The 134,403-nt window shown below is 48.0% G+C and overlaps 3 protein-coding genes and 1 pseudogene across 4 annotated transcripts; 3 read left to right on the top strand and 1 right to left on the bottom strand.

Moving 5' to 3' along the window:
• Nucleotides 1-33,734: 33,734 nt before the first annotated feature.
• BMP8B (bone morphogenetic protein 8b) lies at nucleotides 33,735-63,334 on the top strand. Its single transcript, XM_057744717.1, has 7 exons — nucleotides 33,735-34,071; nucleotides 50,188-50,377; nucleotides 50,800-50,948; nucleotides 57,468-57,662; nucleotides 58,417-58,496; nucleotides 59,059-59,169; nucleotides 63,048-63,334. The coding sequence occupies exons 1-7, from the start codon at nucleotides 33,735-33,737 to the stop codon at nucleotides 63,195-63,197; spliced, it is 1,212 nt and encodes a 403-aa protein (XP_057600700.1). The 3' UTR covers nucleotides 63,198-63,334.
• Nucleotides 53,403-54,948, top strand: LOC130858368 (succinyl-CoA:3-ketoacid coenzyme A transferase 2, mitochondrial-like; annotated as a pseudogene).
• Nucleotides 63,335-66,590: 3,256 nt separating the features above from the next.
• On the bottom strand, nucleotides 66,591-84,464 carry PPIE (peptidylprolyl isomerase E). 2 transcript variants are annotated; one of them, XM_057706324.1, is made up of 10 exons: nucleotides 84,399-84,464; nucleotides 82,853-82,951; nucleotides 81,099-81,142; nucleotides 80,605-80,631; nucleotides 79,121-79,202; nucleotides 78,496-78,596; nucleotides 76,090-76,213; nucleotides 71,046-71,231; nucleotides 69,861-70,003; nucleotides 66,591-69,675 (listed from the first exon to the last, which is right to left on the bottom strand). In XM_057706324.1, exons 1-10 carry the CDS (start codon nucleotides 84,427-84,429, stop codon nucleotides 69,607-69,609), a joined length of 906 nt encoding a protein of 301 aa, XP_057562307.1. In that variant the 5' UTR covers nucleotides 84,430-84,464; the 3' UTR covers nucleotides 66,591-69,606. The 2 variants fall into 2 exon arrangements, with proteins under 2 accessions (XP_057562307.1, XP_057562297.1); XM_057706314.1 differs by lacking the exon at nucleotides 84,399-84,464 and adding an exon at nucleotides 83,955-84,305.
• A 7,947-nt stretch (nucleotides 84,465-92,411) lies between these two features.
• On the top strand, nucleotides 92,412-93,941 carry LOC130860022 (G2/mitotic-specific cyclin-B1-like). The gene is given in 3 exon segments (XM_057747734.1): nucleotides 92,412-92,894; nucleotides 92,896-93,494; nucleotides 93,606-93,941. Coding segments are annotated over 3 exon segments (1,191 nt in total). The 3' UTR covers nucleotides 93,715-93,941.
• The last annotated feature ends 40,462 nt before the right edge of the window (nucleotides 93,942-134,403 follow it).

Below are 134,403 nucleotides of genomic sequence, written 5' to 3'. Positions count from 1 at the left end.
CCTGAACTGCAATATATTATGTAGATAGGAGCAGAGTGGCTTGGGGTCTGGGTGGCTCACAGGGGCCTCTGGACCCTCTGACTCGGTCTCCTCCCCTGTGGAAAACACTTTGAAAATCACTGATCTAGAGTAGCCATTTTATTTCGCAGAGGGAGAAATTGAGGCTCAGAGAGGCTAAGGGGGGTCACCCACACCAGCACAAAGAGCAGCAGAGCTGTGACGGGAACCCTGGTCTCCTGGCTTAGGAGCTGTGTTCTTTCTGCTGTATGATGCTGCTTCTAGCTATTTTGAATGAGCACTCCAACAAAGTAGTTGGGTTTTTCTTCAGGTGCACAATAACTCGAACTGAACTAACACGAAGGCGAGTGGAGAAATTTGGGAGCCTAATCCAATAAACAGATAAGAGCTTTATGATTAGGAATGTCTGTTTAAATTGTTCAACAGACTTAATGAGTGCTTACGAGTCATCATTTTAGGTGCTAGAGATATATTAGTGAACAAGACAATTCCTGTCTTCAAAGAAGTTCAAGTCTCCCAGGCTCTTTCAATGGATGTGATAAATGCTATAACAGAGATGTCCAGGGAATACACATGATTGTACCTGACCCAGTTCAGAGGAGTCTGGGAAGACTTTCTAAGGGAATGACATCTGAGAAAACACCAGGTAGGGAAGTGTCAGAAGAAAGGCTGGAGAGGTCTGTAGGAACTAGGTCATGGAGGGTCCTGTAAACCATTGACCCCAACATAACAACCCCAGATGTGTTTACTGGAGACATCACTCTAATTGGCTGAGGACAGCCTGGAGACAGTAGAGGCAGGGGGATGGTTCTAGTATTTACCAGCTAGAATTGATAGGACTTGATGATTGGTGAGAAAGTAGAAGGGATCAAGAACTGAGCAGCTGATTGATGGTGGGTCCTTTGGTCAAGATGCAGAGCACTGGAGGAAGAGAATGCCTGAGGATTGGCCTGAGGCATCGGATGAGTTCAGTTTGGGACTTGTTGAGATTGAAGGGTCTGCGGAGACGCTTTCTAATGGGAGGTACAGTAAGGAACTGGATATTCAGGTTGAGCCCAGAGAGAATGCTGGGCCGGAGATAGGCCTCTCTAAGTCATCGGCACTGATGGTATTTGAAGCTGTGGGAGATGAGGTGACTGGAGCAGGGGGTGTAGTGAGAAGAGAAAAGGTCCAGAACAGAACTTGAGGAACATCGACAATTGCGTAAGAGGAGTTTGCAACAGAAACTGAGTAGTGAGAGGGGAGAAACCAGGAGCCTGGGGTCACGGAAGGAGTTTGAGAAGGGAGTGGGCAGCAGGGAAGGATGTGTAGCGAGGTCACGTGTGGTGAGGAATGAGAAGCATTCAGTGGATTTAGTGACAACGTCAGTGATAACCTTGGCAAGAGAAGTTTCAGTTGATGGAAAGTGGAAGCCACATCTCAGAAGTGTGAGGAGTGCACAGGAGGAGAGAGAGTGGTCACAGTGAGTGTGGTCTGATCTTTAAGTTACCAAAGGACAGAGAAAGCCCATGGGAGGCTTGGGGTTGATGGAAGTTGTTTTCCTTTATTTCCAAGACACTGTCACATGCTCCTTGGAAGGGCTAGTCGTTCTAAGTACTAGAAAATGGTTTTCTCCTTTTGTGAAAGATTTGGAGAAACGTTGGTACCAATGTGACAGAGCACCTCCTTGACGCTGTCTACAGCTGGAGGTAGAGTGACCAACGCGTCCTGTTTAGTCTGGGACTTCCTGGTGTTAGCGTGAAAAAGTGTCATGTCCTGGGAAACCCCTCAGTCCAGGCACAGCAGGGTAACTGGATGGTTGGTTACCCTGGATACACACTTCCCTCCATAAAGCTAAGTTAGAAATATTCTACAGTTGCAAAGAGAGTGGTTTATCATTTCTCTGAAGATTCAGAGGAGCTGCCTACCTCAGAAAAAGACCTGTTGGCAAGGAACAGAAGAAAATGTAGGCAATAAATACCTGATGGATATTTCAGTAGGCTTCAAAAAGATGTACCTAAGGAATATAGAACCAGCAGTCTGACAAACGGAATCATCTGAGATGAGGAAGGGTTGGGGGAGATTAAAAACGTGGCTGTTGAATTTAAAACTGCATAGAAGCAGTGAATGCCAGTTTGAACACCATGGGTCAATTTAGTAAAGGAAACCAACTTCAGGTGGTCTCCCAGAACCCAGAGAACACTGATAAAGCTATGAAGAGAAGATAAAATTGGAGATATGGAGGGCAGAACAATGAAAGGTAAATTTTAAGAATTCAAAAATGAATGGACTAGTGATTCATAATGAATAATAAGTGCTTGCTCTACGGCAAGCACTTTGTAAACCCTTTACATGTGTGAACTCATTCAATCCTCAAACAATACCATGGGAGAGGTACTATTATCCTCCCCATTTTGCATATGGTAAGTCCAGGAACTTGTGCAAGTTTACACAGGAATTGGGGCGGGGGCTGTGGCTGGTGAAGCAGGTGGCCGGCTCCAAAGCCTTGGCTGTGAAGTGCGTGCCTGGTGGTCTAACACTGAAACCAAATTACTCAGGACTTCATTCCGCGTTATTTGGTGTCTCCTATCTACCAGACTCAGTTCTGCCGCTGGGAAAGTATCTAAGTGTTAGAGATTAGGTCCCTGCTCAAACAGAGCTTACATTCTAATATGGAGAGAAAGAAAATATACTAGTAAGCAAACAAGGGAAGTTCAACAGGTATTAAGTCCTATGAAGAAAAAACTAAAAACAGGTGAGAGGATAACTGGAGTTATGCGTGTTGAGGTAGGTGTTACTAGTTTAGATGGGACTGTCGGGGAAGACCCTCTGAGGTGATGATGTCACCTGAGTCCGGAATGATGTGGAGTCAGCTGTGTAAAAATGAGGGGCAGAGGGAACAGCAAATGCAAATGTCCTAAGATGGGAATGAATTTGGCTTATTTGAGGACAGGCAAGGTCAAGTGGCTACAGCAGAGTGAAGAAGGGGGAGATTTATAAAAGATAAAGTCAGGGGGACTTTCCTAGTTGGCACAGTGGTTAAAAATCCACCTGCCAATGTAGGAGACTCAGGTTTGACCCCTGGGCCAGGAAGATACCACATTCTGAGGAGCAGCTAAGCCCATGTGCCACAACTACTGAGCCTGCGCGCCTAGAGCCCGTGCTCTACAACAAGAGAAGCCACCGCAATAAGGAGCCCGTGCACCACAGCGGAGAGTAGCCCCTGCTCACCGCAACTAGAGAAAGCCTGTGTGCAGCAACGAAGACCTAATGCAGCCAATAAGTAAATAAATTAATTAATTTTAAAAAAGATAAAGTCAGGGAAGTAACGGGAGCTAAATTAAAATTAGGGCCATGGTAAGTAAGTATATTACTCTAATTGCCACTGGAAGGAGCTGAAGAGGGTTTTTTTGGTTTGTTTTTTGTTGTTTTGTCTGTTTGATTTTAGCAGTGGAAGAATGTAATCCAATATGCATGTTAAAAGATAAATCTGGCTGCTATGTGGAGAATGGACTGTAAGGATTTGGAATGTGGAAGCAGGGAAAAGATGTTCTGGCTGGAAGCAGGGCCTGGAGTTCAGAAGTTCTGGGCAGGTTAATGGTTAATGTTAGCTGTCTCTCAGCCCTGGGGCATCCCCTCCCCAGTTTATCTAACCACATCCACTAATTTACATAGAGATCTTCCTGTGGAAAAAGGAATCGGAGATTTCCAACCCACTTTGAGTTAAGAAATACCCCACCCTGCTAGGTTCTAGCTGATTAGACCCAAGGCTGAGCCAATCAGACTCCTCCTCCCTAGAATTTCAAATTGCAACTCAGTCTTTGCTGGGTACACTTGAACACGGAAATGTAATGTTTGGGCACGTACACAAAATTAATATTTGTTGTATGAATGGGTGCATGGCAAAAAGATCTGCAGAGAAGGAGAAAAGAAGCAGATTTGCAAGGGAGGTCCAGACACGGAGGAGGAGAGAGAGGATCCTTCTGGCTTCCCAGTTTCTGGTTTCTGACCCTCTCCAGGCCTCAGGTGCTTCCTTGGGTTCCTGGACACCACCATTTCCTTATTAAAACCCCCAGTTTTGCTTAAATGGATTTCTTTTGTGTGCAACGTAAGGACCCATGTGCCAGGGTGTGCACGCTATTATAGCTGCTGTCCAGATGGCCACGCTGCTCTCACCTGTGGCTGGTGGTGCCCTTGTTTCCCACAGCCTCACCAACTTAGGGCTTCATGACCTAATTTTTGTTTTTTCTAGTTTTATGGGCCTATAATGTTGTCTTAAGGTAATTGAATTTGCATTTATTTTATTCATTGGTAAGGCCATCACTTTCCTGAGATAACTTTATATTCATCTTGTTTATAGTTTAAGCCCTTTCTGCGTGGAATCCAGTTTCACACGTACATACTTAATTCAGTTATTTGGAAAATAAATGTGTATTTGGTTTTTGTGTTGTTTTTATTGGTACACATATTTCCCCTCATACTCTTTCTTTCCTTTTTATATTCCACAGAAGATAAAATGCAAATGAATCCAGTCACCAAGCATCTTTTGACTTCCCACTGGATGTCAGCCCTGGGGATGTAAGACGAGGATGTCAGGGTTCCTCCTCCCCTTCTTTTGCCCACCCTGTGGAAGACGGTTTCCCTGGCTCTCCTCTCCTCTTGGGCCACAAGCCCTCCCCACATGATCTCAGTGATCTCATCTGGTCTCAGGCCTCAGCTCACACTCGTTTTGCAGGATGAGCAGGCTTTGGTTTTTTTGTTTGTTTTGTTTTTTTTAACGATATCTGACTTTCACCCTATGCACTTTGTATTCAGAGTTTGAATGTTCAGTGTGACCTGTGGGAAACTCCACTGAGATATTTTTGTCCCTGTCAGAAACACCTTGGTGCTGTCCCCAGGTACACCTGAGGTAAACGAGCTCATGCACTACACTGCGTCTTCAGATGGACCAGTGGGATCCGATAGAGCTCACCCAGAAGCGGCTTAGTAGAGCTCACCTACTAGGACCTTTGCCCTGTGGGCTGCCCTGCAAGGCCCCGGCAGGTATGAAATGGCATGTGCCACAAAAGGTGACATCCTGGGCACCTTTTTGGAAGAGTCAAGTTTGCTTCTGCCATCTGGACTAAGTCTGCCACCCAGTCCAAAGAGGGATATGGGGAGGATGCTAGGACTGGGGCTTAAGTGCTCAACAGCTGCATTTAGGAGAGACTTTTGACCCCCACATCACAGAGTGTGAGCTAGAAAAGGAAACCCATGTCTCTGGCCACAGGGGTCTCCCAACAATTTCAGACCAGAGCCTGTGCACACAGGTGGTGTCCAAGCTGTGTCATAGGCTCCAGACCTTCCTCCTGGACACTTCACATGGGCACTTGAAGCTTAATATGTGCAAGACTGAACACCCCACCCTCCCACTGTTCCCCAAACTGCTCCTTCCTCACTATTCTCAATCCTGATTGTAATGATTCCGCTATCAGCCCCATCAGCCAAGCCCAAATCCTGGCCATCATCCTTGACCCTTTCTGGGACCCCTCCATTTCCTTCTTGCGTAACTACGTGGTCATCAGGTCTTCACCATCTGAATTTATTTCCCATTGCTTATATAATAAATAACTACAAATTTAATGGCCAGAAACAGCACAACTTTACTATCTGACAGTTGTGGGGGTCAGAAATGAGTTTTATGGGGGTAAAATCAAGGTGTGGCAGGGCTGGTTCCCCCTGAACGCTCTAGGGGAAATCTGTTCCTTGTCTCAGCTTCTAGAGGCTGCCTCCATTCCTTGGCTTAGAGCTGCATCACTTCAGTCTCTGCCTTCCCCTTCCTTTCCCATTGCCTTCCTGCTACCACTCTGATCTCCTGTCTTTCTCTTTTAAGGACCCTTGTGATTTACATAGAGCCCACTCAGACAACCCAAGATAATCTCCCCATCTGGGGTTTCTTAACTTGATCACATCTGTAAAGTCTCTTGCCACATAAGGTGACATCCACAGGTTACAGTCATTAGGATGTGGCTCTTTCACACCATTCTACCCACTTAACTTTCCTGTTCCAGCTGTTCTGTCTCTGCTCTTCAGGTCACGTCTCTCATTTAGACTTGTAAAACCACATCCTAACTGGTCTCTGCCTCTGGTCCTGCCCCCTCCAATACATCACCCTTTAAATTGCATCTTGTATGCCTCTCTCTTGGTTAAGTTTTTACAGACTCTCCTTTGCTCTCAGGATAAAGTCTGAGCTCCTGAGATGCTGTACAAGGTCTTCTGTGGTCTTTCTGCTCAGTCCTTCAGCCAAATCTCCCTCCTGCCATCACAAAACCACTTTCAATTCCTCAATATACAGAATAGTGTGTGTTACAGAGTTTCTGAGGCCAAGTGTCTCAGGCTTGAATCCCAGCTCTACCGCTTGCCATATGTGAATTTTGGGGCCAATAACTTAACCACCCTGTGCCTTAGTTTCATCTTTTAAAAAATATGGTTGTTGTGATGATTAATATTTCAAATGTACTTATTAAAACAGTGTCTGGCACACAGTTATCTTTTCTTCCATCATTCCTCATTCTTTGAGACCCATTGATGCTGTCTGGAATACTCTCCCCTCACCCCTGTATCCCTAGAAATTCTTACTTATCCTTTCAAGGCTCAGCTCAGTATCACCTCCTCTGCACAGGCCTCCCTGCTGTCTCCTCTCACCACATGTCAGAGCTCTGGAAACTCTGCAGACCGTAACGAGAGACCCCATCACATTGTTTTTACAATTATTGATGATGTGTAGGAGGAAAACATATTGAAATATGAATATTTGTGCTTTTCCACACTTCCTTGTATGTGACCTTCCCCTTAGTCCCTCAGAGTCATTCACATCGCCTTCAAGAATTAGTGTTTTTATAGCAAGAATACAGTATAAAGAGAGAGGGGGGAAAAATCTGTTTCAGTTTTCAACTTCCAAAGTAGGCTTCAATGTGGACACACACCTGAGTAATATTGAAAGCCAAGGGGTGGACTTTATGGAAACCCAAACAGATGGTCCTAAAGGAAACACAGTCTAAAATTTATACCTTTATAACCCATCTGCTCCAACTGTCTCTGCTCTTCAGTCCCCAGTGGTGGACTGGTAAGAGCGTAGAAGGATGCCTAGCCCATCCTGCTCGTGGGAAGTCTGGTTAGGGGTCACTTAGATGGAGAACGGGGACAGGAGTTGATCTTGGAGATCAGGGTGGTCTGAGATGGAAGCAAAGACGTGGAGAGGGGCAGAGTCAGTGTCAAGAGACTGCCCAGCAGCTGCGCCAGGTTGTGCTATGACAGCCACGCCAACATCAGTAACCATTCATGGTCCCCTGCGTCAGCACTGCCACCACCTGTGCTAAGGAGCCGCGATCCCTGCCCTGCTCCTCACTTGCCAGTGAAGTCCTTCTCTTGTCAGTTGCCTGCTGTTGCCCTTGAATCACCCAGCAGGAGTGATGCCCACCCATGCCATGCCCGAACCGAGCCGTTTCCTGTGGACACCCACTTTCCACAACAGCTCAGGAACCTCCTAAGCCTCATAAAACAAAGGGTGGGATCCTGACACTGAGTACCTGTGATGTAGGGAAGAAAGTCTGCAGCGCTGAACTTGGGCAGAACCAGACATGGAAGCTGACCTGTTTCACATGATGACACCCATGCCAGACGGAGCCCCCGGGAAGGAGGAAGCACTGGGTTGGAGTCATCTCTATCCCTAACACATGGGTGGTGCTTGGTAGACATTTATTATGTTAAAAGAATGAATGAAAATCACAGCCTAGTGAGGGAGACAGATACACAAACACATAATTATCATACAACCCAAGTGCTGCGATAAAGGACTATGGAAGAGGAAAAGGGCCCAGAGACGTAGAGATTTCCCAAGACAACACCAGGACTAGTGCACAAGTTTTTTGACCCCTACTCCAGAGCACCCCTGGAGCAGGTACGTACATGCTCTGGAGAACACCTGCGCAGCCCGGGCTGCTGTCTGCAGGCACGAGGACTGGGTCCCTTGCTGTGCCTTCAGCCACAGCTGCTGGGCTCTTGGTGCATAACCCAGCTTAGGGATGGGTTCTTCCTGCTCTGATTTTGCCGTTGGGGTTCAGAGATGCCAGCCCATTCCTGCTGCTCACCTGCCCTGAGAACCAAGAGCTGGTCACGTTTGGCCATGTGTTTAGGAAGTGGACAGCGCAGCCCAGAGAGGGAGAGAAGTTGCTGTCTGCTCCGTGGTTTTAATCAGGATCCTCATTCCCTTGAGGCCTGGTTGCCCCTACCCTGGGTTCCATGTGACACCTCTGAAGACTTGTACTAAATTCCTCCTTTACTCGACTGGCCTGAGCTGTTTTTGTCCGATGCAACCAAGAGTCTTGGCTAACATTAACCGCATTGATGTCTCCATCACACTCTCAGCAAACACTTCCACAGCTCCTGCCTTGCCCCAGACTTTGTTCTGAGAGCTTTACATGTAATAACTTGTCAAATCTTCAGCATTGCTCTGAGGTAGGTACAGTCTCCTCCCTCATTTTCAGATGAGGAAACCGAGGTACAGAGAGGGTAACTAACCGGCCACGGTCACACAGCTGGAAGGTGGTGGAGCTGGGATTCACGTCTAGACAGAGCCCGTGCCCAGCGCTGCAGTTTTATCATATTTTCTTGAGCTGAAGTTTGTATTTTGATACACCTTTAACCCATTCTCCTGGAAGAATGTCGTTCTAAATGCCAAACACCACGAGGAGCCCTGAGTGAGTCCTCAAATGAGGCTGGGGGGCCTGAGAGCCCGGCCCGCTCCGTCTGCCCCCCGGGGCCTGCCTCTTGCTTTGCCGGGCCTGGCAGGGCAAGCGCGGGAAGGAGCTGCTGGGCCAGGAGCAGGGCTTGGCGGCAAAGCTGCTTGTGCGCGGGAGGCCAGAGCCACGCCCTGGCACCTGGCAAGCAGCCCGGCCCCCACCGTTGAGAAAATACCTGGAACAAAGGAGTCCTCCCGCCACGACTGGCTGCCTCTCCTGTGCCTGCAGCACCTCGGCTGAGGAATCTGACCTCCGGGCCAGGCCAGGTCGGGTCCTTACACGGCCTCAGGAAGCCGCGGGGAGGCCTCGATGCCCAGCCTGAAACACCTGCCTGGCTGCCTGGGGTGGGCGTCCCAGAGGGAGGCCTTCATCTCACCCCACTTCCACCGAGGGGCGCTTCTGGGCTACCTGGACTTCCTGTTAGTGCCACGCTCCCCCAAGGGGTCTTCACAGGACAGGTGGCTTCCAGGCTCTAGGGCCTGGCATGCCCCCAGCCAGGAGGTCCGTCTCACAGCAATGGCTGCTCGGGGAGCAGACGGAACAGATGTGAGTCTGTGGTGAAAATCCAATGGTCCTGTGGAGGAATCTGGACAGAGTCACCAACAGGCAGTTGGGGGAGTAAATCAGGACTAGGGGCCCGGGAGAGTGAAAAGTGGAAAAGACTCTGGACCCCCAAGGGCAGTGGTGTGGTTCTTGTTAGACATATCTTGAGCAAAGCACTAAAAGCTCCTCACAGGGGCGGTCCAACCTCAGGAGGGGGTAGCCAGCCTATGACCCATTCCTTCTGCTTCCTTCCCTCCTTCTTGTGGGCAAGACTTCGGGGGCGTGAGTCTGGGCAGCTCCACCTCACTGCAGCTCTTTCATTCAGAGAGCACCTGGCCCGGAGCCCTGGGCCCAACTCCAAGCCATGGCCAACATCGAGCCTTACGCCGCCCTGTGCTCTAGTGACCGCTGCCATCAGGGCCAGTTCCAGCCCCTCTGGTGCTTACAGTGATTCAGAAAAGGAAGCTGTTTCCTCCAGGTGGACACAGACTTCCTCCAGGGCCCCCAGCTGTGCCAAGTGGAGCAGGGCGTGGAGCTGGACTTCACCCCCCACTTGCTTCTCGTTTTTGTGAGTGTGTGCAGACCCAAGCTGCATTGTCTTATGCAGGGGCAACAACCCCCGTGAGGATAATCCCTGAACTGTGACCCTGGGCCCCTGATTCCCAGGCCAAACCCTGTTCCCCTGACCTGGATATTCCCCGGGCTGGACAAAAGGAGACCGTTCCAGCTGTGGTCCCTCTTCACTGGCCCAAACCAACTCTAGACAACAGGGCAAGGACTCAAGAGGAGGGTCCTCTAGAAGAAGCTCCCAACATTGTCGGTAGGAGCCTTCTTCCCAGGCAGCACCCTCGGCCCCAGAGTAGCCCCTGGATGGGGAATTCCCAACTCTGTTGGCTATTCTGGGGACAGAATGCTTCCAGGAGATGCTGTGACCTGCAATGTGTCCATCTATGTGGGAGATCAGGCAGAGGTGACACGGAGCTGGCACCCTCAGGCCTGGCTTTCTGGCCCCTGGGCTCACTGCTCAGTGCCCAGACCAGGAAGCCCGAAGGCTCAGGGCCTGGCCAGCCTGTTTCTGCTCATTTCAGTCCCCATCATTCACCACAGGGCCCAGCGCACGGCATCCCGTATCCACGACAGGGCCAGCTCAGGGTGCATCCTGCACAAATGAATGACTGAAAGAATCATCCAGAGGAAGGGGCGCTCCGGGGGAAGGTGTGGCTGCCAGGGCTGCGGGGTCCCAGGACCCCCCCTCGCTGCTGCAGGACTCCCTGAGCCTCTCCTCCTCGTCTACAGCATGGGCATAAATGACACCAGCTTCCCTTGGCTGCTGGACAACTTCCTATTGATAATAAAAACAGCAACAATAATACAGCCACCACTTCTCAAGAACTTCCTGTGTCAGTGCTTTGCATGAATCCTCACAACAGTGTTATGAGGGAGGCGCTCTCCCCATTTTACAAAGAACTTGGTAATGACTTAGTGAGGATGAGCCTTGCTCAGGAAAGGCAGCTGGATCCCTTCTGTGTGCAGGGCAGTGTGGGTTGTGTGGGGCCTGGGGTGTCTGTGGAGTTCACAGCTGGGGAAGGAGCCCTGACCATGGTCCAGAGTCCATGCCCAACCCGTCTCCCCCCAGATGCGGAGGGTCACCTGAGTCTAGGGCCATGGTCAAAAGCTGCTGGGAGGCTGGAGTCCTGGGCTCTGGTCCCACTTCTGCTCCTGATTGGCTCTGCCACCTGGGTCGGTCACTGTCCCTCTCTGGCCTGGGTTTATCCTATTGTAAAGTGAGAAACAGGGGTCAGATCCCTGATACCAAGATCTCTCACCACAAAGAAAGGCTAAGAGGAAGTTCAGGAAAACATGGAGCTTGTGTCTGAATGCCTGGCTTCCCTCTGCCCCCTGGTGGACACCAGCAGCCTAGCCCCCCCGGGGAAATGAAAGCCAGAATTCTCTGGGACTTGGGGACTAGCTATGTGTCCTCTGCCAAGGATCTTATCCCTTGGAGCCCCAGTCCCCATCTGTTAAATGGAGATAATAATAGTACCAACATCATCAGGATGTTGTGAGGGTTAAGTATAATAGTGAATATAAAACACTTGCTACTGAGCCACACACAGGATGTGCCCAATACCTGTCAATCATCCTTATCATCCCTCGTCCTTCTCTTCCACCTCAACGTCCTACCAGTCACCAAGCCCTGCTGATTCTGGCTCCTCTTGTATCCCCGCCACCTCTCAGACCAGGCCTCATCATCTATATTTCTCCAAAAGCCTCAACCCTGCTCCATCTGCAAATGCCCCATCTTGGACGACCGTCCAAGCGCCTCAGGCAGGCCCTCTGGGACCCTGCCTGCCTCTGCAGCTTCAGTCACCCTGTACCTTTCTGCTCCCTGTATTCTGACCACACCCAGCTCCCAACATCCCTCCACTTAGGTGAGTTCATTGAAAGGTTACTTCAGTGGTCTTTACTTCCCCCTTCCCCACCTCTGCTGTAGCCCCAAACCCTCTCTAGGTCTCAGTTTCCTTATCTGCCAAATTAAACTGTTGTGAGGATGCAAAGAGGTGGTGTACAGAAGTATGTGGCCCACGGTAGCCACCAGACAGGAGCCAGGTGCCTACAATGGGGAAGGAAGATTCCAACATCAGTGTGGTGGAGAGTCACATTTGTGGGCAGGGTGGGGAGAGGACAGAAGCATGCAAAGTGATGAGAGCTCCAAGACCCCACCACGGCCTTCAGCCCAGCAGGGGGGCAATCTGAGCAGGTGAGCACAAACTCAGCTTCTAGGGAAAGCACAGAGCCTGGGTGGCCCCTCAGTGTGGTCCTGCTCGCCCCATCCCGCTGTAGGACCAAACGGACTGCTCCTCTGGCTCCGTGGCCCCAGGGAGCAGCACTGGGACTGAAGTGCTGACAACCCTGAGCCTGACTTAAGAGGAGGGAGGCGCCTGACATGAGGCAGACCCCTTCTAACCCTCTGTCAGGTCTGGGGCCAGAGCAGTAGACCAGAGTCCTAGAGCCCATGCACAAAGCGGGGGAGCCAGTGATGGGAAGGCCCTCTGCTGTCCTCCAGGCCACTTGGGGAAGCTGAGGTTGTGATTAGGGAAAAGAAGTTCCTTAGGGTCATACGGAGCATTCATTAATTCAACACATTTTTATTCTATTTAATATTTTGGTTAAGTAATATATTCACAACGTCCAAGAAACCTCATATAGAACGATATACTTTACAAGGCCTTCCTGCTAGTTCTATCTGCATTCCTTTATTTACCTCATCCGTGCCCTATAAGTAATGCATTTTATTAGTTCTGTATGTATCCTTTTCAGGTGAATAAATACAACCAAATAGGAATATGCATTCTTATTCATTCACACCCCTTTCTTACTCAAAGGAGGGCATACTATGCTCTACATCTTACCCTTTTCACTTAAAAAGTGTTTTGTAGTTTAATCAGTCCACAGAGAGCTTTCTTCTATGAGCTTTCTAGTACATGATGGGATGTAGCAGGGTTTATTAGCCAGTTCCTTCCTTATTACCCTTGGGTTGTTTCCAGACTTTTGCTATCACAAACGCTACTGTAAAGAACAAACTTACCTACCCAGGGCTGATGACTAGGCAAGCGTATCAAGGGCACGGCTATACCAGTTGTTAAAATGTTGAAACACTTTTTTAGTGCTTGGTAAGTAGTACAATTGCAACTGTAATGATCGATAAGCACTATAATTCTGCTATAACTCCTTCGTTCAAGCTATGGTTGTGGGATGTCAGGACTTGCCAATGGGCCTCCTGGACAATTAGAATCGTCAGGACCAGCTGGGACTACAGCTTGTGCTGCAGGGTGACTGTGTGGCTGTATTGAGCATTCTTTAGAGAACACTCTGTATTTTAGAACAGTCACTGGTTTATCACTCTTTTCTAATTATCTAGCTGCTGCTGCTTGTAAATATTTTAGTTCCCACTGAGCTTCTATTGGTTCATTTTCCTTCTTGTTCAGTAGGATGAATGGAGTGCTTTGATATTTGTAAATTTAGGATTTATAGTAAAACATTAAAAACAAACACCAAAATGAAGAGACAAGAAATGTTGGATGTTTCTGAACGTTTCTTTTGAATATTTTAAACTTGAATCTTCATTTCCGGGGAGGAAGAAAAAAAAAGAAATAATAATAATCCGTCACAGCCTGGGATATCTTTTATTACTGTGTCCAAATCTGAAGAACCTAGAATATTTATTAATATGTAAGAATCAGTACAAAATAAGACAACTAACTTGCATTTCTAGAATAAAAAACAAATTGATAGTCTTGTGCTTCAGGTCATTGTGGACTGGGTAATTCTGACCAATCCTATTCCTGAGGAATAGAAAAGTTGGACAAAATCACTTAAAAATCATTGTACTTAACAAATGGGGGGCTTTAAAATGTGTCCATTGGGAATTCCTGGTGGTCTGGTGGTTAGGGAGCTTCCACTGTAGGGGGCACAGGTTCCATCCCTGGTCGGGGAACTAAGATCCCACAAGCCATGCAGTGCAGCCAAAAAAAAAAAAAAGAGAGACAAAAAAATTAATAAAATGTGTCCATTTATTGATTGGCATGCCTCTTTTCAAGAGGTAGAGCTCAATTCCTGCTCCTTTGAGTGTGGATTGGACTTTGCAACTTGTTTCTTTTCTTTCTTTCTTTTTTTTTTACTGTTTTTTAAATAATTAATTAATTAATTAATTGGCTGTGTTGGGTCTTCATTGCTGCACGCAGGCTTTCTCTAGTTGCAGCAAGTGGGGTCTACTCTTTGTTGCAGTGCATGGACTTCTCATTGTTGTGGCTTCTCTTGTGGAGAACAGGTTCTAGATGTGTGGGCTTCAGTAGTTGTGGCACACAGGCTTAGTTGCTCCACAGCATGTGGGATCTTCCTGGACCACGGATCGAACCTGTGTCCGCTGCATTGGCAGGCGGATTCTTAACCACTGCACCACCTGGGAAGTCCCTTGTGACTTGTTTCTAATGAATAGAATAGCGTGTAAGTGACGGTGAACAGCTGGGCCATTAAAGAGACTGTGGTCTCCTGCTCTCTCTCCTGGGTTACTCATTCTGGGAGAAGCCAACTGCCATGTTATGAGGACACTCAAGCATCCCTAGGGAAAGGTCTACAAGAAGAAACTGAGGCCTCCTGTCAACGACCAGCACCATCTTACCAGGTGCGAGTGAACGATTTAGAAGTGGGTTCTCCAGCCCCAGTCAAGCTCTCAGATGACTACAGCACCTGCTACCAGCTTAACTCAACCTCATGAGAAACCCTGAACCAAAACCACCCAGCTAAGCCACTCCTGACTCTCAGAAATTGTGTAAGATAATAAATGTTCATTATTTTAAGCTGCTAAGTTTAGCAATTATTTGTTATTTGGTAATCAATAACTAACACAAAAGCAGTAGAGTGGTAGCAAATTAATGAAGATTTACCAAGACTGGGCCAAGACTCCTGGGAGTGTAGAGGCTCAGGGAGGTGAGCTTATGTTTGGGACAGCTTTTCCCCTGAGGGGGAGTCTTGGGGGCTGAGTAGAACTTCCACATGTTTTGCAGGGTAAGTGGGACAGGATTTGGAGTCAAGAATCATCAGGGAGGGCTCCTTGGTGACCGCCCTCCCTTTGAGTTAGGACCCTGAAAAGTAACCTCTGGGAACACCTATGGACAAATGGGAAGTAGATAGATCCTCGTAAAGAATGCACCTCCGCTTCCCGAAATTGTGTAATATTAAGGGGATCTTGGATTGCAAATTTCTCCAGGTGCTAGGCAAACGCAAAAAAGTAAGTCCTCTCTGGACTTAGTCTCTGGAGGAAGATAACGCCACCCTCAGCCTGAAATTGTTCCTACCAGGAATTTTCCAAATGCAGTGACTGCCCAGCACATGCATGTGTGCCCACACAAACACAAAACAAGCACATGAGGAGATAACCTGAACAAGACCAGTAGAACAATAGATAAGAAAAACAGACCCTCAGAGGCTTCAGATATTGGAACTATAGATAGACCTTTAAATAACTTCCTACATTCAAAGATATGAAAGGTGACCTTGAATTTCAGCAGAGAACCGAAAACTATACAAAGAACCATAAGGAAAGTGTTATATGTTGAATTGTGTTCCCTCAAAAAGATGTGTTGAAGTCCTAACCCCCAGTACCTCACCTGATTTGGAAATAGGGTCAGTGTAGATGTAAATAGTTAAGTTTAGATGAGTTGTGTTGTTAAGTTGTATTGGAGCAGGGAGGGTCCCTAATCCAATATGACTGATGTCCTTACAAAAAGATGATGTGAAAACACATGGGGAGAGAAGGCCATGTGATGATGGAGGCAGAGATTAGAGGGATGCATCTTCTAGTCAAGGAACAGCAAAGATTGCCAGCAACGACCAGGAGAGGTGTGCACCAGATTCTCCCTCAGAGTCTCCAGAAGGAACCAACCCTGACAACACCTTGATTTCAGACTTTAAGCGTGTGGAACTGTGAGCGAATGCATTTCTGTTGTTTCAAGCCACCTAGTTTGCAGTCCTATGTTCCTGCAGCCCTAAGAAATGAATACAGAGACTAGAGTTGAAAGATACAACAACTAAAATAAAAACTCAGTGGATGACAATTCGTGAGCTAGAAGATCGGTCAGAGAAAATATCCAGAATGAAGCACAGGGAGACAAAAGGATGAGAAATACAAAACAGAAAGTAAAAGACGGTCAGGGACTTCCCTGGTGGTCCAGTGGTTAAAATGCCAAGCTTCCACTGCAGAGGGCATGGTTCAGTCCCCGGTTGGGAAGATCCCGCATGCCATGCGGAGCAGCCAAAAAAAAAAAAGACCATCAGGGAAGAACTCTAACCTCACAGAGGACAGCAGGTAACAACCCTGCCACAACTCCACAGAGGCTGAAAGGAAACAACGAGGCTTGAGCAAGACAAGCTATTACTCACAGCACAGCAATGGCAGGACTATCAGTATAGTGGTGCCTCTCCCCTTGCCCCCAAGTCCCAAGCAGGTGACATGAAGGGCCTGGATGGAGGCTGAGTACCAAATGGGTTGTGCCAAAACTACAGCTGAGGAACCCAGAGCCAAGGACCCAAGCTTTTGTTTGTTAAATTGAAGTATGGTTGCTATACAATATTTTATGTGACAGGTGTACAATATAGTGATTCACAATTTTTAAAGGTTATGCTCCATTTATAGTTATTATAAAATACTGGCTATATTCCCTGTGTTGTACAATAAATCCTTGTAGCTTATTTTATGCATGATAGTTTATATCTCTTAATCTCCAACCCCTATCTTGCCCCAACTAGCTTCCCTCTCCCACTGGTAACCACTAGTTTGTTCTCTAGATCTGTGAGTCTGCTTCTTTTTTGTTATATTCACTAGCTTGTGGTATTTTTCAGATTCCACATATAAGTGATAACATATAGTATTTGTCTTTCTCTGTCTGACTTATTTCACTTAGCATAATGCCCTCCAAGCCCCTCCATGTTACTGCAAATGGCAAAATTATGTTCTTTTTTATGGCTGAGTAATACTCCATCGTATATATGTACCACATCTTCTTTATCCATTCATCTGTTGACAGACACTTAGGTTGCTTCCATTGCAGGCAGTGGTAAATCATGCTGCTATGAACATTGGGGTGCGTGTATCTTTTCAAATTAGTGTTTTTGTTTTTTTCAGATGTATACTCAGGATTGAATTGTTGGGTCACATGGTAGTTCCATTTTTAGTCTTTTGAGAAACCTCCATACTGTTTTCCACAGTGGCTGCAAGGGCTCAGCACTTTTTGAAGTGAGCAGCAAACCAGTCTCATCCTCTGGAGAGTGAATGGGCACATCAGTCTCCCGTGGTCTCCTTGACCTGCCCCATCACCTTTGTGATAAGCTGCAGAGACCACTCAGGGTCAGGTAGTTTGGTTTAGGCCGGCAAGGATAGACAGGGGCTCTCAGGGCCTATGGGGCCTGCCTTTCCCTACAATCCAACCCCTCAACCCTACACATTTTTAAACAAATTCACATTTTCACATAAATAGGCCATCCTATCAGAAACTCAGAATAGACACATCCTATGAGAAACTCAGCAGAATCCTAATCAGCATTGTGAGGCCAGGCTGCAGTAGTGACCTCATTCATGTATCCCAGCCAAGCGAGTAAATCCCGGAGGGATTAGTAGGGGTGGTTTCAGATAACCTTTGAGCTTCCTTTCTTGTGCTGTAGGTGGACTGTTCTGCTTAAACTATGGCATTAATTCAAATTTCACAGGAGGTGTTGACAACCATACATGCATACAACCATACATCCACGATGAGTGTAAAGCTAGGCTCGTATCCTTTGCAGCCACACAAGAGAGCTTAGACTGACCTGTTGCCCTGGAACTTGTGCCATCTCTGTGGCTTGGTGGCTAAAGTAAAAGATGTACCTCTGATTTCTTTTTTTTTTTTTTTTGGCAATTCCACGGGGCTTGTGGAATCCTAGTTCCCCGACCAGGCCCCCCGTAGTGGAAGCTCGGAGTCCTAACCACTGGACGGCCAGGGAATTCCCAGTGGGTCGCTGATTATGGTCTTTGGAGCATGGTCTCTGTTGACAAGGTGCAAAACTCATACTACTGTATGCAACCAGGAGTCAGTGTATGCTCCCGGTTCCTAGAACTACCCTTTTTAACTGGGGACCCAACAAACGGAATGTGACCCAAGGGGCAGTGCAATTGTCAATAACTACAGAGGACGACAGGTAAGCCAGAAAACAACCCCCATCTCTAATGGAAAGATATTCATGGCTCACTCTCCCCCACATACAAACATATGCCTCCAAGTCCTTTGGAGCGATATAGTGGGGCCAATTTTGAAGCTATACAGGCAGTGGGTTGCACCATAGCTGAGGAATTCAGGGTCAAGTGCCCAGCACCTTTTGTAGCAAGCCAAGTGGTTATTTGATAACAAAAAATACATATAATGAATTTTAAACTCTCCCAACTTAGTATTAAATCCTGAAACTTGGTCAAATGATGGTTGCAAAGTTCTGTGAGTTGAAGGTTAAAAAAAGGATCAATAACATTAAGCCAACTAATTAAATATGACTTTCAAATTAATGATCTTCATGACTCAGTCGATAATAGAGATATTGTATAATGTATAAAAATCTCACACATCTACTAAACTGGAGTAATAAAATTTCTGAAGGAATACTCAGTTTCATTCACTGTGTATGTATATTTTTCTGTACAATTTCAATGATTTGATATAAAAATGTAAGAAGTTTTCAAGTTACCTACTCCAATAAACAATTCTAAAATAGAGTATTTAAAAAAATCCCACACAATATTATAACGGTTAGAAATTTGAGGGGGCTTCCCTGGTGGTCCAGTGGTAAAGAATCCATCCTGCAATGCAAGGGACGCGAGTTCCATCCCTGGTCTGAGAACTAAGATCCCACATGCCGTGGGGCAACCAAGCCCACGCGCCTCAACTAGAGAAGAGGAAACCCGCATGCCACAACTAGAGAGAAGCCCACGCACCACAACAAAAGACCTCGTATGCTGCAACTAAGACCCAATGCAGCTCAAAATAAAAATAAATAAATAAAATTAAAAAAAAACAAACAAAACAGAAGACCTTTGAATGTAATTGCTATTAGTTCAGAAGAAGCTAAGAGAAATTTCGGCACCCTGAACAACATCAGTGCTTCTAAGAAAAAATTTCCTATTTATTGAGAGGACATGTCACCTGATGATCAATTGGAAAACATTGGAAGAGTTTAATGTCAAATCATGGCTCAGACAAGGGTATCATTTAGCTAGTGACAGCTGCATTATATGACAATATGTCCACAATTTCTAAAAGCCAATATATGATTTGGAAATCATTAGCATAATCTGATGAATAGATTAACACCTACAATTTCTATCACTTGTTAAACAGTCATATAAGATATAGCTTAGATAACTTAGAGAATAAAAGGGAATATTTTAAAATTATTGATATACATATAGAGTCATATACATATACATTTTAATGATCATATCCACTTGTTAAATATTTTGAATATCACCTTTTAAGTTTTTAATTTTAATTAAATTGATTTTTTTTTTAGCTTGTGGGATCTTAGTTCCCCAATCAGCGATTGAACCTGGGCCCATCACAGTGAGAGAACTGAGTCTTAACGCTGGACCCCAGGGAATTCCCAAATATCACATTTTTACATGTCATTTCTCAGTGCAGTAGTATGTTTCTACAAGAAATTCTCAAAAGAGGGATTGCTGTGTCTAAGTGTAAATGCACTTGAAATTTTGACAGATACTTTCAAATTGGAGACTTCGTAGAGACTACTATTTTTGCACTCCCATCAGGAATTTACAAGTACCTGTTGTTTCTCACAGCCTCATCATGTCTGTGTTGATAAAATTTTTGATTTTTTTTGTTATTTTGATACGTGAGAAATTTTAGCTCAATGTAATTTAAAGTTGTACTTTTCTTGTTTTGAGTGAAGTTGGCATATTTCAACATATTTAAAGGTTGCTTGCATCTCTTTTCTTGTGAACTATATATCAATGAGGGCCATGTCAAGTTTTTTGTTTTGTTTTTTTTTAAATCCTGAGAGCTGTGGGGTTACTTGCTGGGAATGAATGGATATACCCAGACTTGCATTTTAAAGCAAGCACCTCTGCAGATTTCTCCTAATTCTTCTCCCTTCACACTATTTCACTTCCCTCCAAAGAAGAGTACAAAGTTCCCAGAAGCCTGGAGGGATGGAATTCTGAGCACAGAAGTATAGGAGGGAAGGAAGGGAGGAGAAGGCAGCGGTATGATAGCTTGTATTTTCTCTGTCAAGTAGAACATTGTCATCTGCCATGTGTGAGTAGGGTTGAAGGGAAGATAGGCCTCTGCGAGCAGTGTATATAAACAATAAAACATAATAGAAGTGTTAGCAGTCTTGAGGTTGGTAACAATGAATTTATAGTGTCACTTGTATGCCCAGTAGTTTCTGTTCTCCAGCAATGCTGAGCAGCCTGGATGCAGGCACAAAGGAGATAGGTAATTGGGTTCATCTAGAGTTTGGAGTTTTGATAGGTAAGTGCTGAGCGTAAAGGAGGGCAATGGAGTTCAGGATGTTTGCAAGGAAGTTGAAACAATGGAACATGAGATTTAAGCTGGTTAATGAGCAAAATGAAGGCATGAAAGAGCTGTTGGGTAGAGAGAAATCAGAGCATTCAGTGGATTGGATAGCTTGAGGAAGTTCAAGAAGAGAAGGGGTGTGATGAGTGGAGCAAGAATTTGTCATGGACATTAGGGGTACAGTGAAGTTCAGAAGGAGGTCACTGGCAATGAGGAGATAAAGGATGAGGAGCCAGGGAGGGCAGAGTCATGGACCATGGTCCTGTGCCTTTCTTTGCAGGTGGAAGATTTTCAGAGGATCTTGGCAGTGCTTGTGTGGGGAGTATGTGGAAGCACAAGATTTTACATTGTGGTTAGGCTAGAATATTTTAGAGAAACCATTTATTTCAAGCAGTTCCCAAGGAATACAAGTGGAACATTCACAAAAATAGAGCATATATATTAAGGTTATAAAGAAAGCCTCAATAAATTCTAAAGAATTAATGTCATATAGTCTATGTTCCCCAGCCATGATTCAGTAAAATTGCATATTACGATGGGCATATATGTTTGGAAATTGTCGTACGGATAAATACATTTTGGTGGAAAAGGAAATCATAAAGAAATTTGAGAAATACTTAGTTCTGAATAATAATGACAACAGTACATGTCAAAGTTTGCGGGACACAGCTAAAGCAGCACTAAAGGCAAATTTATACCTTAAAATACATTTATTAGGAAAGAGTGCATGTATAAAAATTAATCAGCCCCCAAGAGAAATGAAAACATAGACATTTGTAAGCAAGTGTTCATAGCAACAACTGTTTAAAATAGCTCCCAGATAGAAACAATGCAAATGTCCATCAGCTGGTGAATGGATAAGCAAAATGTGGTATGTCCCTACAATGGAATATTATTCAGCAATAAAATGGAATGAAGTACTGCTACATGCTACAACAAAGATGAACCTCAAAATCAATATGTAAAGTGAAAGAAGACATATATTTTATGATTCCTTTTTTGTGAAATGTACAGAAAAGGCAACTCTTTAAAGAAAGAAAGTAGATTAGTGGTTGCCTAAGGCTGGGAGTGGGAATGGGGATAATATCATACAAGTGGGTATGATATTTCTTTCTTTGGGGGCTGGTGGGAAATAGTCTAAAATTATACTGTGGTGATGGTTGCACAACCCTGTAACTATACTAAGAATCATTCATTTGTATACTTAAAACAGGTCAATTTTATGGTGTGTAATTTATACCTCAATAAAGTGTCAAAAATAGATTAACGAGGCAAGCATTCAATTTAAGATGGTGAAAAAGGGCAATAAAACAAACCCCTAAAAACGAGAAGGAAGGAAATGATAAAGTCAGAAACCAAGGAAAGAGAACAAATGAAAGAAGGAAACATATTTTAAACTTGTTTTTTTGGAAGAAAAAAACTAATAAAATATACATGGTTGGTGAGTGTTTATGCAGAGGTGAGTTAATTATCTCAGAGACTGCGAATCCATTTACAGCTTAAGTAAACAACTCTTATTTCCAATGACAAATATGTCTTATAAGCTTGTAGTCATTACACCCTTCACTGATGCTAGGATTTGCCATCTCAACTGCAGGAGCTGACTTCTGTTAACTGGCTAGGCTGTGCTCACCTGTGTCCAAGCATTTCTCATATATTATCTCTTTGCATTCTCACAACTGCCCAAAGAGGTAGATATTATCGTTACCCGCATTTAACAGATGGAGATTGGGTCTCAGAGGAGTGGAGCCTTAGCAGAGCTCACAAAGCTAGTCCCCGAGTCCCTGGGAGTTAGTTTTCTGGTTATTTCCCCGGGGTGCTAGGCTGCTGATATCCACCAGGGGGCAGAGGGAAGCCAGGCATTCAGACACAGGCTCCAAGTTTACCTGTACTTCCTCTTAGCCTTTCTTTGTGGTGAGAGATCTTGGTATCAGGGATCTGACCCCTGTTTCTCACTTTACAATAGGGTAAACCCAGGCCAGAGAGGGACGGTGGCAGAGCCAATCAGGAGCAGAAGTGGGACCAGAGCCCAGGACTCCAGCCTCCCAGCAGCTTTTGACCATGGCCCTAGACTCAGGTGACCCTCCGCATCTGGGGGGAGACGGGTTGGGCATGGACTCTGGACCATGGTCAGGGCTCCTTCCCCAGCTGTGAACTCCACAGACACCTGTGGCCCCACACAACCCACACTGCCCTGCACACAGAAGGGATCCAGCTGCCTTTCCTGAGCAAGGCTCATCCTCACTAAGTCATTACCAAGTTCTTTGTAAAATGGAGAGAGCGCCTCCCTCATAACACTATTGTGAGGATTCATGCAAAGCACTGACACAGGAAGTTCTTGAGAAGTGGTGGCTATATTATTATTGTTCTTGCTATTTTTATTATTAATAAAATTTATTATGTTATTAATAATGACACCAACCAAAGGAGGCAAGTGTCATTTATGCCATTCTGTAGAAGAGGAGGTGAGTTCAGGGAGTCCCATGACAGCAAAGGGTGAGGCTGGGATCCTGGGACCCCAGGCCCTGGGCTGAGGTGAATGAGCGACAGCTGTCATGCTGTTACCATAGCAACCTAGGTGTGCACAATTATGATCCCATCTTACACATGAGGAGTAAGAGGCTGAGAGAGGTTATGTGTCACACGGCTGGTGTGGACCTTTGATAGGCACTCCTGTGTCTGACTCCAGAGCCCGTGATTTTAACTATTATCTTACTCTCAACTATTGCCCTCTGCTGTAGCAGTGTGTGAAGTAATCAGTGCAGACTTTCAGTCATCAAGGTATGTTTGTATGCATAGCTGTTGGGTGATAAGATGTCAGAGGTACTCTATACCTGACTCCTGCACTCTGCTTAATCCATTCTAGAGTGTGGTTTGAGTAAAAATATCTAGGCATTACTCTTTCTTCTTGTGCTGGTAAAATATACATAACATAAAAGTTACCATTTTAACCATTTTTAGGTGTACAGTTCACTGGCATGAAGTATATGCACATGGTTTTCTAACCTTCACTGCCAACCATCTCCAGAACTTTTTCAGCATCCCACACTGAAACTCCATACCCGTTAAAAAAAAATAACTCCCCTTTCCCTCACCCCCTGGAAACCACCATTTTACTTTCTGTCTCTGAGTTTGACTACTCTAGATAGCTCATTTAAGTGGAATCATAATATCTCTCCTTTTATGTCTAGCTTTAATTAAGCATAAGGTCTTCGAGGTTTGTCCATGTTGTAGCATGTGTCAGAATTTCCTTCCTTTCAAGGCTGAATAATATTCCATGGTATGTGTACTGCACAATTTGTCTATTCATCTGTTGATGGGCATTTGAAATGTTCCTACATTTTGATAATTGTGAATAATGCTGCTATGAGCATTGGTGTACTAATATTTATTCAACTCACTACTTTCAATTTTGGGGGTACGTATCTAGTAGTGGAACTGCTGGATCATATGGTAGTTCTATGTTTAATTTTTTGAGAAACTTTCTTACCATCTTCTGCATTGGCTGCACCATTTTACATCCTTGCTGGCGATACACAAGGGTCCCAATTTCTCCACATCCTCACCAACACTTGTTATTTTCTGTTTTTTGTTTGTTTGTTTGTTTCATAATAGCCATCCTAATGGATATAAGGTGGTATCTCGTAGTTGTGATTTGCATTTCCCTAATGATTAGTAATGCTGAACATCTTCTCATGTGCTTATTGGCCATCTATACATCTTCTTTGGAGAAACGTCTATTTAAGTCCCTTGCCTATTTAAATTGGTTGTTTTATTGTTGTTGAGTTTTAGAAATTCTTTACGTATTCTGGATATTAATTCCTTATCAGGTATATGATTTGCAAATATTTTCTTCATTCTGTGAGTTGCCTTTTATCCTGTTACTCTAATTGATAGGGTCCTTTGATGCACAAAAGTTTTAAATTTGATAATGTCCAAAAGTCCAATTGATCTATTTTTTCTTCTGTTGTCTGTGGTTTTGTTGTCATCTTGATTTTTTTTTTTTTTTTTTTTTGGCCTCTCAGCTTGCGGGATCTTAGTTCCCCAAGCAGGGATTGAACCTGGACCACGGCAGTGAAAGTGCTAGGTCCTAACCACTGGACAGCCAGGGAATTCCTATGATCTTGATAACTTTAAACTGTATTTCTAACCATTCCAATATGGAGGTAATTCTCTGTATACAGTTCAAGCAATAGTCCCTTTCAGTTGGGCCATTCATAAAAAAGAGATCCCCTGAAATGGTGAGGTTTGTGTGCTTTTCTCAGGTGGCACAAGTTGGAGGAGGTCCTGCTGTTTTCTTTCCAGTTTATGGACGCTTTGCTGGCCTTGATCAACTGGTTGTACAAGGTGGAGCTGAAGCTGGCTCGAGGACCAGCATGTGCAGGGGGATCTCCACCTCATCATGAACCTCATGGATGCCCATAAGGTGAGGGATGAGATCTGGGCTGTGTGGAGGGCAAAGCCTTTGGGTCCTCCACCTGCGTGTGCCTTCTGCTTGTGCTAACTTTCTAGGGGAGACAGGAAGTCTCAAAGAGTCTGTATCTCTGCTTGTCAGAGAGGCAGCTCCTTGCCTTGTGTGTTTAAACAAACTGTTGCAGGATTCTGCATCAGCCACAAAGAATTTACCAAAGTTGGTTTGATTCAGATTTGGCAATGGGTAAACTTCATTTTGAGAGGTTCCCCCCAGCTCCACTCCCATCCCCACCCCCACTCCCATCCCCAGTCCAATCATCCATTGGTATTGTTTGGATCACAAAACGGATTAAATTTCAAGTGGAAAGATACCCATTTCCACTGACTCCCAAAATAAACATGAGGACTTTTAACCACTTTGGTACCATACTTATCAATATTTAGTGTAGCCTGAGCCTGTCACATTCAGCTGCATGAGGCCCTCCTGTTTCAGTAGGATGGATTCTGATGAAGTGACACTTTTATCATTATCTCCACTATCATTCTTTATCTTGAAGTCTAGTGTCTACTTGATATTAATACAGCCCCTCCAGCCTTCTTACTCTTTTATTTGCATGATATATTTTTTTCCATCCATTTACTTCCAACCTGTGTTTTGTATTTACAGTGCATATTTCTAGACATCTTATCATTTGTTCTTGCTTTTTTTTTTCTCCCTTAACTCTTCTGACAATCTTTGACTTTTAATTGAAGCATTTAGTCCATTAACAGGAGGTGACCTGACCCGTTGGCTGGAGATTCCCCATGAAGACAGGACTGTCTCTTTACGTTTGTTTGTTTCTTCTTGCCGTGTAATCACACCTTGGGAGCATGATAAGCTGGATTTTCCCAGCATCCTGGATGCAGCCAGGAAGGTGAGTGAGGCACCTTTAAGGCCCATCAGTGGTCATGTAATGAGGCATTATAGTTCACCTACCCCAAGGCAGCCTCTGGGTCTGGACATGGTCGTGACATAGGACCTCAGGACAGGAACCTATGATAGTATTCATAACTATGATAGGTCCTCAGATCACAAAATGCAAAGATTACATGTATCAGTGATAACATTGGATAATATTCACTCCTGAAGTATCTCTTATAGGAAACTGTTCTCTCTGCTATGTATGTATGTATGTATGTATGTATGTATGTATGTATTTATGCCAAGTGGTGCGGCTTGTGGGATCTTGGTTCCCCAACCAAGGATTGAACCCAGGCCATGGCAGTGAAAGCCCAGAATCCTAATCACTAGGCCACCAGGGAACTCCCTCTGCTCTTTTCAATTGCTGTCTCTTTTTCATATTCTATATTGAGTAGGTCTTGGCAAACATGAATTCAACCAGCCAGTTTCAGTAACGAAAACTTGTGGATTTGCATTTGTGGTTGGTGTGCAAGAGAGCCAGGCACACAGCTAGAGAGGGAGCCCTGCTAGCCGCCGACCCCCACACTCCAATCCAGCTTTGTTCTTCTGTTCATTGCTCACATGCCGTAGTGAATGATTCCTAATGGAAGGATTCATGAAGGCTGGAGGCTACTCTTCTCTCAGAGACTAGTAAATTCATGGATATTTATTGCGACCCTAAACATGAGCCTGGCACTGGGATCTGAAGGTAAATTGACGTGACAGTCTCTGTCTTGAGAAGTTCACAGTGAAGGAACGGGTTGGTGGGAGCAAACATGTGTATAAGTAAATGCCCTTCAGTTTGATAAAACGAATGAGTTGGGGGTGGGGAATCTATCTACCCATGAAGGTGGAGAGGGCATCAGGCAGAGGAGGTGTTACTTCAGCTGTATCTTGAAGAGAGGTGACATGTGATCAGACAGGCAAAGGGGATCTGGACATTCTTGGTAAAGGAAACCACAAGTTCAGATGAACAGAAATATCAACGGCAGGACAGATGAGGGGACCGCAGGTAGTCCCATGTGACTGGAACAAAGTGTACACTATTAGTGGCTAGACAAGACTGTGGAGAGGGGTCCGCAGAGGGACCAGGTGATGCAGGCCAGACCACTGAGTGCTGGGCTCTTGATCACTTCGTGCCCTCCTGGTCCCTAAGATGTGGTCCTCAAAAAAACCCTGAATCATGGTGAAATGCATTTGGAAGTCACTGAGCTAAAGCTAAGCAAGTTTCTTTATTTCAGGATTTCCCAGAGCCTCACACCAATGGCATTAGGGCTCTCCCAAGGCAGGAAATATACAGTGTTTATTAAACTCCTTTCTGTAGGAAACCCCTCAAAAACCTCAGTTTGGGAAATTCTGCTGTAAGCAATGAAAGACCGTGGAAAGATTTGGAGCTGTTTAGAGAGATCAGGGTTTTATTTAGAAATTCAGTCTGGGGAATGAGGAGTGAGGGAGGAATGGGGTTAAGATGAGAAACAAGGAGACCATCGGGAAGCCTGTTAAGTGTTCCAGGATGGAGGAGATGCTCCATGAACCACATAAGTGTGAGGGTGCAGGGAGGCTCGGGGGGCGACTCATGAGGCATTAGAAGGTGGAATCAATAGTAGACTGATCTGCCATCAGGAGGGAGGGACCTACGTCAACAACCAGGTTTCTGGCTTCAGTCATGTCTAATCAGTCGTTGGATGTAAGGTTCTGGCATCCAGGTGAGGGTCTGTGCTGAGATGTATTTGACAGTCAGGCAGGACCGTATGATGGCACTGAAGTCTCAGGTGGATGAGCTCATCACCAGGTCAGAAGTCTAAGAGGGAGAACAGGAGTGTGGACAGAACCAGGGGAATATCAGCGTTTAAAAAGTGTGTGGGATGGAGTAGTTGGGAGAAGGAGGAGAGGAAGGAGAGCAGGGGTCCTGGAAGCCAAGGGAGGAGAGGGTTTCGAGAAGAAAATAGTAACCCCTCTGTGTGCAAATGACAATAGCAGCGAGGTGTTTTTACCTGTCAAACTGGCAGAGACTTATTTATTTACGTATTTAACAATAACACCTAGTGTCGGCAAGGGTGAAAGAAAATGGGCATATTATTTGGGCAACAGATAATATGCAGCGAAAGCCTTAAAAGCTGTGTATGCTCTTTGACCCAAGTATTTCATCTCTAGAAATTTATCCTAAAGAAATCACCATAATACAATGGAATATCACTCAGCTATAAAAAGGAATGAGATGGAGCTATATGTAATGAGGTGGATAGACCTAGAGTCTGTCATACAGAGTGAAGTAAGCCAGAAAGAGAAAGACAAATATTGTATGCTAACTCATATATACGGAATCTAAAAAAAAAAAAAAATGGTAGTGATGAACTCAGTGACAAGACAAGAATAAGGACGCAGATGCAGAGAATGGACTGGAGGACTTGAGGTTTGGGGGGGCGGGGGGTGAAGGGGAAGCTGAGACGAAGTGAGAGAGTGACATAGACATATATATACTATACCAACCGTAAAATAGATAGCTGGTGGGAAGTTGCTGTATGGCAAAGGGAGATCAACTCGATGATGGATGATGCCTTAGAGGACTGGGACGGGGAGGGTGGGGGGGGAATCGAGGGAGGGAGGGAATACGGGGATATGTGTGTAAATGCAGATGATTAACCTTGGTGTACCTCAAAAACTGGTACAAGCGTGTGAAGCAATTATATTCCAATAAAAAAATAATAAAAAAAAGAAAGAAATCACCATAGATGAGCACGCATTATTCGACAAGATTGTAACAGCAATGCACATGATATTAAAAAATCATATTATTCAATCATATATGCTTGGTTAAATGTTATGATAGCTATATGGTGAAAAAATACCATGAAGCCAGTAAAAAAATATGCAAAATAATCAATGGCACGGTGAAATATTGCAATATATTATGAAGTCAATATAGCAAGTGTGATCCTGGGTGTTGTTTTTTTTTTTTTTTGTATTAAAAATGTACAAATGTGTTTAAGAAAAATACACCAAATATTACCAGCGGTTATCTCTTGAACATGGGTTTGGTGATTTTTTTAATCTTTCTATATTTTCAAAAGTTTCTGCAATGAGCAAGCTATTTTTGTAATCAGAAAAAAAGTTTTTAGTGCTTTGAATAGTGTAATAATATGTTAATAACAGTAACAATAATAATAGCTAACAGGTACTGAGTGTTCCCTGTGTGCCAGTCACTGTGCTGAGTGCTCTGTGTACGTTCTCATGCAATTCCCATCACAATCCTACAATCGTGAGTCTTATTGATAGCTGAGAGGCAGCCTGAGAGAGGTTCAGTAACTTACCCAAGGTCCCAGATTTGTCAGGTGGCTGGGGAAGCCCTTGTTTGATGCAACTTTCTCCAAGAAACCTTCCCCATACTGGTTCCCCTCCAGGAGTCCCAGGATCCCACTCACAGACTGCCTGTCCCCATTTCCTCTGCAATTTGCTGGCCCCTCTGTCAGAGCATATTCTGTTTTTGGAAAAGATTGTATGTTCATTTGATGGCCAGCCCTGTTATCTTTTTTAATTAATTAATTAATTTATTTATTTATTTTTATTGGCTGTGTTGGGTCTTTGTTGCTGCATGCAGGCTTTCTTTAGTTGCAGTGAGTGGTGACTACTCTTCATTGCGGCGCGTGGGCTTCTCATTGCTGTGACTTTTCTTGTTGCAGAGCACAGGCTCTGGGCGCAGAAGCTTCAGTAGCTGTGGCATGAGGGCTCAGTAGTTGTGGTGCATGGGCTTAGTTGCTCCGCGGCATGTGGGATCTTCCTGGACCAGGGATCGAACCCTTGTTCCTTGCACTGGCAGGCAGATTCTTAACCACTGTGCAACCAGGGAAGTCCAGGCCACCCCTCTTAGAGTGGGGGCTTCTTGGGGGCAGGGAGCTGATCCACTTCATCTCTGGCTTGGGACACAGCACAGATTACCCCCTGTGGTTGCTGCTAAATTGAATTGTGGGGTGACGCCCTTTAGAAAGGCTAAAACCTGTGGTTTAGGTTTATAGGAATATGTGCCTATTGTTTAAAGAGCACAGCTATTTCTTTTTTTATTTATTTATTTATTTATTTTTTTGGGGGGTACACCAGGTTCAATCAACTGTTTTTATACACATATCCCCATATTCCCTCCCTTCCTTGACGCCCCCCCCCCCGAGTCCCCCCCACCCTCCCTGCCCCAGTCCTCTAAGGCATCTTCCATCCTTGAGTTGGACTCCCTTTGTTATACAACAACTTCCCACTGACTATTTTACAGTTGGTAGTATATATATGTCTGTGCTACTCTCTCGCTTCTTCTCAGTTTCCCCTTCACCCCCCGCCCCCTCCCATACCTCGAGTTCTCCAGTCCATTCTCTGTATCTGCTTCCTTGTTCTTGTCACTGAGTTCATCAGTACCATTTTTAGATTCCGTATATGTGAGTTAGCATACAATATTTGTCCTTCTCTTTCTGACTTACTTCACTATGTATGACAGATTGTAGTTCTATCCACCTCATTACATATGGCTCCATCTCATCCCTTTTTATAGCTGAGTAATATTCCATTGTATATATATGCCACATCTTCTGTATCCATTCATTTGTTGATGGGCATTTAGGTTGCTTCCATGTCCTGGCTATTGTAAAGAGTGCTGCAATAAACATGATGGTACAAGTTTCTTTTGGGATTATGGTTTTCTTTGGGTATATGCCCAGGAGTGGGATGACTGGATCATATGGTAGTTCTATTTGTAGTTTTTTAAGGAACCTCCAAATTGTTTTCCATAGTGGCTGTACCAACTTACAGTCCCACCAACAGTGCAGGAGAGTTCCCTTTTCTCCACACCCTCTCCAACATTTGTTGTTTCCAGACTTTGTGATGATGGCCATTCTGATTGGTGTGAGGTGATACCTCATTGTGGCTTTGACTTGCATTTCTCTGATGCTTAGTGATGTTGAGCATCTTTTCATGTGTTTGTTGGCCATCTGTATGTCTTCTTTGGAGAAATGTCTATTTAGGTCTTCTGCCCATTTGTGGATTGGGTTACTTGCTTTTTTAGTATGAAGCTGCATGAGCTGCTTGTATATTTTGGAGGTTAATCCTTTGTCCATTGTTTCATAGGCAATTATTTTTTCCCATTCTGAGGGTTGCCTTTTAGTCTTGTTTATGGTTTCTTTTGCTGTGCACAGCTATTTCTACTCATCCAAAATTAGATAAATGATTTCTGCTATTACAAGAATACTGGTACTGGGCTGCGTGCAGTCTTGCTGGGAGCTCAGCATTGTACAATACCCAACCAGAGAATTATAGGCTAGACCTGAGACCCCCCAGTGATGTGATGTGGACTCAAAGGGGAATGCAGAAGGATGCCCAGGGACATAGACAGGGACAGTGAAGGGGCCAGGTGATTCAGAGACCCTGACCAAGTCTGACAAGGGGATACCCCGTTGACTCTGCCCCTGCTTCTGCATGCAGTCACCAAGCTCTGTGGATTCACCCTCCTAACAGCCTTCTCCTCTGCCCTCCACCCCATCTCCACTGGAGGGTCATTGTCATCATCCCCTGACCCCTCCCATTACTGTACCTGCCTCCAACTGTGGGCCCTGACTCCAGTCTCCCTCCCTCCAATCCATAGTCCCCTCTGCTTCCAGGCGCTGGTCTTGTCTTGGGCACTTTCAATAGCTAATCTGTAGCTTTTTTTTTTTTTGGCTGCATTAGGTCTTAGTTGCAGAACGCGGAATATTTGTTGCAGCATTTAGGATCTTTTGTTGTGGCACAGGGGCTTCTCTCTAGTTGTGGTGCACTGGCCCTAGAGCACATGGGCTCAGTAGTCACAGCAAATGCGCTTAGTTGCCCCGCGGCATGTGGGATCTTAGTTCCCTGACCAGGGATTGAACGCACATCCCCTTGCATTGGAAGGCGGATTCTTAACCACTGGACCACCAGGCAAGTCCCTAATCTGTGGCATTCTTATCGGAGTTTAGCAGCCTGTTGGGTAAAAGGAAGACTAGGCATGGACTTAAGGCACCAGCGAATGATTGGATTTAAGATTTGGCATTTTTTAAGTTTGAAGCAATCTTGGGGAACTGTGAATTTTATTGGCCATCATACCTTTCTTCTGAAGTTTAATCTTGAACCCACATTGGGGCGCGATAACCATCTGTTGCTGTCCAGAGCCCTCACCTGGCCATTTGCCCCCCAGGCTCTGCAGCCTCCACTGAACAGCTCACCTGCATGTGTCCACCTGCTGCAGCCCAGCTCCAGTGTTGTGTGACCTGAGGGAAGTCCCTTAACCCCTGTGTGCCCCAGTCTCCTCATCTGTTAAATGAGGTGGGGGCGGGGGGGTGCCGGGTAATGTATCTACCCTGTAACAACGTGTGCGCATGAAAGAAATGATACAGACATGGCTGGCACATGGGCAGTGCTAATTGTCACCTGCCATTGTCATGCTCCTTGGAGTCTGGGCCTTCACACGAGCTATTTCCTCTGCCTGGAACCCTCCTCCCACCGACCTTTCCTTCATCCCAACCAACTCCTTCCAGCCTTCAGAGCTCAGTCTGTGTCTCTTCCCCCAGCACAGCACCTTAACCCCTTAACCGTAAGTGAATAAATGCGGCGAGATAGCGCCTAGGGAAGAGCAGGCTGTGCAGAGGGGGTTGGTCAACGAGGAGTTTCCGTGAGGGGCCTTCTCTCGCGAGGAACCGAGGGCCATGACAATTAAGATGCGCAAAGGCTCAGGAAGGGCACCAGAGCCCCTTGACCGGCGGGAGGCAGGAGGCAGGTGCGCACATCCCGCGCGCGGCTGGACCGGCATCGGGGTCCGAAGGGCGCACAGCCAGAGCTGGCGGTGACAGCGCGGCTGCTGGAGCAGCTGGGTCGGCCCGCCAGAGGCGCCGGCCGGGGGCGAGCGGAAGCCAGGTGGGTGGGCGCGCCAAGGGCAGTGACAGAGCCGGTGTCAGGTGTCCGGGAAAGAGCCCCCAAAGGCGCACGCAGGGAGACGGCGGGGAAGGCGCCGGGAGGCCAATGAGGAGCCGCGGTGGCGGGGAACCCGGGCCCGGCTGCCGGCAGAGGGATGCGCCCCACTCTCCGGGCCTGGCTGGCACCCGCGGGGCCCTCTACCTCTAGACCCGACTGAGGTGTTTCGGGTGCTGGGGCGTCACTCCGTGCAGCAGGCTGGGCTGCCGGGTCCCCCCTCGGGCCGGACGGAGGGTTGGGATCCAGCCTGGGAAGGGCGATTAAGGACACACCCCGCGGGAGCGCAGGATCTGATCTCCCCGGACCGCACCGCTACCCTGGGTCCCCAGGCCGAGTCCCCGCGCTCGCCCGACAGCGCGGCCAGCGGCGGGAGGGGAGCCCAGGGCGACCGCGAGGCCCCCGACGGCGGGGCTGCGCACTCCTCACCAGTCCCGCCCGCCACCCACGGGCGGGCCGCATCTCTGGGGAGTCCCCACCAGCCACCCGGCGCTGCTTCCCGGGGCGTCGGTTCCGCGGCCCTGGCCCCGCCCCTGTGGCCCCATTGGTCGGGTCCGGAGGGGGCGGGACCCGACGGCTGCGAGCGCGACCCGGAGAGGCCACCTCGGCCCCCAGCGCGCGGCACGGCCTGAGGGTCGGCACGGCCTGAGGGTCCGCACCGCCCGGAACCCGACGGTAGCTCGCCCTCCGCCTCGAAGCTGCGCGGCCTCGCCAGCAGCCGGACTGTCGGGCGCGGCGGGACAGACGGCTTAGCCGACGGTCCCGGTCCACGGAGGAGCCCCTGCCCGAGGCGGTGCGGCCGCACCCGACGGCCCGGAGCCGCGACCGGCGCCTCGCGTCCGGCGCTCTAGGGGCCGCGCCGCGTTCGCGGGCGACGCCCGCCCCGTCCCGCCGGCCCCGAGCTCGGCCCGCCGCTCGCCGTCGGGGCGGCCCCAGCCTCGGGCCCGGCCGGGAGCGGGGGCGCGCGCGCTGAGGCCGCCGCGTCCCGCCATGGCCGCGCGCCCCGGCTCGCTCTGGCTGCTGGGCCTGGCGCTGTGCGCGCTGAGCGGCTGCGGCCCCGGCCCGCGCCCCGCGCCCGGCTGCCCGCAGCGCCGCCTGGGCCCGCGCGAGCGCCGCGACCTGCAGCGCGAGATCCTGGCGGTGCTCGGGCTGCCCGGGCGGCCCCGGCCCCGCGCGCCGCCCGCCGCCGCCCGGCTGCCCGCGTCCGCGCCGCTCTTCATGCTGGACCTGTACCGCGCCGTGGCCGGCGGCGACGACGCCGAGGACGGCGGGACCCCCGAGCGGCGCCTGGGCCGCGCCGACCTGGTCATGAGCTTCGTCAACATGGGTGAGAGCGGGCCCGGGGCGGGCGGCGGCGGCGGCCCCGCGGGAAGGCGCGTGGGGTCGGCGGGCCGAGTGCCCCCCGGGAGCCGAACTCGCGCTGCAGGGGCGTGTGCGCCACCTCGGGCAGGGCGGGGAGTCGCCTTGTCGTGGACGAGGAGCCGCGGGAGGGAAGACGGCCCAGGTCGGGGCAGCGAAGGCTCAGGGCTGCGGGGGTCGGTGAGCTGCTGACCCGGCAGGGACGGATGAGGCGTGCGAGTCCCAGAGGCGCGGACATTCGCCCGCCTCTAGACACACCCAACGGTAAGAGTCACGTAGTGTCCGGTGGACGCGGGCAGTGCCGGCAAGACAGTCTGGTCCTGCGGAGACGGATGAGTAAACAGAGGCTGTGATGCTGTCACTGTGATAAGGGCGATACTGAAGAGAGGGACAAAGTTCAGCGTGGAAAACCCTGGTCACATCATCAAAGCACCAGAGTTGAGATGAGGACCCAGATGTTCTGAGTCCACAGCAGCCTCTTCCCTGGGCCACCTGGGGGTTCGAGTGCTGCTGGGGGGAGGGCAGAGGGGAAGGTGCAGACTCTGAGCTCAGCAGGGCAGGGACTGTGGTCTCGTCACCCTGGGCTCACACCTGGGACTTGGCTTGTTGTGGGATGAGTGTCCAGGCCCATCGAATGACCCGATGGGCAGCTTGGACCCTCTTTGTTCTCCCTAGCAAAGCCCGGCTTTTTCGCTCTGCAGAAATTATACTCCAAATCACGGAGCCATTTACCCTTAAAGTTCTCAAAGGTAACCCTTTCCATTACTAAACTCTCTTTAGTCTTCATTCATGAACGAATGTCCCCTATCCGCTTTGCCTCCTGTCTGTGGCCAGTGAGGGGCAGTGGTCTGGCTGAGTCAGACACTAGGCTGGACCTGGGGACCCAAGGACTACAGCTCAGCCCCAGGTGGGGAGAGCTGTGGACCCAGAGCAGGGAGAAGACCCTTGCCAAGGCCACCAGCCTCCCTTCACCTACAGCATCGCTCTTAACTGTCCCAACAGCCCTGTTAGCAGATGTGATACTCATCCCCATCTCCCGGATGAGGACAGTGAGGCTCAGAGAGGCAGTGTCCTGCTCAGGACAATGTGACCTCTATGTGGCCAAGCCAGGACAGGCCCAGGTTGTTTGGCCCTCCATCCAGTCCTCAAGGAGGTGACATTTCTTCATCAGGAGGGCAGGCTTTCAGGGTGGACAGAGCTTTCAGAGGGGTTTTGGCAGAGGAAGCCAGGGGCCAGAGCGACAGCAGGTTTTGTGAGTCTTTAGCCATTTGTTTCCTACGGTAGGGCAAGAAGAGGGGACAGACAAGGAGGCCTGTCCCCCCAAAGCCAGAGTTTGTGATGGGCTCAGGTGGGAGAGCGAGCAGCAGGAGGCTGCCATTAACCTCTCCTGAGAGCCCAGTGCCAGGCATAGGACTTGGGCTCTACATGCCACCTTCCTGGTTGGAGGGCAGGGGTGGGGACTTGGGACAAAGGCAACCATATGTGGACCTGAGGCTGGAGCTCTGTGCTAGGGACAAGCTGACCCTGGGCTCAGGACCAAGAAGAGCTGTGGATACAGTCACCCTGAGAATGCCCCCAGGGGAGCCATCCATCAGAGTGAGTTACTGCCTAGCCCCCAGCATCCCCTGGGGCAAAGGGTGCACAGCCCCAGTGGGAACTGCTGCTGTAAGTCAAGCAACACCCTGAGCTCAGGAGGACCTGGTTCCCCTTCTGCCTCTGCTGTGTGACCTTAGGGAACTCCCTTGCCCTCTCTGAGCTCCATATCGCTCCTTGTAAGATGGGGCTCCTAGTGATCTATCCTCAGAGTTGTTGTGTGATAGGTTAATAGAAGGGGAGGAGCAGAAAGTCAGCCTCCTTTTTAGGGTGAACCTGGCTCTGGTCAGTGCTGATCCCAGTCCCTCTATCTGCTGCCCAGCCTTGGTGTGGATGTGGTGGAAATGTCCCCACCTGCCTTATAGACATGTGAAACACACAAACAGATTTTTAAAGCCAACCAAAGGTGTTTCTACCTGTTTTATTTTATTTTATGTTTTGTTGCTGTTGTTTTAGAAAGGATTTTATGTATGTATGTATGTATGTATGTATGCATGTATGTATGTATGTATTTGGCTGTTCCGGCTCTTAGTTGTGGCATGCAGGATCTTTTTATTAGTTGGGGCACACGAGATCTTTAGTTGCAGCATGCAGGATCTAGTTCCCTGACCAGAGATTGAAACTGGGCCCCCTTCATTGGGAGGGTGGAGTCTTAACCACTGGACCACCGGGGAAGTCTCTCTACCTGTTTCTGAATAAAAACTAGCATTTGAAGTTCCACAGCCTTATAAGTCCTTGTTTCATACTTGCAGCAACTTGTGAGACTGTTTTACCAGTGTCATTTGATGGACTCAGAGAGGTTAAATAACCAACCCAGGTCCACACAGCATGTCCATGGCATCATCCAGGCTGTGGATTCCAAATCCCAGTTTCTTCCCACGCCACCTCTGTGTGTTTCATGAAGATCTAAGGCCTCTGACGCTGTGGATTAACAAGTAGATCTTTGTTCAGTGGAAGCCTGGCCTGTGGGTGGGTCGAGCCAGCTGTCAGAGGACCTTCTTTATACCGATGTACTAATTGCACTAGTAAAACTCCTTCAGTTAGAGTAGTTTTAACTGGTAATTATCCAGGCTGATGTGGGGGATTAGACACCTACCAAGATTCTTTCCCTTCTTTGGAGGCCCCAGCTTTAGGCCCCTGAAGGTCGGTGGCCCCTGAACCGCTGTGGAGTCTAATAGCAGAGTCGTTGTGATATCAGCGCCCACGCTGAGGTTCCCACACCTGTTGCCTCCAGCTCCACCTCTGCTATCGGCCTTATTGGCTCCTAAGAAGCCAGGCCTGGTGCTTGCCGGGCCCCTGACTGTCAGTGGCACCTGTAGGATCCAGAGGCCTGGGCCTCTCGCAGGCCTCCCGTCCAGGAGTCAGGCCTCTGCATCCAAGCAGATGCTTTAGGAGCTGTGTTGTGACTGACAGGGCCTGTGTTGGGGGCCAGGGCTGCGGTCAGAGCCGGGCCCTGCTGGCTTGCCTGTCAGTCTCAGCTTGTGGACTCTTGGCTCCCCTTGGCCAGGACACAGTGATGGGGCCGGTGCCCTCGAGAAGCAGACAGAACCTGTCCCTGGTGTCACCTGAGCTCAGGGGAGGAGACCCTGAGCTGGGAGGCAGCACCCAGGTTCTTGTCTCTCCAGGGCCCGCCATGGATTCCTGTACATCCTGGGCCATATCACTTCCCTTCTCTGGGCCTCAGCTTTCCCATCCAGTCCACGGTGATGGTGTCAGAAACGCGAGGTGCCTTCCAGCCCTGGTCCTGTGGCTCATGTCCGAGGCAGCTACTCACAACACCACCCATCCCTCCACCCAGCTCGGGTGTGACTGGCTGGACCCCGCGTGCCTCGGCCGGCCCAGCCCCTCCTGAGGGAGGAATGAGGCAGGAGAGACCAACTCCGCATGTTCCTCCTGAACCCTTCTCCGCCTCGTGTCTGTGGGCGGCAGGTGCCCATGCTCCAGACTGGGAAACCGAGGCACAAATAGCACTGCAGGCAGAAGTGTAGTCAGAACTGAGTGAAGCCATCTTCCCTTTTGTCCTGACCCTTCCCTGAACTGGACTGATTCCTTCCCGTGGTCCCGGGTGGCTGAGGACAGGGTTGTGGATGTGCTGAGGCTCTTGGCTTTGGGAGAGGCGGGGCTCAGTGGGAGTGAGGGACCTGGCCCAGGTCCTGCTCAGCCTCCTGACCTTGAAGGGGTGACCTTTCACCTCCGTGAGCCCCGGGGCCACTTTCTTTGGTTCTTTCCTAGGGAATTCTTTCATTCTTTCCTGAATTCACTCAACAAGTAGTTGTATGGTACCTGCTCTGGGCCAGGCTCCGTTCCAGTTCCTGGAATGTAACAGCAAATGAAACAAAGTGCCCCCTTCGTGAAGCTGACCTTCTAATGGGAAAGACAGATAACAGTACATCAGCCACAAGGGGGTTGTCACCTGGTCTAGACAGTGACACCTCTATCTGGAAACCAGGAGGGGATGGACGGGGAGGGTAGGCAGGACTGGGCTGGGGGTTCTGACCTGGGACACAGACAGAATTTGCATCTTGACTCCACCACCTACTCTTAGTATGATCTGGACTTTCCAGTCTGCCTCTTGGAACCTCAATCTCTTCTGTAAAATGGAGATACTCACGGTACCCTCCCTAGGGGCTGTTCAGGATGGTGAGTGAGATGACACCCAGGGATAACCACATGCCCAGAACCTCCATGTCCGTCCTTTCATCTCACATTTACTGTCACATCTTTGTTTAAAAAGAGGACAGTGAGGCTTAGGGAAGTTAGGTGATTTTCCAAGGCCACACAGCTGGTCATCTCCCTGCCTGCACATCTTCTGCTCTTGTCCTACACAGAAGTGGCCTCTCCCACCAGTCCACAGTCCATGGTTAGGTGCAGTACAGCCTGCTGGAATCGACTGTATTAATGTGAGCATGTGTTGTAAACTAGGAATGTGATTTTTAAAATATCTTTGTTTTGGAATTTATAGAATTGATGCATGTTCATTGTAGAAAAGTCATACCATATAGATTCATTATAGAAAATTCAGACCATGTGTTTCTCCCTTAGTAATCCTCTGTCTACCTCAGAGAAAACCAGTGTTTTAATCCTTTAGTGTAGCCGGCCCCCTGCCACCGGCCCGATATTTTATCAATTTGTGTTGTTCTTTTTTACAAAGTGGGATCTAAATGCCCACTGTTTTGCCATTTTGCCTTTCACTTTTTTTTGGCTGCACATGCGGCATGTGAGATCTTAGTTTCCCAGCCAGGGTTCGAACCTGTGCCCGCTGCATTGGGAACACTGACCAGTGGACCACCAGGGAAGTCCCTTGTCTTTCACTTAACAATAAATCCTTTATCCATCTTGAAAGTCGACTATTAGAGTGACCGCATTGTTTTTCTTTTTATCTATCTACCTTGTATTTATTTTTATTTCAACTTTATTGACGTATAATTGACATATAAAATTGTAAGTTATTGAAAGTGTAGAGCAGGATGATCTGCTATGCATATACATATAACATTCCCCCATCTAGTTAATTAACACATGCATCACTTCACATATGTGTCCTTTTTTGTGTGCAAGAACATTTAAATTCTACTCTTTTAGCAAATTTCAATTATATAACACAGTGTTATCAACTGTAGTCACCATGTTTTACATTATTTCCCTAGACCTTATTCAACTTATGGCTGAAAGTTTGTACCCTGTTACCAACCTCTCCTTATTCCCCCACCCCCAGCTCCTGGCGACCACTGTTCTACTCTTTTGACTTTTTGACTTTTTAAAATCCACATATAAGTGATATCATGCAGTATTTGTCTTTCTCTGGCTTATTTCACTTAACATAACACCCTCAAGTTTCATCCATGTTGTAAATGGCAGGGTTTCCTTCTTTCTCATAGTTGAATAGCATTCCCTTGTATGTATATATGTGTGTATATGTGTGTGTGTGTGTGTGTGTGTGTGTATATATGCCGTATCTTATCTATTCATCTGTAGATGGACACTGAGGTTATTTCCACATCTTGGCTATTGTGAATAATGCTGCAACGAACTGGGGAGTGGAAATCTCTCTCTTTTTTAAAAAATTGAGATATAATTGACATATAATATCAGTTGCAGGTGTACAACATAATGATTCAATACTTGTAAATATTGCAAAATGACCACTACCGTAAATCTAGTTAACATCTATCACCACACACAGTTACACTTTTTTTCTCTTTGATATCCTGTTTTTATTTGCTTTGGATGTATGTCCAGAAGCGGGATTGCTGGATCAAATGGTGGTTCTATTTTTAATTTTTTTTTAACTTTATCATTCTTTTTATTTTGCTTCCTCTGGTTTTGGGCTACTTTTTCTAAAGACAGTAAATATCTTCACATTAGAATTGAAGCAACTTTTTAATTAATTAATTTATTTATTTATTGGCTGTGTTGGGTCTTCTTTGCTGCATGCGGGCTTTCTCTAATTGTGGAGAGCGGGGGCTACTCTTCCTTGTGGTGCACCAGCTTCTCAGTGAGGTAGCTTCTCTTGTTGTGAAGCACAGGCTCTGGGCTTGCAGACTTCGGTAGTTGTGGCACATGGGCTCAGTAATTGTGGCGCAAGGGCTCAGTTACTCTGAGGCATGTGGGATCTTCCTAGACCAGGGATCGAACCTGTGTGCCCTGCATTGGCAGGCAGATTCTTAACCACTGTGCCACCAGGGAAGTCCCTATTTTTAACTCTTCGAGGAACCTCCACACTGTTTTCCATAGTGGCTGCACCAATTTACATTCCCACAAACAGTGCACAAGAGTTCCCTTTTTCCCAAATTCTCACAAACACTTGTTATCTCTTGTTTTTTTGATAATAGCCATTCTAAGGGGTGTGAGGTGATACCTCATTGTGGTTTTGGTTTGCATTTCCCTGCTGATTAGTGATGTTGAGCACATTTTCGTGTACCTGTTTGCCATTTGTATGTCTTCTTTGGAAAAATGTCTATTCAGTTCCTCTGCTCATTTTAGATACTGGATTGTTTGGTTTTTTGCTGTTATGTTGTGTGTGTTCTTTATATATTTTGGATATTAACCACTTATTAGATATGTGGTTTGCAAATATTTTTTTCCCATTTAGTAGGTTGCCTTTTCATTTTGTTGATGGTTTCCAAAGGTATTTCTCTTTCCAAGAGTTGAAGGTGGGTCTCTTTTCTCCAAAACCCTGTCTGGCCGTCCAGAGTGGTGTGCCCTGTGAATTCCTGATGACTGACTACTCCTCCCCAGGCCCCATCTTCTCAGTCTTTTCTCACTCTTCTGGGGTAAGTGACTTCTATTGCTCCTAGGTGACAGAGGTGAAATTGAGTCTCAGAGAGTATGTGATTGGCCCAAGGTCGTGGGTACCCAGATCCAAAGGAGCAGATATGAAAACTGGGTCATAGCAGTGAGGAGGGTTGGCCCTGGAGGTAGGAGAGCAGAGTGGGGAAGACCGGGTTTTAATTCAGGGTCTGCTACTCGAGATCTGTGAGATTTTGAACAGATCACTTAAAGTCTTTGCATCTGAGTTTCCTCATCTATAAAATTGGGATAATAATATCTGTATCATAGTGCAATGGTTAAACAGGTTAAGGCATTGGGAAACTTAGCAAGTGCCCAACACTGCTCAAGAAACAACAGCCAAATTATGAGGAAGAACCTGCTGTGTTTATCTACCCTCTCGCCCCCATCATTTACCTGGGGACCTGGAATCGAATGGTCAGAGCACAGTTCTAGGATCAGATCCCCATTCCACCACTTACTGTTTTTAGTGGATGCTGTGGTGCTGCCCAAGTCTTCTCTTCGGGATTGAGTCACTCATTGCCCCAGCTGCCTGGAGGGTAGGCTGCTCACAGCTGGGTCCTTCTTTAGGTATCAATCCACTAGCTTCTTGCTTAAGGTTGGGTACCCTCCATGGAGGCACCCCACATCCAGTGACTGGCTTATTGGGGTATTAATGCCCAGGCCCCTTGTTTCAAGGAGGGACAGCTCTGAAGGGCCATCAGCCCCAGAGCTCCCTGTTCAGACGGGATGGGGTGGGCCCTTTTATGATTGCATTTCTGTTCAACTGTGCCCACTCGTGCTCCCTTCATTCCCTGCAAGAACACTGTCCACTCAACCTTCCCACTCAGTCTGTTGCCCAGGAAGTCTGACCTAGAATACATTTATATGATTTTTGTATAAGTTATTTACTGCTCTGTACCTCAGCTTCCTCATCTGTAAAATGGGAGAGATAGTAGTTCCTGCCTCCTAGGATAGCTGCGAGCGTTGAATTCTTACTCTGTGTAAAAGGCTGAAACAGTGCCTGGTAAATGCTCAGTAAATGTTAGCCTGGTGTGTTTGTTTGTTTGTTTGCTTTTAGCCCAAGTCCAGCTGGTTAGTGACAAGACCAGGATTAAAACCCAGTTATTTCCTTTAACTGCTGGCTCTGCCCCCTTGAGGAGCAGCCATTCTTCAGAACAGTCTAGAGCTCTAAATACAGGAGGGGTCCTAGGGAAGCCAAAGCCTGCAAGACCCAGGTATGGAGAAAGTTGGATCCTTCAGTCTGTGGTCATTTCTTAACAAACACTCCTGGGAACCTCCTGTGTGCTGTTCTCCACTCGGCTTATCTTGGTGTCCACTCCAAAGCCCAGCCCCAGCCCAAGCTCCGCTCATTACAATGGGAAAGATAGGCCCACAGACAACTCAATATAAATGATCACAAAGTGGGAGAAACGGCCATTCCCCCACTCAGATGTGAGCATGAAGGTTCAGTACTGCAGTAGACAGACCAGGTCCCTCTCTCTTTTGTGGGAGGTGAACAAGGCCAGAAAAGGAGGAGGAATGGTTTCCTGGTTGGGGGACAGAGAAGGCTTGGGAGGAGGTGGGCACTGTGCTGGGCCTTGAAAGAAGGGTAGCATTTAGTCAGAAGAGGAGAAGAGGAGAAGGTGTCCAGGCAGAGGGGAGGCATGGAGGTGAAAAAGCTCTGGGCCTGTTCTTGGAATTCCAGTTCCTCACATGAAAATCCATTCATGGCATCTCTTTTTTTTCTTCTTTTTTTTTTGTTTTTTTGTTTTCCAGTTCTACTATAATTTATTTTTTATTCCATAATATATTTATTTATTTTTAAAGTGTACAATTTGATTTTTTTTTTCTTATTAGTAATGCATATATGGCAATCCCAGTCTCCCAGTTCATTCCCCCCCCACCCCTGCTTTCCCCACTTGGTGTCCATATGTTTGTTCTCTACATCTGTGTCTCTATTTCTGCCGTGCAAACCAGTTGATTTGTACCATTTTTCTATATTCCGCATATATGTGTTAATATATGATATTTGCTTTTCTCTTTCTGACGCACTTCGCTCTGTATGACCGTCTCTAGGTCCATCCAATTCACGGCTTCTCTTGCTCGGAATCCTTCTTGCCAGCCTGGCACTCGACGTTCAGTGTTCTAGTCCAGCGGAACCCCACGGCGTTCCCTTGACACCTCCCCAACCTGGTGAGGCTGTGGATGGGGAGGAAGAGTGTAGACTTTGGAGACAGACACACCTAGACTCTCATCCCACCTTGGGGGCTTCTGGGCATGGCCTTGTGTAGATCAGTTAACTTCCCTGATCTTCGGTGCTCTCAGCTATAAAATGGGGTGAGTGATGCTTCTTTCACAGGGGTGCTGTGGTTGCCAGCCTGCAGTATGGCTCTCAATGGTCCCTGCCTCCTAGTTTTCACAGCCTTGTGTCCTCCCACCCTGGGCCAGCGCTGGTCTGTGTGCCCAATAGGATGTGACAGTAGTGATGCTGTGTCACTTCTAAGATTAGGTTATAAAGAATGCTGCAGCTTCCATCTTGGGCTCTATCTGCAGCTCCCCCCACCCCCGTCCCAGCCCCCAAGATGACTCATTCTCAGGGAAGGTCATGTCATGAGAGGTCCACATAGGGAGCTTGCTACGCTAAGCCACAAGTGTGAGCTTAGAAGTGGATCTGTTCATCCCAGTCAAGTCTCTGGAGACCACAGTCCACCCAACATTTTGACTGTCACCTCATGAGAGACCCTGAGCTAGAGCCACCCAGCTAAGTGCCTGGATTCCTAACCCTCAGAAACCATGTGAAATAATAAGTGTTGGTTTTTTTCAGCTGCTACATTTGGGGTAGTTTGTTACACAGCAGTAGATAACTAACACAGTTAGGTAAACATTAACAAAAATAGCCTGGTTAAGGTGCCCAGGATGGTGCCTGACATACAGTTCCGTGCTTAGAAAGTGGGAGCTGGAACTTTATTTCCCACCTCCATGCCTTTGGCTCAGATAATTTACTCCATTTCTGCTTGTCAGAATTTTTCCACCACTCTCAACTATGTTTCCTAGAAAAGTGTTCTCCGACCCCTCCTCCCCAAGGCACCTCCACGAATAGCGCCCTCAACCTTGATCATCTGTATATCTCTTAAGAATGCAGTTGCTTTCCATCTGTCTGATTCTGGGGCATGTCTGGTTCCTTTTTCTCCAACCCCCCTCCCCACCAAGAAACCATGAACAACCTGAGAACAAGGACCAGATCTGACTCTGGGCCTGGGCAGGTGACATATAAGCAGGGCCAGCCTACCCGTCTTTTTTTTTTTTAATTTGGCCACTCCACATGGCATGTGGGATCTTGGTTCCCTGACCAGGGATCGAACTGGCGCCCCCTGCATTGGAAGCACAGAGTCTTAACCACTGGACCACCAGGGCGGTCCCTCCAGCCTCCCCGTCTTTGCAGATCACCCTGGCCTTCCCTGGGACCCGAGTCTCCTCAAGGCCCTGCCTGGAAGACAGTGGCCTCAGCAGACTGCCTCTTAGGCACCTGTGGATGGAAGAATCTTGTGAACAGGTGACCCCCACCCCATCCCAGAATCGCCACCCAGAGGAAGTCCAGGGCCACTCATTTTACATGGGCTCCAAGTCTGCAAGGGCCCCTAACCCGACATGTGACCCCCTGGTACGTCTCTGCCCCTCTGGGCCTCGTTTCCCATCTCTACAGGGTTGCCCTGAAGGCCTTTCCAGCCCCCGCCAAAGAATGTGCCCCCCCCTCCCTGCCCACTGCTGGGGCTCCTCCAGGGTGAAGCACAGGGCGGGAGGACACCCACCACTCCTCACGGGCACCCATTCCCCACGGGAGAGAGGGGATGTGTCACTGTGAGCACGTCTTTCTGGAAAGCCCCACAGTTCAGGTCTTCCCCGGGTTTGAACTGGAGGAACCGCATCCTTCTTGCTCACATCTCCCTGGATCTATTTTTGACCTTGGCAGGCTTGATGTGGTGCAGCTGCGGGTTGTTCCCTTTTAATTTAGGCTCTGAAGCCAGCTGAGGCCTGGACCGGTAATTATGAACGCAGAGCCATTTATGGAAACAGTTCTTGAAAAAGTCAGTAATGAGAACTGACTAAAAATACACCAGAAATGAAGCGGAAGCCCTGCTCTTGCAGCACTGAGATTCTTGGGTGGGAGGAAGCCCGTTAGGAGGCAGAACTGAGAGGTGATAGATTCTGTGGCTCCCCTGGGACCCGCATGGGCCATGGAGACCCAGGTCTTGTCTTACGTCCGAGGGGCCCCTCGGCCTTATTACTGGTGGAACCTGCCAGACGGGCCCAGCCTGTCCGCCTCTGAGGCCCCGAGGGAACCTGTCCTTCACCTTGGGGGCCTGGCCGTGAGTGGAGGCGCGTCCCACAGCAAAGTAAGAACATGGGTGGCTTGGGGTGGAGACCTGCGGTGATGCTGAAGCCACTCCCAGACCAGCAGGGCGCCCCAGCCCAGGGGGACACTGCTGGACACTGAGCCACTGTCCGGGGAACCAGGAGCCCTTGGGATGAGGGGCCGGGGGTCCCCTCTCTGGGCCCCCGGGACACGAGGGGCTGGAGGAGCAGACCGCTGAGGCCTCCCGTTTCCACCCTCAAGTTGGTCACCATCCAGAGGGCAGGTGAAAACGGGATGTGGAGAGACAAGCAGGCTTATCTGTGTGGGGTCAGAGGAGGGCAAGGGGGCTTTTACAGCTGGGCCAAGAAGAAAGTAGCCTTTCTACTGGGTGGGATGGGGCAACCCTGGAGGGAGCAGCTTTGAGGAGGGACTCCGGGGGCGGGTGTTTGCACCAGAAGGCCCAGGAGGCGGTGAGGGTGGGTCTGGCCTGCTGGCGGGGGAGGGAAGTGTGTGTGTGGGGGGGGCGGGGGGGGGGGGTGCCTGGAAAGCAGAGCCAAGCTTAAGACCCTCCCATGGGCCCTGAGGGTCCGAGGAAGAGTTTGAGGGCAGAAAGGACTGTCAGACAGGTCAGAAGATTCCATTCTCTTACAGCTGCGCTGGACTGGAGGAAGAGGGTGTCTTTTAAAGTCTTACTTTTTGGTCAGAATCAAGACAGACTTAGGTTGTCCAGGTGACTGTAAATTTTGTTGAGGCCGCAAAAGTAGCCAGAGCCTATGTAGGTGTTGGGCAGGTGGACACAGGGTGTGGCATCTGGAGCTCTAGCCTGTGAGCGGCGGGTGCAGGGCCTCAGACGCGGAAGGAAAGGCCAAATGAGGACCACAGACACAGTGGTGGAGGCCGCCTCCCGCCCACAGGGGGCACTCCCCTCAACCGTGGGATCCGGAGGTGGTTTATCAGCGGCTGGAGGAGAAGGCCTCGGGTCCAATTAGCACTCATTGGTGAATCATGACTGTTTATTGTTCTGGGGGCCGCATGAAGGCAGTCTAGATAGTAGAGTTATTTGCTGCTGCTTCCCAGACAGAAAAGCTGGTTTGGTGATTGAACATTTTGGCCAGCTTTTTATAATTTTGTGGAAAATAAACATGTCAAGGTACCTGTGGAGTCAGACGTAGCTTTGTCTGCTCCCTGTGCCCAATGAAGAGCTTTGTGCCTGTCTTTTCATATTTTGCCAGTGTGTCTTTGGATGTCTTGTGTCAAAGGTTAAATTCATATGTAATTTTGCCAGGGTATTGCACAAGGATGTTGCCAAATTCCTCTCCATGGTATTCCTACCAGCACCATGTGAGAATATGCACATCTGTGCTTACCTATTTCTTTCTCACGGGCCACACTGGGCACCCAAGGACAAGCCCCCCCACCCCTTCCAATCCTCTTGAGCCCATATGTTCTATATTTCGCTTACAGTAGAAATGACATCCCCTATTTTACTTGTTTGTTTGTTTCTATTCTATCTTCCCTATTACACTGTAAATACTGTGAATACACGGTCTTGTTCTGTCTTATTCACTGCTGTGTTCCTAGTACTCAGAACAGAACACCATATCTTTATTGGAGTATAATTGCTTTACAATGTTGTGTTAGCTTCTGCTGTACAGCAAAGTGAATCAGCTGTATGTATACATATATCCTCATATTCCCTCCCTCTTGAGCATCCCTCCCACCCTCCCTATCCCATCCTTCTAGGTCGTCACCAAGCATTGAGTTAATCTCCCTGTGCTATGCAGAAGCGTCCCACTAGCCATCCATTTTACATTTGGTAGTGTATATATGTCACTGCTACTCTCTCACTTTGTCCCAGCTTCTCCTCCTCCCCTCATGTCAAGTCCGTTCTCTACATCCGCGATAACAGGCTCTTAAATACAGTAAGAACTTGATAAATTTGTTTGTAAATTGAACTTGATAAATGAATGAATAAATAAACGAATGAGTACATTTATTTAGAAAAAAAAAAATCACTTGACATCTCCCCTTCCCCTCCACTCCGTGGCCTTGGAATTGCTGACACGGCCCCCGGAGGGTATCACATCTTGGCTCAAAGTTGGGAGATCACAAGTCAAGCTCATCCCAAACTCCAGTTGAACAGCCACCCCTCCCAGTCCATTGCCTGACTGTTTACAAAGTCCTTTCATGGCCTGGTGAGGAAAGCTGGGCTGTCTCCTCATTCCCAGTTCGCACAAAAGGAGACCAGGCCCAGAGGGGATGTCCACACCTGGTTAGTGCAGGGACAGGCCTGCAGTGAGGCTCTGACCACTGGCCAGAGCCCTAAGCTGCCTCTCTGGCTAAAGCTGCCTTGGTCTGCGCAGTTAACAAGGGGGAAATAGAGGTGCCAGAAAATGCCTTCCCAGCACACCAGCTTTTGGAAAATCTCTCTCCTAACTCAAAAGCCACAGCCCCTGGAAAAGCTGCAAATCCACACATGGCCTCTCCCTACCCTCCCCACTGACAGTCAGATAAGGGAGTTACTCTCTTTACCCAGTTCCACACGTAAGGACAGTTCACCAATATTTGATGAAAATCATTTTCCAAAAATGTCCCACCTCTCGTGCTTGCCTGGACCAGCTGGGGCGGGCAGTTTCCTGTGCGGGAACTATTGGGCCAGGCGGGGGCGGGGGGGAGGAGGGCATCGATTTCACAAACCCACAGGACAGAAGCTTGGCGCTGAGTCAGTCCAGGTGAACAGGGCTCTCTTGACCCGGTGCACGGGCGCCCCCAGGTCAGCAAGGGAGGGAGGCCACGGAGCTTGGTGCCCACAGGAGCTGGCAGGTTGCTGGTAGTTCCCTCAGTCCTGGATCCAATGTGAGTCAGTGTCAGGCCTGCAGACAGCGGTTCCCAGGGACCCACCTGTCAGCCCCCGCTGTGCCTTGGGGGTAGATACACTTAAGGATGCTTTGAGAGGGGTCAGGAGCCGCAGGGCATGGCTGAGCAGCCCCTCCTCATTCTCGGGGCCACACCCTGTGACAGCGAACAGCCTGGACCTATTTTATCCCGCAGATCAGGGACGCTTACACAGCCACGTGACAGAGGTGGTCTCTGCGGTTACCGAATCCACGGAAATTGTCCCCAGAGCTGTGTGTGTGAGTGTGTGTGTAGGGAGGAGGGGACGCGTGGGGTGATATTCATGGTGGGCATCACTCGGCGAGGGTCCAGAGCCCTGCCCTCCACGCCCTGCCTGTGTGGGAGGACCCGGATCTGCCTGTGTCACGCTGCCCCTGAAACAGCCTGGCTCGTGGGTGGGCATTTGCCGCGGGTCCAGCACCCTGTCAGACAGTGGAGGTTCTGTTTTCCCTCCTCCCTGGTCTGGGGATGAAAAGCCTATCTCCTGCCCAAACATGTGTGTCCACTGGCCCTGCCCAGCACAGCTGTTTGCCCATCGCTGGACCCGGTCCCCACCGCGAGGACAGGAAGTGCTCCCACATCCGCCTCCACCACCGGCCTGATGACTTGTGGTCGCTGAGTCCAGTAGCCAGAGAGAGAATTTTTAAAAAGACTCACAGACATGTAATTAAAATCTCAGTGTTGGTTTTGGGGGATGGCTTTGGGTGGCTCCCGCCCCTGCTTTGCGGAAACACAGATTTTTAGTGTTTGAAAGTGACAGGAGGCTAAAGTGAGACACCCTAAATATACTGTCCTGGGCATTTCCGGGCAGCTGGGGAAATGGGTTTATTCTGCTCTTGCCCAGACTGTTAGAGCAGCCCTGCCACCGGCCCACCTCGGGTCCCCTCCAGCCTGGGCTTTACCCTCTCCTCCACACATAGCTTCCACTCTACCCCCAAACCACACTCCCCTGCTGCCCAAAACCCTGAGCTGGGCCACCCCCCCCACCCCCCCTACACACACTGGTCAGAGCACAGCCCACGTTCCGAGGCCAGAATTCCAGCTCTCCGCAGTCAGGCCACAGCCAGACTTATGCCCCAAGCCCCACATCGCTGGATGGTGGGGTGGCCCCAGCACCCCACACCTGTGCATAGAGGTCCCCTCTGCCTAGAACGCGCCCCCTCCCCACCTTATCCACCTGCCAAGACTCCGTCCCATCCTTCAAGGCCAGGTCAGGTGTCACCTCCTCCAGGAAGCCTGCTCAGATCATACCCTCCAACTTCCCCAACACTTGACCCAGCATCTCCAGGAGCTCTCATCCTACCTCGTCTCTTCCTGGTCCTTTCCAAGTCTCCCGCCAGCTCCTCTTCCTGCCTCCCCTTGTTCCAAAAAGGGTCCTGCCATCCTTTTGCCCTTTGCTGGGTGTTATGGCTGTTGTTTTCCCTGCTGGTGCTGACGTTCCTTGGCTCTGGGCCTTTGCTCAGGCTGGTCCCTGCCTCTGTGCTGTCCTTCTCCCTCGACATCGTGGCAAATCCACTCTCACCCCTCAAGGCCCAGCTCCAAAGTCAGCTACAAGCCCACTCTCCCCTCACCTGCCATCCACACACCGGCTGACTCTGGGAGCCCCTGTCCTGCTCAAGTGCACTCAGCTATGTCCCACCGTGGCCCTTTTCTGCATTGGGAGTGATATCCCTCTGCCCCATCCCAGAGCCAGCAGGGGGCTGAGCGGGGCAGACGGGGTTTGGGGCTCAGAAACCAGACATGGACGCTGCTGTGTGGCACTGCCGTGTGCTGGGCACCGTGCCAGGTGTCTCCCGACATGGGTCTCAGAGCCCTCTCGGCACCCAGGAGGCAGAGCTGGGACAAGCCCGTTCTCGAGGAGGGAGCGGGTCCCACCCAGACTGCCCAGGCCCCCGGCTCCCACCCGGCCCTGCCCACCCCGGAGCCCGAGCCGGAACCACACGTGACCGCCAGTCCCGCTTTGTCTTGCAGTGGAGCGCGACCGCGCCCTGGGCCACCAGGAGCCCCACTGGAAGGAGTTCCGCTTTGACCTGACCCAGATCCCGGCGGGGGAGGCCGTCACGGCCGCGGAGTTCCGGATTTACAAGCTGCCCAGCACCCACCCACTCAACCAGACCCTTCACATCAGCATGTTCCAGGTGGTCCCAGAGCAGTCCAACAGGTGCCTGCCCTCACCCTGCCGCCTGCTCAGTTCTCTGTCGGAGTGTCTGGCTCAGCCCTGGGGGAGGACGTTTCCCAGAGGATGGAAGGGGAGCTTCCTGGGCAGCCCACCCTTGGAGAAGAAAGATGCCTGGCCCGAGGCCTCATGTCACTGTGGGGAGAGGCCCAGCATCAGTCCCGGCTTCATGTCCCCACCCTGCTGTCCTGGCTATGGGACCATGGACAGGTCACTAAGCCCCTGAGCCTCAGTTTCCCCATCTGTACACGGACACAGTAACACCTTTGTACGGGAGAAGCAGTGAGAAAAGGAACCCAGGCCAGAGGCAGGCAGGGTCGATGCCCCTCTGATGGGCCCCCAGGTGGGCACTGGAAGCACAAAGGCAGCGGTGCCGGCCTCGGTTAATTGTTCTTTCGTGTCCACAGGGAGTCTGACTTGTTCTTTTTGGATCTTCAGACGCTCCGGTCTGGGGACGAGGGCTGGCTGGTGTTGGACGTGACAGCAGCCAGTGATCGCTGGCTCTTGAGCCGTAGCAAGGACCTGGGACTCCGCCTCTCTGTGGAAACAGATGATGGTGAGACGGGCCAGCAGTGCCCCTTCCCCCGGGGGCTCCTCTGAGGACGCTGCCGGTGCCAGACGCAGCTCGAGCCCCTCGTTTGGCCCTGGAGGCCTGGCCTTTCTCAGCCGCCGGGGCTCCGTGGGTAGAGGGTGAGGTCTCACAGTGCAGGACAGCCCGAGGCCCCCTCCCAGCCGAGGGTCCCCCTTCTCCTTCTGCAGGACCAACACTTGAGTTGCTAAGAGTGAGTCTATGTTTTCCCTCCCCAAGAAACGGGAGATTCTTTCTGCTCCAGGGAGCCTCCTTCTACGCCAGGAGTTTCCGGGCTGGGCAGGGCAAGGGGAAGCGCTCACACCCTCAGGCTCTGAGGCAGAGGCAGAGGCCTGGTGTGAGTCCCGGCTCTGCAGCCTTCCAGCTCGGGGCCCTTGGCAGGTTACTAACCTCTCCAAGCCTCGGTTTCCTCATCTGTAGAATGAGGATTTGCGCCTTCACGCATTCAGCAGGTGTTTGGGGGAGAGCCTCCTTTATCCCCGGCAATGAGGGTAGAAAGGCCGAAGGTGGGCCCAGGGTTGGTGTGTCTAAGGTACAGCAAGGGGCCGCCATGGCTGGAGCACAGGGGCCCAGGGCGCGATCGTGAGGAGAGGAGGTTGAGAGAAGAGGGCAAAATATGAAATAAATGTTATTTTATTTAATGGCAGTGGAGGATGGCAGGGTCTGACCCTCTGAGACACTCCCCCTCAAGGGCGTGTAGCATCTCCCCCCCTCCTTCAGAGTGGACTGCGCTTAGTGGCTTTCTTCCTAAAGCATGCACAGGGCTGAGGCAGTAACTTTGCAAGGGGAACATGAGCTGCAGCCCCTCAGGCAGACGCTCGGGCTCCCATGAACACGTCGTGTAGCTCCCAGACGCCCTTGATCTGACGGGATGGGAATAGCACTTCACCTCCACGGTCTTCATCCCCAAACCCAGAACCCCAGCCTCACCATGAAAAAAACATCAGACACCCCAAAACTGAAGGACATTCTACAGAATACCTGACAAGTACTTCTCAAAACTGTCAAGGTCATCAAGAAACAAGGGAAGGGACTTTCCTGGTGGCGCAGTGCTTAAGAATGCACCTGCCAATGCAGGGGACACGGGTTTGAGCCCTGGTTGGAACAATCTCATATGCCGCGGAGCAACTACGCCCGTGAGCCACAACTATTGAGCCCGTGTGCCACAATTACTGAAGCCTGCGTGCCTAGAGCCTGTGCTCCACAACAAGAGAAGCCACCGCAATGAGAAGCCCATGCACCGCATGGAAGAGTAGCCCCTGCTCACTGCAACTAGAGAAAAGCCTGTGTGCAGCAATGAAGACCCAATGCAGTCAATAAATAAATTAATTAATTAAAACAAAAAACAAACAAACATGAAAAGGGAAGTCTGAGAAATTGTAACAGCCCAGAGGTGCCTAAGGAGCTGTGATGACTAAATGCCATGTGGGACCCTGGGTGGGATCCTGGAAAAAAGACACTGGAGGAAACTAATGAAAGCCTAATACCTCCTGGTGTTTAGTAAACAGTAAGATACCAATATTGGCTCATTAGTTGTGACAAATGTACCAAAGTCATTTAAATGTTAACACTTCCAGGGGAAACTGGGTCTGGGTATATGAGAACTCTCTGTACTATCTTAGCATATTTTCTATAAATCCCAAGTATTGTAAAATAAGAAGTTTATTTTATGCACAAAATAAAGACCCCCTGACTTCGGTGGCGAGAGTAGACTGTGGGGGACGAGAGTGACGTCAGAGCGGCCCCAGGAGCCTCACGGGGTCGAGGTGGGTGCTGAGGGGCGGGGGCGTCCAGCCGCCGACCTGGCAGGGGGTGCGTGGAGGAACCACGGGGGATGGGGTGGAGCCGGGGTCTCCTGAAGAGCTTTGGCTTCACTTTGCTTTGGTTTCGCCCGGGTTGGGGAAAAATAGAGGAGGAGCAGGTGTCAGGGAGGAGGTCAAGAGAGCTCCTTGGGCAGGGATGCGGTTGAGGCCCTGGTTGACATCCATGGAAATGTCGTTCCGGACAGTGAGTGCTGGGGACACAGGTGTGGGAACCGCTGACACGGAGGTGGATTCGCGGGGTGGGGGTGGGGTGGCGGGGGCCGGAGGAGCGCGCCTGGGAGGAAGGGTGACGATGGAGGGGGAAGGAGACGGCGCCCAGGCGTCCCTGGAGGGACGTCGCCTCGGGGCCTCCGTGCGCCAGGCCCCGGGTCCCTCCCTTCGGCCAGACGGTCCAGGCCGGTCCCGCCTCCCGCCTTCGCGGCCCACGAAGCTCGGCGCCTCGGGCCCTCGGAGCGCGGAGACGGAGGGGGCGGCGGGGAACCAGCCGGGCGGGCGCGACACCGCCGGGCGCCCCCTGCTCTGTGACGGGCGGGCGGGGCGCGGCCGGCCGCCGCCTGTCCCCGCCGGAGCCGGAGCCCGAACCGGAGCTCCGCGGACGATGGCGGCCCTGCGGCCCCTGGCGTCGGCGAGCGCCGGGTCCCTGCCGGCCGCTCGCGGCCCGCGCTGGCGACAGGCGGTGTGTGCGGCTTCGCCATCAGCGCCCGCGCGCGCGCCAGGTTCTACGCGGACGCCGTGGAGGCCGTGAGGGACGTCCTGGACGGCGCGGGGATCATGGTCGGGGCTTCGGACTCTGCGGGATCCCGGAGAACCTGATGGGGGGCGGCTCAAGACCCGCGTGAAGGACTTGACCGTGGTCAGCAGCAACGCGGGGGTGGAGAACTTCGGGCTCGGCCTTTTACTGGGGACCAAGCAGATCACCCGCATCGTCTGCTCGTAGTTGGGGGAGACCTCGCTCTGCGAGCACCAGTACCTGGCAGGCGAGCTGGAGCTGGAGATCACGCCCCAGGGCACCCTGGCCGAGCGCATCCGCGCGGGGGGCGCCGGCATGCCCGCCTTCCACACCCCCACGGCCCACGGGACCCTGGTCCAGGAGGGAGGCGCACCCATCAGGTACTTACCCGACGGCCACATCGCCATCCTGAGTCAACCCAGGGAGGTGAGGGAGTTCCACGGACAGCGCTACCTTCTGGAGCACGCCATCACCGCCGATTTTGCTTTGGTGAAAGGGTGGAAGGCCGACCGGGCAGAAATGTCATCTTTGGGGCCAGCGCCAGGAACTTCAACGTGCCCATGTGCAAAGCTGCGAGAATCTCAGTGGTGGAGGTGGAAGAAATTGTGGACGTGGGGTCGTTTGTCCCAGAGGACATCCATGTTCCTAACATTTATGTGGATCGTGTTCTACAGGGGAAAAACTACGAGAAAAGAATTGAGCGTTTAACGCTCCGGAAAGGATGATGAAATATGCAAGTCTGCAGATAGTATAAGGACACGGATCATCAAGCGGGCAGCTCTTGAATTTGAGGACTGACATGTATGCCAATTTCAGCATAGGCATCCCTCTTCTGGCCCCCAACTACATCAGCCCCAATATAACCGTTCATCTTCACAGTGAAAATGGAATCTTGGGCTTGGGTCCGTTTCCATTAAAAGAGCAGGTGGATGCAGATCTCATCAATGCAGGCAAGCAAGCAGTCACCCTTCTTCCTGGGGGCCGTTTTTTCTCCAGCGACGAATCATTTGCCATGATTCGAGGGGGACACATCGAGCTAACCTTGCTGGGAGCCATGCAGGTTTCCAAATACGGTGACCTGGCTAACTGGATGATACCTGGCAAGAAGGTGAAAGGAATGGGGGGTGCGATGGACCTGGTGTCCAGTACCAAGACCAGCGTGGTGGTCACCATGGAGCACCGCACCAAGGCCAACGAGCCCAAAATCCTGGAGAAATGCACCATGCCGCTGACTGGGAAGCAGTGTGTGGACCAAATCATCACCGAGAAGGCCGTGTTTGATGTGCACAAGAAGACAGGACTGACCCTAATCGAGCTCTGGGATGGCCTGACAGTGGAGGACATCGTAAAGAGCACGGGGTGTGCTTTTGTCGTCTCCCCGAATCTCAGGCCCATGCAGCAGGTGGAAACCTAGCCACAGAGTGAACCTTGGTCCCAGAGCATGTGTTTCTTCCTTTAACCTTCCACGATTGCATCCCGAGGAAGCCATGATCACATTTGGGCCCTGATGGGGCAGACGCAATAATGGGCGGAGGCTGGAGGTGTTGGGGAGCTTCCTGGCCCAGAGGGGCAGCATCTTCATCCAGGCCTGCAGGGGTGGGGAGGCACAGTGTGGCCCCCATCTTGAAGTGTGGCCACACATCCCACGTCACCTGCAAAGGGGGCAGCGTGCCTGCCAGCACCCTCACACGTCAGGTCTAGAGGCAGGGACCCTGGGCCCCAGAGGCTCCTGAAGTTCCTGCCTCTGCTTTCTGGAAAGGGTCCTTCCAGAGCCAGGCAGCCTGGGGGCCGCCACCTGGACGCCCCGGGCCTGCCCTGAGACCCAATCTCTCTGCGCCCAGGAAACCCCAATACAATCTTTGACCAGATAGTTGCACAAAGAAAAGCCTACAGTGAACACAGCCTCGGGAGCACCGAAGGTCTCCCTGGCCCCTTGGAGGACAGGGCTCTCCAGGGACTCACAGGACAGGGTGGCAGCACACACAGGCCTGGAGGTTGCTGGGCCAAGGCCGCCCCACATGTCTGCCCGGTGTGGAGCTCCACTGCAGTGCTGTGTGGACGACAGCCGCCCGCCTGCCCCTGTCACTCCCTGGCCTCCTCCTGGTGCCCTCGAGGGCCTTTCCCTGTGCGGCGGGGCTGCTGTACATCTCTGGCTCCACATCCTCACAGGCCTGCCCTTTCTCATGACCCTGACTTGCCATGACCTACACTCCCCGCACGGCTTCTCCCCGGGCCCCTTCCGCGTCAGCTCCTGTCTCAGCAGCGTCATCCCTGAGTGGCACCTCGATGGGCCCAGTGCATGTTTGTGGCAGATGATGTCATAGGTCCAAGGTTAGTCTCCAGTCCATTAGTTGTTTAGTGGACTCTGGGCTAAAGCAAAGCTGTGTAAGGGCTGACCTTTGAGCGGGGCCGTGCATGGGGCAGGTGATGTCCTTGACCTGAGGTGTGCAGTGGGGGATCATGAGACCCGATAGTGGCACACAGATGTTTAGTATGTGCACATATGCACATCTGCTGTATCAGTGCATACACGTGTGTGTATACATACATATATGTGTGTGTGTGTACATGCCTGTGCACCAGGGTTGCGACATTGTGGTGAAATGTGCATGGAAGGGGATGCTCCACCCTGTGTTTTAGGAAACTTAACTTGTGGTCCTGTGCCTGTTGTTTATTCCGAGAAAATTCCACAGGGCAGGGAAGTGATGAGGTTCTGTCACATTCTCATCTTTATGATGACAGCCAGGAAATAAGCTAAATGTCTAAAGATGAACTGATACCTAAATATTAAGATGTGTCTTCTCAAAGGCATTTTATACATTTGAAATGTTAACCAAGAAAATGTTTATGTGGAAAAATTGGGAAAAAATACCGACTTATTTGTTATGCTCACAATTTAAATTAACATATGAAAATACCCCCGAAAAACAAAAATGACATGTTGTGGGGGAAGGGTTTAATGGGTGATATTTTTTCTAAGTTTCTTTACAGTTGTTGTTATATCACTTTGACAGTTAAAAACAAGAGGTCATTGGAAATACAAAGAGGTACAGGAAGATGGTACAGAGTTGACTTTTCCAGGGATAATCAGTGTGTTTTTCCTGCATCCTCAGGCTTTCAGCGGCTGTGGGGAAAATCCCACTGTTACAAGCGTCACTACTCCCAGGCCGAGGCCCCAATCATGTCTCTGCCCACAGCCTTTTCTCTCTTTCTTCCTTTTTAAACCACAAACCCAGTGGTTAAGGACTTAAATCGATAAGAATGGATAAGAACTTGGTCTTTGGAATTAGATGCACGTGTTTGAACCTGGCTCTGGGATTGGGGTAAATGTCTCCGCCTGCTGAGCCTAGGGTCTCCTTTGGGGGCATCAGGAGATGGTGAGTGGCCTGCTCTTGGGCGGTGCTCAGCAGAGCAAGACCGTCCTGGCAGCTGCTCCCACCAGCCGGGTGTCATAAATCCTACACTGATCCCCAGAAAGCATGGGGAGGAAGGTAGAACTCGGGCCTCCGAGCCCCGAGACGGAGGTGGGAACCCTGGTTCTGAGAGTCCCCAACAGTGGGACTCTGGGCCGTCACTGAGGGGCTCTGATGTTTCTCAGTGAAATGATGGGTCCCAGTGTCCCCGTGAAGACCAGCTGAGATCGTCACGTGACCTGACTGAGAGCCGTGAAGCGCTGTCCCAGCTGGCAGTGCCCTCGACCATCAGTAATCCTGACCCTGTGCTGGCGAGCCCCTCCCCACCTCCTGCAGACCTGCTCGCCGGGGGCTGGGCTGGACTTGGGACTCAGGTCTTCAGAGGAGGAAACCGAGGCCCCGTGGGTCCCCCGAGGCCTCAGCCTCTGTGCTCCCGGCCCGCCCCCAGACAGGTCCCTGCTGTGTCCCCGTGCAGGGCCTCGCCCTCAAGTGGCCGCCCTCTCTGCTCTCTCCGTCTCAGGGCGCAGCGTTGATCCTGGCCTGGCCGGTCTGCTGGGGCGACAGGCGCCACACTCCAGACAGCCTTTCGTGGTCACCTTTTTCAGGGCGCGCCCCGGCCCCATCCGAGCCCCTCGGGCGGTGAGGCCCCTGAAGAGAAGGCCGCCGAAAAGAACCCACGAGCTGCCGCCCCCGAACAAGCTGCCGGGGATCTTCGGTGAGGTCGGGGACCCCAGGCGGGGGGCACAGAACCCTCCTGGCCTCAGTGGGGTCAGGCCAAAGGTCACCCCCCAGCCACCTTTCCGGACCCCGTTTGCCCCTACACCCTGGGGACCGGCCACGGCACTGTCTCCAGGGCTCTGAGCATCTGCCCTCGCTGCCCCTGCCGCCCCAGAGTCCCTTCTCTGCCCTCCCTGGCTCACCAGGCCCCGCCCGGGTCTCCTGGTGGCCCTCGGTGCTGCCCCGGGTGCCCTGCAGGGGTCTGTGCAAAGGTCACCCCACCAGGCTGAGACCCTTCGGGATCCGGGCCCCCTGGTGCCCTCCTTTCCTTCATGGGGAGCTGGCCTTTGCTTGGCCTCAGTGGGAGCCACTTGTCCTGTGGAGTGGGCGTGGCTGGAGAGGTGGATGAGGTCGGGTGTCTCTGGGGGAAAGGAGGAGGGGCCAGCTGAGGGTCCCGGGCTGTTTATTGAACCACGGGGAGCCCACAGGCTGAAGGTCAGGGGAGGCTGGGCTGGGCGTGTGGTGACTGCGACCGTGGGGAGCCGTCTGCAGCCACTGAAGGTTCCTGAGCCGGGTCACGGCCCCAGCAGAGCTGCAGGGATGGGCTTCAGGAGAATGAATGCGTTAGTTTCCCATCACTCATGAATTCAACAGATGTGCCCATCAGGGTGTCCCCTGCCCTGGGAGCCCCCCGTGGTAGCTGCACAGAGCAGGAACCCCAGCAAAGACCTTGCCCCTTCTGTCCCCTGCAGACGACGTCCATGGCTCCCACGGCCGGCAGGTGTGCCGTCGGCACGAGCTCTATGTCAGCTTCCAGGACCTGGGCTGGCTGGTAATTCCTGACTTTCCTTCTTTCCTAAATGACAACCTCCACCTTGAAGATGGCAAGTGTATGTCCAAGAGGAGGTAGAATCATGGGGGACTTTGATGTTCTTATGTTTTATTTTCCTCTGCATTTTCCAAGTTCTCTAAAGGGAGAATGTGTTGCTTTTTGAAGTGAAAAGTGCTTTTGGGTAAAAACCATGAAACTGAAGACTGAATGAGTGAATCTCAGCCATAAAATGTCAGAGCTGCAGCAGGAAAGCGGAGGCCAGGGTGGGCGGTGCCTCTGGCCTTTGCTGTGACTGGGGGCGGCCTGGGGAGGACGAAGCTGAGTGTCAGTGGTGCGTGAAGAGGACGGAGCTCGTGCCCAGCCCTGTCTGCTGAGGGTCTTCGGGAGGATGTCAGGCCTCTGGAGGACACTGCCCTGGGAGGGGCCCCAGGGTGGGTGGAGGGGCCCTGCGGCTGTGGGAGGGTGAGGGGCAGCCGTGAGTCGTGCTGTGACAGGTGCTGGACCGAGGGGCTGGGGAGGGGCACGTGGATGGGACTCACCTTCTCTCATTACCCACCCCCAGGACTGGGTCATCGCCCCCCAAGGCTACTCAGCCTATTACTGTGACGGGGAGTGCTCCTTCCCGCTGGACTCCTGCATGAACGCCACCAACCACGCCATCCTGCAGTCCCTGGTCAGTACCGCGTCCTCCTGCCCGGATGCCTGGGGGAGGGGTGTGCGGGGGAGAGGGGCATGTGCAGCCAGGAGGTGATGGCAGCCCTGCTGTGTCAGGGAGCTTTCTCTGCACGGACACCTTCCTGCGTGCACGCGCAGTGAAACCCCACAGCCATACAGAAACTGGCCCCCACGTGGCCGCTCTATACACACTGCCCCCCACCCCCCGTCCCGGGCACCTGAACCCACGTGCAGCAGACTCTCGCTGACTCGTGTGCACACATTCATACGCGCACATGGGGGACGTTCACGTCCTGCTGGTGGCCAGACGCACAGCACGTGCGTGATAGGCGGGCATCCCACTTGGCTACCTGTGCGCCCGGAACACAGACAGGCACGTGTTCACTGGTGCTTTCAGCCTCCTGTGTGACACATGCCCTCGGGGTGGGGGTGGGTGACCCACGTGTGGGGTCTGCCCCCTCCTTGCGCGGGAGTCGCCGGGTGCCCGTGCCCTTCCGCCTTTGCCTTCCCCTCCCGTTCCTCTCCCGTTGGCTCTTTCTCCTGGGTCCCTCTCGGCTCTGTGTGTTTCTACAGATCTCATGGCTTGGGACGCCCCGGCGTCTGGGGTAACTTTAAGTGCTGAAAAAGTTTCTAACAGAACCATTGTTGCTGCTGCTTATTGCTAAGTGTTTTCAGTGGTTTCTTGCGCTGAGGCATCTTTCTGGAATGTTGCCCTGGACACTATAGTTAGAGGTTGCTCAAGGTGATGCCCCAGCGGGAGAGTAAACGAGTTAAGAACGCAGCTTGCAGCCCAGGGAAATGCCTCCTTCCCCAGTGGTCACATGGGCTTGCTGGACCCCCGGGAGCCGCCTTCCTTGGAGAAGCTCAGGGTGATGAGCCACGTGTGGGCTTCTCTCAGCCCCTGTGACGGGGGCACAGGGCGATGACGGCACTGCCCCTCCCAGGGCTGGTCCCCTGGCTCTGCAGAGCCTCACCCCTCAGCTCCTGGGGCTGTCAGTCAACAGGAGGGAGTGCTTGCTCTGTGCTGGGTGTCATGAAGGCAGTGGCTGCCCTCTGGGGAGACGGTCAGTGAACACGAGAAAGGAACAACCAAGACAATGGGTCCCGTGAGGAGGGGAAGCCTGGGGCGAGCTGGGTGGGCTCAGGGTCCACAGGGAGGCTGGCGTGGAGGGGAAGGGGATGGAGGGAGGCGAGGCTGAGGGTGGGCAGGGCCTCTCACACAGGGCCTGGGGGTCTCTTCAAAGGTGGCAGGTGATGGATTTAATCCCAGGTAAACTGAGAAGCTGGTGCAGGGTTTCAGAGAAGCAGTACCTGATCTAACTTACTCTCTGAAAGTATCTCTGGCGGCTGTGGGAGGATGGACTGTAGGAGGGAGGGTGGAGTGTGGAGGAGACAGGGAGGAATGAGGAACTGCTGTGGTCCCTACAGGAGGACCAGGTGGCCGGTGGGGTGAGAAGTGGGCCAGGCAGCGTGGACAGTAGAGGCAGGAGGGGAGGAGCCCAGGGCCTCCAGGTGAGGGCCAGCTCCTTAGGACGAGGCGGGGTGGGGGGCCCAGTGATGGCGCTGGATTGGAGGAGGGATTGGAGGAAATCAGTGGTTCTGCTTTGGCCCCCACTCGTGTGAGGCCCTGCTAGACCCCACGTGGGAAGTGGGGAGGGTGATGGATGTAAGTCTGGAGTCTCTGAATTTGAGAGACGTCGTCACACGTGGTCTCTGAGTCCTGAGAGCAGGTGAGATTCTCTGGGGAGACTGTGGAGTCAGGAGGTGGACGAGGACCGGGCTCCTCCGTGGAGAGCCCCGGGCAGGATGAGGAGCCTCGTTGGGAGGGGAGGGGGCGGATGGGGGTTGGAGTGTCCGGGGGCTCCAGAGGAGGAAGCAGCTCCCTCCAGGCTCACCCCCTGTGTTCCCCATGCAGCAGCCAGGGAGCGGCACTAAAGCACAAATCTGACCACCTAGTTCATGGCCAAGAAGCTCCTCATCACATCCCTTATCCCTGGGAGGAAGTCTGAGCCCTTGGCCTGCGACGCAGGGCCCCTCCCTGGCCACCATGCCCACCTCCCTGACATCCCCGCAGCCCACGTCCCAGTGCCCTCACCTCCCTGCCTTTTCCCTGGGCCTCCTTGTCCACCCCGGGCCAGGCCAGCTCCTGCTTGCCCTGCAGCCTCGCCTCTGGGTCCTTCCCAGCCAGGGTCGGTCTCCAGCGCTCATGCTCCCAGAGCTCGGAGGGCTGCTGTGATCATGGTACTGCTCTTGTGGGTCCTGCTCCTCCACTGGAATGTCCCCCCTGTTTCCCCTCCCCTCCCCGACCCCCTCCCCACTGAGGATGAGAGCAGGGACCATGTCTGGGACATTTCTATGTGCTCCACCTGAACAGGGTTGGCACAAGGCATGTGTCTGAGATACATGTGTATTGGAAGTGAGAAAACTACCATTATACCCATTTGGCAGAGGAGAAAACTCAGGCCCACAGAGGCATGATTTTTCCCCAAGGATGCACAGTCAATAAGTAACAGAACCTCTGCTGTGGTCTCGCCTGTGGCTTAAAAGCGCACTGAATGGAATGGCACATCAGACTCCAGATCAATCTGTTTGGTGCAGATGGAACAAAAGGCCATCCTCTCTTTGTCACTCACCTGGTGAAGCTCTGATCTAGGGTGGACGGGTCTAGAATGGTTGCGCCCCGGTGGTGCCAACTCCTCTCTCCAGGGTCCCGACCCAGGAAAGGCCCTCCCGGGTTTCTAGCCACTTAGAGCCCCACAGCCGGCGCAGATGGGCAGTGCTGCCTGGTTCCTTTCCCGTGGGCCTATGAAAGCCAAGCCCAGCCTCCCCATGTGGAGGCTGGGAAGTTGGGGAGCAGCGCCCCTACAGCCCAATCTGGCTGGACATCCCCCACAGAGGCCTCGCCTTCCCCCGGGGGCCTCAGAGAGCCTCTGGGCCCCAAGTCAGCCCCGTGCCCAGCTGCCGGTCCTGGCAGCAGGCTGGCTCAGAGCTGGGCCTCCCGGGACTAGGCTGGGCGCTGGGGACCAGGGGCCAGGCTGCCAGACAGGGCCCCCCAACAGACAGCTCCATCCACGTCCTGCTCAGCGGCCTCAGTGAAGGCTGGCAGGTCCCCAGGGGTAGAAGCAGGTGCCTTTTTCCCTCCGGCCCCTGACAGGCTGGGGGGCTGCCTCGCAGGGCCGCCGTGTGGGGCCCCAATGAGGAGTCCAGTATGGACGGCAGCACATCCTGCCGAGTCCGCGGATAAATATTTTTGCAGAGGCTGCACCAGCTCACTCAGGCGGGGTGTTTTGGGGGTAGCGCTGTTTGGAGCAGGGCAGCAGGGTCCCCGCCGGGTCAGCCGTGCGACTGGGCAGGTGCCGCGGCCCCTGTGCCCTCGGTGGTCATCCGCCCAGAACAGTCCCTGCCTAGAAGTTGTTCCGAGGCGTGGAGGTGCTCTGAGAAACAACAGTGTCGTTGCCCCCAGGGGTGAGCCTGGAAGGCTGGGCGTTGCCAGGTGTCCCGGGGACCCTCGCCGGCTCTCAGTCCGGAGGGGCGGACGGACGGGAAGCAGCGCCCGGGACGCGGCGCGATCGGGGGCGTCGCCGCAGCGCAGGGACGAGCGAGGAGCCGCGGGGCCCCGGGCGCGGGGCTGCGGGAGCGCACGCAGGGGCGGGCGCACGCGCCGGGACCCCCGGGGCCGGGCGCGTCCCCTCGGAGGGCGGGGCCGTGGCCGGAGCCGGCGGGCGCCCGGGCCGGGGAAGGGGGGCGGGGCCGGGGCAGCGCCCGCGCCAGCGCCTGCCCGGCTGCGGGGGGAGACGGAGCCCGGGCGGCGGCGACGGGGGTCCCGGCAGGCGCCCGCGGTTCTCACGCCTCCGCCCGCCGCCCCCTCCCCACCAGGCGCACCTGATGAAGCCGGACGCCGTCCCCAAGGCGTGCTGCGCGCCCACCAAGCTGAGCGCCACCTCCGTGCTCTACTACGACAGCAGCAACAACGTCATCCTGCGCAAGCACCGCAACATGGTGGTCCGGGCCTGCGGCTGCCACTGAGGCCCCGCCCCGCCGGCCGCGCCGCCCCCGCCGGCTCAGGTCAGCCCTGCGCGGGGTGGGGTGCGGTGGGGTTAGCCCGGAGGCCGTCGCAGCTCAGGCGGGGCGGCAGCGAGGGCCCCCCTGCCCTGCCCACCTCCTGCCAGGAGCTGGTCCTTTCCAGAACCCTCTGCACCCTCCCGAGCCTGAGGTGGTGGTGGAACTCTGGGCTGGTGGTCTGTCTTCAAGCAGGGTTCTACCGCAGACCCCTCCCCAGAGGTGCGTGCTCACCGTCTTTGGGGTTGGCGCAGCGTCCCGTCTGAGCACCTGCCCTTGCCCATTGCTGGCCCAGGTGTGGAAGGATGTGGGATGAACTCAGAGGCACCTGGAGCCCAGGATGGCCATCCCAGGCCCTTCACTGCCCGTGACAGGGTTTGGGGATGTGTAGACAGGTCCTGGTCCCTCTCCAGTTGCCTGCCCTGGAAAACTGGGCATTTCTGGGCACTTCTGTTAGAGTGCAGAGTTGCCCTTGGTGTGCTATATTGGTGGATCTGAAACTGCTGGCCACAGGGAGGCATGTGGGTCACCTCCAGAAAGAGCTAAATGAACAGCATGATTTAGGGCCAAAGGCCTATGGCATTTATATTTCCTGTCTTCCTCCCTTGACCTGCCACAGCTGTCTGGGGAAGGTGTACAGTACATGGACACTTTGGGGAAACAAAAAATCTTGGGGGCTTTACTGACCCCATCTGTCTGCCACCAAGTTGAACCCATCAGTAGTTCAGCTCTGTGGAAAAGTTATCTTTTTGCTGAGCCAAGTATGGTGGATACATCAGGTTGCCCAGGATGACAATGCCCAGCATGGGTGACATAGTTTCCCTTAACCTTCTGCACAACAGTCATCAGTAATCAACCTTGATAATATTTTCTTTCAAAGAAATTCAAAATGACCAGCACAGAACTCCATGTGGCCACCACCAACAGATTGGACTTGGCATGTGAAATGAAAACTGCCATCTCCTGCTAAGGAGCGATCCACTGCACTCAGTGCTCTGGGACACCGGGCGGCCTGTGGTCAGGCGTGGAGCGAGGGCAAGACTTGTCAGCAGCTGCCTGTGTCCAGAGGTTGTCAGAAAAAGGCTGGTCAACCAAGTCTGTGTCACCCCATGTGCCCAGGAGTCCCGGCCTGTTTCTTGAAGCCTGTGAGCCAAAGAAAAGGCCCCTGTCCCAGGGGAGGGACAGGTGGCAATTTGGCTGAGCTGGGTAGGGAGGTTCCCGGAAACCACTGTGCTCCTTGGAGCGGCCACTGGCAGTTGGAGTGTTTATTTGATTTCTGACTTGGTAAGCCTGTAATTTACCTGGTGGAGCAGACAGAGTCCAGCTGCCTGAACCCTGAAATACTGTGTCATTAAAAGCAGATCCTGGGCCCGCCCCTACCCACAGGCACAGCCCAGGACGTGCATCCCTGGAATTCCCTCTGCGCCCTGAGGAGGGGCTCCAGGAGCACACGTCTGGCAGCAGGCGGAGGCTGGGGCCTTGCTGCGGGACAGCAGCCCCTCCGCCTGGGCCCGGGAGGGACTCTGGGAGCCAGTGTATGGGAAGAGACCCTCCGCATGGACACAAGAGACTGGAAAGTGGTGAGCTCCCCATCAGTTCAGTGATCTGAGCTCAGGCCTACATGTTAGGGGACATGACTTGGTGGCTTCCTCCTCTGGGCCTCATTTCCCATCTGTAACATGAAGCATGGACTTCTTGATCTGGAAAGGGCCTTCAGCCAGGGAATGTGTGTCTGCCAACCCTGTCTCACACTGAGCCCAGAGGCAGCCTGGTAACCCTGACCGTGGAGCTCAGGTGGCCATCACGAATGAAAGCTGGCACATAACATGGAACTTGTTTGTTATTCTAGTACTTATCTAACAGTTCTCTCTTCCCAATATCAAGGATTGTCTCTTAGGTAATTATAAGTCTTAAATTAGCCAATTATTTTGACAACTACTTTTTTTTGCTTGAAAATTTTTATTTATAATTTTCAGAATTTCAATTTTCTTTTTTATTGCAGAAGTGGAAAAGTCAAAACACGTTAGCTCACCATCTATAAATTACTGAAGAAAATGGTGGTCTTAATGGTAGTCTTATCAATGACTACCATTAAAATGGAAGAATTGACAACTAATTTTTTAATTTGGTATTTTTAGGCCCAGCCAATGATTGGCTTGGTTAGGGGTACACTAGGAATGTCTGTCATATTATCCAAAGGTTGGTAGATGTGGAGTACACCTCACCTATCAATCAAGCTGTGCACAGCAGGAATGGAGTTGCAATCCTCCTTTTTCATGCAGGACAATTGAAAAACAGTAAGTTATTGCTTGTGTACCTGGCCATCAGACTTCCAGCAACTTTTGCCATCCAGTTACCAAATGAAAGCAAACAGGAGAAGCCCTGAGCAGTGCAACAGTTGTGAATGGACACAAAGCCCATGTATTTTATTCCAAGAGTTATGTTTGCTGAGCCAAGCAGTGCAGCTGCAGTACTCTTACTCAGGGCCTGGCTTGTTTACCTGGCCAGACTAGAAGGATAAATAAGGGTGGTCAGTTCAGACCCACTGACAGCAATGAGAAATCAATGACAGTTGATAAGCAGGGAGGACACGTGGGAAAAAGGCTAAGGAGAAATGCACAACAGTTTTGGTATCTGCAGTGCAATCCCGGCCTCAAAACCAAGTTATCATAATGTCAGCTTCACTGTCTTCAAACTAAGGTAGGGTAGTAACATGTTTTGGAAAAATCCCTAAGAAACAGGAAAAGTGGCAGCACAGCAAGAGCACAGATTTTTGGAGCCAAATGGATTTGAATCCTGGTCCTTCTTCCTTTGTAGAGCAGAATGTTGGCTCTTTCCTTCCAAGCTATTAAAAAGATCATATATGGACACAAACATTTAGGACAATGTCTGGCATATAAATGCTTAACAACTGGTACAAATGAATTTGCTAGTTTTGAGCCCCTTCCATGCTTGTCCACTAAACCTTTCCTTCTCCCAGAACGTATTCTGTGGTGTTTTATTTCAGAGCTGTGCTTTTCCCACCGCAACCCGTTGAGGGCAGGACGTGTGTTCTCACCTGTTTTAAAGGCCTGGGGCAACTGCCCGGTTATGCCGGCAGTGGCCAGAGCTGTGACACTGTGCTCTGTGTTCCCAGAGACACAGGGATCCCAGTGGCCCTTTTGGCAAGTTTAAACAGCGGTTGTCCATCTCGAGTGTTACCCCTTATGGGGAGTTCTTTTGCAAGCACTTGACCCACTTTTTAAAAAAATGTGCTTTTCATTTATTACAAAAGTAATGCAGGAGGAAAGTTTGGAGGAAAGTTTGGAAAAAACAAAAAAAATACAATTCAAATCACCATAATCCTGTAAGTCAGAAAAACACTCTAGAAATATTTTGTTGAATTTATTTCTAGGCTTCTTAGAATACATATAAAATGTAGATGTTTACATATTACAGATAGGTATTTGTACAAAATTGGGATCAAACTATTTTATACAAAACTGGTTTAGATGTGCTTTCCCCACTTAATTATATGGTGTAATTTTTCCTGTTAATAAATATTTTTTGAAAATATGGCTTTCTAGTTTTCCATCATCTGAACTCTGTAAGACTCAGTTTTCACCACTAAAAAGTAGGTCCCACAACCTCTTTCTTGTGCTGGGAGCATCTGGAGCAGACATGCTGTGAGAAAGTCCAGCAGTCACAGGACTGGTCCCAGGGCCACAACCCCGCATCTGTTCTTCTGTGTAGCCGTCACAGGGCCAGCACAGATGGGGCCTGGCCCTGGAGAAGCTACTGAGGGAACACATGGGTAAAGCTGAGCCCCATGTTCTGAGTCCTGGTGCTGGAGCAACAGAGCAACAGGAACATGGACAAGGAGGCCAGGCAGTCCCAGGAAGGCCGCTTTGACCTTCAGCCTGCAGCAAAGGCCCCACAGCACCCCAGGTCCACTTCCCACAGGCCAGAGCCCTCCTGAGCAACAAGGGGTCAGTGCTGTGCTGTGACGGGCTGAGTGAGGTGGCCAGGCTGCTGTTTCCCAGACTCTCGCCCTCCTGCCTGGCAGAGTAGGGCCCTATTTCCCATCTCCCTACAGAGGCCCAGACCAACCATGGGGACCACGACTCTGTCTCCCCACAGGCCTGCTGTAGACTGCAGCTAGAGCTCAGGAAACCCCCAGGACTCCATTACGACTGGCGGGGAGACGGCTAAGCTTCCAACCCCAGCTCTGCCACACTGTCCTGGGTGACCCGAACACTCATGTCACCTGAGCCTTGGTTGACCACTGTACAAGGTTCTGGTGTGGAAACAGTGAGGTAACACCTGTGGACACCCAGAGGGGCACTGGGAAGGCCACTGTGGCTCCAAACCCACTGAGCTTCTCAACCTGCTGGCTGGTCTCAGCCTCCCTAGACTATCAGGGCAGAGCAGAAAGCAACACGGTCATCGTCACAGGAGCTGGTCCTCTTGGGGGGCTGGCCGTGCGAAGCTCTTCATACATATCCTTTCTTGTTCTTACAAAAGCCCAAAGTCACTGCCATCATCCTGCTTCCCCAAAGCCTGCTCCAGCGCTGTGACTGACCTGTGACGGCCCGTCTGTACTCAGAGGGGGCACCTGGGCCTTGAGGTAGGGGGTCTTTTTGGCAGCTCCATAAGGATCAGGGGTAACTATGTGGTACATCGGAGGCAGGAGACAGAAACCTGGCCAACTGCAGCAAGGGGAGCTCATCCAAGGGCCGGGAGTCCATTTGGCACATGGGAGCCAGAGGCGGAGCCAGAGCACCATCATCCCTCAGCAGGAGCTGTCCTGGGGTCACCAGGGCCAGCCCAGTAGACTCTGACTGGTCTGAGTAACCCACCCCACAGGGAGGGATCTACTGGCTACAGGGCTCAGTCCTTGCTGAGAGCCTTCAGCAGGTCAGGACTTCTTTAAAGCCACCTGGCTGACCAGTCCGTGGAGGGGGAGCAGACAGAAGCCAGCCCGACCTGAGCTCCAGGCAGTGGCTGCTCACAGGAACCAGACCATGAGCTCAGCATGGGGGAGAACGCCTGTCTCATCAACAGCCAGCAAGCTTTCTGCTTAGGCTCAGATAGTAAATATTTTAGGCTTTGGGACAGTGTTGGTTAGTTCTGTGTCTATAGCTAGGCCATGGTATCCACTTTTTAGCCAAACACCAGTACAGATGTTGCTGTGAAGGTATTTGTCAGAGGTGACTGACGTTTAAATCAGTAGACGTGGAGTAAAGCAGATGACCTCCGCCCCCCACTCCCCCCCATAATGTGGGTGGGTCTCATCCAATGAATTGAAGGTTTTAAGAAAGAAAGACTGGGGTCACCTGAGGGAAGAGGAAATCTGCCTCCAGACGGCCTTTGGACTCAAGCTTCAACATCAACTATTCCCTGGGGCTCCAGCCTGCTGGCCTGCCCTGCAGCCATCGGACGTCTCAGCCCCCACAACTGTAGGGCCAATTCCATAAAATAAACCTCTTTCTCTATGTTCATACACACACCCTATTGGTTCTGTTTCTCTGGAGAACTCATACAGGGACCATATAGTACCTGTCACCAGTTACTCAACTCGGCCACTGCAGTGAGGAAGCAGCCACAGACAATATGTAAACAAATGGGTGTGGCTGTGTTCCAAGAAAACTTTAGTCACAAAAACAGGTAGCGGACTGGATTAGACCCACGGGGTCTGCTGACCTCTTGTCTCCTGACAAATAGGTATAGTACCTGGCATGGAGAAGGCACTTTGAGTAGTAATAGATCATTTTAAAAATCTGTAGAATGAAAGTAAGCAAATAAGCAGATGAATCATGGAGACTGAGTAGTACACCCACTGGCTATGATACCGGCAGCATGATTCAGGAGTGGAGGCACTGAAGACAGGAAATTTTTCACTGTCTTTGATTCCCATGGTTTGACAATGGTCTGACAAAGGAATCTGGCTTGAAGACGCATTACCTGGCACCTCAGGGAATTGCCCAAGGGAAGAAAGAAAAGCTGTGGGAAGACGCTATACCCTATTCCTTCACCAACCTGTCTCGAGGGACAGTTTAGCTTTAGATGCGACCTCTGACAACTCCCAGGAACTAGCTGGAGGCAGCAGTACAAAAACTAGGATTTATTTTACCAGAAGAAAATGTCTAGGCGTCACACTGGGCCTAGGAGAGGCCCCGGCAGCCGAGGCTTGGAAAGGCCACGCACAGCCGTCCAAGGTGGGGAGGGCGGCAGGTGGGCCCACAGCCACACCTGGGGAAGAGCCGGAGGAGGCCTAGGCTGTGCCTGCAGAGGAGCTGCCCCCACGCTGACCCCGAGGAAGGGCCAGGACACAAAGCCCTGCTTGTGGCAAACGGGACACCTCAGGTGCCGGTTCCCGGGCTGACAGCTCCGCCTCTCACACGTACTCCCCACAGTCAGAGATGATCACCTTCTGCTTGGGCTTCCCGTCCTTGCTGCCCTGGGCCTTTGCGGACAGAACAGAAGAGGAGGAATCGGAGGGAGGGAGGGTGGAGATTAAAGGGCGGCTCAGGGATACCCACCCCTGCCCACCCCCACCCCAGCAGCAGCCGCGTGGCCTCTCTCCGGCCCCGGAGCCCCGCTCCTCCTCTCCCACATGGCTGTGCACCAGGGGCCCAGGCGGCTGCCCACCTCAATCTGCCGCAAGACGTCCAGGCCTTCTGTGACCTCCCCAAACACCACGTGCTTGCCATCCAGCCAATCCGTCTTGTCACACGTCAGGAAGAACTGGGAGCCGTTGGTGTTTGGGCCAGAGTTGGCCATGGAGAGCAGGCCTGGGGGAGAGAATGGCCACGTCGGCTCCCTCCACCCTGCTCCCGGCCCTCGGGCCATCTGGTGGTAGCGGGAGGAGTGTAGATGCTGCCAGGAGGGTAAATGGGATGAGGACCAGGAACTGACTATTGGCAGGATGGAGGCTGCTGGCGTCTTTGAGAAGAGTGGTTTCAGTAGACAGGTGGTGCTAGGAGTCTGTCTAGAGGGGGACAGAGAGAACGGAGGACTGGGAGTCCACATAACTTTTTCAAGAAGTTTTGCTTAAAAAGGGGACCAGAGGCATGGGTGACAGCTGAAGGGGGACATGCGTCGAAGAATATTTTTAAAAGGTTGACACCACGTGCTTCTGTGCTGATGGGCTGATCTAGCAGAGCAGAGGAAATGCATTACACAAGGCAGTGGGGGCACAACTGCAGAAGCCAGGCTCCGAAATAGGGGAGAGGAGCAGGGTCCAGGCCATGAGCAGAGGGGAGCTGCCTGGCCCCTGTACTCAGCGGGAAGTCGGAGCGGGCATGTGCGGACAGATGCAGGGGGCCAAGCATCAGCTGAGGCACAGGGTGATGTGGAGGCTTCGAGAGTGAAGGAAGGGATGGAACTGGCACCTCTGACCAGGGCTGAGTGTCAACTAGGGAGCTCTATCCAGTACGGCTGCTGAGGGCTTCCTGCAGAACTTCGGTCATAAATTTCAGTACAGTTCTGTGTTTTTTCTAGTTGCTTGGGGACCAACCACTGAAATTTTTTACTGGGTGAGTCTGACAGAGTGAGGCGGGCAGTGGGGTTGAGGGAAGAAGAGGGCTTATACTGGCTGACCACAGAATCTAAGCTAGGTCAACAGGGAGTGTGGCCACGGTGGGGGGGACAGGCAGTACATGAATGGAAACAAGCTCACTCTGCTTTGCCAGGCTGAATGCCTCTCCTCTGTTCACCGGGTGGGTGTCCTCCAGACCCCCGACCCCTCAGCCAGAACCACAGCCTGTCTCTCCCCCTGTGCAGCCATCCTCCCCGGCCCGACCCACCAATCACCACCCACCGATCAGGTCCCACCTGGTCCCGTGTGTTTGAGGATAAAGTTTTCATCGTCAAACTTCTTCCCATAGATGGACTTGCCCCCGGTGCCGTTGTGGTTGGTGAAATCGCCGCCCTGGCACATAAACTGGGGGATGATGCGGTGGAAGCTGCTGCCCTTGAACCCAAAGCCCTTCTCGTGGGTGCACAGGCAGCGGAAATTCTCTGGGGTCGAGAAAGGAAAAGGTGGCCAGGTTAAAAAACAAACCAATGAAACCTCTAACTAGACTCTGAAAAACTATGTTATATTCGTTTAGTGTTCATATTTTCATTTCAAAACATGACATGCTCATTATAAACCTCTGAGATACTGACATCTTGAAGGACTAGAAGGGATTCTGGTTAAAGGAGGAGGAGTGAACACATGCATTCTAGCTCTGCTCCACACTAAACTGGCGATAAAGCAATTTTTAAAAAGAAAACCAAACAGGATCTTAGAAAAAAACACAGGCAACTCTTTGTGACTTTGGATTTGGCAACAGTTTCATAATTGTGACACCAAAAGTATACGTAACAAAACAAAAAATAAGCAAGTTAGACTTCATGAAAATGAAAAAGCTTTTGTGCATCAAAGGACACGCTCAACAAAGTAAAAATGCAACTCAAGAAATGGGAGAAAATATTTGCACATCATATCTCTTAAGAGTTTAATATCCAAAATATATAATGAAATCCTACAACTCAACAACAAAACGACAACAACCTAGTAAATAAATAGGCAAAAGACTTGAGGAGACATTTCTCCAAAGAAGATACATTAACAGCCCCTGCCCCTAAACACATGAAAAGATGCTCTACATCATTAGTCATTAAGGAAATGCAAATCAAAACCACAATGAGATCCTACTTCGCATCTACTAGGATGGCTATAATAAACAGAAAGCAAGTTTAGGGAGGATGTGGAGAAATTAGAACCCTTATATATTGTTGGTGGGAATGTAAAATGGTGCAGCCAGTGTAGAGAACAGTTTGGCGGTTCCTCAAAAAGTCAAACTAGAATTACCGTATGACCCAGCATTCCCATTCTTAGGTAGGTACTCAAAATAACTGAAAACAGGGATTTAAACACAAACTTGTACACGAATGTTCACAGCAGCATTACTCACAATAACCGCAAAGTAGAAACAATGCTCAAATGTCCATCCGCACATGATGGATAAACAAAATGTGGACTATCCAGACAATGGGAAATTATCTAGCCATAAAAATGAATGAAACACTGATACACAGACAACCCCTGAAAACAGGACGCTAAGTGAAATAAGCCAGACACAAGAGGACAACTGTTATACGATTCCATTTATAGGAAATGTCTAGAATAGCAAATTCAGAGAGACAGAAAGTAGATTAGACGTTACCAGGGGCTCAGGGGAGGGGTGAATGGGGAGTTACTGTTTAATGAGTACTGAGTTTCTGTTTGGAGTGGTGAAAAAGTTTTGAAAAGAGATAGTGGTGATAGTTGTACAACACTGTGCATGCAATTAATGCCAGTAAATTGTATGCTTAAAAAACGGATAAAATAACCAGGAAAAAAAAAAAAGGAGCAAGAGAAGCAACAGCAACAAAAGGAGCAACAGTAACAAAAATCTCTGAAGCTTAGAAGACAAACAGATGAGCCATAACTGATATAGCAGACCTAACGAACCTGAAGCTTAAGCTGGTAAACCCAAGAAACAATTCGATTTATGCCACAGAAATGCCAAAAGCGGGCTTCCCTGGCGGTACAGTGGTTAAGAATCCGCCTGTCAATGCAGGGGACACGGGTTCAAGCCCTGCTCCAGGAAGATCCCACATGCCGCAGACCAACTAAGCCTCTGCACCACAACTACTGAGCCTGCACTCTAGAGCTTGCAAGCCACAACTACTGAGTCTGCATGCCACAACTACTGAAGCCCGTGCGCCTAGAGCCTGTGCTCCACAACAAGAGAAGCCACCGCACTGAGAAGCCCATGTACCGCAACAGAGAGTAGTTCCCACTCGCTGCAACGAGAGAAAAACCCACGAGCAGCAACGAAGACCCAACACAAAGAAAAGTATAATAATAAAAATAAATAAATAAATACATAAATTTATTTATTAAAAAAAAAAAAAAGAAAGAAATGCCAAAAGCTCAGAGACAAGAATGAAGATGGCTCTAAAAATAGTAAGTCTGGTTGAAAGCCTATTTAAAAAAGTAGCTAGCCCCCGATCCTCTCCTTTCCCTGGCCCTGGCCACCGGCTAGAGGTCTACCCTCTGGTAGGTTAAAGCAGAGGGTCTCTGTCTGAGATGCACTACACATAGCCGAGGGTTGAGATACCGTAATGACAAACGGAGATGAAGTGAAGTTTACATACTGTTCCCATCTCCCCCACCATGATGGCAAACAGCTAGAAACAGGTCCACTAATAAGAGGTTAGAGTCTTCTCTGTGGACTCTGCTTTGTCCAACAGACTATAACTCAGGGATACTGACATCCAGGGTCCAACAGAGAGAGAGAGGGAGAGGGAGAATCACCTTGTAGTGGAAGCCTTAGTCAGCAAGAGAGAGAGAGAGAGAGAGAGAATCACCTTGTAATGGAAGCCTTAGTCAGCAAGCCTTACCAATATCCAGGGAGTTCCCAAGCAGATTTTTAGGGCCCTAGTCTTATATATAAGGAAGGCATCTGAAGTGAAAAGCAAAGACCAAAACAAACAAACAGACCAATAACAAACATAACACAACTAAACAAAATAAAAAACCCCAGAAAAAAGTAATTTGAAACATAAGCTGTATACGAAAAAGAAACTTCAGTAATCTCCCAAGATGACACTACATGCATGAAATAAGCACAGGATGCTATGAAAAAGAACATGTAGAAAGGTTCCAGAAGGAGAGAAGAGAGAAATCAGAAGGGACAAAAGCAAAGAAATAATTCAAGGAAATTTTCCCAAACCAAAAGATAGGACTGTCCTCATTCACAGGTGTGGTATGTGGGAAAAAAGATGTCTATGTTCCAGTCCCTGGAGCCTGAGACTATGTTATGCTGTACACAGCAAAAGGTACTTTGCAGAAGTGGTTAAGCTTATGGGCATTGAGATTATCCAGGTTGGCCTAATACAATCACAACCTTTCCCAGCTGAAGGCAGAAAGAGAGTTAGCAGTGGATGGAAGAAGAGGAAGGAGAGATGCAAAACATGAGAGGGACTGGATCTACCACTGGTGGCTGTGGTGATAAATGAAGGGGGCCACACGTGTCTAGACGCTGGGAACAGCCCGCAGTTGGCAGCCAGCAAAGAAGTGGATACTTTGGTCAACAGATGCAGGAAACTGAACTCTGCCAACAACCTCACTGTCTCCAGAAACAGATCCACCCCTAGAGCTTCCAGTAAGAAACGCAGCAACCTAGCCACCATCTTCATTTTAGCCTGGCGAGACCTGTGTTGGACTTCTGGCCTTCATAACAGTTACGATAATAAATTTATGTTCTTGTAAGCTACTAAGTCTGTGATAATTTGTTACAGCAGCAAGACAAAACAAACACAATAGGGCCCATCAAATATCCAGCATGACGAATAGAAGGAGATCTACTCCAAAGGCACACTGTTTCAGAACGCAGGACAAAGAGACCCTCCAAGCCTCTGGGCCAGTGTTATCTAACAGCTATTAAGCATCTGGATAGTGTAACTGAGGAAGTGAATTTTAATTTTATGTAACTTGAATTACTTTAAACAAATAGTCACATGTATCTAGTGGCTACCACACTGAACAGCTCAGTTCTACACAGAAAATTTTAAAAAGGTTTTGTATAAAGGACCAAGAATCAGAACGACATTAGGATTCTCTACAATTCTACATCCAAACTATCAAGTGGGAAAGTAGATTATTTTCACACATCAGTCTCAAAAAACTTACCCTCCAAGCTCTTTTCTCCAGAAGCTACAGAAGTATGTCTTCTACCAAAACAAGGGGATAGACCAAAAAAGACAATAGGGGTTCCAACAAAAGAAATGAAAATAGGAGATCCCACGACAATAGCCATGCAGTGGGCCTGGAAAGCAACTGGTCCAGGCCGGGGGAGGTCAGAAAGCTCCAAGAAGGAACAAGTGAAACTGGCAGAATATCTGATGTGTTTGAAGATGATGAGAGACTTATATAAGTAGGAGAATCTGGAAGAGATTCAGGAATATGTGCACAGAAGCCTAAGCAAATGTGAAAACAAGACAATGAATTCCAGGGAAAACAAAGTGCTATCTATGAGAGAAAGTTATCACAGTACGATGCTTAGAATAACCTATGACCTAACTAAAATCATGGTAACAATGTAAGGAAGATGAAGTAGAGCAGGGAAGATGACTTAAAAAGTGAATTCCTTATCTTCTGAAGTAGGAAGCCAACAGACGTCTAAAATGAAAAAATACCAGAAAGTAGCAACATAAAACTATTATCTACTAATATGGAGGTAAAAACCAAAAGAATCAGCTAGGAGTTGGAATTACCTGCCTCTAGAAGCAGCAAATCAGTGGGGGGGGGGGACACAGCATCACGACAGGAGGACAGCATGGGAACAATGCTGTTTTTCAAAACAAGCTTTGTGACATTAACATTCTAAACTATACGTCTATAAAATAAAATTCTGATGAAAAGAAGAATAAATACAAGTCAATATTTACAAATGAAAAAATACTCAAGAAACTGTTAGTTAACTAGTTATTTCTGAAGAGTAGGACTAGATGTGGAGAAGAAAGACGCAGCTTTTCAACTTACTGCCTTCAATAGTGTTGTAATATATTTATATGTGTGTACTTTTTTTAAAAAAAACCATGAATACACATTTACTTGTATTAAAGAAAAAACTATTATTAAAAACTGGTAAACCAGCACTTCTAAAGCTTCAAAAATGCCTTCTCTGACTCACCTATTAATAGATCCCAGGACCTAAGATGCCGCAAATCAACTCAGATCAAAAACAATGTCAAGGACACAAGAAGTGAGGCACTGAGAACCTTGGGAAGGCGCGATGCTCAGCCACCAGCTCGCAGCCACCCTGACCGCAGTCCTGCTCACCTGCGGTCATGGGAACGACGTCTGAACGCAGGAGCACCTGGATGCGGCCGGCGGGCTTGTTCCCGATCTTGATGTCCATGTACACCTGAGGGTTTGACCGGGCCTTTTTAACAGCGGGCTCTCCCTAGACACAGGAGAAATGGTTAGGTTAGAGAGAACATGCTGACTCCCTGACTGGGAGAGCGAGTGTTCTTCTGAACACACCCCAGCGCCCAACTGCAGCGAGCGGGTGGAAGAGGCACCGACAGGGAAGGCCTTGGCCCTGATGGGGCTGCAGAAGGCGGAGCCCCAGCCATGGCCCCCAGCTCGACATCCAGTGACAGGAGACCTCAGCACCATCCACCTGGAGCCCACCCCCATCCCCACCCCCACCCCCACCCCCGCGGCAGGCATGTCATCTCATCACACTCCCTCAGACACGCCAGCTCGCTTCGCCTTCACCCTCCCGCAGTCACAGGACAATGCTTTTCTGGCCCAAAACACACAGCTCTCAACATCTTCAAAGCCCCATTCAAGCCCACCCACCTCAGTCCAGTTAGTGGACCCATTTCTGTAACACCACCCCTTCCTTCTATGCTTGGTCCTGCATATGCACAGGCTGGAGCAGTGGGAGCAAGGAGGACCCCAGTGCTCAGAAGGGAGATGGCTGGGACCTTGCTTTACACTCCAAGTAGACAAGGCTGGGCAGAGGAGACATTTATTACAGCTGTCACATTTGCCAGAGAGAAAAGTCCAGCGCTCTTCCCTGTGGTTCAGTTTAACAAATGCGCCGCAGTGTCACACTGGGCACTGAAGATACTGTGACTTATTTACTGCTAACAATAGCAGGAGCACAGTTGCAGCAACAAATGCTCACATACTACTTGCCATGCACAGGGTACTATTCTGAACGTTTTAGGAAATCGGCTCATTTAATCTTTACAACCACTTGTGAGATCGGTGCTACCATCGTTCCCATTTTACAGATGGGGAAACTGAGGTACAATGAAGTTCAGTAACTTGCCCAAGGGTCATAGAGGTGGTAAGGGGTGAGGCTGGAATTCATATCTAAGCCCTACCTCATCCCCCAACCAAGTCCATGTTCTTAATCACATTACCCCACCTCACACTCCACATTTTTATTAGCAAGGTCTTTATTAATACAAGGCCCCTAACCTCACAGAATTTACGACTAGAAAGGGAAAGGCAATAAGCACTTGGGTAGTCTGTACAAAAGCAAAGATATACAGGGAGATACACAGACTGATTTTATCAAGAGTGTAAAGTGGGGACTACACGGTGAGAGGTGCGCAGGGTCAAGGTTGTGGAGAGTCCCCCTGGGGACTCTATCCCACGGGACAGGTGATGGGCGGCCACTGAAAAGTTCTCAGCAGAAGAGTCAGATGATTCATGATATGCTTTAAAAAGATCATTCTAGCTGCCTTTATGAAAGACAGGAGAGCAAGACGGCGCCAGAAGACTAGGCAGGAAGCTACTGCAATTATCCAAATGAGAAGTTATACTGGGACAATGGAGTAATCGGGGAGGAGGGATTCAAGGGAGATTTAAGAGGAAAACACGGCAGAATATGACATTCTGGCTCTATTTTAAAGCGGAGTCCAGGGTGACCTAGGGTCACACCGCTGACCGTGAGGGCCATTTTCGTGCTCTGCTCTGCATCTGCGTTTCTGTATTAGATCAATGAGGATGAATGGGAACAAGTTAACGAGCTTGAGAACACAGGAGAACGGGATTAAGGAAGGGAGGGCGAGACTTGCAGCATAAATGTCTCAAGCTCAGGACTAGAAAAAGCGGCCAGGAAAGTCCACAGCCCAGGAGAGGCTGTGAAGAGTCAGTGACTGCCACTGTTTTGGCGAAGCCGAGAGAGAGGTGCTGTGAGTCAAGAAAGAAATTCAGAGAACAACACTTACAAGAAGGGGAGGGGCAGCCTGAGAGGCAATGGTTCGAGAGGTGTGCTGAAAGCCAGGAGAAAGTGCCAAGGCGGGTTCTCTGGAAGGGAAGACCTCGAACCTGTGCCCAGGCTGAAGGGAAGGCACCCCCACCACGCCCTGCCTCCCCTGTGTCAGGACAGGAAGATGCTGAGCCCGGAGCCTGACGCGCCAGTGAAGGAGGGGGACTGATGGGGAGGGGCGCAGCGGTGAACTCACCACCCCTCCTCACCTCAGGCTTCCTCCTCGTCAGCAGCAATCACAGACCAGAATCCACCCGAGCAGAGCCGGGAAGCTCCTCACACAGAGCACAAGGACGAGAGGCCTAACGCTTCTCTTCAGCTCACTTATTACCACCTCCATCAAAACACTAAAAGTTCATTTGTCATCCTCTCTGCTTTTGTACATATATTTGCAAATTTCCATAAAAACCTAAAAACCAAAGTCTCCTGTGGGAAGTGCCAGCCTTGAATCTCACCTCCTGGGTTTCTACTTTGGGAGGCTCTGACCCTTCTTCCTCTTTATTCTCCTCAAGAGTCTTCCCAGAAAACTTCTTCAACCAATCGTCATCAGACCAAACTGAAAGGAAAGAGGCAGGCAAATGAGAACAAATTCAAGCTATCAGCCAACTGCTAACTAGCTGCTTTGGTCAGCGAAGCAGAACATAATCTGTGGCCCTCTCGGCCAGAGGACTATGCTTTGCGAACTCCCACAGGTAAGGAAAGTTCCCAGCTTTTAGGGACCGCCAGCCCTGAAGCCCAGCTCTCAGCAGGGCTAAGTGAAAAAGCTATCCCCAGGGAAAGATGCAGGCTTGCCGGTCCCAGGCCTTGATGGAACCTGCCAGGAGTATTGAGAAAAATGGGACAGATAAGAGACCAGACAGGGTTTCTCTCATAAAGCAAGCAAACACCCTGGCTTGGCTGAGGAGCTCAAACTCTTTACTTCCCCACAAAGGTGGCGCATGTCCTCCCCCAAAGTAAACCATCCTCTACTCCTGTCCACCACAGTAGCATTCAGTTCCTACTTCCAAGAAAACTGGGACAGAAAGGCAACCAAAGCCAAACTGGAGGATGTGATGGAGAATCTGTATTGCTCCCACCCACCTGGTCTGGAAGAGCCTTCCTTAATCCTCATGGGTTTTGCCAAATTGACACGAATTGTCCGTCCGAAGAGCTCAGATTCATTCTGAAAAGATTGAAAATTCACCTGCTTAAACTGTAAGTTAAAACGAAGTCAGGCGGCTTTCCATTTCCTTCTGAAAAATCCGAGACAAGCTCATGATTTTTTCTCCCTTAACCCCTGAGCCCCTAATAGCAAGCTACGCACCCGCTGCAAAGCAGCCCATGGGTTGCAGGGAATTTCCTCCCTGGAGCCATCACATACCTCCTTTCTTTCTTTTCTTTCTCTCTTTAAGTTGAAGCATAGTTAATTTACAATGTTTCAGGTGTACAGCAAAGTGATTCAGTTATACTTTATATGTATATATTCTTTTTAAGGTTCTTTTCCATTGCAGGTTATTATAAAATATTGAATATGGTTCCCTATGTTATATAGTAGGTCCTTGTTGTATATCTATTTCACATGTAGTAGTGTGTATCTTACCTTTCTTTCATTACCAGAAATGACCTGTGCTACCAAAAGTGATTCTGGGTTCAGAACACTCTGAAACTACAAGGATAAATGTAGTTTCCAAGTACCCAAGTTCACCTTCAAAAGTCAAGATCAGCTTTAAGTGGTGAGAAATTATCTCTGTCTGAGAGCTGAGGAATATGTTTGGTGAATGGGAAACAGAGAACAGGAATAAAGGAAAACCTTATTATTCTAAGATAATTGGTACCAGGAAAGGTCACTTGATGTGAATTTACTTAAGGCAGTGAAGAAAATTTCATGGTAAAAAGTGTAGAGGAAAAAAGATTCATTGGAAATTTATTGTGATGAAACTAAAAATAATGAAAACAAATTTCTTAGTTAAAAAAGTCAGGTTTAACTATGCACTAATTTATAGAACAAAGATGTCATGGATGCTGGTTCATCTGTAGTATTTTTTCCAACAAAATACTATCAACAGTATGATATCTTTGCACTTCTTATCTGATGTGAAAATCATCAGTATCTTGAAGAGGGAATAAACACTCAAGAGCTGAATCATCTTCCCCAAGGAGCTCTCCAGGCTCTTCCAAGCATTTGCATCAGCAGCACATCCTATCATTATCCTTGCTGAATTTCTCTTCTCAACTGTGAACGGATCTAACACTTCATGAAATCCTGCCTCTTTTGTAAAATATGCAATTTCATTGCACAATCAATTTGCATGGTGTTTGCAACTTCCTATCCCAGACACAGCCCGCCAGTGAGAGACTGGTCAGCAAGCATGGTTAGCATTTACATTATTATCAAATGAGAAAAGATGTTTGAGAAAGGACAATTTTGTAAGCAATCGGTTCACAGTGAATATTTTCACGTGATGATAATCTGTACTTCCCATGCAACCTTGTAACTTTGGAGGTTCAGCAAACCAGTGTATGAATAAGTGCCTTCTGTACCACCAAAAAGCAACATCTGCAAGGAGGAGGATTCCCAGCCATACCATGTTGTCGATAGCTGCTGCAGCGTCCTGCCAAAGAAAGACAGGTACAAGTTTAGACTTGCAGCCAAATGCTTCTTGTGGTGTCTAAACACATACTCAGTAGCAAAAAACACAACCCAACAGGAAAATCTCTTTACACTCCTTGCTCAGGTTGTATGTGTCTAACAAAGTGCACTTCGTGGCTGACTTCAGCTACTGGCCATTTGGTAGAAGACAAAGAAATAATCGCCAGTGCTGCCAGACAAGAATGCTCAATGAGCAGAGCGGCAGGAGCTCTGCAGAGCAAGAGGGACAGGACCTGGCAGGTCTGCGATGTTAGCCACAGCCCACAGTTTGATTAAGTGAGGGAAACTTTCCTTCAAATAGTGCTTCTTGTCTCTCTGGAAGCATCAGCACAAGGCCCCCAAACCCAACCAAATGGAGAACAGCTCCCTTTGTAATCAGTAACAATAACACAAGCCAAAGACTTAACATAGGTAACAGAATGTTCTCACCTCTGCCAACTCAAATTCAACAAAAGCAAATCCTCGGTGCTTTTCTGAAAAAAGGCAAACAAAAGCAAGCAATTACCATGTGGGGCAATGGAAAGAGGCAGGTGGTCACAAGGAAAGTGAAGTCAGTTGCTTGCCTTATTCATTCACTAGAAATTCTACACAATCATTATTTAGGGAGAAGGAATCTTATTCTTTGATTCTTTCTACTTTAAATAACATTTCAAGCAATATTAAACTGTTTTGTAGTGAACATAGCTAAATAATGAACTATACTTTTAATCTTTAAAAGACACATTCAATTCTTTTATCAAAGCCAAATTAAACCTTTGCATGAAGGCAGCTAGAAAAATGAAGTCATTTAACCTATCATTCCAAGCACACATTTTGAACATCAACTGTGCATAAAGCATGAATCCTAAAACCTGGGTAAGGACGCTCAGTCTTTATCCTCAGCAAAATGCTAATCTAACTAGAAAGGCCAAGTGCACAATAGCGTTAGTTTAATCAACCAATTCGCTTTAGAGAGCCAATATAACCTTATTGTTTTTATACATATAAAGATCCCAGGGAGGCTAAAGTTATATGCAAGGTTGATGATAGAGCTGAAGTGCACAATGCGACTCAAGACTCAAGTAGCACATAGGTTTCTAGAACCTCAAAACATGTCTGAGGACTTACTGAAGCTCAGGTTCTTTTGTCTCGGCACACAAAGAATTCAGTGAGAGGCAAAGTGACAGGCAAGAAGTGATTTATTAGTACCGAATGCTTTTGAGAGATACCAGCAGGCAGGCAAGAGAGTGCCCCACAGAGAACTCAGTGGGCTACATACAGTTTTATAATCAAAGGAAAAGTGGGGAAGGGGAGAAGACCACCTTCTTCCTCATTCTTCCAGTCGTCCATCACTAACTCCTCCTACACACTGGGCAGGGGAGTTTTTGACCCTATATGGCCCAACCTGGACTGTCATGGTGCTATGAAAATGAGCAAAAAGGTGATAATATATACTAACATATGGTAAATCATCTCAGGTTTCAGTATAATGTCACCTTTCCCCTACGTTTTTGTTTTTAGTGTGTGCAGAGAAGCATGTCCTAGGGATCATTAACTTACTGAGCTCAACCAGCAGGATGCAGGTGTCGTTGACTTGATGTATAGTTCTGTTGTTAAGCAAGCCTGTTTTCTTGAGTGATCATTAACTTACAGGGGTCTCCCAAAGTTCCCCCTCTATCTATGATCTCCTAGTGGGATTTCTAAACTAGTGGTGTACTCTATCCCTATCAGAGCTGGGGCTAAAACTCCAATCTTAAAAATGATAACAAAAATTAAAACAGAAAACTGAACTGCGACTGTGATACTAATTGATGGAAAACTTACCCCCAGGTGCACAGAGGCTAAGGCCCCACTGTTGAAGCTGGGCTTTCCTGCTACCCTGTTTAATAGTACAGCTGCCAAGAAGGCAGCAGGTGTGCTGGAGTGCCTGGCAGGGAGCTTGAAACAACCCATCTCCATGTAGCTCAAAACCAATCCGCCTACTGGCTAACTGAAAATCTCGTCTAATCTCAAATGCAACAGATGGGACTCTCTGCAAAGCATGTGACAGCTCACAACCACAAGCCTCAGAACAGTTCTTCCGCATCAAGATCACTGCTACGCTGCCCAATGCATGTGCAGAACGCACTGTGACATGACAGAACATTAAGTTCTTTTTTCCTCTCAGGAGGATTCTGAGCGTGCGAGACACTAAAAAGACTGACCTGTTTCATAATCCAGAGGAATCTGGATATCTGTGATGTCTCCGAAAGGGATAAAAGCAGCATGAAGAACTTTGTCATCCACCTCCTCTGCGAGTCCACCTGCAAAGAAGCCAAGGACTTTCTCCTCCGTTCTCTGGAGAAGTCCCTGATATAAAGGTAGCATGCCACCACCAAGGGGAGGGGTCTTCTCATCCAGTCTTTTGGGTTCATAAACATCCCTCTCATCTGCTCCCTCACACGTACTTATGAAGCACACTCCTCTCTTCACCCTGCATTCAGACCCTCATCTAGCCCCAGGATTACTGCAGTCGCTTCATAACTGACCTTCCTCTCCTCCACAAAGGCAACTAGAAAGATCGTAGGAATGTGCGGATTTTAACCCATCACTTCCCTGCTTAAACTACTTCAAAGGCAATCCCACTGTCCTAAGGATAAAGTATAAACTCAGCAGTGGGACTTCCCTGGTGGCGCAGTGGTTAAGAATCCACCTACCAATGCAGGGGACACGGGTTTGAGGCCTGGTCCGGGAAGATCCCACATACCGAGGAACAACTAAGACCACGTGCCACAACTACTGAGCCTGTGCTCTAGAGCCCGTGAGCCGCAACTACTGAGCCCTTGAGCCACAACTACTGAAGCCCACGCACCTAAAGCCCGTGCTCCACAACAAGAGAAGCCACTGCAATGAGAAGCCCTGGCACCGCATCGAAGAGTAGCCCCTGCTTGCCGCCACTAGAGAAAGCCTGATGCAGCCAAAAATAAACAAACATTTTTTTTAAATAAAGAATTGAACATAAAAACTGGCAGCTAATCACTGAAAACATACTTTTCCTACTATTTAAGAATAATCAAAACATGAATTAAATAAATAAACTTAGCAGTATACACAAGGCTCTTCATAAGGCCCTGCCCACCTCTGCAGCCTCCTTCCCTTTGCTTCCTCGCAAAACGATACACTTGCCTCCAACTGTCAGGCTATTTTACACCTTTGGGCTTTTGCTCTTACTAATTCCTTTCAGTAAACACACTTGCTCCTACTTCGGCTACCTGGCTAACTCCGGCTCATCTCCCGCGTCACCGCATCCTGAAAGCTTGCTCTCACCTCTCCAGATGGAGGGGTCATTTCTCCCCGCACACAGGCCCATGTCATCACTGTCCATCCCCACCAAATAGCTCATCAAACTGTGCTACTGAGGTTATTCCCATTTTTAGCCGGCTCGTCTGGGAACTCTCTCCCTTAGGGCAAGATCGGAGGCTGAGTGAAGGTAAAGTGAATGAGAGCGAGGATTCAGAGGTCCCTAACATTCCTCCACCACTGCCCCGGGCCCAGGAGGTGAAGAGGTTCCTGCTAGAGCCTGGCGGGCTTGGAAGAGAGCTGCAATGATCTTTACGTCTGAGGCTAACACCCTGAGGCCAAGAAATTCCGCCACAGATGCGGCCTGGACAAGTGTTCGCCCTCCGCCTCCGGAGACCTGTCCAGCTCCACGCCACAGCCCACTCGCGTCCAGGTTCGCCCAGACTCCACCTAGCGCCCGCGCCTGCTCACCCACGTACAGCACTCGCTTGGTAGTGGCCATCTTGCTCTCGCGCTCTTCCGCCGGAAGCCTGCGCTCGGCCCGCCCCCTTCCCCAAGGCCCCGCCCCCGCGTGCTGCGCTCTCAGACCCCACCCAATCCCGCTTAGGCCCAACAAGCCCCCGGCTCCCTTTGAGTGGCGAGTGCCACTCAAGTGCCTCTTGGTGGGTGAACCGACACGGTCTCGGCGCTGTCGGTACTCCATGGTGTGGAAAACAGTCCTCTGTTTTGCGGAGTCAGCCGGGGTCTGCAAGTAATAAACTACTCACAATCAGGGAGCTACGAATGGTGTTTACATTTTTAAAGAGCACCAGGAAAGGACACTTGACAAGTGGTCAAGGTTAGGACAGTCCCCACCATTCAACACCTGCAATGCTACCATTCAGCTTGCCGGGAGAGGGGGATGAGAGCACATTCGGTCCACTGAAAGGGCAGTGGTGGGAATATAAAACTATATAGATTCCTGTGTGCATATTCATGTGTGTAGTACAATGCAGTACAGTCAGAAAGGGGAGGTGAAATGATCCCATGGAGAACACACCTGCTCTGTGTCTGTGTCAGGCCTAGTGCCAGGTAACTGTTTCCTCAGACATTTAGTCCTCATAGACTTTTTCAGGTAGAGATTATGACCCCATTTTACCCTTGACACCCAATGAGGTCAAGTCATTTGCTCACACTAGCAAAATAAAAAGAGTATTGAATTTGTTTACTGAACATGCAAAGTTACAGTAACTATCTTTAGCGGTACAGATGTTTTCTAAGGACACCATTATTTCCTTTGAAGGGATTCCCAGAAAGCACTGGGCCCAAGGGCACGCATCTCAGATCAGTTATAATTATTATATACCATACGCCCTCTCTCATAAAAAAACATGAGATGTTTCTAGATGTCAATGTCTAGATGCTTCTATGAGGTCAGTGATGATCTGGGGCATAGAAGCAGGTCCTCGAAGGCCATAGAAAGGATTCGTGCATTGCAATGTTTGAGCCCAGTTAAAAGACTTCTAACGTTGATTGCTTCATTTGTAAAGAAGCAGAAGCCAAAGGAAAGGTGTAAAAAAAAAAAGTATCCATATCTTTTCAACACGGCATAACATTTTGGAACTCCCATTTTTAGAGAGTGTTAAGTGAAATGAATGAGAGTGGGCCACATCGGTTTCTTTCCCACATTTCTGAAGGGACAGTTAGACACTGTGCTCACATTTAGCACAATTTGTATCTCCTTTTTTTTTGATATCTACTTTATAAAATCCCCTTTTCTTCTACTAGAGAAAGAGCATTTTGAGAGCAGAGTCCATGTCAGCTTGTTTACCACTGTGACCCCATCCCACTGCCCAATCCTTGGCATTTAGTAGAGTTTTTGTTTTTTGTTTTTTTAATAAATTTATTTATTTATTGGCTGCATTGGGTCTTCATTGGTGTGCGCGGACTTTCTCTAGTTGCGTCAAGTGGGGGCTGCTCTTTGTTGCTGTGCGTGGGCTTCTCATTGCGGTGGCTTCTCTTGTTGTGGAGCACGGGCTCTAGGCACGTGAGCTTCAGTAGTTGCAGCACGTGGGCTCAGTAGTTGTGGCTCGCAGGCTCTAGAGTGTAGACTCAGCAGTTGTGGTGCATAGGCTTAGTTGCTCTGAGGTACGTGGGATATTCCTGGACCAGGGATTGAACCTGTGTCTCCTGCATTGGCAGGCGGATTCTTAACCACTGTGCCACCAGGGAAGTCCCTAGTGGAGTTTTAATATCTGATAAATGAAACACAGGATGTGGGCTGCTGACATTGGAGGTGCATATCTGTGGAGCAACAGCCCAAGCAGGAGAATGGGCATGAGTGATGGCTCAGGTGCAGTGGGAACCCCTAAGGAAAAGAACAAGCCAACTCAGAGCCCATCACTCTCAGCAACCACAATCTCCAGGAGTCTTCCTCTGAGTCAGTGTTTATACCATGGAGACTGTTCGAAGAACTGGAAGTTAAAACATTCTCTCTGCTAACCACAGACTCTTCTCTGCTGGTAGCAGGAGGGACAGATGTCCAGGCCTGCCAGAACCTGGAACTGGTGGCCATTTTTCCTTCCATTCAATATTGTCTTACAGCACTGGATTCTCCAGTGCCCCAGACTCCAGTCCCAGGTATGGCAGGTTCCGTATTCTAAGATGGTGATTCTAAACTTGAATAGGCATCAGAATCACCCAGAAGTCTCGTTAAAACATGGATTACTGGGCTCCACTCCCAGAGTTGTTGATTCAGTGGGTCCAGGGAGCCAAGATTGTTCATTTCTAACAAGTTCTCAGGGGGCCTTCAAGCTGCTGGCCTGGGAGGCACACTTTGAGAACAACTTTTTCCAAGAAAAGAAGTGACATATCAAAAGAAGTGACATATCAAAGAAGTGACATATAAAGAGCATGGCATAGAAGGAGTCCATTCTGGCTACAAACAAAAAGGGGTGTATTGTCTGTAGAGAATTTTCAAACAATAATTAAAAAACTAGCCAGTCAGTCTTTTTTTTGTTATCATCATGCTCAGGCAACTGTGAACAACATCAGTCACAAAATATTTCTTCTGAAAGAAAAATTTTTTAATTTGTCTAGGTTGAAGCAATTACTGTGGCTACTTGAATATGCTTCAAATTAGTACATTTTATTACTTATCTTTAATAAATATTGTATTCTATATGAAAGCTAAATTGGGAATCTAATTATACAGTCAATCCCCAAGACACTGGGACTCAGCTACAAGCACTTATTTGGAAAGTAAGTTCTTAGTGATTCAGACTGGTTTGAGCTCCTTCAAGTTCACTTTGGGCACAGTGTGTCTCTAACCCTTATGTTACTATGGATTCTTGCATTTAAGTAGTAGATTCATAATTTTAAAAAGAGATAGTTGTATGTGATTTTTCTTTTCCAAGTTACTTTTTTTTTTCTGGAGTGAAAGTTTAGATGAGGTTAATAAGAAAAATATTTGCAAACAGTGGGACTCAGCTTTGAAAAATGTACAGTAAACTATTAAGGTTTAAAATTGTCCCTTGTAGATGGCCTGTAGGCACATGGAAAGTTGCTCGACATCACTAACTATCAGAGAAATGCAAATCAAAAACTACAATGAGGTGTCACCTCACACCAGGCATCATTTAAAAGTCTACAAATGGGAGCTTCCTAGGTGGCTCAGTGGTTAAGAATCCTCCTGCCAATGCAGGGGACACGAACGGGTTCAATCCCTGCTCCAGGAAGATCCCACAGGCCACGGAGCAATTAAGCCCGTGTGCCACAATTATTGAGCCTGCACTTTAGAGCCCATGAGCCACAACTATTGAGCCCATGTGCTGCAACTACTGAAGCCTATGCACCTAGAGCCCATGCTCCGCAACAAGAGAAGCCACCACAATGAGGAACCCGCTCACCACAACGAAGACTAGCCCCGACTCACTGCAACTAAAAAGAAAGCCCTCCCACAGCAAAAAAGACCCAACACAGCCAAATAAATAAATAAATAAATAAATAAATTTATATAAAAAAAAGTCTACAAATGGCCATCGTTTAAAAGTCTACAAATAATAAATGCTGGAGAGGGTGTGGAGAAAAGGGAACCCTCCTACACTGTTGATGGGAATGTAAATTGGTGCAGCCACTATGGAAAACAGTATGGAGGTTCCTTAAAAAACTAAAAATAGAGTTACCATATGATCCAGCAATCCCACACGTGGGGATATGTCTGGAGAAAACTATAATTCGAAAAGATACATGCATGGAAATGTTCATAGCAGCACTATTTCCAACAGCCAAGACATGGAAGCAACCTAAATGTCCATCAACAGATGAATGGATAAAGAAGATATGATATATATATACAATGCATTACTACTTAGCCATAAAAAAGAATGAAATAATGCCATTTGCAGCAACATGGATGTACCTAGAGATTATCATACTAAGTGAAGTAAGTCAGAGAAGATAAATATCATATAACTTGTATGTGGAACCTAAAATATGATACAAATGAACTTACTTATGAAACAGAAACAGACTCACAGCCATAGAAAACAAACATGGCAAAGGGACAAGGAGGGGATAAATTAGGAGTTTGGGATTAGCATGTACAAACTACTATATATAAAATAGATAAACAACAAGGTCTTACTGTATAGCACAGGGAACTATATTCAGTATCTTGTAATAACCTATAATAGAAAACAATATGAGAAAGAATATATATATATATGTATAACTGAATCACTTTGCTATCCACCAGAAAAGAATACAACATTGTAAATCAACTATACTTCAATAAAAAAGAAAAACAAATAAGCAATTGATAGATCATGTCAAAAAACACTCAAACCTGTCCCTTGGATTTGGCAATAGTTTCTTCGGTAAGACACCAAAAGCACAAGCAACAGAAGAAATATAGGTAAATTAGACTTCATCGCAATTAAAAACTATTGTGCACCAAAGGACACTATCAGGAGAGTGAAATGATAACCCTCAGAATGGGAGAAAATGTTTGCAAATAATGCATGTAATGAGTCTTCTATCCAGAATGTAAAGAGAACTCTTACAACCCAACACCAGAAAGGCAAACAACCCTATTAATAAATGGGCAAAGGACTTTTCTCCAAAGAAGAGATACAAATGATCAAAAGTGCATGACAGGGACTTTCCTGGTAGTTCAGCAGTTAAGACTCCGTGCTCCCAATGCAGGGTTCGATACCTGGTCAGGGAACTAGATCCTGCATGCCTCAACTAAAAAACAAAACAAAACAAAAAAAAGGATCCTCCTTGCTGCAACTAAGACCAGGCAGAGCCAAATAAAAACAAACAAACAAACAAACAAATAAATAAATATTTTTTAAAAGTGCATTACAAGTAGAGAACAAACATATGGATACCAAGGGGGAAGGGGGCGTGGAATGAATTGGGAGATTGGAATTGACATACATACACTATTGATACTATATATAAAATAGATCACTAATGAGAACCTACCATATAGCACAGGGAACTCTATTCAATGCTCTGTGGTGACCTAAATGGGAAGGAAATCAAAAAAGAGGGATATATGTATACATATAGCTGATTCACTTTGCTGTACAGTAGAAACTAACACAACATTGTAAAGGAACTGTACTCCAATTTAAAAAAAAAAAAAGAAAAAAGTGCATGACAAGATCAATGTCATTATATCACTTATATGTAGAATCTAAAAAAGCCGAACTCATAGAAACAAAGCGTAGATTGCTGGTTGTCAGGGCATGAGGAGGTGGGAGAAATGGGGAGATATTGGTCAAAGGGTACAAACTTCCTGTTATAAGATGAATAAGTTCTGAGGATTCAATGTAAATAATACTGTATTATATACTTGAAGGTTACTGAGAGAGTAGATCTTAAATGTTTTCACAACAGAAAAGAAATGGTAATTATGTGACATGATGGAGGTGTTAGTTAACTATGGTGATAATAATTTTGCAATATATAAGTGTACTAAACCAAGACGTTGTAGATCTAAAACTTACACAATGTTATAGGTCACATATCTCAATAAAGATGAAAAAATCAAAGTCATTATGTCATCAGTTATTAGGGGAATACAAATCAAAGCCACAATAAGTTGCAACTTCACACCTACTAGGATGGCTATGATTGGGGGAAAAAAGTGAAAATGACAAGTGTCAGTAAAGATGTGGAGAAATTGGAAACCTCATACATTCCTGGTGGGAATGTAAAATGGTACAGCCACTCTGGAAACAGTTTTGTGCTTCCTCAAAATGTTAAACATAAAACTATTACATGACCCAGCAATTCAGAGAGAAAAAAGAGAGAGGGGGAAAGAAAAATTACCTGAAGAAATAATGGCCAAAAATTTCCTAATTTTAAGGAAAAACATTCATTTACAGATCCAAAGAACTCCAAGCAGAATAAACATAAAGAAAGCCACATTTGAACACATTATCATCAAACAAAAGCCCAAAACACAGAACATTTTGAAAGCAGCAGGAGCAAAACAGCACATCAGAACTCATAAATACAGTTCTGATGAACCTTATTTCTCAACAGAAACAATAGAGGGCAGAAGGCATTGGAATAACATAATCAAGATGCTGAAAGCAAAAAAAAAAAAGAAAAAGAAAAAAGAAAAAATATTGTTCACAAAAGTTTCTATGTCCAAAAGAATTATCCTTCAGAAATGGATAATCTTTTTTTAGTTTAAGTAAATTGAATTTTAAAAAATAAATGAAGGTGAAATAAAAACTTTTCCAGATAAACAAAGATTGAGAGAATTCATTGCTAGTAGACCTGACTCACATGAAATATAAATAAAGTCCTTCAGAGTGAAAGGAAATAACACCAGTGGTAACTTGAATCCACAGGAGGAAATGGAGAGCACCAGAAAAGTGACATATGCAGGTAAATATAAAGAACTGTACAGATATTTATCCTCTTTTCTCCTGTTAATTTCTTTAAAGATATAAGATTTTATAAATCAATAATTATAATACTGTGTTGTTGGGTTTATAACATATATAGATGTAACATGTGTAACAATGATAGCAAAAAGGAGGTGGCAGGAAATGAAGCTATATGGGAGCAAAGTTGCTATAGTTAACCATTTTCAAGCTAGTATTAACCTAAAGAAGATGATGATTTAGGTTAGGGTGAATACTGCAGTCCCAGAGTCAACACTCTACATACAAATATAGTTCGAGTGAGTAAAATGGGTGAAATTCTTGAGTCTGGATGAGTGAAAATAACTCAATAAAATATAGTTTACAAAAATCAACAAATAAATTTAAATGATAAACTTAGAATATTTTTAACACAAAAGAAGGCAGTCAAAGGGACGGAGAAACAGAAGAAAGCGGGAGAAATATAGAAAATAAATAGCAAATGGCAGGCATAAAGCCAACATATGAATAACTCCATTAAAAGTGAAGGGTCTAAACAATTCAATCTAAAAGCAGAGATTGTCAGGTTGGATTTTTTTTTAAAGCAAGATAAAATTATACATTATCTATTAGAGACACAAATCAGATTCAAAGACACAAGCAGGTTGAAAGTAAGGGGATGGAAAAAAAGACCATGCAAACTGTAACTCTAACAGAGCTGAAGTGGTTGTGTTATTATCAGACACAATAGGCTTTAAGATAGGAAATATTACTGCTGATGAGAGGAATATTTCATAATGATAAAAAGAGTCAAGAAAAAAAAAGAGTCAAGACATCAGGGAGATGTTACAACATAAATCTATACATACCTAACAACAGTCCCAAAACACATGAAGCAAAAACTGATAGAATTGAAAAGAGAAATAGATAAACAGTTATAGTTTTGGCCTTTCAATACCCCCTCACACTCAATGATTGGTAAAAGATATATATTCAGAATATATAATGTACTCCAACAACTCAATAATAAGAAAATAAATTATCCAATTTAAAAATAGGCAAACATTTGGATAGACATTTCACCAAAGAAGATATGAAGGTACAAAGAGCTAGTGAGCACATGAAAAAGATGCTCAACATCATTAATCATTTGGGATATGCAAATTAAAATGAAAATAAAGTGCCACTGCACAATGGCTATAAAAAAATAAAACAAATGTTGGTGAGGGTGTGAAGAAAATGGGAGCCCCATACATTTCTGATGGAAATGTGAAATGGTACAACTACTTTGCAAAGAGTCTGGCAACTACTAAACTTTAATTATGACCCAACAGTTCCCCTCCTGGGCATCTATCCAAGAGAAATAAAAACACGTGTCCACACAAAGATTTGTACATGAAGAGTTCATAACACTGTTGTTCATAAATAGCTAAAAAGTGGAATCCATTGAATATCAACTCGTGAAAGGATAAACAAACTATAGTATAACCATACAATGGGCCCGGCGTGCTGCGGAGGAATAGCTGTTGGCCTGTGATGCGTTCAAAGTCCCCGGCTGGTCGGGGCATCCCGTGCTCTGCTTCTCCCCACTGAGCCGCTGCCTGGTGCAGAGGAAGCTATGGTGCTCCAGATCACCAGGAACACGAAAGTTAATGTGGAAAATAAGGCGAAGATCAGTATGGCAGGCGCAAAGCACGTGCCTGTGGCCCCTGTTGCAGCCTCTAAACCCGGACTGAGGCCAAGAACAGCTCTCGGAGACATTGGTAACAAACTCAGCGAACAGCCACAGGCCAAACTGCCCCTGAAAAAGGAAGCAAAAACTTCAGCTGCTGGAAAAGTTATTGCTAAGAAACTACCAGAACCTCTGGAAAAGGCTCCTGTACCTGTGCCAGAGCCCCAGCCAGAGCCGGAGCTGGAGCGGGAGCCAGAGGCAGAACCTGAGTCTGTTAAAGAAGAGAAACTTTCTCCTGGGCCTATTTTGGTTGATACTCCCTCTCCAAGTCCCACGGAAACATCTGGCTGTGCCCCTGCAGAAGAATATCTGTGTCAGGCTTTCTCTGATGTAATTCTTGCAGGGAATGATGTGGATGCAGAAGACGGAAGCAGATCCAAACCTTTGTAGTGAATATGTAAAAGATATCTATGCTTATCTGAGACAACTTGAGGGAGAGCAAGCAGTCAGACCAAAATACCTACTGGGTCGTGAAGTCACTGGAAACACGAGAGCCATCCTAATTGACTGGCTTGTGCAGGTTCAAATGAAATTCAGGTTACTGCAGGAGACCATGTATATGAGTGTTACCATTATTGATCGGTTCATGCAGGATAATTGTGTGCCCAAGAAGATGCTGCAGCTGGTTGGTGTCACAGCCATGTTTATTGCAAGCAAATATGAGGAAATGTATCCTCCAGAAATTGGTGACTTTGCCTTTGTGACTGACAACACTTACACTAAGTACCAAATCAGACAGATGGAAATGAAGATTCTAAGAGCTTTAAATTTTAGTCTGGGTCGCCCTCTACCCCTGCATTTCCTTCGGAGAGCATCTAAGATTGGAGAGGTTGATGTTGAGCTACATACCTTGGCCAAATATCTGATGGAACTAACTATGTTGGACTACGATATGGTGCACTTTCCTCCTTCTCAGATTGCAGCGGGAGCTTTTTGCTTAGCAATGAAAATTCTTGATAATGGTGAATGGACACCAACTCTACAGCATTACCTGTCATACACTGAAGAATCCCTTCTTGTTGTTATGCAACACCTAGCTAAGAATATAGTCGTGGTGAATCGTGGGCTTACAAAGCACATGACTGTCAAGAACAAGTATGCCACGTCTAAGCATGCTAAGATCAGCACGCTAGCACAGCTGAATTCTGCACTAGTTCAAGATTTAACCAAGGCTGTCGCAAAGGTGTAACTTGTGAACTTTGGAATACTATGATATCTGCAAATAAAATTGGCACCATGTGCCATCTGTACATATTATATGTTACATTTATTTACTTTTAATAAAGTTGTAGTCCTTTTTACTTATACCTTAACTCATTTGAATGTGGCTACTTCCCACTTGAAGGTAAAAGTTGTTTTAAAAGGTATGGTGGGGAATATTTTTTAAAAATTGCTTTCAGTTACCTGGGGACCCAACTAATATATACAATTGGTTCTTGGTTCTTGTTTTATGTACCTGGCTTTACTGAAGATGAATTACTAAGCTCTTGAAGGCATTTAAAACCCTTACTTTATATGTCATACTGTATGCAAGCCCAGTCATCTTAAGAGAATCTGCTGCCTAGTTCTACATAAGGAAAAGTACCACCTCATTCCTAGTCCCCCTGATTTCTGTTTCCTCTGGTGGTTGCTGCCGTAATTCTAAGTAATCTACTTGTACCACTGTGTTAAATTATCAACTCTAACTAGTATCAACTTTTTAACTTGAAAAAATAAGAATTTAAATTTATATTCAAAACCTAGTTTACTTTTTGTTTATTGGTTAAGAAAATAAATCCTTAAAACAAAACAAAACAAAAAACCATACAATGGAATACTATTCAGCTATATAAAAGGATAAAACTTACATGCTGCAACATGGGTGAACTTCAAAAACACAATGCAAGCACAACGACAAAAGACCACATATTGTATGAATTCACTTTTATAAAATGTCCATTAAAGGCAAGTTTATCAACACTGAAAGTAAATCAGCTAATTGCCTGGGCCTGAGGGTGGTAGCAGGGATTGACTGAAAATGGGCGCAAGTAAACTTTTGGGGATAATGGAAATATGCTAAAATTGGATTGTGACTTACAGAGTTGTCAAACTGTAAATTTTCTAAAAAATCATCAAACTATATACTTACAATGGGCATATTTCATGATATGTAAATTATACCTCAGGAAAATTATTTTAACATTAATTACATTCGACTGGTACAGAAAAATTGTGGAGAAAGCCATTAACTATGGAACAACAAAATGCAAGGAAATGGACATTTGCATAGAAAAAAGGATTTAATTCTGAAGAAACATGCTGAGAGAAACAAAAGATGCTGGTCTTAACCCAGAAGAAATAAAAAAAAAAGAATGTTTGAAGGACTAAATTATTTTCACCAAGAACTAGACACTCACTCTAAACCAATGGATCAAATAATCTGCTGCAAATTTCTCTCATTTTTGCAGAAGAAAACCAAGTGTAATAGCAACACTTGATAAATTTTCTCATAAATATATTTTAATGGAAATTTTTTGACTGTGGAGACATTTGAAAGTTACTAGAATAAATTCCAAATAAATACATGGACAGTGTATTAGACATGGTTCTCCAGTGAAACAGAACAAATAGGATGTATTTATCCTATTTTTATTATTTTTTATAAAATATAAATCATATATAAATTAACTATACAAATTGGCTCAAGTGATTATGGAAGCCAAGAAGTTGCATGACCTGCCATCTGCCAGTTGGAGAACCAGGAAAGCAGGTGGTATAAACCAGTGTATGTCCTAGGGCCAGAGAAGCAGGAGCACTGATGTCCTAGGGCCAATAGAAACATATGTCCCAGGTCAAGCAAAGAGTAAATGTGCCATTCCTCAGCCTTCTTGTCGTATGCAGGCCCTCAACGGATTGGACGATGTCCACCTGCACTGGTGAAGGCAATCTTTACTCAGTCTCATGATTCAAAGCCTAATCTCTTCTGAAAGCACTCCCCCTCCCTACCGCAACACATACACACACCCAGAAATAATGTTTACCAGCTATCCGGGCATCCTTTAGCTCAATCAGGTTAACACATAAAATTAACAGAGAGTATTTTGCTTTCTAGAGTTTATTTCTAGATGGCATTTGTATGACTCTTTGCCAAATTTATCCCATGTTGAAGACTTTTCCTAAGTATTTGTAGATATGTTGCTTTACATGAATAAACCTTTTTTCTTTTTTTAAACATGTATATATAAAAATAACATGTATAAGAATGTTTATTGCAGCCTTATTTGCAGTAGGAAAAAAACTGGAAACAATCTAAAAATTCATCAATTGGGTAATAAATGGAATACATATATTTATGTAATGTAATAAATATGTAAGGTAACATAATGGAGGGAAAAGCCAGCAATGAGGAGCAGAGAAGACGTTAGCCCAGCTGAGCTGAAGAATACGGATGAAAAGCACATTGAGCTGGATGAGTTCTTCAGGTAAACATGGAGATAAGAGAAATATGTACAAATGCTCAGAGATGTGAAAGGTGTAAAGAGGGGACTATTGAGTGGTTTGGTTTGGGTATGAAGAAAGAGCAGTAGATGAGGCTGAAATTTAGGCAGGGGTTGGATTACAGAGAGCCTTGAATGTCATTCATTCATTCACTCATTTATTCAACAGGTATCTATTGAGGTCTCTGGACTTTGTACCCGACACTGGATTCTGCAGACAGCCAGGTGTCCTGGTTAAAGAGCAAAAACATTCTGAAGTCAGACTGTCTGAGTTCAAATTCTGGCTCTGTTACCTTACTTGTTGGGTAACTTTGCTCAGTATATGTAACCTCTCTGAGCCTTGGTTTTCTTATGCATAGAGGAGGAATAATAACAATCACTTCCACCTCATCGTGTTGTTGCAGCATTAAATAATTCATACAAAATGCTTAGCAAATGGCAACAAGTGAATCTCAATCATTGTTGGCTATTATTGGTCAAGAATAGGCTATGTTCTAAACTAGGAGGTAACATGGTTAGATTTGTCTATTAGAAAATCACTCTGGTTGCAAAGCGGAGAATGAATTGGTGAGATGCTGGTGAGGGAATGCGTATACAGTTCTGGTCTCTGCCTCGTCTGTTTGCAGGCAAGAGACAATGCAGCCTGAAGTAAGCAGAGGCTGCCGAGGTGGAGAGGATTGAGCCAGGAGCTGGGCCAGAGGGAGCTGGGGGGGTCACTAGGACGACTCCCCAGCTTTTGCTTTGTTGACTTGGTGGCTGACGGTACATTTACTGAGGTAAAGGAAAAGGTGTGCAGGAGAAGGGACGGATGCTGTTTGCGGGTGCGCTGAGTATAAGCTGGAGACAGAAAGTCAGGAGTCTGTGGAGCTGACATCATGGAAGTGGACAACTTCACCAGGGTCAGGGTGAGCAGAGTGAGAGGTGAAGAAGGTGCAGAGCCCTGGAATGCCAGCACTCAATGGGGGAGCAGAGGAGGAGGAGCAAGAACAGGACCCTGCAGAGGGCCAGCGGGGGAGGTGGAGGGCTTGGGACGGAGGTGGCAAATCAGATGCTTGGGCAGGATTTTCTGACAGACATCTGTAGTTAGTTTGGTCAGTTCTGTGTTTTGTTTTGTTTTGTTTTGTTTTGCTTGAAAGGTGCTTACCATGTTCCTTATTGAGACATATTTCATGTACCATAAAATTCATCATTTTAAAGTGTTCAATCAGTGGTTTCTGGTACATTCACAAAGTTGTGCAATCGTCACCACGATCTAAATCTAGAACATTTTCATCACCCCCCTGCCCAAAGAAGCCCCATACCAGTCACTGCCTGTTACCCCTGACCCCCAACAGCTGGCAACTGCTAATTGACTTTCTGACTCTGTGAATTTGCCTATATTGGATATTTCTTATAAGTAGAAACACATAATATGTAGTCTTTTGTGGTTGGTTTCTTTCACATGCAGGATTCTTTCAAGGGTCCTGCATGTTGTAGCACCTGTCTGTACTGCACTTCCTTTTACTGATGCGTAATAATCTGCTATGTGAATATACCACATTTTATTTATCCTCTTAGCAGTTGATGGACTGTGGGCTATTATGAATAATACTTTTATGAATGTTCTTGTGCAAGTTTTTGTGTGGACATATGTTTTCAATTTTCTTGGGCATATACCTAGGAATAGATTTGCTGGGTCATATGGTAACACTATGTTCAGCTTTTTAAGGAACTATCTCTAAGTCTGGTTGTATCACTTACCAGCTGTGTGACCAAGGGCAGATTGTTTCACTGTTCTGTGGCTCAGTTTCCTCATTTGTAAAAAGGAGACAATAAAGGACCTTTTTGCTGTTTCCAAAGCAGTTGCATCATTTTACATTCCCACCAATAATGTATGAGGGGTCCAGTTTCTCACGTCCTCGCCAACACTTGTTATCGTATTTTTTTTTTTATTATAGCCAACCTAGTTGTTGTGAAGTGATATCTCAGTGTGGCTTTGATTTGTGTTTACCTGAATATTAATGATGTTGAGGATGGCCGTGGTGTTTTCCTATGTTGAGATTTGCTCGAAACTATCATTGGGGGTTTTTGGGGGGTATTTTTCCCCCCATTGGGTTGTTTCTCTCGTGTTGATCTATGGAGATTTTCCAGATGGAAAGCTGATTGTTCCTGTACTATAGTTCCTAGGCTATTTATTAACATGGTCCAGTGCCCCCACTCCATCATCCTGTGGGATTGATTGTACCCTTTCTGCCGTGTATTGTCTCCGATGCTTTTGGTCTGTATCTGGGCTCTCTACGCTTTTCGGATGATGAATTAATTCTATCCTATTTAACTCCTATAGTTTAATGATAATTCTTTATAGCTTGCATCTTGTTTTTTTTTTCCAGAATTACCTTAAATATTCTTGGATGTTTACTCTTTCACATGAATGTTAGAATCCTCCTATCAAATTACATGAAAAATCCTCAGACATTTTTATTGGAATGAATTGAATTTGTAGGTTTATTTTAAAGGAGAAGTGACATCTTTAGGATAGTATTTCCATGCATAAACATGTTACATCTCTTCACTTTTTAAATATTCTTTTTATAACTCTAGAAATACTTTGTATTTTCCTCTGTAAATGTCTAGCACTTTTTAAATAAGATACATCCCTAGGCACAGGATCATTTTTACTGACACTGTGAATGGTATCTTTTTGCCTATCACATCTTCCAGTTTCTTATTCCTATTACAACCAATATGATAATCTACTGATTTTTGTATCTTGATCTTGTATCTAGTAGCCCTGCCAAACTCTTTTATTAGTTCAAATAGTTTTTCTCTAGATTTCCTGCATTGACAGTAATATAACCTGAAAATAGAAACTGTGCTACCTCTTCCTAATCTTATCCCTCTTATTTATTTCACTTATTACATTGGCTAGGAAGTTGGGATAATGGTGAATAGTAGGGTAACAGAGAGCAGTATCACCTTCTTCCTGACTCAATGGAAATGCTTCCAAACTTTCATCTTAAGATAAAGTTTAGGTTTGGGGTAGATACCTTTTAAAAGTTCCCTTCTATTCTTAATTTTGCTACGTGTTTTTTGTAAGGAATCTATGCTTCATTTTGTTGAACGATATTTCTGAATTTTTGAAAGCATCATCTGATTTTCTCCTTTATCAGTTAATTAACAAATCACAGTGATAGTTTTCCTAATGTTAAATTATCCTTTTGCGAGTAAAGGGAAAATTAATATCAGGCCTGGGCTGACGCAAGCCTGCCTGATGCTGACCTTGGTCTTCCACAATGATGTTTCCTTGGAAACAGCAGAGTTAAGATAAAAGGGGGTTACAGTGTATGCCTCCTTTGTTGTGTGCTTAAGTTTAGGGGGGTTGTTAATGGGCTTACACAACCAGAATGCTGTGAATTATTGGTGGAAATAGAGGCTGCAGCTTCTATGAGTCAAGGTGACCCTCACACAGCTTGGCTCTCCTGTAAATGACCTGTGGGTAAGTGACGAAAGAACCTGTGTACTTGGGTAGCTGTTGGGCCTCCCAGGAAGATGGAAATGGTATCTGCCATATCTCCTGCTTTGTATTCTAGATTAAAATCTATTTGTGTCTCATGGGTCTGACTGCCAACTTGAACCCATAACCACAATGGTGGTCCTGCACCTTGCATTCCAGTGGTCATGAGATATGATTTTTTTTGTAGCTGCCAGATTCTATGTGCTAGCATTTTATTTTAGGATTTTTGCAAATATATTCACGAGTTTGGACTAAATTTTCTTTTCTCATACTAGCATCCCAGATCGGTTTGGCACCAGTTATATAAGTCCACAATTCTTATCTGCAATTCCAAAATTCAAAAAGTTCTGAAAACTAGCAACAGGCTTTCTTTGGGAGGAGAGGGTACCTTTTCAGCCAACTCACTTGGCCACTAAACCTGTTCTGAACTAATGTGAGGCTATTTATATTTTTTATTTGTCCTACTTAGTATGTTTTATGGCAGAAATACTAACACATTTAATTGTAGGGGACTGGTCCCAACTGTGCTGAGGGTGTTATACACAAGTTACACACTGCATCATCTTTCTAAGTTTAAGATGAAGGATACTGAACCTATTCTACTGTAGTAAACTGGTCAGATCTCCTCTTTTGGGGGGTTTTTTGTTTTGTTTTGTTTTGTTTTTGGTGGCGTGGGTGGTGTATTTGAAGTAGTTTGCATAAGATGGGGATAATTTGTTTCTTTAAAGTGTGGAAAACTTTTTTGTGCAGGCAGCTCGGCTTCATGGTGTGTGTGTGTGTGTGTGTGTGTGTGTGTATTGGTGATGGGTAACTTATTTTTCATGGCAATTAATTTTTGGATGCCATTCTGCCCTGCATTATTACCCAACTGGGCCAAGACTTCCTCTTTCCCTTTGAGAAAGTCTGATATTGCATTTCAAAAATATTGGAGACACTAAAGACCAGTCGTTATCGGGCAATTTGATTTGCAGAAACTACTCGTTTTTTTGGCTGGACAGTTTGGGAAGAAAAGGCTTTCAAGGATTGTACTTAGCATGGTTATGGAGGCCAAGTTTTAATTTTACCTCTAGAGGGCAGTCATAGATCATAAATTGATAGGGCTGTTTTAGAAATCATTACCTAAAAATAGATTAAACCGAGTGCCTGATTTTGGTATGTAGTATTTCCCTCATTTTACAGATAAGGAAACTGAGACTTAGGAAAAACTAAGGCTTATTTCATGGAAGTTTTAAGCTGCATAAAGCAGATCTGGGATTTTAACCCCTATCTACTTACCACTGAAATCCATGCTCTTAACCACACTATATTCTCAGTCTCTCTCTCATCCTCTCTCTCTTTCCAATAAAAGCAGTATATCAAACTGGTTAAATGTACCAACTCGTAACAGTTCTAAAGTCAATCTTCTTGACTGGGACGGTTGGGCCCTCATGAGTACCTACAGGGCAGAACGGCATCAGGAAGTTGAGTCCCATGAAGAGGAAGTCACCTACAAAACTTACCACCCTCTGGCTCTATCGCTTGCCAGCGGTGTGACCAAGGGAAGGTTGCTTCCTTGCTGTGTGGCTCAGGTTCTTCATCAGTAAAAATGAAGTGATAAAGGAAATTTTTGCTGAGTCTTGAGCACATGCAGTGCGCTGCATGACTCTGAGCCTGTATTGCTAATAAAATGCAAGAAAGCAATCAGTCAGGGTCCCAGAAGAAGGAACCAAAGCACATCTCTCTTAGAGAACTGATCAGAATCAGCAGAAAACAAAACAAAACAACAACAACAAAAGCCAGCCTGATGATAATAACCTGTTGTGTTTGTGATCTGTGTCTTAGATGTACTACTTGGGCTCAACCTACTGGACCTACTGGGTCCTTAAAGATCCTTTAAAGTGTTTAAAAGCCACAAATGGAACGGGGTTCTGCTTCACTACAGACAAAACAATCCTGTGCTGACAAGCTAAAGACTCGTGTAAACCAGCCAGTCACCTCTCCTTACAATGCACAGCGCCTTTCGGTCTTAGAAGCCCATCCTTGTCTTTGGACTGGGAGTCAGTCTTCATGGGCCCTGTTCTCCCCTGTAGATTACCTACCTGAGAGGAAACCCTGCATGCTTTAGCTGATTGTCCTGAGTTGTTTGTTAACATTTAATCTGAAGGCCCAATCCTCGTGGCCTAACTTCTGTACTAGATCAAGTTTCCCTGCCTTACCCGGCAGTACAGTCTTTAACACTCACGACATATCAGTGTTTACTTTTCTTTTTATTAGGGATTAGAATTCCTATCTCATGAGATTATTTTGATGATGAAATGAAATAATACATGTAGGGCACTTAGCACAAAGCCTGAAGTGGTAAGAACTCACTAAGTGTTATTGCTATTCGTTCAACAAATATTTTTTTGAGTGCCTACAGTGTCAGGCACTATTCTCCCTTCAGAGGACACTGAAACTTGTGTGTGTACCAGGAAGAGTCCAATCAGGAGACAGAAATTACACTGGTTATTTGAGCAGAGAGTTTAAAGGGTGGATACCTAGGTATAAAGTCATTAACTGGTTAACTGACAATTTCAGAAAAGAACAGTAAGATATTTTGGAGGCAGCAATGAAGGAAGCACCTACTGCCCCTTAGGCTGGGAGAACAAAGGGAAGGTATTTAAATTATGAAAACACGAGCTTAGAGTGGCCCTGCCAAGCTGAAACTCAGATTTCTGAGGAGGGGGTACTGTTCAGCTGTTGCTGAACAGATTTTCTGGGTGAAGCACAGTAAGGTTGGTGTGTAAGTGTTGGAAAAACTGCAAACTAGATTCAGCAACCTCCCCAGGAAGGCAGTGCTGCACCCAGGGTGAAGAAGCACTGCTGCAGGACGCTCGCACGTTCAGGAAGCCCGAGGGAAGGAACCAGTTCCTCTTCCTCCTCAATCCGGTAGACCCCTCTCATAGCACCTATTCGCAGAATCTAAGAGGAGCCTGCTTTAGGCAAAGCAGCAATAGGGTTGCTCTGGTCCCTGCCCCAGCACCACAGTGCAGAGTATGGAGGGTGGGTTGGAGCTCATAGACAACGGATTAATTGATGGACAACCCATCCCTTTGACTATTGAGCATTCCCACGTATCTTCTTCATATATTTGCACTTTCATGAGACAATAAAAACAACTCTGTCTTTCTTTCTAACAAGATACAACTGTCCCTTATTCAAAGGGAGACCTCTAATTCTCGCCTCCAAATGAGGAGATGCAAAGTTGCAATAATCATTGTATCCATCTTTGAGAGACATTCATACCATCCATTCCTAAGATATGTTAATTACTCTTCAAATTCAGCCTTAATCCCAACTGATTATTCACTTGAGCTTGTCATTTCCTCTGTATATGCACTCTAGGGCAGGGATCCCCAACCCCTGGGCCACAGACCACTATGGATCTGCAGCCTGTTAGGAAGTGGGCCACACAGCAGGACGCGAGTGAGCGAAGCTTCATCTGCTGCTCCCCATCGCTCCCCAAACCTCGCGTTACCACATGAACCATCCCCCCCCCACCCCCATCCGTGGAAAAATTGTCTTCCACAAAACTGGTCCCTGGTGCCAAAAAGCTTGGGGACAGCTGCTCTAGAGCATTCAGAAGGATCTATCCCACACCATAGTTTTTGTAGTCAATATTACTGCCCTGAGACCAAGTGAAACAGCCACTCTGTCTTATGGCCCTTTCAATAGGCACTTCATCACAATCACCCACAGATGACAATTTGATCCATCATGAAGTCATTGCATACCATGTATTGCTAGTGTTTCCCATGGTCAAGGAGCTCAGCACTGAGTTCAACTCCAAGAACACAACCAAAGCATGGTCAATCAGCTAAGGTCCAGTTGGGAGACAGAACCCCGCCAGTTATTTGAACAGAGAGAACTGATTATAAATCATTATGAACTAGGTATAGAGTTGTTAATGAGGCAACTAAAAGAGCAATAAAAATTCACCAACTTATCACAGATGTAGCAACTGGAAGAAGCAGCTACCACTCCAGGGGGAAGGAACTAAGAGAAGAGGTGTGAATAATGAAAGCAATTGAGTGTAGAGGAGGGGAAGCTGAAGAGCTGAAACTCAGACCCCTAAGGATGAGTCACTGCTTAGATGATGCTGGTGTCTCTGAACCTGGAAGAGGGTCCCACGGGGCTGAGACCCAGACCTCTTGGGGGCAGGGCACTGGCTGGCTGATGCTGGTATCTTGGAGAAGAACACAATGGAGCTGTCTCTGCAAGTGATGGAGATTGTGACTGGAGGTAGCTGCTACTATGGGAAGGAACTGCTGTTACCAGGGAGTTGAAGCATCCCTGGGGTGATACTCAGAAAACATCAGCCATCAGAGAGCCCATAGGAAACCAGAAGCCAGTTCTTCTTCTACCCCCATCCTTGCATGTTCTCTCTCGCTGTGAGATCATGCCTTTTAATTTTCTGTGATTCAATGCGTGGGCATTCTGGGGCCTTACTGACCCTGGAGGGATTGCTTCTTCCAGGGCTGGCTAACATCCCCTTACCTTAGAGCGCGCTTTTCATATGCAAACCAATTGATCCAGAACCCATGACCCCAACCACCTCCTCTGTTGGGCTCTCACACTCTGGGCCACTATCCACCCATCCTAATCACCCCAAGGCCAGGTACCAGACAACTGAGGACAGTCCCTATACCCTAGAACCCTCTGAAATTATTCAAACTAGCCAACCCTAAGGCTGCTTACCCTGCCTTGCCTGTTCCTTCCAGTGAAAACTACAATAAAAACCCTTGCCCCCATTTCCTCCTCACCCCTTCAGCCTCCTGACCCACTCTGGTGCTTCCCCATATGACCCTGAGTGGTGTGCCGTGCCTCCTGTTTCTAGGGAACTGAGCACACTTCTCCCTTCATGATGGCCGATTCCATATCTGTGTGTCACACAGATTAGACAAATCCGAGGTACCCTTAAAACATCCTGTAGCATCCCCTCGTGACAGAGCCTAACAGGAAGCCAGTTCACAAAGTAGAAATGTGGGCATCAGAGTCCCAGCTGCAGCCTCACAAAGGAGAGTACAGAAAGGAATGTTTGAAGCAGAGAGATAACAGCAGACGCTCTGGTCAGTGTACAAGTTAAATAAGGTCTGTTTATGAAGAAGCTTCTAGTCTAGGGCAAAATTGTTTATGACTGGACTGTAAGAGTAGAAAGTTGCACCTTTGAGACGTGCCTCATCTGAGACCACCACATAGGAAAGGCCAGCGGAGAGGGCCTGGGAGAGCTGGGGCTGGAGGAGGGCTTGTAACTTACCATGGAGATGTCAGATAAGGCTTCACTGAAGTGACATGGAGCAGAAACCCAAAGGAGGGGAGTGAGTGAGCTACGTGGTCATCCAGGAGCGGTATGGATATCTGGGAGCAGAACATCTGGGTAGTGAAAAGAGTAAGAGCAAAGCCCTGAGATAGGGTGACCCTGTCTTCAAGAAATGACAAAGAGGCCACGTGATATTCATTTCATGTGTCAACTTGGTGAAGTCATGGTGCCCAGTTCTTTGGTCAAACACCAGTCTAGCTGTTGCCATGAAGGCATTTTTTTGGACATGATGAATACTTAAAGCAGTCAACTTTGAGTAGAGCAGCTGACTCTCTATAATGTGGGGGGCCTCATTCAACCAGCTGGAGACCTTAAGAGCAAAACTTGAGGTCCCCCTGAGGAAGAAGGAATTCTGCCCTCAGACTACCCCAGCCCTCTGGTCTGCCCTGTAGATTACAGACCTGCCTGCCCCTACAATTGTGTGAGCCAATTCCCTAAAATAAATCTTTTTCACCGCAGTTATAATATGCATCCTATTGGTTCTGTTTCTCTGAAGCACTCTGACTAATACAGGCCAGGGTAGCAGAAGAGAGTGAACAATGAGGTGAGTACTACGAAATGGGGCCAGAGGTGAGGAGTGGGACGGAGGACCCCATGGTGTAGGTCTTTGTAGCCAACAGGAGGGCTTTGGCCTTTATGTGGGCTGGGAAGTCACTGGAGGGTTCTGAGCAAAAGGATGCCGTCATCTGACTTGCATGTTCAAAGCTTCCCCTGGCAGCTGTGAGGAGAAGGGACTGCAGGGCGAGGGTGGAGGCGGGGAGCCCAGGGAGGCCACTGCAGGGGTGGACACATGGTGAGGATGTGGAGGGGTTGGTGGGGGCGGGGAAGGAAGCTGGCAGTGCAGGTGGTGAGGAGTGGAGAGATGCCTCTTGGGTATTTGGCCATTGGGTATCTGAATCTGGACATCAGAGGCCTAGGCTGGAGATGTCACTCCGGCCCCCTCTGAGCTGGCCTCCGCCGTGACCACACAGGGAGGCTGGTGGAGCTCTGCCCAGGACCGAGGCCTGAGTTCCCCACTCAGCACCTCAAGGGTGGGCTGTTTCCTAGGGAGCCTGCTGCAGGCCCCCGCACCTCCTCACGAGGGGTCTCCCAACAGAAGCACCGACCGCCATGCCTGAGGCAGGGCGGATAACACCCAGGCCTCCTCCCCACTGTTCACTGCACTGGGTCATTGCGCTGCAGGCCACAGTTATTCACAGAAAACAGGAACAAGCTTGGGAAACCCCAAAACCAGTTGCCTATTAACCCAGTCCTGAGTGAGGGCCAAGCAGACAGGCCTGATTTTCTCACCAGAACTGGTTTCTGTTAGTCCAGGGAAGCCAGACAGGTTTCATCTCATGAGCCAACCTAGATTAGTGAAGCTTGGCTCTGGATAGAGCTGTCTTAACCAGAGGGAAGGGGTGTGGTCATCTGTCAGGAATGTCTCAGACAGAGCAGGAGAAAGGAAGGAAAAGCTGCTCTTCACATGCCTGTGACACAGCCCTAACATTTAGCTCTGCACTTCCCTCAAAGCAGCCCAGGTGGGGAGTCTGAGGACTGGCGTGGGGGTGGTAGAGACAGCTGAAGCAGTGGTGCAAGTAGGGAGAAGGTTGTGTGGAGTCCATTCATTTATTCAGCAAATAATTTTTTCATGTCTACACCTAACAGTTGCTATGCTAAGTGCAGGGGATAAAAAAAGTGGAAATGAGCAGACTCTACAAATCTGCTGTCTTAGTCAGCTTGGCTGCCCTAACAAAATAGTGCAGACCGGGTGGCTTAAGTGGCAGAAATTTACTTCTCACAGTTCTGGAGGCTGCAAGTCCAGGGTTAAGCTCCCACCGGCCAATTCAGTTCCTCATGAAAGCTCTCTTACTGGCTTTTAGACAACCACCTTCTCTGTGTTCTCTTCTTCTGTGTTCTCACACAGCCTTTCTTCTGTGTGTACATTTTGTGGGGAAGCGGGGGAGAAAGGGAGAGAGAGAGAGAGACATAGCTCTTCCTTTTCTTTCTCTCTCTCTCTCTCTCTCTCTCTGTGTGTGTGTGTGTGTGTGTGTGTGTGCATGTCCATGCAGCTTGCAGGGACCAGGGACTGAACCCAGGACCCCTGCAGTGAAAGTGCAGAGTCCTAACCACTGGACCACCAGGGAATTCCCTCTCTCTTCCTTTTCTAAGTTCACCAGAACTACCAAAGGGTTAGGGTCCCACCCTTACAACTTTATTTAATCTTAATTGCCTTCTAAAGACCCTATCTCCAAATACAGTCACATTGGGCATTAGGACTTCTACTTGTGCATTTTGTGGTGACAAAATTCAGCCCAAAGCTCCTGCCCTCATGGAGATTATAGGCTCATGAAGATTGACAACTTAACAATATAAACAAGTAAACAAAAAAGTAATTACAAGTCCTATTAAAAAGTAAACAGGGTGCTGTGATAGAGAAGAGTAGGGAGGGAGAACCTAATTTCTTCAGGGAGATAAGATCTCTCTGAGGATATGACATTTAGGTCTGGACCTGAAGGATTAGAAATAGCCATTCAACAAGCAGGAGAAGGATGTTCCAGGAAAAGACACCCACAAGTGCAAAGGCCCTGAGGCAGGAAAGACCTTAGTATGCTAGGGGAACTGAAAGCACAATTTTGGCTTTTAAAAGATCACTCTCATTTCTATGTGGAGAATAGACAGTATAGGAACAAAAGTATAGGAAGGCAAACCAATTCAAAGGCTATTGCCATTATCCATGTAAGAGATGATGCTGGTTGGAATTAGAATAGCAAAAGCAGAGATGGAGAGAAAATGATTGATTCCACTGTATATCAATTGAAGCTAGACTTGATAGGATTTGTTGATTGATTAGAGTTTGGAGGTGTTAGAAGGAAGTGAAGACAATGATTCCTAGGTGGCTGGCCTGAGCCACCAGATAAAAAGTGGTGCCGTGTATTAATATGGGGATGTCTCTGAGAGGCATGGATGTGGCAAGGTTAATCAGGAGTTCTGATATGGATGTGTTTGATTGGAGATTCCTACTAGATATCTAACTGAAGAGCCTGCAAAAGGGGCCTAAGTAATGCCAGTGAGTTGCAGAAGCCAATGAGGAAAGGAAAGTTTTTCAAGGAGGAGTTTATTCAGCTGCATTGAAAGTTGTTGAAGAGATTAATTGGGACAAGAATATAAAATTTGCTATTGGATTTGGTAGAGTGCAGGGCTTTTGTACCCTGAACTGCCTTTAGATAGGAGATGAACACTTTCCATTTGCATGGGGGCAGAAGAGATGGATCCAGACATGAGTGGTTTGTAAACTCGGTGATAGAAAGACGACAATGTTCCTCTTTTGTTCTAACAAAATGCCGGTATAATGACCTCATGAGTTGTGACCATTAGTCAAAAAAGGCATATGAGATCATTAAAATGACATCAAACACATTTTAAGTAATACGAGCTACATGACCAACCTGTGACTATAAACAGGGCTTATGTAACAGTTGTGATGGTGAGAAAAACTACTATGGATGTTCCCAATACCACATCTTACCAGCTGAACATCTCCAGTCATTCAGAACTTCAATAAATGATGGGAAATGGTTATTAGTTAGGGTGAGTAATGTTAGCTGCTGGAACAAACATCTCCAAATGTAAATGGCTGAACTTAATAGAAAGATATTTCTCATTCATGTCACCATCCGATGCAAGATGGTAAGGGCTTTGCTCTATACAGTCATTCAGAGACCCAGATTTCTCCCATCTTGGGGTTCTGCCTTCTTCTAGGTCCTTGAAGTCCTCTCCATTCAGCTGATAGATGGAGAAGAGAAAGGATCATGCCTGGGAGGTCTGTATGAGGAATCGAGGCATATCACTTCCAGCTTTCAGTCACATGTCCACACCCCAACAGCCCCGGCTGAGGTCCCCATCAATACCAGCATCAAGCACCCAACATGTGTGTGAAGATGCCTCCAGACGACTTTAGCCCTCAGCTGTCAAATTTTCCCTATTGAGGCCCCAGACAGGGAAGAACAGACATGCTGCCCCCCACTCTGCCGTGAATGAACCCCTACAATCGCATAAACTCTAATCCCTTAATAAATACCTTTTTCTATATTATTCATGGTGTTTCTATTTGTATGATCCAACTATGATCAATACAACTCTGGATTTTAACAGAACATAACTGCTATTCTGAATGGTACAAATGCCATACTAGTTAGGTTCTGTATCTTTTAAGAAAACAAAACCCTGCGGACTTACTACTTATACAAGTGTTAGAACACACCCACTATAAAACCAAAGTAAAGGGTAAACTATTCAAAAGCACTAACAAGTGAGTAATTTGAGGATAAAGAAAAACTGATGATTACTCTAAAGCACGGAGCAGAGTTGTTCCTAAAGAATGAGCAGTGTGGCGTGTGCTGTGGGCAGGGATGTGGGCGACAGCAGGATGCCATCCGTGTTTCTCAGAAGTGGCTATTTTAGGAGGCCCGTTTATCAATGTTCGTGAAGGTATCCAATGAATGGGTGAGCTTACATTATAACATATTTATAAATAATTACTTGTACTATTTATTGCAGTCGCTACTTACCATTTGATTGGTATCTTAGCATTTCAATATTTCATCCACTGTCACAGGCTTCACAGTGCATAGCTGCCCAGCAGCCCCATTAGTGCCTGCCATTGTGGGGGTGCAGGGCAGCGCAATTTAGTTAGAGGTCTCCCCACTTGCAAATTCTTTTTCGTTTTTTCTTTTTCTTTTTTTCCTTTCTTTTTTCCTTTTTTTTTTTTTCCTTGGCTGTGTTGGGTCTTTGTTGTTGCCTGCTGGCTCTCTCTAGTTGTGGTGAGTGGGGCTATTCTTTGTTGCGGTGCAAGGGCTTCTCATTGTGGTGGCTTCTCTTGTTGCAGAGCATGTGCTCTAGGTGTGCCAGCTTCAGTAGTTGCAGCACGCAGCCTCAGTAGTTGTGGCATGCCGGCCCTAGGGTGTGAGGGCTTAGTTGCTCCTCGGCATGTGGGATCTTCCTGGACCAGGGATCGAACCCATGTCCCCAGCATCAGCAGACAGATTCTTATCCACTGTGCCACCAGGGAAGTCATTTGTTCTTTTTTAAAAAACTAATAAATTTATTTATTTATTTTTGGCTGCATTTGGGTCTTCGTTGCTTCGAGCAGGCTTTCTTTAGCTGTTGCGAGTAGGGGCTACTCTTCCTTGCGGTGCGAGGGCTTCTTATTTTGGTGGCTTCACTTGTTGTGGAGCATGGGTAGTTCCCTGTGCTATACGGTAGGACCTTGTTGTTTATCCACTGTATATATAATAGTTTGCCCCTGCTAATCGCAAACTCCCAATCCATCCCTCCCCTTCCCCCTCCCCCTTGGCAACCACAAGTCTGTTCTCTATGTCTGTGAGTCTGTTTCTGTTTCATGGATAGGTTCACTTCTGTCATATTTTAGGTTCCACATATACGTGATATTATATGGTATTTGTCTCTCACTTTCTGACTTACTTCACTTAGTATGATAATCTCTAGGTCCATCCATGTTGCGGCAAATGGCATTATTTCATTCTTTTTTATGGTTGAGTAGTATTGCATTATATATACATATACATATATACACATACCACATCTTCTTTATCCATTCATCTGTTGATGAACATTTAGGTTGTTTCCATGTCTTGACTATTGTAAAGAGTACTGCTAAGAATGTGGGGGTGCATGTATCTTTTCAAATTATAGTTTTGTCTGGGTATATGCCTAGGAGTGGGATTGCAGGATCACATGGCAACTGTATTTTTAGTTTTTTGAGGAAACTTCATACCATTTTCCATAGTGGCTGCACCAATTTACATTCCCACCAACAGTGTAGGAGGGTCCTGGGACCATGATTAATTCTGCTTCTGCGAGGACACCGAGCATCCGTGAAGCCCCCGCAGGGAGTGTAGGGCAGATTTGGGATTCCATTCAGACCTGTCCTGAAGCCTGCTTTTTCCCTTCCTACATGCTCACCCAAGAGCAGGAGCTGGAACTCGGATCCAGAAGTGACCCTGAAACTCAGTCTAGCTACCTGGGGTCTACCAGGAAGAGGGGAATGAGCTTCGCACTTCCCTCTCCATGGGCTGGCTCCCCACAGGCTTCCCCACTCGCCCCTGGCACCCTAATGCACAGGCACCTTCCCTGCACCCAGCATCCAGATGCCCCCAATATCCTGAATGGGGAGCCAGGCTCCCGATCACCTTCCACGTTCTAGGTGTGGGAGGTCATGGGAGCAGGTCTGCAGACTCTTCTCCCGACAGCTCTTATCTGCTCACCCCTCTCCATCAGGTGCTAGCACTTCCGGTCCAGACCTACATCCGCTTAACCACTCCAGCTCTCAGGCCCGCAGCCCACTCTACACCTCGGAGCCCAAATAATCCTGAAAAGTGGGATCCAGGCTGTTCATGTTACCCACCCCCAGCCACATGGCAGTCTGATGGCACTTGAGATAAAATCCAAACTCTTGGCCACAGTCTTCTCTCAGCAAACTCACTTCTCTCCAGCCATAAAAGTCTCCTCTGAGCTTATGTGAGAAGCCACTCTTCCTCACCTCAGGGTCTCTGCCCATGTAGTCCCTCTGCCTGGCACCCTCTTCCTCTTCTCTCACCCAGCTGGCCACTTCCAGTCCTTTAGATGCCATCTTCGTGGAGGTGCTTCCCCACACCTCCAGTCTGGCCCCGAATTCCGCACCCCCTTACTCAGTCGAGCACCCTGTCATTTCCCTCACAGCATATTGTGACGACAATGTGTAATTACATAATTATTGGTTTCCTTTACGTCTGTTTGACTGTAGACTCTGTGAGAGGGGTTGCCATGTGGGTCTTTATGATGGTTAATTTCATGTGTCGACTTGACTGGGCCATGGGGGTGTGTCTGTGAGGGTGTTTCAGGATGAGGCTAGCATTTGACTCAGTGGACTCAGTAAAGCAGATTGCCTTTCCCAATGTGGTGGGCCTCATCCAATCCACTGAGGCTTGAAAAGAACAAAAGCTGAGGGAGAATTTGCTCTCTCTCCTGACTATCTCTGAGCTGGGACATTGGTCTGCTTCTGCCTTCAGACTCAGACTAGGGCTGGGACGTACACCGTAGGCTCTTTTGGGTCCCTAGCTTACTGGTTGAAGATCTTGGGATTTCTCAGCCTTCATAGTTGTGGGAGCCATTCATTCTCTCTTTCTTTAGATAGACAGATAGATAGATGATAGATAGATAGATAGATAGATAGATAGATAGATAGATAGATAGATAGATAGATGATAGATAGATAGATACATGCTTTTAGTTCTGTCTCTCTCAAGAACCCTGACTAATACAGTCTGGTTTACATTTGTATCCCCAGAGCTTAGCACTTAGTGTGAGTACATTTAATCTAAAACTATGTATTAAATGAATGAATAAATGATGCAAATTAAGAGAAGAATGACACAGGACTCTCATGAAAAAGGAGGCCCAGGGTGGTGAAGGTACAGGAGCTGAGCCTTCCTCATCCAGCCCCTCACTGAGCAGATGACCTGCTTCACAAAGACTGGAGGCCTGTGTGAGGGGAGGAAGTCTCTCGACTTACATGCCTGCCCCCAATTTTTCCAGTGTTTGTCCTAACGTCCCTTCCCATCACCTCAAAGGAGAAGGTGTCCCCATTTCTCTTTTCCAGATTATTCCACCAAACTTGGACCTCCAAACCTTCCTTCCACCTCTTCCCATCCTCCTTCTCTGCACCAAGCCCTGCCCCCCCCCCCAACATCTCTGTCCTCTAGAAGCATCTGAAGTCAGTGAGCACTGTCCAGTGGCCCTCTTTTGTTGCCACTTGTCATTCTCTGGCTCTATCTCTGGCCCTTTCCTAAGCACTTTAAGATGCATTGTTGCAGACCCACAGACATAAAAAACAAACTTATGGTTACCAAAGGGGACAGAGAGTGAGGGGAGGGACAAATTAGGAGTATGGGATTAACACATATACACCCCTATATACAAAATAAACAAGGATTTACTGTATAGCACAGGGAACTATATACACTATCTTGTAATAATCTATAATGGAAAAGAATCTGAAAAAAATTTATATATAATGTATAACTGAATCACTTTGCTGTATAACTAAAATTGACACATTACTGTAAATCAATTATACTTTAACTTTTTTTAAAAAAGAAGCATTGTTACATTTAATCTTCACAACAACCTTGTAAGGTAGGTTCTAGTTATCTCAGTTTTACAAATAAGGAAACCAGAGAGGTTAAGTGACCTGCACAAGGTCACACAGTGAGTGATGTGAATGATGTAGCTGTGATTGAAACAGAGGCCCCAACTTTCCATCTCAGCATCTCCTTGTGTGCCCTCCCTGCCCTTGCTAGAATAAATACTTCAAGGAAGAGCCACCCACTTTCCCCTCAAAGACCTCCAGAACCTTTGGGACCACTCACTGACCCCTTCAAAGTGAGCCCAGAGTGCCCTCTGCTGGCACTGCTTCTCATTGCACCTCCTGTCTGACCTCACATGGCCTGCATTAGTTGAGAGTTGTTTGGCTGCAAGCCCTAGAAAGGAGCTCTGGCTAACTTAAGGGGAAAAGGGCAGAAGGTGGGCGGGAGAGGCAAGCAGAGGATGAACATTACAAGGGTCAAGGGGTAGTGCATGGATTCCAAGACAGGGCTGAACTGCTAGATGAACATTAGAAGGGTCAAGGGATAGCGCATGGATTCCAAGACAGGGCTGAACCACCAGATGAACATTAAAAGGGTCAAGGGATAGCGCATGGATTCCAAGACAGGGTTGAACCGCCAGATGAATGTTAGAAGGGTCAAAGGATAGCTCATGGAGTCCAAGACGGGGTTGAACGGCCAAGAAATTGCCAAAGTAGGGCAGACTTAGAGACACCCCACCCTCACCCCCCAAACCCAGCAAGAGCTTACAGGGCTTTTTCCCTAGAGCACCACTATCAATGGGCTTCTGGCCCATTGACTGTGAGATTTTTGTGCCTCTCCATTCAAAATTCAAAATTCCCGGAAATGTCATCTGATCAGCCCAACTTGAGACAGGTGTTATTTCCACAAGTAGAGACTGATGTCATGGGGCCACATGGCAGCTCACCTCCTCTAATGGCCAGGCTGGCCCCTGCATGCCTTGATCTGTTCTGGTATTCCCAAAGGCTCTTAGAAGTCTTAAGAGGCAGCCAGGCATGCTAGGATGTGTGTGTGTGTGTGTGTGTGTGGCCAAAGGACAGGGCCTGCCCTGGGCTCAGTGGCTGAGCATCCCCTGGCCAGGGAGAAGGAGGTGTGCCAGAGATGGGCAATGGCAGACAGGAGAAGGTCAGCACCTGGATGAAAGGAGTAGATTCCTTTCACCTCCCCACCCATCCCAAAGCACCCCTGAGCTCACCATTTCCATCACTTTTAATGACTGAATTAACTCCAATTAAAATTTCAGCTTCACATTTGACTCAAAGCTCTTTTCCAGCCCCCACTCCATGAAGGGCATACAAAGCTCCAGCTGCTGAGAGCAGAGAAGGAGTTCTGACACACCGACCCCCCGTCCTGTGATTGCTTCTCTGGTGTGCATTTCAGGGAGGAGGGAGAAAGGGAAAAACAGGTTTCTCCGGTGACTGCCCACGGTGAGTGGGGGCAGGCCTCTTCCTGTGGGGCATAACCGCTCTTCCCCTGCACAAGTAACCGCACAGCAGTTGCTGCGCTTTCAGTGTCCGACACCAGGGGTGATGCTCCAAACATTTAACGAGCACAATAGCACAGGCACCAACCCATCAGGACAGTTACAGCCCAGTTGCTGGTCCTGAAAACTCCCTGCTATGGCAGCCCAGAGGCAGAGGAGCAGGGGTGTTTCCACTTGGCGGTTCAAAAATCCAAGGAGTCCTGGGGGCGGGGGTGGGGTGGCAGGGGGTGGCAGGTGGCACTCGGGGAAGTGGGTATTTACCAACTAATGTGGAAATATTTCAATATTTTAACGATTGGTATGTTGTTCTGGCGTTGAGAAATGGGATATTTCCTGCCATATCAGTAAACAGGATGTCACAGTCATCAGCGATTGCAGCCCTCCAACGTGAGCTGGTGAGCCCGGAGGAAATAGGAAGGAAAGAATACCTGCCATCTAGCAGCCATCAGACTGCAGCCACTCCCTACAGTGAGCCCTGAGGAAACTCCAGATGTGAAAACACAGGATAGTGGCCCCAGATAGCTGAGGTACATATCAAAGGGAAGGTTTCAGTGAGCTCAGACTCTTGCATTCTTGCATCTTCCCATGCGTAGAAACGGGATAAATTCCTTAACTTGGGGGGATATCTGGTTTTCTTTAATTAACAATAATCTTTTTTTTTTTTTTTTGCTATTTTACTTATATTCCGGTTATCTTTAAAAAAATTTTTTTTTATTGTGGTAAAAGTCACATAATATAACTCATACTCTTTTAAACAGATTTAACTGTGCAGTTCAGTGGCAATAAGAACATTCACATCGTTGTGCAGCTCTCACCAGCATCCATCTCCCAAATTTTTCACCTTCCGAAACTGAAACTCTGTCCCCATTAAACACTAACTCCCCGTTCCCACTTCCCATCCTCCCCACCCTCCAGCCCCTGGTATCTACCAATGTACTTTCTGACTCTATGAGTTTGACTATTCTAGGTACCTTGTATAAGTGGAATCAAACAGTATTTGTCTGCATCCAATGTACATTGGAATGCATTTTTAAGGTTAATTTAATATATGTCCTGCAAATAGATTGTACCTTCTTTTTTTTCTCCTGCCATATACAGTAGGCCTTCACTAACCATCTACTTCACATGTAGTAGTGTACATACGTCAATCTCAATCTCCCAATCTATCCCACCCACCCCCTCCCTCTTGTTGTCTATATGTTTGTTCTCTAGGCTGTGTCTCTCTTCCTGCTTTGCAAATAGCTTCATTTGTACAATTTTTCTAAATTCCACATATGTGTGTTAATATATATTTGTTTTTCTCTTCCTGACTTACTTCATTTTTTATGACAGTCTCTAGTTCCATCCACACCTCTGCAAATGGCACAATTTCATTCCTTTTTATGGCTGAGTAATATTCCACTGTATATATGTACCACATCTTCTTTATCCATTCCTTTATCCATCCAAATGTTGATGGACATTTAGGTTGCTTCCATGTCCTGGCTATTGTAAATAGTGCTGCAATGAATATTAGAGGGCATGTATCTTTTGGAATTATGGTTTTCTCTGGGTATATGCCCATGAGTGGGGTTGCTGGGTCATATGGTAGTTCTATTTTTAGTTTTTTAAGGAACCTCCATGCTGTTCTCCATAGTGGCTGTATCAATTTACATTCCAACCAATAGTGTAAGAGGGTTCCCTTCTCTCCACACCTTCTCCAGCATTTATTATTTGTAGATTTTTTGATGATGGCCATTCTGACTGGTGTGAGGTGGTACCTCATAGTAGTTTTGATTTGCATTTCTCTAATAATTAGTGATGTTGAGCATCTGGAAAAGATGCTTGATACAATTTCAATTTTCTTAAATTTCCTGAGGTTTGATTTGTGATCCAAGATGTGATCTATCCTGAAGGATGTTCCATGTGCACTTGAGAAGAAAGTATATACTGCTGTTTTTTGGATGGAATGGCCTATAAATATCAATTAAGTCTATCTGGTCTAATGGGTCATTTAAAGCTTATGTTTCCTTATTAATTTTCTGTCTGGATGATCTGTCCATTGGTGTAAGTGGGGTGTTCAATCCCCCACTATTATTGTGTTACTGTCAATTTCCCCTTTAATGGCTGTTAGCATTTGCCTTATGTATTGAGGTGCTCCTATGTTGGGTGCACAAATATTTATAATTGTTATATCTTCTTCTTGAATTGATCCCTTAATGATTATGTAGTGTCCTTCCTTGTCTCTTAAAGTCTATTTTGTCTGATATGAGTATTGCTACTCCAGCTTTCTTTTGATTTCCATTTGCATCCCCTCACTTTCTTTTTCCATCCCCTCACTTTCAGTCTCTGTGTGTCCCTGGGTCTGAAGTGGGTCTCTTATAGACAACATATATATGGGTCTTGTTTTTATATCCATTCAGCCAGTCTGTTTCTTTTGGTTGGAGGATTTAATCCATTTACATTTAAGGTAATTATTGATATGTATGTTCCTATTACCATTTTCTTAATTGTTTTGGGTTTGTTTTTGTAGGTCTTTTTCTTCTCTTGTGTTTCCTGCCTAGAGAAGTTCCTTTAGCATTTATTGTAAAGCTGGTTTGGTGGTGCTGAATTCTCTTAGCTTTTGTTTGTCTGCAATCTTTTGATTTCTCTACTGAATTTGAATAATATCCTTGCTGGGTAGAGTAATCTTGGTTGTTGGTTTTTCCATGTCGTCACTTTAAATATATTCTGCCACTCTCTTTTGACCTGCAGAGTTTCTGCTAAAAATCAGCTGATAACCTTATGAGGACTCATGTTATTTATTGCTTTTCCCTTGCTGCTTTTAATATTTCTTCTTTGAATTTAATTTTTGTTAGTTTAATTAATATGTGTCTTGGTGTGTTTCTCCTTGGGTTTATCCTGTGTGGGACTCTGCACTTCCTGGACTTGCATTTTCTTTCCCATATTAGGGAAGTTTTCTATTATAATCTCTTCAAATATTTTATCAGATCCTTTCTCTTTCTCTTCTTCTTCTGGGACCCCTATAATTCAAATGTTGGTGCATTTAATGTTGTCCCAGAGGTCTCTGAAACTGTCCTCATTTCTTTTCATTCTTTTTTCTTTATTCTTCTCCTCAGCAGTTATTTCCACCATTCTATCTTCCAACTCACTTATTCATTCTTCCGCCTCTGTTATTCTGCTATGATTCCTTCTAGTGTATTTTTCATTTCGGCTATTACGTTGTTTATCACTGTTTGTTTGTTCTTTAGTTCCTCTAGGTCCTTGTTAAACATTTCTCCTATTTTCTTGATCCATGCCTCCATTCTATTCCTGAGATCTTGGATAATCTTTACTATCATTACTCTGAATTCTTTTTCAGGTAGACTGCCTATGTCCTCTTCATTTACTTGGCCTTGTAGGTTTTTCACCTTGCTCCTTCATCTGTAACATATTTCTCTATTATCTCATTTTTGTTGATGGGTAGAGCTGTGTTCTTGTCTTGCTGGTTATTTGGTCTGAGACGTCCAACACTGGAGTTTGCAGGCAGTTGGGTGGAGCTGGGTCTTGGTGCCAACATGAGGTACTCCAGGAGAACTCATGCCAATTAATATTCCCTGGGACCTGTTCTCTGTTAGCCCAGCAGCTTGGACTTGACGCTCCCACCACAGGGGCTCAGGCCCGACTCCTGGCCTGGGAACCAAGACCCTGCAAGCTGTGCAGTGCAACAAAAACAAAAAACCAAAAACAAAAGAAAAACACCAAAAAAAAAAAAAGAAAAACAGACAACAAGCAGAAAAGAGCAGAACAATAAAAAAGAATAAAAAATAAAATACAATTTGAAAAATAAAAAATACATTAGAAAAAAATGAAACAACACAACAAAATATAACAGCAGAAAAAAATTGAAAAAAGTGGAAAAAAATTAAAATAAATAAAAAATTTTAAAAATTAAAATTCCCTGGTGCCTCTGCTATTAGTGTCCTTGACCTCACGGTGAGCTATATGCTACATCCAAACCCTGCCTCCCAAGGAGGGCCTCCAAGACCTCTAGGTAGGTCTCTGAACCTGCTGTGTCAGCCCCACCTTTGCGTGTGTTCATTTCCCCAGTGTCTGCCCCTGAAGCTGGCCCAGAGCACACGTGCCTGCTCAGGCCAGCTGCAGCACAGGCTTCCACAGTCATGTTCGCAGGGACCCGCACAGCCAGAGGAGGCTTTGGAGGGGGGCAGCCCTCAGCCCGCCTGGACCCATGCCACCTGTGGAGGATTTGGTGGGGCAGTGCTCAGGTCCACTGGGATGCACGCTGCCAGGGGAGGCCTTGGTTGGGGTGGGGCTGAGGTCCAGGACCCACACAGCCGGAGAGGATTTGACAGGGGCATGCAACAATAATCTTTTGATGTTCCCAACTACCTGCCCTTTGTTGCAAAACTCCTATATATCCTAGCTCCCCCCTTGCCTCCTCAGAGCAGTTCTCTCAGGGCTACTTGAGATGCTGCCTCCCAGGCTTGAAGTCCTAAAAATTCCCACTGAATTGTCAGCACAAGTTCATGTGCCCAACGCACAGTGCGGACAAACTGAAACATCAGAGTTTGGAGCAGAGAAAGATTATTGCAGGGCAATTTATTGCAGGGTGTCTCATGCCCTAAAAAGACCTGGGGTCCCTGAAGGGCTTTGGCAAAGCATATTTAAAAGCCAGGTTGGGCTGGGGTGGGGGGTCAGAGGGTATGTGATCAGCTTGTGCACAGTTCTCTGATTGGCTGATGGTGAGGTAACAGGATGGTGTCACAGGTGTTAACATTATCAGTCTTTAGGCTCCAGCAGACCTGGGCCCATGGGGTCATGGTCATCAAGTAGTTAACATCTTCCATTTGGTGGGGGGCTTTTCACATCTGTAAAACAACTCAGAAAATGTGTATCAAATACCATTATCTAGGTACTTCAGAGAGGAGCTAAAGCAGAGGGTATGGGGGAAGGCCTGTCCCAGAAAGGCGCCATAGGGTCCTGCTTGGTTATACAATAAAACATAACTCTCAACTTTTAGATTGTGAATAATTTTTTAGTTGACAGTGTGTTCTGGTTGAATTTCAGCCTTGCCACCACTAATCCAATTCAGTGTCTGTAGACTCAAGAGCCAGCAATGAGCTCCCTACAGGCTCTGCTGGTGAGAGATTTGATCCCAAACCATTCTCTTGGATATGGATGGGTTCTTTTTTTTTTAAGATTTATTTTATTATTTATGTAATAAATTTATTTTTGGCTGCATTGGGTCTTTGTTGCTACGCACAGGCTTTCTCTAGTTGTGGCGAGCGGGGACTACTCTTCATTACAGTGTGCGAGCTTCTCATTGAGGTGGCTTCTCTTGTTGCAGAGCACAGGCTCTAGGTGCACAGCCTTCAGCAGTTGCAGCTCATGGGCTCAGTAGTTGTGGCTCACAGGCTCTAGAGCACAGGCTCAGTAGTTGTGGTGCACGGGCTTCGTTGCTCCATGGCATGCGGGATCTTCCCAGGCCAGGGATTGAACTTGTGTCTGGCAGATTCTTATCCACTGTGCCACCAGGCAAGTTCCTGGATGGGCTCTTGAAACATAGTCACATTTTTCTGCTGACCCCCAGCTGCCAGCCCATGGGATTCCTCTGCAACAGTCCCAGCAAGTCTACAGCTCTCAGTCTTATCTTTATCTCCAACTTCAAGTTCTGCAGCTGATGCTGTCCAATCTAATAAGTACAAACCATATGTGATTATTTTAATTAAAATTAAATCAAATTTTAAAATTCTGTTTCTTCATTAACACTAGCCACATCTCAAGTGCTAGTCATGGGTGGCTAGTAGCTACCATATTGGACAAACATGGAGGTGGGACATTCCCCTTGTTGCGAAAAAGTTCAACCAATAAATGCTGGACTATGGGATCTGACTTCTGTAACTCTCAAGAATTGACCAATCCAGGGCACACTCTTTCTCTCTCCAACTGGTGTTGTCACTACATCAACTCTCCCCAGTGCTTTTTCCTACCTTGTCCTACCCTTGCCATTGCAGCACTGAGGCAAATGTTACAACTTATAGGTCAGCTGAGACAGAACTAAGAAATGGGTGGATTCCCCTTCCTGAGTGTGATATTGTGAATTATAATAAGAAATATATATTTGGTCTTCATTTCCACCACAGTTTCCAAAACAATTGGAATTTCCTAAATGGATAGAGAATGGTGTCTTTTGTCATGTTAATGAGATGGCTTTTGGCATGCCCTCGGGTCACCTAAGGATGGGGCTGGTTGGCAGGGGAACCAACCCTTTGGTTGTAGAGTTGGAACTTTCTGTCCCATCCCTCAACCTCCTGGGAGGTGAGAGGGGCTAAAGGTTGAATTGATCACCAATTACATAGTCATTTATACCTAGGTAATGAAGCCTCCATAAAAACCCTAAAAGGAAAGGGTTTGGAGAGCTTCCAGGTTGGTGAACACCTGGAGGTGCTGGGAGAGTGATGTACCTGGGGAGGACATGGAAGTTCTGCGCCATGCCCACATACCTTGCCCTGTGCATCCCTTCATCTGCCTGTTCATCCTTTATCATATCCTTTAATAAACTGGTAAATGTAAGTATTTCCCTGTGTTCTGTGTGTGGCTCTAGCAAATTAATTGATACCAAGGAGGGGGCCATGGGAACCCCTCATTTGTAGCCAAGGGGGATAGAAATCATAAATGACCTGGGGACCTACTATTTGTGATTGGCATCTGAAGTAGGATGGGAGAAGTTTGTAAGACTGAGCCCTTAACCGTGGGATCGTACATGTTCTATTTCCAGGTAGGTAGCATCAGAATTGAGTTACATTTTAAGACATCCAGCTGGTGTCACAGAGAAATGTTTTGGTGTGAGGACCAGAAGGGTCAAAAGTAAAGTGTTCTGTGTGAGTGTGGTAGTAATGTGAGAGTAAAGGAGACACACAGGAAAGAAAGACACAGAAAGCAGAAAATTGAGTTTTTTCCTTTATACTGAGGATACCCCAAAACTTCATGAGCTATTTTTTGGGGTCCCCCTCCAAGAGCAATCAGGAACCATATGAATACACTCACAGGAATGAGGGGTGAGAACAGTCTGTCTTCCTTTATAATCATAATCTCCTCTGGTCTCAGTCCTCTTTATAGAAATCTATTGGGAGGGTAGAGAGATTCTTGGGCTAGTTTTGAAGTTGGGCACCTCTCCGCAAGCACTGCAGTAAGGTGGCTGAAACTACAGTCTTCCGTACTTTGAATTTATAATACCAGCCACTTATCTGCTTGCTCTCTGTTCTCATCCTACTATGCCCTCAGAGGCTGGAAACCTGTACACTACATTTCTCAGATTCCTTTATCAACTGGCTTTCTGTTAGGTTTTGCCAATCAGAGGCACTGGTGGGAGTTTGGAAGACAGAAGGGAGAACTTTCTTTCTTTCTTTCTTTCTTTCTTTCTTTCTTTCTTTCTTTCTTTCTTTCTTTCCTTCTTTCTTTCTTTTTCTTTCTTTCTTTCTTTCTCTTTCTTTCTTTCTTTCTTTCTTTCTTTCTTTCTTTCTTTCTTTCTTTCTTTCTTTCTTTCTTTCTTTCTTTCTTTCTTTCCTTCCTTCCTTCCTTCCTTCCTTCCTTCCTTCCTTCCTTCCTTCCTTCCTTCCTTCCTTCTTTCTTTCTTTCTTTCTTTCTTTCTTTCTTTCTTTCTTTCTTTCTTTCTTTCTTTCTTTTTCTTTCTTCTTTCTTTCTCCAGCAGTAGTAGAAGCAGCAAAAACAATGTGTGGCTGCAGGCTCCTAAGTTCCTGCTCAAGCAGCACTCTTCCAGAGGTGGTGGCAGTGGCCAGCACTCTAGCAGCCTCAGCAGCATGGCTCTCTTGAGCTCTAAGTCTGGCAGTGATAACAGTAGCAGCAAGTGACTTTAGCAAGGGTGTGAGCTCCTGGCTTCCTGCAGGGCAGTAGTGATGGTGGTGCTGAAATGGAAAGGTGTGGTTTCAGGGGCTCCAAGGAGCCTGGTCCTTTATGTCTCAGTGCAGAAAGAATTCAATGAGAGGCAAAGTGATAGATAAGAAGTGATATATTAGAATAGGAAGCTTGTGAGGCTTACAAGCAGGCGGGCCGAGAACTTAGTGGGCTGCAGTTTTATAATCAGAGGAAAAGTGGGAGGGGGAAAGGATCTTCTTTGTCTTTTTTGAGTTGACGTCATGCTTCCATCATCAGCTCCTCCTCCAGGTTGGGCAGGGGAGTTTCTTGTCCCTACATAGTCAAGCCAGGACTGTAAAAATTGTTTCAGGTCTCTGTACAATGAGCACCTTTCCCTAAATTATTTTTTTATGTGTGCAGAGAGCATGTCTTAGGGATCATTAACTTACTGAGCTCACTGGGCAGGATGTGGGTCTCAGGCCACCATTGTCTTATTGTTTGGGGCATGTCTCATGCTTGTGTCACATGGTTTTATTGCTAAGCAAGCCTGCTTGGTTTTGTGGTTAAGCAAACCTGCTCTCTTGAGTGATCATTAGCTCACGGGGGTGTCCCATACTTTTTTCTATTTACAGACCCTTAGTGGGATTAACTATTTAATCGCCTACTTTGTCTCTTTACTCTGTCCCTACCAGTTCTAGTTGTGACAGCAGCAGGTGCACCAACTGCCTTCACAATGCAATGAACATGGGCTCTGGAGAGCATCACCTTCCCTTTTACTTCTCCAGCCCACGGGTGTTAATGGAGTCACATAATTAGACATCTCTGGATAACCTCGCTGTCTTTGTTTTGTTTCTACAGCCCTTCTAACATTTTTGTGTTCAATCTCTTGTATTACATTCACTCTTTGAAATGCTCGAATCATTTTTGTTTTCCCTGGAACATGAAAGGAAGTGATATGAGCCATTTCCAGCTTCCTCCAGTCTCTTTCCCTTTTCACTGCCTGGAAACCTTAGGAAATGGTAGAGTCACAATGTAGAAGGAGCCTCAGTCCCAAATCCCTATAAGGAGAGCCACCCATCAACCTGACACCGACCCTGGACTGCACATAAACAAGAAGTAAATTTCTATTGCATTTGAGTTATGTATGGTTGGATCTATTTGTTACAACAGCTTAGCCTCTGCCCCAACAAATATAGCACCTTAACTGTGATTTATATATTTATGTGACAATAATGCTTACTTATTCTCACTGCTGAGCAGGACTCTGCTAAGCAACTTATCCTCGTTGAATGCCTCACACAAGTAGTTCTTTTTATTATGCCCAATTACACACTAGGAAAATGAATTGCAGAAAGGTTAAGTAACTTGCCCAAGGGCTGTCTAACTTGAAAGTCTATGCACTTGAAAGCCTATATATTGATAGCTATTTAGTATACATATGTGTGTGTGTATCTATATCTATATCATCTAGATTTTTTTCCTCATTAGGTTTGTTCTCTGCTTGGCTATATTTTCTATGCTCTCTGTGCTGCCCCAGGGGGCTGACTTGGAACTTGCATCAGCTGGGTTACTTTGCCCTCTGGCTTCTGGTTGTGTTTGACCAATGGAAGACACGAGTTATGAGAATGGCACAGGAGAATAGGAGGAAGTCAGTGTATTTATTCCACCCACCCTCCGTCTCTCTGTACCAGGCCAGGTGTTAGCAATGACTGTGTTCCTTTAGCAAAGGCCATGGCTCCCACTGGAAGACTCTCCTAAAGTAACAGCTCCGTTCTCTTTCTTGCCACATGAGGCCTAGAGGTGGTCATGACTCTCCACTGGCGCTAGCCCCAGGATGCTTGACAACACCATGCTGATTTCTCAACCCTGCCCATGTCTGTAAATAGTTCCCTCATTGACCTATCTTAGTTATCTCTTTGAATGCCATCTGTTTCCTGTCAGCACTCTGATAGTATAGCTGATATGTGTTTTTATAATTTAGGAACTTCTGTTGTCCTTGGTAAGAACACCCTCCTTCCCTACTCTGGATACACATGCTTTGGGAGGAGTTGACCTTACCTCCCAGTTCTAGCGGTAGACAAGTGACTCAGCCCTAGCCAATGAGAGCACTGCATCCCCCTGTTTCCAGCAATTGATTCTGAGCTTAGCCTGGATCCCAAATCAGGCCAATGAGAACCAGCCCAGGATGGTGACTGGCTGCCCTGGAGGAGAAACTCTCTTTTTTTCTGTGCAACTCCACCTGAAAGGATATTGGCTAGAGATGATGGCAGATATCTTGCCTTAATATGGATCCCAAGAACAAAATTAACATCGACACAAGCCAAGCCCTAGAAAGAGGTCAGATATCAACCACATTGTTTAAGCCCCTGAATAAAGCCACCCCTGAAGGCCAATCTATTCCTGGAGTTTTCCCTTACTGGAGCCACTACATTTCTTTTTCTTCTTTCTTTCTTTCTTTTTCTCTCTCTCTCTCTTTTTTTTTTTTTTTGCTTAGCCCCTTGTGGGCTGGATTTTCTGTCACTTGCAACCAAGAGTCATAACCGATAGAGAAATATGACAAATACATATGTACTTTCTGTCAGCAAACAGAAGTCACCTCTAGATAGCTTAAGTTTAAAAAAAAGAAAGAAAGTAAATTTGGGGGGAGGGATGTGAAACGGCTCACAGAGCCAAAGGAAAAGTAGAAGTAAGTCTTGGAAGGGATGTGTGCCAAAGTGGCCCCCGGGGGTTCAGACAGCAGGAATGAATGTACAGTAGCCTCAGGGCACTGCTCTGGAATAAACCAGAGCTATTATCTACCACCCTTGAGTCACCTTACTCAAGATTCAGATTCACTTGGGAGATAGAGAATGAGAGAAGCTATTTACTTGAGTCTCCTGCCCAACACTTGCCCATGGGAAGGCAGGCCATCTGGACTGATAGTCCCACCAAGACTGTATACAATGAGGGCTAATTCCCCAAAGCAAAATTGGTTCTAAGCACTTTGCATATATCAACTCATTTTAATCCTTGGAGTAGCCCTTTGAAATAGGTACTGTGATTACTATCCCTATTTTACAGATGAGAAAACTGAGAGAGAGAAAGTAACCTGCCTGAGGTCATACAGCTGGAAAGTGATAGAGCTGGGATGCCAACCCAGGCAGCCTGACCCCAAGGTCTATGCATTTAACTCACCACATTATAGGGCTTCTCCAGCAGAAAGCGAATGAAGGCAGGGCCAGCCAAAACACAAGGTCCCCTGCAGGTAATGTTCAACGGAGTGAGTATGGGGAACTTCCACTCTCCCTGTATTATTTTTTGGGCCACCATGTATTACAAGAAAAAAAAAATAATAGACTTCTATTTTGGAAATTAAAAAAGAGTCCTGCTTATCTGATAAAGGAAAAGAGCCCAAAGCTGGTGATTTCACTCTCTCGCAGCCACTAAGAAGACTATGAAATGTCTAGGACCCAGGGAAACTGCAGCTGGCACCAGGCTGCACTAGCCAAGGCTGAGGAAACCCAGGGAGTCAGGAAGACTTTATCTATCATAAAGGCACCGCTTGGGACCCACAAGGGGAGGAATTGCTAGCACTTTGGTGCAGCAAATTGAAGTGGCCACTGCCTGCAAACTTCTGCCCTCACTGAAACCCTGCTGGGCTCAGTTCCTTCTGTGCCTCCTTTATGGGGCCTCCCACACAACCACACTGTTCCTTCTTCCTTGCAGCCTGCTCCATCCTCCTTATTCTGCAGAGCCCGCTCCTTCAACATACGTTAAGCATACGTAACAGGTGTTGCTGAGCCTGAGAACAGGCCACAACAAAGCTCCAGAACTTAAACTTCATTCCTCCGGCTCAGCCCGTAGCCGCAGAACAGTGGAAACAACAACTCTGTTCTGGACACTCTCCTCTCCCAGGAACACAGGTCAGTTAGTGGTTAAGAGTGTGTGCTCTGGAGTCAGACCTTGGAATCCCAACTCTGTCACTAATGGGCTGTGTTACAATGGGCAAGATCTCTAACATCTCTGAGCTGCCCTCTGCTGCCATGAAATAAAGTAATGGTACTAGAGCTGTAATTCCGTCCCTACATACTGGTACAGCTGGTTCTTTAAACATCAAAACATTTCCAAATTGACTGGTAAATAGTTAGCCATAGCCTTGGGCCCCTACCTCTCTAGCTTCGCTTCTGCCTACTCCCCTTGATCCAGTAACTAAAGTGTTCACTCTTGGCAAAACAGAGAACTTGATCTAGCACTAAGGCCAGCAACCATTCTGATTGGTAATGCTTGTGCCTAAACGGGTGGTTAGGTATTTTCAGTGTCACCCCTGGCAGAGGTCATTTCTGGGATGATGCAGATAAAGGACTTGGCAGAGTGTCTGATACATAGTGAAGCAACTCAGTCCATGTCAGTTGCTATTGCTTTAAACATCAAACCTAAAGGGCAGAGACAGGATCAAGATCAGGGTCTCAAGAATTATAAGCTGGTGAAGATGGGTTATGACTGGCAGCTCAGGAACAGCCGCAGGGCCTGAGATGATTCATGGGCAAGGCTGTGTGGGTGGTCCTGCCTGGTTTAAAGAGCCAGAGCAAGACCAATATATCCTGCTGGGCTTTGCCTTTCTAATGCTTTGGGTCATCAGAAAAGAATATTCCAATCCAAGCCTCCTCCCTTTGAGGACTGAAATGCTCTTAAAGAGAGGCGATATTGTGTTTTGGCAACAAGTGTGCGCTCTGGAGCTAGACTGCTTGGGGTCAAATCCCAGCGCTACAGGTTTACGAGCTATGTGAACTTGGGCTAGCCACTTAACTGTTCTGTGCCTCAGTGTCCTCATCTGTTAAATGGGAGTGATAAAAGTACCTGTCTCGAAAAGTTCTTATGAGAAATAAATTAGGCAACACATATAAAGTGCTGGAATAGCATTTGGCACAAAGTAAGCTCTCTATACGTTAAGAAGCTCAAAAGTGTCGTGGAGCACTCAGATTCATGCCCACATAATTCTGTCCAGGGTGACAAACAATCTTTCTTCACCCTCCTAGTTGAAACTCTTCCCCTGTTCCCCTGGGCCTCCTCTACCAGCTCCCACACTTCACAGTTTGGGAGGCAGAGAGAGAGAAGGGTCTTGCCCATGGTCATACGTGGGGTCATTGGCAAAGACGGGACTTTACTTTAGCGTTCCAGAGACTACTTGCAGCATCTCATGCTGCCTCTGCCCTCTTCCTCGTGCCTTGGCTTATGGTATTTGTGATCAGGGATGAGTTTTTGCCGGTCTCTGGGTCCTCAGGGCCACGTGCTCAGAATGTGACAGAGTCAGGGCTTTCAAACACCTGTCTCTTGTAAGTCACCAAATAAAGGGGCCAGGGATGAGCCTGCTAATTGGTGCCTCACTTCTGCTCTCATACTGCTAGGACTCTAGAGCCTGCAGCTGGGAGGAGGGACAGCAAAACAGATTCAAGGGGGAGCGGGACGATTCCTAAAGAAAAAGAGAGAACTCCACTGGCTCCTCCCCAGCGAGCCTGGCCCTGAAGTTTCTGGGAACAACCAGAGAAACCTAGCCTCCTCTCTTGGCAAGCCGGTCCCCGTTCCCTATCGCCCCGCCCACCTCAATCCACGCCCAATTGCCAGACGCCCCGCCCCCCGCCGCGCCCCTCCCTCGACCCATCTCCCGGCCCCGACCCCCCACCCCCCGCCCCCGCTCTTCTACATCTCCGCTTGGATTCAACCAATCCCCAGACGCCCCGCCCTTCTTTTGACAGACGCCTAGAAGTCCCTCCCCCGCACGTGGCCCAACCAGAGGCTATATGCTCCCCTCTCACCCCCAGTTTGTTGTAAAAGGATCCCTTCTCAACGCCTTGGGTCGGGAGCTCTTAGCTGCCAGTGCAGTTGGGGTGCCGGGCCCGGCTTTGGGGAGACCCCCAAGTGGGGGGAGGAGGTGTTCCGAGGGCCCTGAAAGCTTCCAGACCCGCTCAGTGTAAACCGCCTCGGGCTTGTGTCAACATCCGAGGCCGGAGACTGGCGGCCGCTGGGGACAGGCTCTGTCTACGGGACGGGAAGACAGGAGGGTGGGGAATGGAAGGGTTCATAAGGTAGGCAGACAGATCCTTCTGGGGGAGATCCCGGGAGGCCTCTTGGGACTCCGTGAGAAATAAGGAAGGCCTGTCTGGAGAGGGATCTGAATTAGAGGCTGTAAGGGGCCCGCGGCTAGCATGGGGCTAGGTAGAGGCTGGGTACTTCTCCATCCTCGCCCACTCGCCATGGCTTGAGGGGAGTGGGTGTGTTGGGGGAGGAGGTGATGCAAAGGCGTGGGCTGCTGACAACTTCATCGCTTCCCTCCCCCACTCAGCTCCTCGTTGCCCTCCTCAGATTTTGGGTGGGATATGGGGGGGTGGTTCACATCTTGTGACTCATTCCCTTTTCCATCCCCACGCCCGCTGGGGCCCAAGAAGGAAAGGCTTAGAGATGCGGCTGTGGCTCTCCTGTTTCCATAGCAACCGTGCGGTTGTTTTTGCGAATCTACTTCAATCGTGGACACTTTTAACCTCAGACGATGGCCCAGGGTCTGAGTCTCAGGGCGGGATACAGATGGGGGTACAGCCCTCCCCTTTCCGCGCAACTCTGGGAAGGTCAGGGCGGGCGGGCGGGGCGTGCTCCTGTAGCTGGGCCTCACTGGCCACCGGGTCCCCACCTGAAACCCCGCCTGCCACTCCGCCTTAGCCGACCCAATCAACGCCCAATCTGCCCGAAGTGAGGCGGGGCTTATGCAAATCGTGTCGTCTCCGAGAGACACATAGTGATACAAGAGCTGGGAGGCGGCTCCGGCGCGGACCCAGGAGAACCTGGCGGCAGGCCCGCGAGCCAGTCTCGGTCCCCGCGGCCCGCCGAGGCTCAGAGTCATCCGGCGACCCGGCGAGCGGCCTCAGGTAACGCGGGCAGGGCCGGGTGGAAATCCTTGTTCCCTTCCCCTCCACTTTCCGTTCCCATTCCCTCGTCTCCCCCGCTCCGATTCCTCTCCCCGACCCCTGGTTCCACCGTCGGCGGCAGCATATGAAGGGCCCGCCCCTGGCCGGGGGACCCCCCACTCCAGTCCAGGCCCTACAGGTCCCAGGGAAGGAGGCATATCTGCCGCCTTACCCCCAGAGCAACCACTGCTCTGGCCCCCAATACAAACTCCACACACACACACACACACACACACACACACACACACACACACACACACACACACACGGGGGCTGTGGTGTTGCTAGTGCTAAGAGAAGGAACCCATCACCGTCCCCCCTTTGCAGATGGGTAGTCCGCCCCGCCCCACAGCAACCTCCCACCTCCGCAGATAACCTGTACCCACACCACCAAGCCCCACCAGCAGCTCACTGCACTTCGCATCGCAGTGTCCCTGCCCCAAAAGTCAGCCCCCACCTCCACAGAGAGCCCACTCCCACTTCACACTGTCCCCTTACACTGTCCCCACCTCCACACCTCAAGCTGACAGAGCTCACAGCATACCTGGGGAGGGAAGAGGCTCGCCACCCAGTTCTCCTCTTCGTGACACTCTCTCAACAGGCCGCCCTGCCCATGGTCTCCGTGCGAGGCAGAGGCCCCATGTTTGGCCTCTTTCACCTGGCTTCAAGATAAACCAGGGACACCATCCCCCAGCAGACCACCCGTACCCCGTCAGTCACTGCTGCCAGGGTGCCAACTTCCTGCGTTTGCCTCATGCCTCACGGCCAAAGCACCAAGTGTTCTCATTCCGCCTCTCAAATATCTATCTAATTTATACCCTCTCTGGCCTTCTTGCGCCCAGCCACTCCCTCTCTCCTGTCTTCCTGTGTCTCAGTAGCGATCATGCCAAAGCTGCATGTGGACTGTATTGCCCCTTCCCTAAGGTGGCCTGAACCTGCAGGGCAGAAGGGCTGGGTTCACATCTTGCCTTTGCCTCAGTTGCTGTTTGACTTTGGCCAAGTCACTTCCCTCTCTGATCCTTCATGAGATGGGGAACAGGGGGTGAGGTAGGCAGGACAGAACGTGGACTTGATGAGATGATCTTGGACGGCCTTCCAACACTAACAAACTCTAGTTCTGTGGTTGATTATGAAAAAACAGGACCCTTTCTCTCTTTTCCTGAACCATTAGGACATTTCGGAGAAGAGGCTTTAGTCCTCCCCAAAAGGACACTGCTTCTTACCCAGGCCTGGGTATGGGCCACCCCCTTTCCACACACTCTCCAGGCCCAGGCTCCTTCTCAGCAGTTAGGAGTCCCTCCTAGACCATCAGTCCGCATGGCATGGGCAGTTCCAAGGTGGTGGTGGTCAACAGGGCTCACCCTTTGTTTACCATCCCCTGTATCTCACTAATAAGGAGGGGAAGAAGACCTGGCTGTAGCTGCTGTGGCCGCTGCTTGGAGAAGAGCAGAGGGAAGAGAGGAAAGAGAAAAATCTCCTGACCAGGGAGCTGTTGTCACCATAGCAACAGTCTCAGCACCAGCTCCTCTGAAGCTGGGTGAGGATGTGGGATTATTGCCTCCCTCAGTCCCTCCCACCCTCCCTGCCACCTCCCCATTTGGAGCCCACAACCCTGAGTCCTGCCCTCTGAAAGAAGCCTCTGAGCCCAGAGGGACACCGGCTTTGTGTGGGGGGCAGTGCCAGCTCCTTCACAGCTGGAGGGCAGCCCTCAAGAGGAGCCTGCCCACGTTCAGCCAGGCCACAGCTCTAACAGAACATGCCCCTAGTGGGTTCCGGCCCTCGCCTTCCTGCTGATGGGCTCTACTTGACCTTGGGTGAACTCTTCCTTTCCTCAGGTCTGGCTTCCATTGCCTCTAAGTGGGTGCAATGGCAGGAGAACACAGATAAACAAAACAGCCTGATGGCACTCTAAAGAGAAAGAAGGGGATTCTGGCCCTCGCATATAATCCACAAAGAGACATTCATTGAACATCTCTGTGTTCCAGATGTGGTCTTTAGGTCTCTGCAGGGCAGGTCTGTGTTGTCACGGAGGGCAGCGTGGGAACCTGTGTGGGGCAGCTACAAGAGGGCAAATAGGAACAAGAGGAGAAGCGCTTTCCTCACTGTCCAAGCTGCTCCCAAGCAGACTGGGTTATATGGGGAGGGAATATGGAGCAAAAGGCCTGGAGAACTTTTTCTGGCTCAGACAAAGAGTGTAACACAAAAATCTCTCCCAAATCAGGCTCCATTCTCGAATTCTAGAACGCCAGGTGAAGGTTTGAGAGCTTTGGAGTCTACATACCTGTGGGGCTCAAGTCCATGGCCTCACAGGGTCTGCTCATGCCCAGAATGCCAAGTCCATGCTGCTGACTGTGCAGTCTCCAGGCTGGGAGAGGTTGATCATAAGGAAGTGGGCTTCAGTCAGGCCTGAAGGCTGAATATAGCTGCATCAGCCCAGAAGAGAAGAGAGGACATTAGGGAAGATGAAAACAGCTAAGCAATAGTTGAAGTAGGTTCTGGCTGTGAGAAGACTAACTTGAAAGTATGTAGTTGTGAGGGGAGCAGTGGGAGGTGAGGCAAGACAGGTGGACACTTTGACACCAGATTCTAGAGGATTCTGGAGTTTGAGGGGGCCCATGAACCTGGCTACCCCTAGCCTCTATTGTACATCTGGGCAAAACTAGAAAAGACATTCCCTTGGAACAGAGGAATCCGAAAGAAATGCACTCCCTCCAAGGCAGTTGAGCCCACAGGATGGCTTGGCAAGCCGTACCCAGCTGGGTTTCAGCCCCCTTGGCTGTGCCCCTGGCCCTGACTATGTGGGAAGAGAGGACATGGTGAAGATTCCAGGAACCCTTCAAAAGAAGGAACAATGGACTTGGTAGCAAGTTGAACCTAGGGAAAAGGGAGAGGGGGAAACTAAAGGTAACTATGATTGCATTTCCCCCCTGGGATGAGGGAGGGAAGGAAGGAAGGGCGATGGAGAGAGAAGAACCATTATTAGATTGAGGGAGGGTGAGTCTGCTTGTAGATGTGCTGAGTCAGGGGCGCTGGTGGGCCACCCCCTAGGGGTGGATATTTCCTGGGTATCAGATACTGTGGCCTGGAACCAGCAAGATGGTCCCACTGAGGCTAAGAGGGAGATCAGAGCTATGGTTTTGCTGGAAGGCAGGTAGGAGTCTGTACTGGACAAGAGTAGCCATGCTTTGGAGAGGGTGGTCCAGGCAGGTGGCATGGATTCAGCCTGAGCCAGGTTTTTCCTCTCTCTGAGTTCCAGTTTTCACTAAAATAAGGGGGTGATCTTAAAGGGCATCACCAGCTTTGGCCTGCAGACCTAAGAGCAGCAGAAGGAATGAAGAGAGATGAAGGAGGAGGCATAGTCCTTGGTGGGCCTGGGATCAAATGGGGACTGAGAACAAGTATGGCCCCAGGAGACGGGAAATGGTAGGAAGACAGCACAGGGCAGGGAGGAGAAAAGGGGCAGGAAATGAGAGCCGCGCAGACTCCATGACACATGCTCACAGACGTATGCGCTCTGGCAGATTTGCCGTCTCATACACTGACGTGCTCCCACCCACTCCCAGCCCCTTACGCAGACACTCAGGCACATCCCATAGGAAAGGAGGGAGAGGTTCTGCCTCTCCTGTCAGACACCTCCACCTCTGGGCTCTCGAGCTTCCTTTGACGACACCCTGAGCCTTCAGCATGCTTTGGACCGGAGGAAGGGGCAGCTGAAGATGGAGCCTGCCTCCTTCTGCCCATGAGTGGTCCTGGTGCACCCTTGTCTCTGGCCCCAGAGCAACTGTTTTGCACCCCACACTTCCAGGTTCCTGAAGATGGCACACCTCCCCCTCCCTGGCTTCTCCTGGGAGAGTACAGGATTCACCATCCTCTGGGGGTGGTAGGTGAGGGAGGATGTGGTTACCCCCTCTGCTCCTTGATCTTCCTCATGGCCCAAAAGAGGAATCTGAGGCCCAGAGATATCCTGTAACTCACTTGAGGCCACACAGCAAAGGAGGGGGCATGGAACTGACCAATCTCAGATCTGGTTGTCTAGGGCACTCCCAGCAATGAAGATTTAGAAGCCACACTGGCATGCACCGGGCTGTGGAAGCAGAATTCTTTCTGCCAGACTGAGGGCTTCCTTTTCCAGAGTGTCTCCATGACAAGCTACCCTGTGGTTGGAGTCTGGCACCTTTCCAAAGGGACTCCAGGCAGGTCAAATTCACCACCCAGGCCATGTCCTGGGAAACTCAGGCTCTAGAGGGACATTCCTCCCATGGAGGTCTGACAAGAATGTCCACCCAGCCTTCTGGGTCTAGTGGGGGCCTCGCTCCAGCCAGGCTTCCTGGGGAAGTCCTGTACATCCCTCTGCAAAAAGTTCCTCGGGCACAGGCTACTTGAGGGGCTCACGTTCCCTCTGGGGACTGACACTTTATCCTCCCCAAACCTGCTTCTCAGCAACACCACCTCTATCCATTCAGCCCCAAATCTGAGCATTTGCCACAACTCTTCTGGGCCGCTCACCCCCACATGCAATCAGTCCCCAATTCCTGCGGATGCCTCCTCCTCACATCTCTCAGTCCATCCACATCCCTCCACCACCCCTACCCTAGTCTTATCGTCTCTCACCTCAACTCTGCAGCAGGACCTCTCCTCTCTCCCTCCTCCTCCAACCCAGGTCATCTTGCACACTGTAGCCAAAGGAAAAATCCTAAAACACATTTCTTCTCTCTGTGTTCTCAGCATACTGCAAGCAATCTATAAGTGTTTGTGGAAAAAATGCAGTCTTCTTAGCTCTTGCTTTAAAACCCCAGGAGCTTCTGTCCCCCAGGGGTAAAGGCCAAACTCCTTGGTGTGGCTCGAAGGCCCTTTACAATGAGCTGTCTACCTCCTTGACCCAATTATGAGTTAGTGGAGGTTGGCTCATGTCGACTTTATCCCCATCACTGGCACAGGGCCTAGCACACAGTCAACCTCAATGAATGCTCAGGGAATGAATGAACTAATGAAAAGGAGAATGCAATCAGCGTCATCCGTGCTACCAGCTAGGACTTCTATTTGTATAGAGGAAGGAGAGAGAGAAGCTTCTTGCTGGGGTGGCCTGGAAGGCCTTGAGGAAGAACTTGGGAGAGAGTGCCAGGGGAGCACGTGA

The sequence above is a fragment of the Hippopotamus amphibius genome, chromosome 1, assembly GCF_030028045.1.
Source record: "Hippopotamus amphibius kiboko isolate mHipAmp2 chromosome 1, mHipAmp2.hap2, whole genome shotgun sequence".
Classification (NCBI taxonomy): Eukaryota; Metazoa; Chordata; class Mammalia; order Artiodactyla; family Hippopotamidae; genus Hippopotamus; species Hippopotamus amphibius.
Note: the sequence above shows the minus strand (reverse complement) of the source record. Positions and strands in the feature narration are given on the sequence as shown.

Excerpts from the sequence above, each read along its gene's own strand:
- BMP8B (XM_057744717.1), top strand. The coding sequence starts at position 33,735 with ATGGCCGCGCGCCCCGGCTCGCTCTGGCTGCTGGGCCTGGCGCTGTGC. Across the intron at positions 34,072-50,187 it reads CATGAGCTTCGTCAACATGG|TGGAGCGCGACCGCGCCCTG; the intron begins GTGAGAGCGGGC and ends TTTGTCTTGCAG. Across the intron at positions 50,949-57,467 it reads CTCTGTGGAAACAGATGATG|GGCGCAGCGTTGATCCTGGC; the intron begins GTGAGACGGGCC and ends TCTCCGTCTCAG.
- PPIE (XM_057706314.1), bottom strand. The coding sequence starts at position 84,030 with ATGAGCTATTTGGTGGGGATGGACAGTGATGACATGGGCCTGTGTGCG. Across the intron at positions 81,143-82,852 it reads TCCTCTGGATTATGAAACAG|AAAAGCACCGAGGATTTGCT; the intron begins GTCAGTCTTTTT and ends GCCTTTTTTCAG. Across the intron at positions 78,597-79,120 it reads GGAAGGCTCTTCCAGACCAG|TTTGGTCTGATGACGATTGG; the intron begins GTGGGTGGGAGC and ends CTTTCCTTTCAG.